The sequence below is a fragment of the Dermacentor andersoni genome, chromosome 7, assembly GCF_023375885.2.
Source record: "Dermacentor andersoni chromosome 7, qqDerAnde1_hic_scaffold, whole genome shotgun sequence".
Taxonomy (NCBI): domain Eukaryota; kingdom Metazoa; phylum Arthropoda; class Arachnida; order Ixodida; family Ixodidae; genus Dermacentor; species Dermacentor andersoni.
The window spans coordinates 93,786,409-93,920,012 of NC_092820.1; the positions used below are offsets into that span (position 1 = coordinate 93,786,409).

The following is a 133,604-nucleotide window of genomic DNA, read 5'->3' on the forward strand; positions in this document are numbered from 1 at the left end:
CCTGGTCCGGACTTTCGGGCCGGCCCGAGCCCATGCGCAGCTCTACTATGCAGTTGCCATGTGTGTGTAATTTGCGACTGGGTGTGCGCCACTGGGTAGTGACACCACTGGGTATGTGCCATCCTGATCATACAGCGCGTGTGATCTGCCTTATGTTGAAATGGTCGCGGGAGCATCTTGCCTCCGTGGAGTAAACGAACGGAGGGTAAGGCGCAGCTGCAAAGCAGTTTTCATGCCATCCTATAGCCACACTGTCCTCATGCCGACGTCGTCGCGTCGTTTCGTCACGCTGTCGCGATTCCGTTTTCAGACGTCAGGCCATCTTGGACATACTGCCGTCGTCGTCATGCCGCCATCTCCATCTTCGTAATTTTATCGTCACATTGTTGTTGTCGCGGCACAGCCGTTGTTGTGACCACGCTGTCATGTCGACGATAATTCGTGCCGCCGTTATCAAGCAGCGTTATCGACAGCGGAAATTATATGCTTCAGGAATATTGCTAGTCTTTCTAGTGGCTTTCCGTGGTCTGAAACATTGCTCAGTCTTGCACGGTTGGCGCCGTCAGCAGTGATAGACCGAGCTCAGAGATTGTGCAATCTACTGTTCCCTCGAGTATGTTATGTGCCACTGGGTCCTCATGTCGTCATGCCACTGGGCATGTTCCATCGTGGTCACGCTGATCGTCCTCACGGCATCTGACGCCATCAGCGTGTATAGTCGTCACCACCCAATTCTTGTCACACACTCGTCTTCACGCCGTCTTCATTATGCCATCGTCGTGGTGCGGTTATCGTCACGCCGCCTTCGTCATGCCATCGGCGTCAGACGCTCGCCATTCCATTGTCTTCATGCCATCGTCGTCACACTGCTTTCATTGTTCCATCGACGTCATTCCTTCGTAATTCTATCGTAATCATGCTGTCGTCATTCAATCGTGATTATGACGCCGTTGTCATCGTCATGCATTCAGTGTCATAGTGCCGTCGTGATGCCACCGTGGTCGTGCCATTGTCATTCGAATCATGTCATGCCGTCGTCCTCACATCATCATCGTCATGCAGTCGTCCTGCCGTCGTCGTCACACACTTGTCATCCCATTCGCCGCATGTGATCGTTGTCAGGTTGTCGTCGTCCTACTAGCTGTCTTCCTAATTTGAGAATCATCTTGCCATTCAGTCGTGATTATGACACCGTTGTTATGCCATCGTCGTAATGCATTCTTTGTCATGCCATCGTCATGGTCGTTCCATGCTCGTCATACCAGGTTGATCCGATTTTCGTCGTACGATCGTGGTCATCCGATTCTCCTCATGCCCTCGTCGTCGTGCTGTCGTAGTTATACCATCTTCCCCATTTCACAATTGTCATCCCATTGTCGTCCTGCCATGACGTTGTCATGGCGCGTTCCGCTGCGCCACTGTATGCTTAAAAGGCCGGTGAGTGCTCGAGCATCGTAGAGCAGCATAGTAGTTTAAGCGGGAAAGCTACAAAACATCCTTTACGCTGAAATGCCATGGTAGCAGCGAGAACTTCAGTCCCCATATATGATTCGGTCGAAGTCGGGAGCGAAGGCGCCTAACCCACATCACAGCTAATATTTAAGCATTCGCGTTATACACCCGTAACTGTACAGTGAGTTCTTTTTTATTTCAGCATAATATCTCGGTAGCCCACAAGACAAGGCCTATGGAAAACCGGTCAGCGGCGATACGATGTGTCACTTCACTGATCCAACGCTAATCGTATTAACGGCGGCAGTCTTCAATGGTTTCTGCAGCAATTTTAATGAGTCAGCATTCTTGGGGTACTTCACGTATTTCCCGAGGTCTATCTGCCGTTGAAGTATAGTTTGTATCTAACCATTTTGCCGCCTGTTCCAGGGTCACTGGGTGGTCCGTGGACAAATGGTTAGCGCATCGGGCTGGCTATGCTGAGGCAAGAGAGTTGGAGACGAACCATTGTACTAACTTGGGTTTCTGAGTATGTGGCAATGTGTACATACGTTCCGCTCTTCAACGAACCTCTTTCACGCCGACGTGGGCCACTGTAGATGCGGAACAAGGAAGCCACCGCTGTTCGAAGAATCTTTTTGACGCCAACTTGAATCGCTGGGCATGTGACACTCCGTCTGTGCTATTCTCCAATAAACCTCTGATATTCCTACGGAACAGTATTTGCAATGACGAAGAGGCGAGCAATGTGAAGACGACGACTAGAGGCTAGCGCTGGCTGTTGCCTCTTGGCCAAGTGCGGCGTATTTCCCTGTAAATTTGCTTGTATATAGCTAACATATCTGGTGGAGGTAGACGTTCCCTGTACCTCGTCACGGAGCTTCGCCGTGGACGGTACGTCGAGCCTTCCTTCATGGCTCCCGGCGACAACTAGACTCCGCCGGCTCCGACACCTGCTGCCACTTCAACGACCTACACCACTCTCCCCACTCCCCGTGATCCTTGCGTATTCTCGGGCACAGATGGGGAAGACGTCGAGGACTGGATCACCCTGTACGAACATGTCAGCCGCAATAACCGGTGGGACCCAACTATCATGCTCGCCAACGTAGTCTTTTACCTCGGTGCCACACCTCGAGTTTGGTTTAGGACGCACGAAGGTGAGCTCACCAATGGGGATTCGCTTAAACAAAAGCTCCGAGACTTGTTCGGCAACCCCTACGGTCACCAACTTGCCGCGCAGAAGGCGCTTTCCGGCCGTGTGCAGAGGTCAACAGAGCCCTATATCACGTACATTCAGGACGTCTTGGCACTGTGCCGCAAAGTTGACGCACACATGATTGAGTCAGGCAAGGTTTCCCACACCCTCAAAGGTATTGCCGATGACGCCTTCAACTTGCTCGTTTTCAACAACGTGGCGAGGGTGGATGCAGTTATGGAAGAGTGCCGCCGCCTGGAACTCGCTAAAAGCCGACGTATTGACCAGCACTTTGCCCGTCTGCCCAACACCCCAGCGACATCTTCCTGCGCCGACACTCCTCGTCCCAACAACACTCGCGATGTTACGAGGATCGTCCGGCTTGAGATCGAGGCTACCTGTTCGGCTGCCTTCGCCTCCAGCCCCACCAACGCACCTACAGTCACGGTTTCCCTGATCCAGGCAGTTGTCCACCAGGAGTCCGAAAACATGGGTCTTCACACCATCTGCTCGGCCTATGGCCCTGATACCCACCCGGTTTCTTTGATTCCGCCCCGTCCCGCATCTTCTTACCCACCACGTTTCCGCAACCTATCTGCATGGCGCACTGCTGACAAAGAGCCCATTTGTTTTCACTGCCGTCGAGTCGGGCACATTTCTCGGCACTGTGGCAGTCGCTGGAGTTCCCCGACCCGGTCTACTTATACTGCCTACTCTCGCCCCCCAGGTGGCCCTTCTCGTCCCATTGCCGCACGCTCCGATAATGCCACCACTGATTCTCTTGCGCCGAACCTCCCCTATTCTCGTTCGCCTTCGCCCTAACGACGGCAATCTCGCTCTCCCCAGCCCCGTCGCTCCTATTCGCCGACTCCGTTCGGACGCCGCTCCCAGCCGGAAAACTAGACGATGCAGCGCCTCGAGGTGACGCTGCATTGCTTTCTACGCCGCCAAATCCTCTACTGACGTTGCCCACTCATCTGAACCTTCTTGACGTCCAAGTCGACGGTGTTTCTGTGTCTGATGTTATCGATACTGGGGCGCATTTGTCGGTACTGAGCGCTGACCTTCGTAACCGGCTGAAGAAAATAATCACGCCCGCCACGGCGCCTGGTGTCCGTGTCGCCGATGGTGGAAGAGCCCCCGTAAGTGGTGTGTGTGCCGCCCGTGTCTCTCTCGCCGATCGCTCCACAATCGTGCTATTCACAGTCATCGCCCACTGTCCCCACGACGTCATCCTCGGCTTAGCTTCCTCTCCGCACATTCTGCTCTCATCGCTTGTTCCGCCAGTACTCTCCGCCTTGACCTGCCTGTTCTGGATGCCGCTGAACCCCACCCCAGTCGCCTTAGTTCCGTCGACTTCGTTCGCTTGCCACTTAGTGTCATCCCCACCCGGTCCCCGACGGTCACTACATCACGGCTCCTATGCAAAACGTCCTCTTTACACACGGGATCACAGTACCTCATGCGGTTTTATCTCTAAACGGCGAATTGCGTCTGCCTGCCAGTTGTCACTTTTGGCTTGACGACACAAGTACTGCCACGCGGGATGTCTCTGGCCTAGCTTTGCTCATTCGAGGGCAACTCAGCAGCATCTATTGCAGTAGACGACAATTCAGTCGATCCTCCTCTACCAGCGCAGTCGGCAACTTGTACCATCGCCGACTTACAGAAAATGATTGCGCCCGACATGCCGTCCGAGCACGCTCGTGAGCTCTACCGCGTTATGTTTTCCTACCACGATATTGTTTACTTCAACGATCGTCCTTTGGCCCAAACTGCAGCTGTTAAACATCGCATGAATAACGGCGATGCCCCTCCTATTCATCGCCGCCCGTATCAAGTGTCACCGGCTGAGCGTAAAGTTATTCACGCCGAAGTTCGCAAAATGCTTGCCAAGAACATTATTGAACCGTCATGCAGTCCATGGGCGTCACCTGTTGCACTGGTAAAAAAGGATGGCTCATGGCGCTTTTGCGTGGATTATCGGCACCTTAACAGGGTTACCAAAAATGACGTGTATCCCCTACCTCGGATTGATGACGCCCTTGAATGCCTCCGCGGTGCTCGCTATTTCTCCTCTATTGACGTTCGCTCCGGCTACTGGCAGATTGCCGTGGACGATGTCGACCGCGAGAAGACTGCTTTTGTAACACCCGACGGTCTTTATCAATTCAAAGTGATGCCATTCGGTCTATGTAACGCTCCTGCCACTTCACGGTTTCAAATGGTCCACGTGCCTGTGCTACTTGGACGACGTTATAGTATTCTCCCCAACGTTCGCTACCCACCTCTAGCGCCTCTCAGTAGTGATGGACGTTTTTCGTCGAGCCGGTCTGCAACTCAGGGCATCAAAGTGACAATTCGGTTGTCGCCAGATTACCGTCCTTGGACATCTCGTTGACGCGAGCGGAGTGCAACCGGACCAAGCAAGATTCATGCTGTTGCGCAGTTCGCTGTTCCGAAGTGTGTCAATGATGTGCGCAGCTTCATCGGCCTTTGTTCGTGCTTCCACCGTTTCGTGAAAAATTTCGCGGCCATAGCACGAGCACTAACCGAGCTTTCGAATAAAGACGCCCCTTTCCAGTGGGGCGACAACGAGGCCTCTGCATTCTCGCATCTAATCGACCTTCTCACAACGCCTTCCGTTCTGGCCCATTTCGATCCTTCTGCGCCTACCGAAGTCCGTACTGACGCCAGCGGTCACGGAATTGGCGCAGTACTGGCACAACGCCAGCGCGGGCTGTTACCTCTTGGCCAAGTGCGGCGTATTTCCTTGTAAATATACTTATATATAGCTTTTCGTCTGCATCTTCCTAACAATATAAACGCCTAAGAGATTCTCGAGGACTAATCTATCACTTTAGGCTCACTTAATACTTACCTTTAGTGTCCCTTTAAGGCCCGTTTATAGACCGACGTAATCGGCGCGCCGGCGAGCGTCGTTCGACGTCGGACTCACCGGAGCGCGTTGGTCGCGTCCGGTTACGTTGGCGTTGCCAGTGAGTCGAACCATCGGTCTAATTATAAACGCTGTTGTTCTCGCCAACGTGACGTAACGTGTGCGCAGGCTCACGGTACGGAAGCCCGTTGGCCGCGGTTCTCGAGACGACGTTCTGCTGACGTCAGCCAGCGGCCGGCCGCTCGCGTGTTGCGGCTCCTTGCTTCTCGCACCATTTCCTTTTATATGAAATGATTTAGCCATTGAATGACTTTTCAACATTCTAAACGGTATGCAGTGTAAGAACCCAAGAATATTGAACTACTCAAAATTATTAGTGATAACTAGCTACTCGGCGTTATTCGCAATATTTTTCATACTGGTTCATTGATGGCCACTTCAATGCTTTCCGGTGGAGACGAAGACGAATGACGACTATAGCTGTCAAAGTACAAATGTAATTTTCTCTGCCAATAACTCTTCACTTGATACTCTGAAAGTTTTGGGTTGTAATATACCAGACAACACCAAACTTGCAAAATCATGATCACTGTAGTGTAGTCACTCTCGGTATTTGTCATTGTTCACTTAACTCCTTGTTTATTGACACTTGCATGTTACCCAACGGCGACACGGAAAATAAAGGCAATCATAGTAAAAACTGATTTGTAGTCACTTGTGACGCAGGCTTCTCTGTTCCTAATTATCACAGATGAATCCCCCTTTAAATTACCTTTTATTTGGTATCCATAATGTTAAGATTTCTAAATAATCGAGAACGCTAAATTAATCGTTAGTGATCACCAATATTTCGACCATGTTTGTTACACATTCAGAAAAAAGGAGTTTAATGAAACTGATTCATAAAAATGACAATGAATAAATGAAGACTACCACTGTCATACTAAACAAAGTGATTCGTGATCACAAGTGACATACGCGTATACCAGCTCCTAGTCATAATATTTAAATTATCATTTTTGTGCTTTGATTTGACATCGAACACGCTATAGATGTTGCTGAAAAGTACAAGCATATAGAACGTAACGTAACGTAACGTATCATTAAGTGATAGCTAATGACTCGGTATCATCACTTTATAATGGCAACCAGAAATACTAATGTAATCAGTTTTCTATTCATTCTACTGACGAGGTGCTTGGATAAAGACTATTGTTGCCATATTAGACAAAAAATGTGATCACTTGTGACTCGGTTCTAGTTATTACAATTGAATTAGAGTTTATATGGCTTTGCATTTGATATCCAATAAGCTATACTGCATATAAAATGAGATCATCGAACTGGGTGTATCACTAGTGATCACTAATAACCGGGCGTGATCAGTCAGCAGCGTTAACCAAATAAATAGTCATTTAATTACTTTTGGATTGATATCAGAGACGACGTATATAGATAAATTCTACCAATGTCATACTAAACAAGGTGATTCGGCATCATCGTCAACGGCGGGCATTGTCTTTTTCGTTTGCGTCATTTAATAACAGGCCGTTGAGTAAAAACCCATTACTGGGCCATTGTTTGTACCAGTTAAGCGATCCATTAAGGCACTCTTAGGCAAATTCTTTGTTCTATGGCATAGGATGTTCCCTATGGCATAAGAAAGGACCTACGGACACGTTCGTGTCCACAGGGCCCGTTCACAGTTTTGAAGATTGCCGCATAGGGTTTGTGTTAGATTCTGCTACCTATCTAAATCCTCGCTCCTCATACCGGTCTTTTCTTCCTCTTCCCTTCTCCTCTCAGTACAGAGTACTAGTATCCGGTTAGAGGAAATTATCTCCGGCCAAGGAAGGCCCTCCTCAGCAGAATCGGACAGAATCGCAGAATTGCATAGGGACTCCAAAGGAGATACGTGCGGATCCATTGAAGCAAAGCTTCCTGTCAAAGAAAAAAAAAGAAGTGGTCATGGTTAGCTTACTGCAATTATGGACTTTGAATGTGCTTATACATATTATACATTACATTTTTATTCTAATTTACGACCTCTCGGCGCAATAACTAATGACTACATTTTACTTGGGTTGGTACGCCCATCCATAATTTTGGCCTGTAAATATTTCGCTTCACTGACTGCAAAAGAGCGCATGCTCTGTTTTGGCGCTTCATTATATTTATCGATAAGAGAGGGAAGCAGTGTATTTTGTTTAATGCGAGGTGTTTTGAAGGTTACCGTCCTATTGGGGATCTGGCTGAAAGTTTCTGGATTCCTTTTTAAACGTTACATTCACGAACATTTGGGACTGACTTTGTATATCTGGTGTCTCTAACATTACGCAAGAAATTAAAAACGCCGTGAACCAAGACACGGAAGCGTACTGTGATTTGTTTTCGAAGCCCCAGTGGGGTCCGGTGCTTTGAAAACATAGTTCAGTTCATTTCGTTTCACCTGTGAGCTGTGAGCTACCAAGAACACTGGAGAAATTTTTTTTTCAGCTTGGGAGAAAGGCATAAATGTGGAGCTTAATGCCCCAAAACTCGCTAATGGGTTCTGAGGGACAGTGGATAGATCCGGAATAATTTTTACCTACTGGGGTTCTTGCACTCGATTTCGACTCGCACCAAATGGCGTGGGTTAGAGTGTCTTAATTGCCTGAATCTTAATTAACTGTGCCTTAATTAATTTTGCCTTATTGAACACCAAAAGTCGTGGGTTCGACTCCCACCATGGATTGTGGGTGCGAGTGCTTTAATTAACACCAAACGTCGTAGGTTCGAGTACCACCAAAATGTCATAGTTTCGTAGTCTTTTGGGAGCATGGCGCAGTCACGCCAACGCCCGATTATCCGCCGCATGAGCCACGTAAAGATCTCGCATTAAAAAAATGCGGTACAACCCATCCTGCGATGACGGTCGATGGTAATGTGTAATTACTTTAGCGACAAAACGAATTCGGGACCAGTTATGAATGAGGCGCGTACTGCAGCGGGACTACTCTAGCGCGTTTCCCTTCGACAGTTGTAGTAGAAAGGCTGCCGCCGCGAAACTGGCGCCTGACCTCCGAAGTGCACAAAACAAAGTAACAAGCGTGCACACGTGCATACGCACCCCATGTAAAGTACATGAATCACCCTAAGAATGCTACTGCATTAAAATTAAGGGTGCAGTTCTTCATTTGCTGAAGCACCACAACATATCGCGTTTGGAACGTTTACACATAAACTTGGCCTGTGTGTCGCTGGCGGGGCTTGGGAGAACCAGCGTGCCAAATTATTTTGTTGTTGCGTGTTTGGTTTTTTCTCAACAGAGACGTTTGTCATTTGCGCGGCACCAAACCCTTAACACCTTTTCCCACCCCAAGTCTCTCCTGCCCATATTAATGCCACGCACGTTCTTCTGCCGAGATTCCACTCCGCAGCCGGAATCAAAGTGACACCGTCTCGAACAGCCTCCACTATTATCAACTACCTTCAGGGCTAGTTCACCGTGCGGCTAATTACGCGCTCCACGCAGAGACGCCAAGTACAGCTGCACGTAATCACGGTTTCACCGGTAGTGGGTTCACAATACACACCGCAAGGTGTTCGAACCCGCCACCTCCCATAATCGAAGGAAGAAGCGTTCATCGCATCTTGTCACGAAGCTGGTTATGACATCATAGTCTGTGGAGGTATATATGCTTGTCGGTGGCGTCATTGCGTTCGTGTTTCAATGCGATTATAATTTTATTGTGATTAGAATTTTTAGGTTACTTCAAGCACTTTCCACGTGCTGTCTGTATGTATGGCTGCATGGTTTCCTGTCTGTGTCTCTACCGTTTTCCCGCCAACTTGGATCACTGGGTAGTCTATGGTCTAGTGGTTCACATCATCCCGCTGCTGTGTGATAACAGGGAACCGCATTGGAAGGCGGTCGTCGTGCCAACTTAGACCACGGGAGTCTGACATTGCATATGTGCCGTGTTTCCGCCAACTTATGTTACTGAGCGTGTGCTACAACTTGCGTGCCGCCGTTTAATGAACCTCGTTCATACCAACTTGGATTATTGGGCACGTGAAACTAGGTACGTGCGACACTTCCATGACCCTCTTGGATTTCACTTTGGGTCGACGGGTATGTTCAACTGTGTGCGTACCGCGTTATTAATTTGGGCATTGAATCCTAGCGCACATTCTCCATTTGCAGAGCCTACGTTTATTTTATGTTTTATTCCCTTTGTTTTCAGCAGAAGCTTTTGTGCTCCCATATCACGTGAAAAAGTGGAGGACCTCAACGCACTTCGAATTCAGCGCTCGTGTTTTCTGCCCGGAATCCGCGCCGAGCCGTCGTCCATTTCCGCGATCTTAGAATCGGACAGCGAGAGTCTGTGAGTCTGGGTGCAGCTTCTTGTTTCAGCCGTTCGAACTCATTTAAGCTTTGAACAGCTGCATGTGCTTTGAGCCAAAATGCATTGTGCCAAACATGTGCACTGCATTTCCAGGGCGTAACTGAAATTATGGAGGCTTCTCAAAAGACTTAAGAAGAGAAATATCTTGCTCCAACGCTTCGTATTGTGAAAATTTAACTTCAGGTTTGTCCTCTGAAATTAAGAATCATGTGGACATTGACAAAACACGTTACGACTGCGCATCAGTACCTAGTTTCAATACAGCATCACCGAAGATGTTTGGAGAACTATTTCGCCTAAATCCTTGTACTAGGACCTTCGAAATCAAAGCGAAACAGTTACTTGATTTTGAATTATTATCCAATTCATTTAACGACCACTTCAATTCTATATTTACTGAAGATGATGGTGCGATCCCTTGTTTTTTTATGTCTGCTTGCTAGGTATGCCAGACCACATAATCTCAGAACAAGGTATTTGCGAGATGCTGTTAAAACTGAATGTAATGAAGCCACCGGGGCCAGACAACAGCCCAAATTCGTTTCTTCAAAAATATGCCCAGTGGGTGTCTAAGTACTTGCACGTTTTATTTAATAAATCATTACGCAACGGTTAACTTTCGAATGACTGTGTAACAGCCAGAACCAAACCGTTACATAAAAGTGGAAGGAGAAACAACATTAACGACTATCGCCAAATTTCATTAGCATCCACAACTTGCAAATTACTCGAACACATTATGTATAATGAAATGCTAAATTTAATTGATAACCATGATTGTTTAACTAAAGATCAACACGGTTTTAGAAAAGTATTCTCGACGTGTACATGATAGAAACAAAACTATTTTCAACATCAATTAACAATGCTACACAAATTTATGCTATGTGCATAGATTTTTCAAAAGCAGCTGACGAAGTTCCTCACAAAAAACTACTGTATAAATTACATAATGTTTTCAAAAATAATCAGCTATCTGAATGGACCACTGCATGCCTAACCCACAGCAAACAGTTTGTTTCCATTCGTAACAGCGTATCTGCATCAGTGACGATGGATTCTGTGGTACCCCACTGCTCGGTGATAGGGCCACTTTTGATCCTCCTGTGTATCAATAATGCTGTACGAGATACTGCAGTTCATATTAAACTTTTTGCCAACGATTGTGTTTCGTACTCCGAAGTTAATGCCAAATCGAATCAAGTATTGCTGAACAGTGGCCTTCAGAGTATTGCTTCTTGGTGTCGAGAATCGAAGATGGTGATAAAGGTTGAAAGAACGGTTTTCAGGAGAATAAAATATAAAAAAACACACTTTGATTACAGTCTTAATAACACTTTCCTCTCTGAAATTAGCAACTGTATATATTTAGGGCTTTGGATTTCTAACGATCTCAATTGGAATACTCATTAATTCCGTCACTGCAAACGCGAACCTACTCTTTTTCCTCAGGCGAGCACTTAAGCTTTCCTCCCGTTTTTTTCACCCCTTGGCTTGCAAATCCGTTGTGCTGCCCATGTTATATTACACTGCAATGATATGGGACTTTTTTACAAAAACTAACAACGCCAATGTAGAGCAGCTACAAAGAAGAGACGTGCGTTTTTTATAACATATTTACGAGAACTTCAGGTACTGAGCCTTTAAAGCGGGCTAATCTTTCTTTTCTGGCACAAAAAAAATTGTTGTTCGCGACTGAAATTCTTATATCTACTAATAAAGGGCCATTGCAAGACTGGCATGACGGAAATCGTATCCATCTCGTCCGAATTCGCCACTCGGCAAAGACAGAATTTCACTATACCTCCTTTTTCCTCACGTAGCAACTCGTTGAGGTATTCATTTTTCCCGCGTACAATAGCGGACTGGAAGCAGCTAAATATAACGTCTCTGCGCCAACATTACCTTCCTTCTTATCATTTTACAGTGATGTTAATTTGTTTGTATCATGTTTCCCAGTGACAGTGTGTTACTTCTTTGATGTAACGTTGTGAGTGCTCAACCTGTATGCTTCTTATTTATTCATATTGGCACAGGGCCCGTGTGACGGCAGAGGGGCTCGGCCTCTCTGTACCGACGTGGGAGCGGCTTGCATCAGTCTCAGACTGATCCCTCTGGACCTAAATAAAGTTTTCCTTACGATACCACACCTGTAGTAGATTGCACAGTGCAAAGGAAGACACAGGAAGGCCAAGAAGGAAGAAGTGCGCGTGCTACCCCCGCCCTCTCGATAACCTGGTCCCGTCGTCGTTGTTTTTCAGAAGCCAGCTATCCCCATTACACGTCGTCAGTCCTTTTTTGAGGCACGTGACAAACTGGTGGAGGTGCTGGGTATTTCTCATGCCGCAGGCCCCTCTTGGAAGCAGAACCACTAGCCCAGACCCAATAGAGAGAATAGAGTCGGAGCAGCCGCGGGATCAGGGTACTGCCTCCAGAAGACTACACAACGATTCCAACCACCTCAACTGGTCTGGATAGTGCGATGACGACCCGGTACACACTTCAGAACCCACTGGTTCCAATGTCGTTCTATGGTGACTTCTTTGGTGAAACCTTGTGTGTGCCCAACCTGTATGCTTTATATTTATTCACCTAACAGTTCATTAAGATGTGCACTTTCTGCACATACCATTGCATACATTAAGCTTCTATCATCCTGCTAAAATCACCGCATGGTGATTGCAGTGTTCATAAAATAAAAATAAAAAGCTATGAATGTCACTTTGTATGCTACTGCCAAAATAGGGGGCCGTTGCTCTGTCAAGCTGTTGAAAGACAGCTTTTACTTCGGTCCCCCAGCATCATCATGTATGACGTGATGGTCAAATAAACTTATATATTATTGTTATATTATGATATACCTGTCCAATCCCAAGCGTTCCCTGTCGTACCATTTGATAGGTCTATGGTCATTGGAATGCATAGCCTGTGGAAAACAAACATGTTGGATTGAAATACCGAGCTCATAATCATAATTTCTTCCGCAACTCATTCTATTGAAACGATTGTCCAAATCAAACATCTACACAAACAAATCGGATTTCGTCAAGATGGGTATTCTGTATTGGTAAGGTGCTTATCCTTAGCCCCATGTAAGGGCTGCTTGTGAAGATTTACCGCGACCTCAGCAGCGCATTTCACGAATGAAGCCGGGGCTTTGAGCAATTTTATAGATTGCCGTATAGTTGATGTAGATCAATTGCTCTGCAGCGATGCTGCACTGCATACAGAAAGCAGCTATCGAGACTGTGTTCATCCTAGTTCAGTCGTCGTATTTCGCAGTTACATCAGCCTACACCGATGGTCTGGTTTCGTTCCGAGTATTTTTACCAAGCAGAGCAAACTTGTGGCACATTGAAGATTCGTTGGAGTTCTAGACAAAAATACTTATTTCTTTATCCCGGACGTACTGATCTGTAGTTTCAATGGATATCTCTCCTCCTCATCTTCCTTTCCGCGTTATTGTCGCGTCACACGTTACGCGAAGCAGCACCGGAAACAACGTCACGAGTTTGAGCGCTAATAGCTTTCTCGTGAGTGCTTGGATTACAAGTGCAGCTCAGCCGACCGCGTACAGCATCAAAACAGGACAGGAAGCAGCGCACAGTTGTTCTGTTCCATTTGCTGGAGCATGATGCGTGAGCACACATAAGGTTCCCCAACTTTAATTACATAAAGAGCAGCTTTGGTTCTAAGAAAATTCGCACCAGAGTCACAGCTGAGTGGAGGCTGTTTGAAGTTATTTGATTCTCGCCTGTAGAGTAGGAATCATTTGCACTCTGTGGCAGGCTTTGAGCTTTTGTCCAACGCTTCCCCTCTGACGTGCCCTAGCGCTGAGTCCACACTGCCTGCTGAATCGCCTGTTCAACCACTTCGGAACGGTTCCTCCAATAAGCTCCGCGGTTTCGGTTCGGTTCCAAGACGGCAGAAAATAACGATTCGGTTAAGTTCCGGTCCAGTTTAAAAGTGACGGTTCAGCTCTGACATTTGTTTTAGTTCCGTTTCGGTTCGTCACCCTGGCTTCCCCGATCCACTGTGCTTAAAGCGGAGCCTGCAGGCTCGTCTTGGCTGGCCGTGAAAGAACTGCGCGTGCGCGTAGTGTGAGCGCCTACAGTTTATGCTTCAGGCATCGCCCTCTCGCACTTTTGTTGCGTGCGTTTTTTTTCTTTCCGCCTCTTCACGCCGCGTGCGTGCGCAAGGTCTGTGGAGTAATTCATTCCTTTTCTACTAGTACAGTCATGAAACCGTAATGTTTTCACTAGCAAATGCTCAAAAAGAACGGGCACTTCTTACAATGTAAATATCTTCTCCGTTCTGCTACCTTATATTCCTGTCGTCCCAAAGTTAAGGGTGACGGCGAGGTAGCAGAGCGGAGAAGAAGGGGGACCGGGAGACCGAAGGTTCCCAAAGTTAGGAGACGGTAACTGCTGGATGTATAAAGGAACGGGAAAAGGTAGACAAAATAACGCAAAAGGAGCGCTGAACAGCACAAGCAAGGCGTGTGGCTTCGGGTGCGCAATGACGCTTGGGTGCGCTATTACTACAGCTCCCCAATTCCAGAAATCGGCAGTGTTTATCTTTCAGTCTCTTAATTGTAGCATACTATATTTCACTGCCCGTACGGGTGTCTGCGTCATCTGGCGTTTGGTGTGTTGCGACACCATGTACTCGAGGACACGAATATTGGCCCCTCCCGCGTGTCTTGTTTCTTCTTTTCGCCTCAGTGCTCTCTTCAGTTGATAGTCGGCGACCGTGTTGTCCACTTCTCTTGTGTCCTGTCTGCACGCCTCACCTTCTTGCATAACAAGACAGTCTGTAATATATCCGGTTTTGTTGTCGCAATATGTCTGACAGAAGCGATCGGCTCTGGTTACAATGTAACTAAGATGGAAAGCGGCGACCTTCTTCTGGAAGTGCGTGACAAGCATCAATACACCAAACTGACAAAACTTGTTCTGTTTGGAGGCATTCCTGTCTCTGTAGGCCCCCACCGATCAATGAACACTGTGCGTGGTGTCATTTGTTATGATGACCTCCTAAAACTCAGTGAAAGCGAGTTGTTGTATGGATGGCAAGACCAAAACGTGGTAAAGGTGCAACGAATTAAGTTAAGGCGCGATGACAAGGACATTCTAACAAAGCATCTAATAATAACGTTTGGAACAAGTGAACTGCCTGATTCAATATATAGAGACCGGACATTGTAAACTTGGCGTAGGACCGTACATTCTCAATCCGTGCCGATGCTTCAAGCGTCAGCGTTTTGGGCATGGGTCTTAGAGCTGCCGAGGGTGCGCTACTTGCGCAAAATATGCATCTAAAGACCACACATTACGCAACTGTTCTTCCGAAACCCACTACGCTAACTGTGACGGATACCACACCGCCTATTCGCGATCGTGCCCGTGATGGAGAAAAAAAGAAATGATCGAACTGAAGGTCAAACTAAACATTTATTTCCCAGAAGCGCGCAAGCGTTTTTCTGTTCACAATCAATCGAATACGTCCCACAGTGATGCGACGCGCCGGGGGGCAGTGCCACATCCTCCGGCGGCCACCCGAGTCACACGGAGTCTGACGGCGGTTACGCCCTCAGCCCCCCTGGGAGGAGCAGCCACTGCTGTTTCACTCCCTACCACGAAGGGCCAGCAGACCTCCGGGCCTGTCGGTCCCAGGGCCACTGCTCGTGCAGACAGGTCCGAAAAACCCCGGAACATGCCCTCTGAGCAGGCGTCATCCAGCGCCTCTGAAGAGGCGATCGATGTAACAAACACTACTCCGGCGTCTCAGATGCCGAAGGAACGGCGTAGCTTCGTGGAACGCAATAAAAAAGAAAAAATTCCCGTATTATGGGGCCTGCAAAGGTCTCGTGAGCTAACCTAATTTATTTCTTTTGACACACACAACAAAACACTTCGAATATGGCCACACAGAAAATGCATCGGAATGTGAGAGGTCTAATACACAATCTTGATGACATTAAGGAACTCCTTCATGAGTTTAATCCAAGGGTGCTATGTGTGCAAGAGACACACCTCAATCCTTCACGCACTAACTTCCTCAGACAATATACCAATTACCGCAAAGATCGCAGTGACGCTCTCGCCTCGTCAGGCAGTGGTGATGTAATAGTTGATAAGGGTATCGCCTGCCAGCATTTACACCTGCAAACGCCCCTTGAGGCAGTGGCAGTCAGAGCCGTGCTGTTTAATAAGCTAGTCACAGTTAGCTCTCTGTACATCCGTCCCAGCAATCAACTTTCCAGAACAGAATTCAAGAGCTTTATCGCGGAACTCTCTGAACCTTACATTGCAGTAGGCGATTCAAATGCACACAACACGCTCTGGGGAGATTATCGTTTGGATACGAGAGAGCGCTTATTAAAAAAGTTGCTTTTATCCACAAATGCATGGTTACTAAATAATAAACAACCCAGGTTCTACACCACGACTCTCTCGTCGAGGTTGCATGAGGCTCTGCGGAGCTCCGCCCTCGACGACCAAGCCAGGGCGACCCAGCACGCCCGTGAGGCGGCGGCGAGGCAAGCCCTCGACGTCCCCTCATGGGAAGCTTAGGTCCGGCCCTCATAAAGTGCTGGTTGTACAATACAAGTTTATTTCCCCTCCTCCTCCTACAGCGTGGCAAACAAAATGTTCTCATTTATAGACTTAAGTATAACATCAAGTACAATCGTGCCTTACCGGGAGTGGAACGTGATCAAAAACCCATATAGGAGGGACCATTTCGCAATTGTCTTAAAATTAACAAAAGGCGATAAGCGTTCTCCACATCTGCCCCGTTGGAATGTCGACTGTGCTGACTAGAAACGATACAGAGAGCTGACACATTTGACCTGGTATGGCATCTGTACTGTATCAATCGATGATGCAGTGACATATTTGACGGCATTTATAACTGATGCGGCATGAATATGTATCCCTAAAACGAATGGATCGCCCTTTAAACAACGTATTTCTTGATGGAATGAGCAGTGCAAGGAAGCTCGCAAAAATCGAAACAAGGCTTGGAATCGCCTTCGCGACTGTCCAACTACCGAGAACCTGATCAGCTTGAAGAAAATACAGTCGAAGGTAGAAGAACGCGCCGCCGTGCCAAAAGGGAAAGCTGGCAAAAATACATCCGTAATATTAATTCATATACAGACGAAAGAAAAGCCTGGAACAGGGTAAATTAAAAAAATAAAAGGCTGAGAAACTCATCCTCTACCATAGGTAAATACACAAGGAGACACACTTATTGACCAAGCTGATTCTCTAGGGGTACATTGCGAAAAGGTTTCTAGTTCATCCCACTACTCAGATACATTTCTGAGATACCGGCAATGAGCGGAGCGACTTGCCTCTGGATCGGAAAGGAAATAGTAATCAACCTTACAACCGTTCATTTAGCATGGCGGAATTTCAGGCTGCACTAAATGGCTGTAACAAGTCCACTCCAAGAGGTGTATAAAATGATCAAACACCTACACCATGAAACCCACAAAACACTACTGTCACTTTTCAACTCTGCGTTCTCTGCCGGCTGCATTCCATCCGCCTGGAAGGAAGCAATAATCATTCCAATACTAAAAGACGGCAAGGACACAACTTCGTTTAACAGCTATAGGCCTATAGCCTTGACAAGTTGCCTATGTAAACTGTTTCAGAAAATGCTTAACCGGCGTCTCCTTCATTTTCTTGAAAGCAACAAACTATTAGATCCCCTACAGTGTGGTTTCAGGGAAGGTAGATCCAGAACTGATCACCTTGTCTGTATCGACACGAATATTCGCGATGCTTTTGTGCATGAGCAGTTCTTTTTGTGAGTATTTATTGACATCGAGAAGGCTTATGACACCGCGTTGCGTTTAGGAATTCTCCGTGACCTGGCTGAAATGGGAGTCCGAGGCAATTTGCTGAATGTCATCGAAAGTTATCTTTCTGACTGCACGTTCCGTGTCAGAGTTGGTAATGTGCTATCTCGTCAATTTACACCGGAAACGGGTGCGCCACAAGGTGGTGTGCTTAGCTGCCCTCTATTCGTTGTAAAAAGGAACTCGCTTTATACCATCATACCACGTACAATGTTTTATTCTTAATAAAGGGAAAATCAGACATCCACCCATTAGTAACAATTGCTACAAAGGAAACTCATACGGGTTCCTCGAAAGATAATTTTTCTATGTTGAAATCGGGAACATCAATTCAAATTTTTTTTTCAATTAACGGTCTTATAAATTGCACGCAATGTGGGAGTTTATGTTAATGGGAAACGTTTCAACGCAAAATGCATGTGTATGCATGCTCCATAAGTGTTTATTACGTAGATGCCGATCGAGTAATGTGGGACCTGCGTAATATATGGGAGAACGGCGAAGTTTATTGTGGACACAAGTTCATGTGACTACATTATAAGAAGTCATAAGTGCAGGTAGCGTTCTCCAAGCCAGAAGACGGAGTGCGAGATTTCTTGTTTATAGCTTCATTCAAAATAATAGATTATATAAATAAACGACAAAATCATACAAAGCACAACAACTTCATCGATTCGAATAAACCAATCGACATTGCCCGCAATTAGGGGCGCTTGAAAGTAAAGAAGAAAGCGTTGGGGAAGAAGTCTTCGTGGTTCGAGAAAGTGGCGAGCGACATGGGCTCTTTGCGCGTGCTATAACGACGTCACGTGCTCAGTCCCCGTCAGCGCTTGAGAAGTGTCGCTGGTCGTGTCGTTTGCGGCGACTTCATCGCTCTTGGCCAACCCGCTGTCGTTCGCGAACGTGAACGGAATCCTGCCGTGAAACCTACAAATCAGAGGTGAAAAAGACGAGCGAGTTCGTCGACAACCCATTAACAGACGGCTATAGACAAGCGCAAAACGGACAGACGGACGGACGGACGGACGGACAGACGGACGGACGAACGGACGGACGGACGGACGGACGGACGGACGGACGGACGGACGGACAGACAGACAGACAGACAGACAGACAGACAGACAGACAGACAGACAGACAGACAGACAGACAGACATCGAAACAAACGAACAGTGAAACAAACAAAAATTGAAACAATGTACCAGTTATTGCATGTATATGCATGCAAGTACCCGCCGTGGTTGCTTGGTGGCTATGGTGTTCGGCTGCTAAGCACGAGGTCGCGGGATTGAATCCCTGCCACGCCGGCCGCATTTCGATGGGGGCGAAAATACCCGTGCACTTAGATTTAGGTGCACGTTAAAGAACTCCAGGTGGTCCAAATTGCCGCAGTATCTCACCACAGCGTGCCTCATAATCAAATCGAATATTTTGGCACGTGAAAACCCCTCATTTTCTTATGTACAAAAAATTACACCAGGCTACACAAGTCTACGGATCAGTACGATCTCAAAAAACGTTCAATTCCCCAGCAGCCTGTAGCAGTAGCCAATAAAACCGTGCACAACATGTTAGTATATTCTAGTGGATGCCCGAAATGCAAATGCCAGACTGCGTTGTGAGGTTGCGGAGATATTCCGCTTTTTCTCACATTTCATGGCCCGTAAACGCAAGCAAGACAGATGACGATTATCATTGTGTGGCAAGATAGGACTCAAAGGGTGTAATTTTGCTTAAGAGTGTAGGTGGAACGTTGCTGGTGCGGCAGGCAGCGGCTGATGCCTGCTCACTCCTGATTCAGAAGGCGTTCTTTCGCGCCTACCCTATGGCGGCCTCTGGTGCGCTGTGCGCAGACTTCTCGCTGTAGAAGGTCTATGGTCACGAGTGTCACCGTGAACGCTGCTCAGATTCGGTTCGGTAGCACACTCATGAACAAAGCCGCCCATGGCGTTATATATGACCGTGAGTGAGTGAGTGAGTGAGTGAGTGAATAAAATTTTATTTGGTCCAGCAAAACGCGATAAAATGCGCACCCGGCTAATCCCACGAGGGGACTGACAGATCTAGTCTGCTGGCCCGATCGCGGGCGTGCTGGACGGCCAGGATTTGGTCCTCAAAGACAGGACTTCACTGGAGCGCGTCCCACTCTTCCTTGGTGAACTTCGGGCCCAGCGACCCGCACTCCCAGAGCATATGAGGCAAAGTAGCAACCTCACCACAGGCCACGCAAGAACAATTCGGAAAAAACTCGGGATACATGCTGTTAAGGGACGCCGGATTTGGGTAGGAATTCGTTTGCAGCAGTCCGAGTGTGACCGCCTGCGGCCTGCTAAGCTTGGAGTGAGGCGGCGGGAAAATCCTGCTCTCTAGGCAAAAGAATTTAGTAAGTTCATTGTGCGTTATAGGAGCGTATCTGTGTCTGGGGAGAGAGTCGCCCGATCCGAGGGCAGCGCGGTCGGTAAAGCCAAGCGCAGATTCGTGGCCAGACTCGTTGAGGTTCAGAGGAACCCCCTCAATCGCCCCGACGTGTGCAGGGAACCAAAGGATGGAGTGTATGGAGGTGTCGCCGTGTTTGGCGCCTTTCAGAATTTGAATTGCCTGCCGGGCTGCCCAACCTTTCTGGCATGCACTGACGGCCGCTTTCGAATCACTATACACCCTTCTTCTCCGACCATCTTGCATGACGAGTGCAATGGCCACTTTCTCGGCCACCTCAGGGTTCGTCGTACGGACGGAAGCCCTGTTGATGACTTTGCCCAGCGTGTCCACGACAGAAACGGAAAAAGCCTTGCCGTCTCGATATGCAGCTGCGTCCACGAAGCTTGCTTCGATCTTGTCCTTGTTTATTTGCTTCAGTATATTCAATGGTCTTGCCTTGTGGCGACCTGCCTTGTGAACGGGATGAACGTTGCGGGGCAATGGGGCGACCACGATCTTCTCCCCTATTTCTCTGGGGATTTGGGTGTTTTCAGCCAAGTTCTTGGTGGGTCGTGTCCGATCTCCTCGAGGATACGCCTGCCGGCCGGCGTGGTGGACAGCCGAGTTAGCTGGGCCCGTTCCTGAGCCTCGGCTATCTCCTCCATGGTGTTGTGTATGCCGAACCGAAGGAGGTCCTCGGTATGCGTATGGCCCTCGGTAGCCAGTTGTGCAGGCCACCGTGTATGTGAAGTGACACAGCACAAAGGCGTTGATGAGCCGAAGCAGATTGTCCTCCTTGAGGCCACGATGTCTGTTCTTGACCCTTCGGACGAGGCGAAAAGCATTGTCGGTTTTCGCAATTATCTTGCGTAACGCAGTGCCGTTGCCGCCACGTAATTCGATGAACATACCCAGGACTCTGATGATGTCGACCCTGGATATCGGGTCACTGCTCCTAGTGAACAGGTGAATGTCACTTTCCGAGACCGGTTTCCAGCCCTTAGGTCGGCGGCCTTTTTCTTTTCTATAAAGCAGAAGTTCAGATTTGGTAGGTGAGCATCTGATTCCGGTGGGTAGCAGGTATTGCTCCGCGACGTCCACCGCCTCTTGCATGGCGCTTTCCATTTGCCCTTCGCTACCGCCGGTGCACCAGATCGTGATGTCGTCGAAGTAGATGGTGTGTTTGATACCTTAAACTTGGGCCAGATTCCTCGAGAGGTCGAGCATCCAGATTTTGAAGAGAGCAGGCGAAATGACCGAGCCTTGCGGCGTGCCCCGTGGCCCCAGGAGCACCTCGTCAGAGACAAAGTCGCCGATCCGCAGCTTCGCTTTCCTCCCCGTCAGGAACGAACGGACGTAGTTATATAGTCTGGGGCCCAGCTCCATGTCTGCGACGGAGACCAGAATATATTCGTGGAGAACGTTGTCAAACGCTTTCTCGAGGTCGAGTCCGAGCAGGGCCCTGGGGTGCGATTTTGTAGAAATGACTTTTTTCATGCCAATGCCTTCTCGCGTGACGTCACCGATTTTGGAAATTGTGTGTACGTAGGCACGACGTTTTCTTGGATCGTCCAATCAGAAGCTCCCTTCATTGGCCGGATGTTTCTTTCGTATTCTCTTCTCTTTTTCCGGGACTGTATAGCAAATTTGTTTTGTAAAACGGCACTTAATAAAAGCGGACTTCCATGCTGCGTAAAGCAAATTCATTTTGTTACAGTACAACGCAAAAGCTGCCGCAGTCCAAAGAAATGCAAACGCAAGTGCTCTATTTTTGAAGTCGTAGCCACATAGTAGTCGGATGTGCATCCAATCCATGCCGTTGAGCGCAAGCAAAATGGCAGCCTTTGTTTACCTGTGAACAGCTGACAGCCCCTAGCGTGTCTGTCTGAACAGCTGACAGCCCCTTGCGTGCCCGTAATTGCGGCCCCGCCCCCGTCAGATACTGATTAAGGTGAGTAACTATTGCTCGTGTAGTGCTTGCATTGTCGTGTGGTTTTCGCTGCATGTCTGACGTGTGATAATTTCTTCTTTAGGAAGAGCCAAGAAGAATTATCCGTAGCCCCCGAGGTGAAACTTTGCAACATAGTGGATCGAGAACTGTCAAGGCATTTTCCATAGGGCACCGCCATGACATAACGATAGCTTCGTTAAAGTTATCGCTGCATCGGTAATACTTCCTGCACTGATACGCTCCGAGAAAGAAGCTGCTACAACATTAAATGTGAGTAGTGACTTCACCTTTTTTACATTAGTGGTATAAAAAGGCAGAAATAAGTCGTAGTGAGCACTTTATGCAGGCGCTTAGCTTAGACAGAATGTTTGCCTCTAAATTTCTTACTGTGCTGCGGGCCGGCTGAAATTCCCAAGTTGACAAAGAGAAAATGGCAGCAAAAGGGCCGCGGGTGTCCAAAGAGCAGGCGGCTATTCTCGTGCAGTTCATCGAGCAGCACCCATACCTGGCGAGAGCTTCTACAGAGTTCTCGCCACGTATGACTGCTGCTCGAAAAAACGAACTGTGGGAGGAGGTGGCGGCGGTGCTTAACGCACAGGGGCCAGCCGTAAAGGCCACCAGCCGTTGGCGGAACCATTGGGCCAAGATGGCCCATAAAGCGAAAAAGGAAGCGGCCAGGGCCGCGAGCGAGAAGAGGTGAGCTTCTAATGATGCTGACAGTAACGTAGTTTCACGTTGTCGTTGTTGCCGTGTTTGCAGGGCTACTGGAGGTGGCAAAGTGGGTGGCGTGGACGGCCGCGTCCTCGACGTCCTTATGAGGACAGGAGGGGTCCTTGTTTCCCCCCCCGAGTACTTCCCCGATAGCGAGGTGCGTACATTGGATTTAAAAAAGTGTTGTTTGTGTGGCCTGCTGTGACCTCACAAATTTTTAGCATTACATTGTAACACAATATTGCAAAATTTTTAAGCCCTTTTTTTTGTGCAAGTGACAATATAGGTTATGTACTCTGAGCAGCAACTTGTGTACATGATGCGCATTGCACACACTGCTCGCAATGTCTGAACACTACTCTGATTGCAGGACGAGGCAAGTTCAGAGGAAGCTGCAGGGCCCAGCGGTTCCCGCAGACATCTACCAGCGACAACTGCTTTCGTGGTGTCGGGCCCTGCAGCTGTTGCTGGGCCAAGTGGCCTTACGCGTAAGGCAGTGACCTAGCTTTTGTAGTAGCATTGTTGTTTGCAGTTGCTGTATGATCTTGCTATGAAGTAAAGTACGTCACTGTGCTGTTATTACCGTTGTGTCGAACATCCAGCTCTCATTCATGGAGGAGAAATGCAACACTACAAATGACATCATGTTGTAATAGAGATTCCTTGTGCTTCTTAAGGGTTACTGCTACCAGCAACTTTCTGTGGCATCTTTTGCTCTAACTACCTGTTTTGTGTATCATTTTTGTAGCTATGCAGCTATAATGACATTTCAAAGTGACTGGTTAGGACAATCAATCTGTGTAGGTCGGATAACAGTGAATGAGCAGTCTTTGCTTTTGCTTTGCATGAAGAGCCACCGGCTACGCCCCAGGTGCTGCGGCCTACCACCCAGGTGCCGCAGCCAACCCCGCAGGTGCCGCAGCCAACCCCGCAGGTGCCGCAGCCAACCCGGCAGGTGCCGCAGCCAACCCGGCAGGTGCCGCAGCCAACCCCGCAGCTGCCGCAGCCAACCCCGCAGGTGCCGCAACCAACCCCGCAGGTGCCACAGCCTACCCCCCAGGTGCCGCAGCCTACCCCTCGAGAGCCACGGGCACCCCGTAGGCAGCCCAGGCAGCAGGAACTTGATGGTGCTGTGATGACGGCTACTGCCGCATACGTTCGCCAGAGCCAGTTGGAGGAAGCGAGAGTTCAAGAGGACACTCGCTTCCGCCAACAACTGCTGGAGCAAAACCGGCAGGTATGTGCAAGGCCACAGATGTATATTTTTCTGCGTATGAAATTGATGAGCATATGACCTCTCTAAAAATTATATTAATCAGTGAACAAGCATAATGTATACATGTAGTCCTGTGGTGATATCTTGTACACATTCGCGTGATATAACATGTGTAAATATCTACGCAGTTATGTGGCAAAAAGAAAAAAGTGGCGTTGAATTCAAGGAAGCAGGTATAGCAATGTAACACATCTTAATGGAATGCGACGGCACAAGTTTGATGGGCCAGAAAGATATTTCCAGTGTTTGAATATACAATGACAAGACAATAGCCTGCAAATGGGGATGAATGCAACACACAAAGGCCCTGTTACTGAGCTGCTGTAATTAAACTAATTACACATCTTTGCTAACAGCACCACGAGGCCCACCTGCAGAGCCTGCGGCAGCACCACGAGGCCCACATGGAGAGCCTGCGGCACCTCGGGGAGGAGGTGGCGGCAATGCGGGAAGTGGAGTCTCAGCGCCTCGAAGTGCAGCGGCAACGCCTCGAAGTGGCGCGTCGGTCGCACGAGACCAACGAGCGCCTGCTTCAGCTGCTGCTGGCTGCACTGGGGCATGGTGGCAGCCAAGCCCCTCCCCCCTCTCAGGCTCCACATAATTAACGGATGCAAAGGTAGCATAGGCAAGGAATTTGCAACTTATCTTAAAATTTGCTGATGTATTAATGATATGAAGGGCAAATATTGCTAGTTTGCAAACAAATAATTGCTGAAGTCACCCTTTAATGCAACCATAAGTAGCATAGCCGTTGCAGCATGAATTTTTTCTTCAAGGTTTACTTCAGCCATAAGAGCGTGCACACCATCAGGCTCACCTGCAAAAGTGCCTGTAGGCCTGGTGTGTGCGGGCATTCCGACTGTGGCGCTGCAATTTTGAGGTGCCTAGTTATTGTCATGTCAATTTAAGCACGACGCCACACTGCAAGTGTTATACAATTTAATCCTTGTCATCGAATGGTGAAATTTTCAGGCCTTACTATAATGTCGAAAGCAACCTGTCAATATACACAGCAAAAAAGAAAAAAGTTATGAAAATTCCTTGCCTATGCTTCTTTTCATTTGTAATGTTTATTTTGTGTTTGTTGCATATGCATATTTGTTTGTGTCACTACGTACTGAGCTGGAATGTCTCTTTTCTTGCACATCTGTCTCATTATCAAACAATTTGTTGTCATTCAGTAATTTTTCAGGTTGTGATACATTGTATTTTAGCCCTTGTGGTGCAATTTGTGTGTAATATTTATGCAGTTTGTCTTGCTGAATATCATAATATGGTGCTATGGCTCTTTCAGTTTGAGCGCCACAACAGCATGTTCCTTTCACATGTAGTTATGTACCTATACATTTCGCTGTGATAAATATTCGGTTGGCATGTGATTTAAGCACCTGCTCATTTCTGTTTCTGGTGCAGTTTAAGCCAGTTGTTATTACTGTGTACTTGTGCAGTGTACAACAGTTTTCTTAAACGATGCATGCCGTTACCTGTGATATATTATGATGCAAGAACAATGTGATCCGATATTTATTCCAACGTGTCTGTGATATGTTGCATAATGTCTCTACTACTGAGTACTCATGATTCTCACACTTCTTCAATGTAGAGACTGTCGCATGTGATGTGTGCATAAACAAGTGTATGTTAAAGACTGAAATACAGAAAGGTGCAGTTTTCCTCTAGTGCTTTTATTTACCTAGTGCTAGCTTGCACTGTACAAATATTACTCTGCTCGTGCGTGCACACACTTCGCGGGAGCCACAGCGTTTGACATGTCGGATGACCAGTTCGACGGCATTTTCGTCACTCGAAAGGAACTTTGCCGTTGTTGCGAGACAAAATGGTGGAGGACCTAGAAGCTGCGCGTGCAACAGCACGTTCCATGGAGCGGAAGGTGTGACGTGCGCTGTACATCTTGGCTTCTGTGAGCTTCTCTGTGCTAGTAGAAAGTGAGGAGACAGGTGCTTATGTCCATCAATGCGTAAGGGGATACGAGTAAGAATCAGGCTACATGCATCTAGATGACGACAGCAGCAGCAAGCAAATTGTGGCAGACACTTATTTTTAGCTTGCTTTCAATCTCATATGTTACCTCTAACGATACTGTTTTACTTACTATAAGTGCAGGCTTTACATAACCCTTCACTACACAACTTTTATGTACCCACCGTGGTTGCTCAGTGGCTATGGTGTTAGGCTGCTGAGCACGAGGGATCGAATCCCGGCCACGGCGGCTGCATTGCGAAAACACCCGTGTACTTAGATTTAGGTGCACGTCAAAGAACCCCAGGTGGTCGAAATTTCCGGAGCCCTCCACTACGGCATGCCTCATAATCGGAAAGTGGTTTTGGCACGTAAAACCCCATAATTTAATTTTTTTAACAACTTTTACATTTCTCAACAAATCATGAATGCTTTGCATTACGCAGACATCAACTACAACTTAGCACGGGAAATGTATCTGCAATTTCACAGCATGAAATGCACAATGCAATTACTTAAAACTGTGTGCATGCACCTAACGATGCTGACGCTGCTGTTGACGTCGCAGCTGCCTCCGCACGCTCCTCAAATAACGCATGTGCTGCGCACGGGTTGTGCCAAACATGCCAATGACATTGTCGCGAACAGCCCGCCCTCTCAAGTAGTGCATTCTAGAGCCCGTGTTACGGGGCAGACTGTGTGGCGTGGGGTCGCCGTTATTGTCAAGCTCACTACTACTACTGCTGCTGCTGCTGTCGTCATCACTGTCATCGCCTGACTCGTCGCCTTCAGAAAGGCGAAGGTTGTGCAACACAGCACATGCCGCGACAATGTTGGCTGCACGTTCCGGCTCGTAGAGGAGGGTGCGATATCGCTGAAGACAGCGGAAACGGCTCTTTAAGAGCCCAATGCACCTCTCCACTACGGAACGCATGGCGGCATGTGCTGTGTTGTACTGCCCCTCGGCTGTGTGCACTGGAGGACGGCCAGGAACCGGGGTCAGGAGCCACGGCTCCAAGGGGTAGCCACTGTCACCTGCACAAAGATGGAAATAGTACATTGAGTACTCCGCTGACGAGAGGCAAGTTGTCAACTGAGGAAAGCTACAGCATCATTCAACAAAGGTAGACTTCAGGGTTGCAAGTCCCAAGTAAAAGCATGAGTTGAGCATGTCCATACCCGACACAAACTCTTAACCAATTTACAAGTGTACGCGGTGCCTGCCACAAACAAGAAATCAACACTTGTTGGTGCTATCAATGACAGTAGTAGCAGTAATGTGTGTTCATTTCTTCTGCTTCTGGCAGTCACTGGGTGCAGAAAGCACTAATACGTGTTGCTTTCGTCAGCTCTTCGCAGACACATAATGTGCTTGTAACTTAACACTTCGAACATTGCCAATGGTGGCAGTCAATGTCTTAATTTTCTTTTTTTACTCCGGAATTACTGATGTTCTTGTGGTTTGGTTAAAAGTTTGGGTTGGAGCGGACACGGCGTTCTGCGCTGCTGAAGCGTGACTGCGCCAAAAAAAGTGTTTCTTTTCTCACCGAGGAGGTATTCCCCGGCATTCACGATGCGCCCCGCTTGGAACCGCCGGCGCAACCATGTCGTCCGCCAGACAAAAGCGTCGTGGTCCGACCCCGGTCGCATAGGGTCCAAGGCCAAGATTTTCATGTCCGCGTCGCAGATCTGAGGTAAAACGTAAACCAGAGAAAGTGCCCGTTGGCAAGAGCAACGTAACTTTCAAAAAGGATCGCAGAAAACGTGAGTTTTACTTACGAACATGCAGTTGAGGGCGTAGTATCCCTTGCGGCACATGAACACAGCCTTGCGCTCACCCTTGGGTGCGATGATGGCTATGAGGCTGCCGTCTACGCATCCGATGACGCCGGGGATAACGCCGCGCCGAAGGAAACCCTCCTTCACGGCTGCCTTTTCCTCGGCTGTCTTTGGAAAATGGACCCACTTGTTGCGGGCCCCTGCGTTCACGACAGCCTCTGCCACACGTCGCACGCATTCGCTCACCGTCGATTGCGACACACGGATCGTCTCCTCGCTCCCAACGGACGCTTGGAAGCTCCCGGTAGCAAAGAAGCGCAGCGCACACAACACTTTCCGCTCCACCGACAGTCCCGTCGCTCGCTCAGCTTCTAGTTCCCCCGCCAGTTCCTCACACAACAACCGCACCGTTCCCTTCGAGAGGCGAAAACGCCGTCGAAAATGGTCATCCGGCATGTCAAACGCGTCGTCTGGCTCTCCCTGTTCACGTCGGCGACGGCGAAGAGCCACGGCCATAGCGATCAGAGGGGCGGCCATTTTTTTCATGCCTTCGGAAACGACCCTGCCTCTGGCCGTTCCAAAAATCCGTGCCTTTTGCTCCGCATAATGAGTGCCTCAACGTCACGATGACGATTACAGTTTTTGCGGGTTCCTGACGTCGCGTGATTGACAGACAAAATGGGCGCGGCCCGGTCATTTTCGACCAATGGCTGCTCAGTGATGGCGGCAAAAGGCATGGAAAAAGTAATAGAATTGCTACAAAATCGCACCCCTGGTGTCCCTGGTACCGCCGTCGATGATTTGATGTTTGATCATCTTCATGGCATCCTGCGACGAGAGACCGGCCTGGAAGCCAATCATGTTGTGAGTATATATGCTGTTCTCTTCGAGATATCTGTTTAGTCTGTTGAGGACGAAGTGCTCCGCCACTTTCCCGACGCAGGAGGTGAGAGAGATGAGTCGGAGGTTGTCCATGTTCGGAGCCTTGCCGGATTTGGGGATCAGGACGACGTTGGCGGTCTTCCACTGCTCTGGGACGCTGTCGGTTTTCCACGTCTCGTTGATCTTCTCGGTGAGGTGAGGATATGACCGTGATGTCAAAGCTTTTCACAACGATATCCGCAGAATTCAAGAACATGCACACAAGGTGAGACGCCCTCTTCAGTCACTGAACTCTTTATTTCAACATAATCTATTTTTTTTCAATTTCGGGCTGCATAGTTGGGGGTGCGGCCCTTACATGAGTGCGGCGATTATGTACCGTATGTGCCATTCTGTTAACAGCAACACGAAGAAGCGTCCAGTACATTTTTATTGTTAATTAGTCTGCTATGTTTATACGATCGTTCTGATATGCCTAAAATCTGCGTGTTAACTTTACATCTAGGTGTTGTTTCTATTTGCTTTCCCTTATTCTTTGCGTGAATACTGTAAACAAAAACCTCCCCGTCCTTTTTCTCTGTACCTTTTGTGCAGAAATTTCGCATCCTCAATGAAGGCCCGTTTTGGCAGCCTTAACCGGGAGAGTGTAAGAGTGGGCCTGAATATTAATATGCAAAAGAGAAAGATAATGATGAATAACCGGGCAAATAAACAACAGTTCAAGATCGCAAGTCAGCCTGTAGAGTCTGTGAAGGAGAACGTTTACCTAGGTCAACTAATCACAGGAAACCCTGACCATGAGAAGGAAATCCACAGACGAATAAAAATGGGTTGGATCGCATACGGCAGACACCGTGAGCTCCTGACTGGAAGCGTACCGTTATCATTGAAAAGGAAAATAAACGATCAGTGCATTTTACCGGTGTTGACATATGGGGCAGAGACTTGGAGACTGACAAAGAAGCTTGATAACAAGTTAAGGACCGCGCAAAGAGCGATGGAACGAAAAATGCTAGGCAGAACTTTAAGAGACAGAAAGAGAGCGGTTTGGATCAGAAAGCAAACGGGTATACACGATATTCTAATAGACATTAGGCGAGAAAAATGGCTCTGGGCAGGTCATGTAATGCGCAGATTAGATAACCGTTGAACCATTAGGGTGACAAAATAGGTAACAAGAGAAGGGAAGCACAGTAGAGGACGGCAGAAGACTAGGTGGTGCGACGAAATTAGGAAATTTGCTGGGGCTAGTTGGAATCGGTTGGCGCAGGACGGGGGTAATTGGAGATCGCAGGGAGAGGCCTTCGTCCTGCAGTGGACATAAATAGGCTGATGATGATGCTTATTTAATTCCTTTTTAATTATTATACTTACAGCAATACGAGGTTTTAGATAAAAATTCGAAAACAACGCTTTTAATCATTTACGGTTCGCGGTGTCTCTTGCGCACGTGGTCCCATTTATCACGTTTAAACGGAAGCACGCGCCCGCATGCACGCACGCGCGCTCGCACATGCACGCGCGCTCGCACACGCACACGCACACGCACACGCACGCACGCACGCACGCACGCACGCACGCACGCACACGCACACACACACACACACACACACACACACACACACACACACACACACACACACACACACACACACACACACAAACACACACACACACACACTGTTAGATACGGGACCTTTTCCTGAGCCTCCTTCGAGTTCACCAGGCCACATCGAATCGCGTCACACCTAATTAAGGAGCGCAGAAGCACATCTACCACGTTCCCGAGAAGCGGCACGTCCAAACAAGTTGGCGTCCCCCACCTCGTGCGCCACATGTGGAGCTATTGTCCCACTGCTTGACTCTTCCCGAAAGTGTAGCGGGAGCCTGGCACGGTTCCAGGTAACGTGGGTCCTGAACCAAGCTGCTTTGCAGCTCTGAAAGTTCGCTCGAAGACAACCCGTCTCCCCCCATCCGCCTATTGTGACGGCGCTTGCAAGCCGCGAGGCAACGACGGCCGTAATGCAGCGTGAAGCCCTGGCAGCAATCCCCCCCGTGCGCCTTTGTGACGGCAGTTTCAGACGAGGAAGGCAATACCGCAGACAAGTAATCCCTCAGGCAATTGGAGCCCAAGGAGCGACCCTCTGCGCCGGGTGTGACTTACATTCGCACGGGCGACTACTATTGACCGAAAATGATGCCACCTGAGCGGGCTCGCCGATTGGCCGAACGGGACGTGACTTCGAGACACCGAAGGGGTTAAAAGCCAGAGACCGGGAGCAGCAACGGAGCATTCCTTCATTCGCCTCTTTCGAGCTTCTTGCCACGGGCCGCAGCGTCCGAGTTGCTGCCGGCCCGTAATGACTTTATGACTGTCAATTTCTTTGTACTCTCAATGTAAATAATGCAAATAAACATCCAGTTTTCATCTCAAAGTCCTCCTCAACCTCGGCCAACTCCCGCAGACTACGGCAAGGTCCAAAATCTGGGGGACAGCAAGTGGGATTGTCCTCCAGATCCAACAACACACACACGCACGCTCGCACGCTCGCACGCACGCACGCACACACGCGCGCGCGCGCACACACACACCGTTGCTGTATACGCATTCTGTTCACCTTGTACAATTTTTTATGTTTGTCTATAATATGCCATGCATAATAAATTTGTGTGCAGTCGCGGTCTTGCACATGCGAGGACCCACCAGTTTTCGGTGGCCTCTGCGTCGTCAGCGTCGCGGGTCGTCCGCTCGAACAGCGTTCCAGAATTTTCGATGATGGCGGCTAAGCCGAGACCCGTGGCCGCGCACAGCAGCACGGCCATCATCAGGGACAGGATGAGGCGGATGCGGGCACCGGTGTTGTCTGCCGGCGGAGGCTGCATGCAGCAACAACATGATGGGCAAACGCGCTAAACGGGCGTCAGGCCACAGAAACCCGAAACTGAAACTATGGCGCCTAACGTCTCGCAACTGGGCACTGGGCTATGATGGACGCCCTTAGCGCAAGGTAGTGTGCTATAGGAGAGTGAATGAGACAATGAGATAAACGAGGAGCCCCTGATTCCCTGCGCTACCCCCTCGAAAACCAAAAAAAGAGAGACAGCCACCCGCATCGCGACCTTACGAGAGAAAAGGCCAGGTACTGGCGCCGCATAAAAACCAACACATATCCACACCTCCAAATGCTTAGTAAGATACACCCTGCACTCTATGGGGATATATGTCCTTGGTACGGGGAGCGGCCAACTCTTGCCCACGTAACGTGGACATGTAAACTACGGCCTCCGAATTCCGATTCGTCCCTTACGGTGCAAATGCCGAGTAACAGGCAGTGGGTGGTTTGGCTTGCGCTAGCGAAGATCTACAGAGCCAGAAAGCTCTTCTCGATCAAGCCCAGCGAACCACAGAGACCAGTGGATTCTTCGACTGAGGCACCCACCATCCGCCCGAAACCCATAACATGAATAAAGTTTATACACTACTAGACAAATACGCTAAATTAATTTGGACTTAAAATATCTCGCGTTAATACGTATGTGTATTGACATATGTACTTGTTTATCGTTTTCAGGTGACCGCTTTTCCCCGTCTAACAAGTGTTATCGCTCAGCGCGGGACGCGCCCGCGTGTATTGGAAGTTTCTGGAATGTTATCGATGGTTCTATCTGCTGTCTGTTGTCACCGAAGCTTGTGTAATCTGATTGCGTGTACAAGGCGAGTTGTGTAGAACTTTCTAGAAGGCGCGCGGGCACCATGGAGCGACCATTCTGGAGCCTCATGTATAAAAGCCGACGTGCTTGACCGGCAGAAAAGATTTTCGGCGATCGCAGATTGCCTTCGCCGTTATCGTTGTTCCATAGCCTTGTTTTTGAGGGCATAGGTTCGCCCAATAAAACGCTAGCTTCCTCAATCACAATATTGCTGCTTTCTTCACTGTCCCTGCTATACGTGACAATATTATTTAGGAAATGAAGGTCAAACTATTACTCTTTCAACTGCGCGCCGAAATTTTAGCGCCGGCACGTCAGTTTGTTATAACAACTTTTAAAGAGTCTCGTGGTAAAACTCTCTCTAGACGGCGCCTTCCAATTGCGACTGCATAATTACAACTTCCGATGGCTTCTGAGGCGAGGCATCTTTAGGTTAGAGACATATTTCGTCGAATGGCGACTGAAATCGCGAGAGGATTTGTTTATCTCCTTCAGGCACGATTTTGTCTGGAAGAAGTAATGTATGTCTGCGAGCTTTCTATAAAAGTAACTTAGCAATTTAGCATTATTTAATGTTCGCGTTTCGTGTAGCAGTAACTGATTCTTTCATTATGCTAAATCTGGAAAAGAGAAAAAGAAGAAATTGCAACTGACCGCGCTGCGACTCCCTATAGCATTATGCTGGCAACTGAACGGTGGTCAGTATAAAGGGAGGGCAGGATAGCAGAATAAAAATACAGAATGAGAATAGAAGAGAGGAAATATAATAGATAATTACGAGGCTATATACACTTATGCACAGTTCGTGACTAAGCAAATAGTTTCACCTTGGTTCGCGTCTCACGCGCATCGCAGTGTTGACAGCCCGGGTCCACACGCCTTCACGATATGCAGTTGGTATAGCGGTCGCGCGCCGAGACCGGCATGCTCTAGAACAGCTAAAGAAAGTCAATAAATTATGGCATTTTACGTGCAAAAAGAATTCTGAATACGATTATGACGCACGCCGTAGTGATTCATTTTGACCACCTGGGGATTTTGGACGTGCACCCAACGGACGGCGCACATACGCTTCTCTTTTGTATTTCGTTTCCATCGAAATGCGGCCGCCGCGGTCTCTAGGATCGTCACGGATCGTCTTATGAGCTGCTCACGGCGCGCGTGAAGCCTTCAGCGATCTGAAAGGTACACTAAAGCGAAACAATAAATCAGTTTTGACTAATGGAGCATTGTTTGAGAACCCTGCAGGCAGTCATTTAAAAAAATAGTTGGATTATTAGATGAGAAAATGAAGGTCCAAGTATCAGTATTCGAATTTCGCGCCGAAACCCCAGCGCCGGTACGTCAGCGTGACGTCAGGGATTCCAAAGTATGTTTTCGCATTTGGGCCACGTTCGCTGAATAAAGGTTCCCGAAAGTTGGCATATTTAATGTTTGGTTCCTTTCGAACACAATGTAGTCAATCTGTACCGCTACATATAATTAGTAGACCCTAGAAGATGCCATCAAAATTCATGACGTCACAGCCCCCAGGTGCGGGAACTCAAGCAGGCGTCGCCACACGTATTTCGTTCTTGCGCTTTTTCTGGCTTACCAAACCTCTTATCGTTGGAAGAGCGGTGTTTTTGGTGTTGTAACAAACGGTAATTTACTGATGCAGAAGAAATCATTTTTCACTTTAGTGTCCCTTTAAGTTATGAACTTGGCTAAAACACGCTGACGGGCTATAGTTGGTTTGGATTCATGATACAATGTGCAGCGCGACCGGACGAGGACAGAGATAGAAACACCGCTCTGTGCGTGTGCCGGTTTCTATCTCTGTGCGGCCGCGCTGCGCATTGCATCATGAGCTTAGGATAACGTGTTCCTGGGCTGGCTGATTGATACTTGATGAAGCCACTGCAGCGCAAGTAAAAACGAACATGAACAAGGAATACCAGACCGGACAGCACACGATTGCCTACGTTTCATCTTTTCTTCTAAGCGACTGCAACAAAAAATTGGAGGACGCTTAAGCTTCGCCTTCAAGAGTGGAACGCGATAGCGTTATTGCACCCCGTTCGCACCGCCCACTCAAAACGATCAACGCGAGCCAAGCGTCGTGATCGACACGGACAGCCAGGCCACGATGCGCCATGAAGGCGGACGCGTCACAGGGCTGAGGCCTCGATGTGATCGTCCTCTATCTCGCTTGGGAGCACCACGCAGACGCATGACTCCTCGCCAGCAGCACGGCAAACATCGCAAGGGTCGCTTTCCCACCAGACGCGCTACGGCGCAGCGATCACGTCAGAGGCGTCCCGCGTCGGACGCTGCACCTAGGAATCGCGCTGTGAGCGGAAAGAGGAGCCGCGTCGCCTAAGCACGAGGGTTCGAGTGACGCACACTGGAAGTTGGAAGGGGAGAGAGCGAGAAAACTTATTAAACGCAATGGTATTGGGGCATCCTCACACCGGCCCCTGCACGGCCGCAATGCGCTCAAACGAGACGGAGGGGAGAAGCGGGCGAGTGGCGCGCCACGTGTCGGGGCAGCGCCGTACATTGCGAGGACGGGGTCTTCTGTGTTTGCCGCGAGATGGCTTTGCGTGTGCGCAGAGCGCAGAAGAAATGTAGCGGAAACGTACTTCGCTGCTCGTGTAAGTGCGACTTCTGTAATTTGCATGGTCATAATTACCAATACACACCGCAGTATAACTTTCTACAGCACGTTTCTAAGGCAACACCGCATTCACTAGAGGCACTTTTGTCCCGCTTTGAACCATCGAACTTGTGGCTGAGTGGCAGCGTCTCCGTTTCACACTCCGGAGACCCTGGTCCGATTCCCACCCAGCCCATCTTGCAAGTTGTTTTTTATTTATGAATTGCCTTCCGGGATTTTTCACTCACGGCCAATGCCGCCGACGCCGACGACACCGGCTTTTCTGTGACTCGAGCTCCTTAACGCTCTCGCGTTAATAATTTGCAAGTCTAGCGACCTTAGCGTCTGCTCTTGTGTTCGTTTCAAATGCGTCAGCATTTCTATGCTTATCCAACGAGGAAACCGTCCGTCACGTGTAAGACGGAAATCTGCGTCGATCCCAGAGATGTATATAGTGCAATACTGGGCCGACCCGTGGCGAAGGTGAAGCAGGCTTCAAGCACTCAGCAAAGTGAGGCGAAAAGGGCATCTATTATTTGGAATCGGGCATACAATATAGATTGAGCCCGCAGCAGCGAGCGGGTTTACCTTCGTGCTGCCTGTCGCTCCCAAGCGAACGAAGCGGCGAGAACACAGCGCTCATGTCTCAGCAGACGCCGCTACGTGCTCTTTTCGCAGTTCGCTTTCGAGATATGGGCAGGCGCGTCTCGCTTGAACGCGAAAGTGCGAGAGCACAACGCACAAAGCTATGAGCAGTTGACACTATCAATCTGCATCGCAGATTGCGTTCAAGATATGGTCTGCGCGGCGCATAATACTTCGACGCGGATGGAGAAGGTGCTGGAGAGCGATCCCAGCTTATAGTGATCGAACGTCATCAGCGCACATGGCGCCGCCACCTGCAGTAGTTTGCTTGCCTCATCAATTCACCTAGCTTGCGTCGCCGTCAGCAGCAGTTCGTGTTGCTGCAGCACTGTCGTTTATACCGATCGTGTCAAGTTTCATAACCGTGATAATGATACCGGGCTGCGCCGAGATGAGCAAGAGGCGATATGCTTACGCATACTTTGACAACTCTCAGAGAAGTTTCTGCGTTATTTTATTTATTTAGGCGACAATTTCATCGTTCAGCGAGCATTTCAGTCCCGGCCTATGTAACCCTCGCTGCTCCTATATATGTGCTCACCTCCGGCAGCTCCTCGGTGCGCAGGATCTCCATGACGTAGTCTCCATAAGAATTCCGCACGTACTTGGGCAGATCGTACCTGCCCTTTCTCGGGTCCCTCTCCTTCACCGGGAAAGGGTACTCGCTCAGCGACATCTCTCCTGCGGCCACAAGATTAAACTTAGCATGGAGGAATGCCACGATATTTTCGATTTTTCATTTTTTTGCGGTAAATGAAGGTCCTATACATCCAATTAAACGCCAGAAATAAAAATACTGGAAACCCTCAAAGCGCCACGAATATTACAATTTAATAGCTTTCCAGGATCCAGTTTTCCCAGGCGGTGTACGCATCACGACGTGGAAGGTGGTCACGTAGGAAAAGTAAGTCGCGACGTTTTGGCACGATCGCTCCTGCTCGTGCAGTCTCCTGCTACGCCGTTACTCGTTGTGGAGCCCGATGCTCCGAAAAATACATACAAGCCGAAAACTAAAATACGCCGAATTTCCAGTAAGTAAAAATCGGAAACACTCAGCCCTAAGGATAGTACACACTTAATCCCCACTATCCCCTGACACTCGCGAATGTGACTTCTGTATCTGTTTGTATTTCCTGGCTACTGAACTCCTAGCTCTGTATGGCGAGCGTTGGCCATTTGGCAGGCGTGGTATGCATACTAAGAAATATTTCGCTTTTAAGGGTGTTTTCTCGTGTATGTGACTCACCCCCTTACAGCCATAAAAAGGGTGTTTAGGCGAACTAATGTACCCATTTGAACGGGTGATTTTTTGGAATCGCAACCTTTTCTCCAATGTGTGTGTTGCCGAAATGTACACTGTGTACGTTTTATTTGTGCAGCCGTATCTTTTGTCCTGTTACTGCCCTAGACTTTCGGACGTCCTCCGAAGTATTCTCGAAGTGTTTTGATACTGATAAAAAACGGAAGGTAAGAAAAAAAATCCAAGCAGCCTAAGTTCGAACTCCGGACCTACAGACTGTCAGTGAGAAGTGTAACCTAACGACCACTCATAGATGTAGTGCATGTTGCGCACAAAGCGCCCTTTTAGCACCCTGAAATTAACGAAACGATGCGCTGAGTCTGCGAGCACTCATTTTCGAAAATTGCAGGGAAAGTGAGAGCGCAAAAACGATGTTCCGACGTCCAATCCACCGTCGAGGCTGTTAATTTTCCCTAGCGTGTATACCGCTGTTATCATGAGAGTATGCCCCGACGTCACGCCTATTTACATATAGAGCGTGTTCCAGTTTTGGCCAGCATCGGAGACAGTCTACGTAGGCAGCTAAAGGCCGATCCACTCGATGGACCAAGTCTGCGGGCCGGTCGGTCACGTGATGCTACGTTACGGCCCACCCCGGTCCGGTCAGGCGCAGAGCACATCCACACGGCGGACCGCCAAAGCAGACGGAAGGGCAGACCTACCAGCTACCCTAACGCTTTTACGCATTATCATTGTAATCAGTCCGGCTCGAATCCCACGAAGCCGGGAACTTCGCAACGAAGGATACAAAATAAATATCCTCCTCGTCACTTCAAGAGGACATGGTGTTTAAGAAACATATCTGCTGCACGCACGCGTAGGCGGAACGGCAGACATGAAACGACTGGCTTTTGCTGACCCGAAAACTAGATTGGATTTGGCTGAAGACACTCTGTTGCCGGACAACATTCATTGGCTATGCCAATATCGCTGCGGTTTGCATGCGGTCCGCCGCCAAAACGGAAGCGGGAAAAGCCTCGGCGATATGTTGGACTGCGTGGGCTGCGGTCCTGCGCGGGCCAACGGCGGTCCACACGAACTGCTGACGTCCTATCACGTGATGGGCGGACCACGGTCCAAAAGAGCAATTTGATCCGTCGTGTGGATCGGCCTTAATGAGACAGCCGAGACAGCTTCGAGGCCACGTAATGGAATGCGTTTCGAGCCGCCTGGAAGACGTCTGGAAGACGCTTTCGCTACGTGACGCCACCTTGCGGCGACGAGGAAAAGCTGAGAAAAGCACACATTACTTCTTTGTTTATAAGTCTTTGCGCCTGCGAACCTATAAAAAGCACGGCATGACTTACATTATGGGCATAGGAAAGCGTGCCTACTTTTTCTTGTGCGCAGACGACTTTCCCGTCGAGTTTTCAAGCGTGCAGCTCAGTCGCCATCTTGTTTGGACAGGAAAGTAGCCTGCATAGTTTTTGACTTTGATGCTGTCTTCGCGAAGATGTCTACTTTGACGTATTCGTCTGAATTGGAACTATACTTAAGGTAGCCGCTGTCAACCTAGCCGTCTACTTTGCCGTATACGGCGAATATAGGAACACAGCCATAGACGTGCGCAGGGGCGCCAAACTTCCTTGCAACACGACGTGCGAAACGACGCGTGACGAGCTGCGGCAAGTTCTCGAAGCGTGGCAGTTTCCTGGATCTGACCTATCCCCATCCCCCCTCCCCAACTAAGACGGTCATAACATTCCTGCGAGAAAAGCCTCCAATCAGATTCTGTCAATAACATTAGTGCTAGTCCATTTTGGGCAAGCGATTAATGTGTACGCGCTTTTCTTGATTTCGCTATTTTTAGTTTATCTCTCATCATGGCATACGCCGTCGCTAGGCTCACCTATCCAGATACCAAGAAACTCTCTCTCTCTCTTTTAATGTAAAGCAAAAGCCGCCATTTTTTAAACCAGTGCTGAATGATGGAAGCACATCTTGGCAGAGAGCGCTACGCCTTGCTCGGCAAAAGGCAAAAGCAACCACTGAAGGCACTCATGGGATATGGAATTAATGACCACGCACTCGTCATGCGCCCCGTTCCCAGAAGCAGGCCGAGGTAGGGTAGGGAAGGGAGGGGCGAGGGGAGGGGAGTGCCGGCCCCACTTGTGTGTAGGACAAGTGGGACCGGCAGCCTTTTTTTATACAGTAAACGGTGATTTGGGAGTCAATCCTCGCCGAAATTACCATTTGCCTCGTATTTGCCTGGAGCCGCGCCGTGCCTTCTGCCGCCTTCGACCACTTCGACAGTGTCCTCGGGACACAATAATTTAAATAGGCGCAAATGCGTGCTTGATTGTTGTTGTCAACCAGGACGCATGGACGAAAAAAAAAGCAAATAAAGAGGAAAACAAGAACTAAAGAGGAAGGTTGTGGTAAGGTGAAGTTATCAGAAGAGATAGTCAAGAACAGCGAGTTTGCTACTCACAGCGGCTTCTTTCTTATCCTCTTCAGGTCTCGCATTCGCAACAACGATGATGGTGTTTTCCTTCAAGATGGCGCAAACGGGGATAGGCCAACAATCGGGTAGTATTAGGAGAGCAGAAAGAAAAATGAAAACACACGCACGCGCACAGAGAAACAATGATAGTGTATATAAAGGAACACGTAATACATTATTGTCGTATCTACAAAAGTAACATAATATGGAAACAAATAGTAATTACGGGAAAACAAAGGGTGGACTTGCATGAAGCTGACAACCTTACGCTGCAGTGGAAAGAGGGCATGTATACGTGATCTCTTACTGTCTTTTCTGTTTCTCCTGCAAAGTGGTGCACTATTTATGCTGCTTGAGTGAGTGAAATCTTTATTCGAAATGTCCGGCGATTTGGGCGGGGTGGGACCATAAGCACCCCAGCCTAGGCGACGGCCTCGAGTCCTTGGACTCGGGCGGCTTCCTCGGCGTGCCGGACGGCCCACAGTTGATCGGCGAGGTCGTGGCTGAGCAGGGCCGCCTCCCAAAGCGCTCCTCGGTTCGAGACTGCCATGTGCACCCCGTTCGTTGTGACCCCTGCTGCTCGCCGCCAGTGCATGCCCACAGCATCTGCTGCAGCATCGCTCTGTCTGATTACGCACGCTTTACACTCGTGGGATGAATAAATGTCGGGGTAGCAGAGGTGAAGGGTCGCCGGGTTCGAATACGTGTGTGTCTGCAATTGCCTTGCTTGTTTAGTTTGGCGTGCGGTAGTGGGTATTTGCATCTGTTCAATCTGTGGTGTTGCGTGATGTACTTGAAAGTGGTCATGCGATCCCCTCACGTCCTGTTATGTTAGGCTGTTCCTGCTGGAGCCATGAACCAATCAGACAATATGCCCACGTTCTGGCCCGTCATTCTGAGGTATGCAGAGCTTTCTTGCCTATTTCGCCAGTTTTCGTGGTCGGCGGTCAGCGGTGGGACTGGTTGCCGATACAAAGGTGTCGATGCAAAGAACGGTTGTTTCGCGCAACCCAGTGACCGGTTTGAGGGGCGGGTTCACCGCCGAACGCCAACTGTAAATTTTAATGCGAGGCGTTCTTCTTGTCCGAGTCAACCTAGTTTTTGTCGTGTATCTTGCATTTTTCCTGGACAGATCCCGAAGATAGTGTGGACTCAAAATTTGTGCTACTGGGGCCACTGGGTTAATGCCGCTGTGTATGCACCCAAATTTTCTTTTTTTTACACCGAAGTGTGTTATGCTGAGTCCCAGCGAAAATCTGTCCGGATTACGTACGTCATGCAATCATCATCATACAAATCTGCGAGATGGTGATACTTTGCCTACCTAATGATTAGGATAGTAGGCATAGAAAGCTTAGGAAGGTTTGAACTAATAAATTAATTATTATCTTCATCACTTATTTGATGATGTTAGCTTTGGGGTGTCTGTAAGTTTAGATGCTTCAGTGGAGGGGTCGGGCAGAACCACTCTCTTTTCCTCCCGCCAGCCATGAATGATCCAAATATTCGATGTGAACTGTCACGAAAAAAAAAAAAAAGAGTTTTTGTCGCACGAAAAAGATGCACTACACAAAGTCCGCCAGCATATACAGACCTAAATCGGTTGTTCAAAGGTAGAGCACCACACAACGTGGCAAATGTTCTATGGGAACGCTGTGTATAAGCCTTGGCACATTAAAGAATCCGCAGCACATAGCGCACATTTGAAGCCAGGAACACGTTACAGGCCGTTGCCCTTCCAGAAGAAGAAACGCGGTGTGGAGTAAATGAATCAGAAAAGCGTTAGAGTGCGGTTACACGTTCTCGCCAGTAATCGGTGCTCGGCTTGTATGCGTGTAAGAACGCAAAGGTACTTGAATGACACGTATGCGCATTCAATACTAGCATAATGCCTTCGTAAAACTCCGCAAACCAAACGAAGGACCTAAGGTTTTAGATCTATTTATGTGGGCTCACCAGAAGCGCTGCCAAATTGGTCAGTCTATGATAAGACTTCGTGGGTGCTAGGTCTGTCTCCACGGAAAAAGCCAACATAATCTGCGTAGCTAACACCTTTAGTTCGTTGCTGAAGATGTTAAAACCCAGAATGCCGCTACACTGAGGAATGGTAGTACACAATGCAGGTTCGTACTCAGGATATTTTTTCGAGGGGGGGGGGGCGAGAGGGGCCAACCCAAGGTAACATTTCAATGCAAATGAGGGGGGGGGGTACTTTTACTAATATAGATATGAATCACGCCCGCCACTTCCCATAAAGACGCGTAAACCCGAAAAGAAAGACATGAAATAAGGTAAATCTCAAGGTACGCCTGTGAGATACACCTCTCTTTTACTTGGCAAACAAAGAACCGCATCAAATGGACTCGCGCGCAAAAGAAGCGCAGGAAGAACACTGCCAAGAACAAGTAAACAAGCGAAAGTGTAAAATTAGGATTTCTATAGTAGCAGACAACTTAAAGAACAAACAGCAGTTCGCAACCAAGGCACACGGACCTCGTGGGGTTTGTGTTACTCCTCCAGCCAATCACAGAAGCAAACAAAATCGTCGTCTTGTGGCCTTTTCAAAATGGCGTCGTACTTGATACCTCCGGATCCTCTGCTGCTCTTGAAGAGTGTTTTCATCGACGGAAGCAATGAGGTGTGCAACAGATGTAAACAAAGTGTATGGACTCTTCGAACGTCTACCAGCAGTGGTTGCTTAGGGGCTATGGTATTGGGCTGCTAAGCACGAGGTAACAGGATCGAATCCCGGCCACGGCAGCCGCATTTTCGATGGGGGCGAAATGCGAAAACACCCGTGTACTTAGATTTAGACGCAGGTTAAATGACCAAAGTTGGTCCAAAATTCCGAGGTCCCCCACCACGGAGTGCCTCATAATCTGTTCGTGGTTTTGGCATGTAAAACTTCATAATAATTAATTAAATCTTCAAAAGTCTGCGGTACAGTTCATTTCACTGCTGAACCCGTTTTAGTCATCAATTTTACTGCCAACTCATGTGAAACTTGACAATAAATAGTTGCAGTGATGCAAGCATTTTATTTCAGTTGAATAGAGAATTAGGCTTCCGCCATTCCACTATAACAGGCGAGGGAAAACGTATAAAATTACGCGCAAAGAATTTTATTTTTGTGGTTACCACTTTTTGGGTAACGGGAAAAGTTAGAAGTATGAATTATTTGCAGCCTCGCGGAGGAACAGTGGCTGGCGGTTATGAGGGCGTGGGCGGGGCTTCACTGCAGACTTAAATTGTATCCGACTATAGTAGCGTTTTCTTAAGTAGCTTGGGAAGAATTATAGATATCTATATATTTGCGGAACAATCACAGTTCCTTTGGATCCCGCGTTTACTGCTCTATCAAGTGCGAAAACCGACTCGTAACTATTATTTGGGAAATTGCGTGAAAATGCGGGGCCGCCAGTACCGTATAGCCACGTAGAGCGCAGGACGCTGTGGTTCTAGACGTACTGCGCCCACCGCGGAAGGTTAGAAAAACACCCACAATAGTACAGCAGAGAAGTGGCTACGTCAGGCGGCTTGACTGATAAATATAGAAGCGTCATTCAAAGCACATAAAATCATTCTCCACTCGCGGTGGCCTTTTCTCTACTTCCTTTTTAAATAAAAAGATGTTGATCCATAAATATTTTCATAAACAATGGTTAAATTTGTAAAATTTCCTTTTGCTTCCTGTTTGGCTGTTGCCTTGGCTTAATTTCTCAGCTGCTTGCGACTATTGTTTCCAGTTGCCAATTTTGCACGAAAAGTGCTGTTCAGTTAGGGGAAAACCAGACGAGGTTACAGGTTACAGTCATATTGCTTATGAGTTTAAGGGTTATTGCAGGGTTTGATGATGAACGCTGTTTCGCATTTATTCTACACCTTACCTAACCCATATCGCGGGTATATAGTTCCGAGGATCTGCCAGCATCGCGGCGAGCCTTCACTCGAGGAAATAATGAAGCAAAAGGAAAAGTTCAACGCAGCTGGTGTTTTTTTCTCCTACCGCAACTCATTCCTCGAGCATACAGACCAGCTGACTACGATCGGAATCCTTTCCTGGTCCCTGAATCAGTCTAAACAAAGAAGGTTGAACTAACGAAGCAAGAGCGATGCGCGTGACCGTTGAATAGGTTGTGACAACTGAACGCATCTCCAGTCAATCGCGCCTGCACCGAATCGATGAGAAAGCATGTTCGCACTTCAGGACATGCTGATAACTACCGCCATCCAAAAGGAGTGAAAAAGGCCGCAAAATGTTTACCGCCGAATAGCTGTCAAGTCTCAACATTGATTTGACGGCGCTTTGGGAATTCGTGAGAGGAGTGGTGGCGTGGGCAAGGAGGGGGGGGGGTTCTTCCGGGCCTCCCCCTGGGTACGTGACTGACACAATGGCTCCAAAGAAAGTGCGAACAAAAGTGGTGGTACTGAACACCCTTATTCAGCTGCCATGACTGGCTAACCGCTCAACATTCAAGTTGTGTGCTGGATACAGTTGTATAGCGTCTGCGCTTTCCTTGTGCTCGGGCACGTCGATTCCCATTTGCGGATGATGATTATGACGCTGATGCTGCTGCCTTACTTAAAGGCACAAACCCACTGCGGGGGATAGGCCACAAACCGGGTGGTAATATGCTAAAACAACAACAAGAAGGAAAATAAAGGGATACTCGAAGATGAGAAAGGAACTGATAGTAAATGAAATAAAATAGCGTATAATGAGGTAGTCAGCCTTGCGGAGATAGGAATAATAATATGCACTTAATATTAAATATATCCAAGATAAAGGCTAAACGTAAGGAACGAATAGGTTCCCAGATGAGCGCTATCTAGGAGGCGTTTGCCAAGCGTTTCAACGCGGTCGTTTCCCCGCGAAGAGTTCACAACTCGAAGGACCGCTCAGCAGCGTTTGAGAGAGAGAGAGAGAGAGAGAGAGAGAGAGAGAGAGAGAGAGAGAGAGAGAGAGAGAACTTTAATGAGAACCAGCAGTTTAGTCGGCTGGGCCTAGGCCTCCCACGATGGGACGTCGAGGTCTTGCCTCTTCGCCGCTTCATACACCTGCTGGGTCGCCCAGAGTTGGTTGTCGAGATGGGAGCTGCGCAAGGCAGCGTTCAAGTGGACAATTAATGCTTTCGCGTTCACAACTAAGAGGTGCTGAGGTGTCCTCGGATTTTTCAAGAAGTTATGATCAACGCCATCACATAAGCATAAGCGCCGGCCCCGACGTTTTTTTTAGATTTGCGCGTGCTTCTCGTGAAGGACGACGACGAAGAAGAAGCGTTCTCCTCTGTCGGCCGTGACGATTCGTCGTTCTCGGAAGCCGTCGCAATGCGCCGTCGCTCATCCCAGTGGACCTTTGCCACCAGGGATGACGATGCGTCGGACTCGGGCGAGGAGTACGTCCCTTCGTCGCAGTCGTCGCGCCACCGACGCCGGCGATCGTCGCGGCGCAAGTCAACGTCTCCTTCGGCGTCGTCCGCCAGGTCGCGCCGCGGGAGCCGCAGGTCGTTGTCGCTAGTGTCGCGTCGCTCCAGCATGTCGTCTTCGATGACGTCGTCGACGTCGGTGGCCTCACGGTTTTCCCGTATGCCGCACGGTGCGGCCCCCGCTCCGGCCACCACTGACGAGGACCTCTCCTCCGAGATGGACAGCACCGATGAGGACGCCGAAACCAAGAGGTAGGCCGCATGCTTGGGCACCTGAACTGCGATTAAGCGATAGACAATGCATCGCTCAAGTATTGGTAGCATGTCAGTCAATAAAATGACATGAAATTGCACACGATTACCGTTAAGGTATGTAGCCAGAAACTCAGTAGCGTAATACTCAGAATTTTTCTATTGCTCTGTCAATATATCCATAGAAAACGAATGTTCACAGGAAGATGAAGAGTTGAAGTGGTCAACAGCAGGTGAACAACAAGCATCAACTTGGAGCCAACCTTTCGCCAAGAACTTGTCTTTGCCGACGAGCAAGTCTCCTTGTCGAAACATTGGCTTCATGGAGCCTGAAGCTTGCCATATTCGGCCACTCTTGATGGCCGGTAGAAGCGTCAAGAACATTAGAACTGCTATATATACCAGAAGGTATTTAAGCCCGAGTATATAAGTACGCTGGAGAACCACTCACCACCGTTTTGGAATATCTCTTCGACCTCGTCGCAACCTCAGGTGGGCCTCATGACAGTGACGGTCTAGGCTTATCTGGAAGATGGAGAGATCCGTTCATTTGTAATCAAGGACCTGCGGCACCACAAAACTCTATACGATAGAATCCGGAGTGACTTTCTAGCATTCGCTGACGGGGAGTCCATTGTTTCAGGTACGAATTCTGATGGAGACGAGACTGTCCTGTCAAGTGATGCAGAGCTGGTACAAGCTCTGTAGAACGCGAAAGATGACCGGTTGAAAATTTGTGCTAGCATCGATGCCCAGAGAAAGTGAAGTGCAGGTGGTCCCAGTTCAGAAAAACGAACACCAGCTGCCAAGGTCAGCTGCTGTTGTGTCTCCAGAGTAGGGAGTTCATGCCAGAGTTCTATACGATGTTTGTTATCTGGAGATTCGAGGAGTGCGTTACAAGTGCCCGCAGCGTGAAGACTACGATCTCTGTGGGCCATGCCGTGGTATGAAGATGCTCGAAGAACGTGACGTGTCTGAAGCTCTTCAACTCTAAAATTCGTCCACTGCGGTCCCTCCCTGCCAGGAGGCGCCTGTGGCGCAACTCCGGATACCACGGGAGAGCGCGAGGAGGAGGTGTCAGGGACTCCAAGGCCCAAGGTGCCGATCGCTCGGCACCTCACTACAAACCAGCACAGAAGCAGCACCAGGACGAGTACCAGTGCTGTTTACATGAACGTCTGTGTTATCCTTGTGAAGCCTGCAAAGAATGTTGAACATGCCTCATTCGTAGTCATTCATTCTCTTAACCATTTGCTCATTCCGCGGCAGGACCACTAAACTTAACGTTACCACGTCTAATAATGAACTATTTCATGGAGTAATTAAATGTGGTTGAATAGCGAATTGTGCTGGAGCCAAAGTTACTTCAATGGGTCTTGGATTCGTAAGAGCAGTAAGGTCCCAATGTCGAAACGATGGCTCTAGCGACATCGGTCGTTCGACCATGGTCAATAACTTCAAGCCTCCCATCTTACTGTGAACTTCTTTCTTGTTCGGATTATTATGCCATAGAGTAGACATTGTGACGTGTAGCCCCAAAAGCCTAGTATCTAAAATGAAGTTTATGCAGCTTTTACGATACTCGAATGGAAAACGTGTACGGGATCGGGATAAACTGCCCAATAATTTGAGAATCGGAGATGCATGACTGCATTTTTTTTATTGCTTTCGAAGCACTTGCAACATACATAACAAGCGCACCCGCGAGCCAATGCTATACCAATATAGCTTCTGGGCTTGAAAATCAGCAGCTGAATGAAGCCATTGAATAGCACGCTTCATAAGAGGTGTGCGTGCTTTAGAAGTACCATTCAGCCGGCATTATATGGGCCGGTGCTATGTCGCGGTTTATTTCGTACCAGCAGGACAGACACACATAGCTGCTGGCCAGAACTCGTATTTGCAGAAAATATATGCGTTCGCTGGCACTACTTTGTTGGTGAAAATTCCTATGCTACATGAAGCCGAGCATTGGACGACATACCGACCAACCAACCAAGCAGCCACGGCGAAAGTTTAGGAAAAGCGCTTTAAAATTTGCGCGGTCGTGCTGGTGGGCCTCCGAATGAACGCAACGCGTGGAGACAACGTAGACAACGTGATGCCAGTATATATCTAAAAACAGCGCGTTCGAGGTAGGGCTCCGTGTGTTGGTGCAATGTATGGCGTCAGGGGCTCAGTAAGGAGAGCGCATAGGTTGCAGTGCGGTGATGGGAAGAATGGCGTCGTTGAAGGCTCCTCCAGCTGAGGGCGCTACGACAAAGTGGGCAGCCACGGCGGCGCGTAAACTGAACTGATGCCGAATCTGTGTCTAGTATTGATGTTGAAATGCGGGCAGGGTTTGCTTCGCTATTCGCAATAACTGTTTACGGGCGTGATATCAACTTTTGACGCGGCATTTGACGTGTGCTTCCTACAAACTTGCGTACGTCCGTAGGGGTTTTCTTGGGATTCCGGTTTATTTATTTCTAGTCGTAAATGAAAAGCCACGGAGCATATAAGGGCATATGTGGCATCGTTGCGGACATTGCTTGCTACAAAAATTGCCAGAGAGAATTTTGGCGTTGGTGTTGTACGGGAGCTGCGACTATAGCAGTGAAACCGGCAAGATAAGGGTGGTTAGCGCATGGATTGGCCTAAACTTAGTCCTGGCTTCAAATGGTTTTGTGACCTTGCACACTGATCATTTTAAACAAAACATTGCGCTATGAATGCAACAATTTGCCAGGACTATGCATGTGTGCAGAGAATACGTGCCTTGCACTGTTCGGAAAGCAACGAGTCATTGGCAATTTAGAAAGATACAACGCAATAAAGAATATCTGAAGAACGTTTGAAGCCTCAAGCACGAAGATTGGAGGAATCCATGTACTAGCTATCATTCCCATGGTATCTGAACAATCGCAGCGCCAGAGTTACCTCTTGTAATTTTTGAAGGAAACTCTATGCAAGGCCGCTCTATGAAAACACACTCGAGTGTTTTCCGTTTTCAGTGGCAGGGGTTGTTGGAAACACTCCCGCAATTTCCTTAGCCTTTTCTACCTTGATGTACAGTACGCCTAATTGCATTATTTACCATATCTGGTAATTTGCTGAAAGAAAACTATTCCCGAAATAAAATGGACTTGTATCAATTGATATAGTTTGTTTTCTAGAACACCGACAAATGTGGGATCGTTGCACGTTTTTACGCATCTCACAAATAGCAAATTGTGGGCGCATATTTTGATGACTCTTTGCCGTGCGCTTTCCTTGCGCTGAGTCCGTCTCGGAGGCTTGTCAAACGTGACCAGCGAAATGCTGTCGAAGCTGAGGGAGCAAATGGCGTGCGACGTTTTCACCCCATTAACGCAGTTGTTTTCGCAAAAGTAAGCAAGCTGCGCGAGAAACCGAAGATAGTGCCGAGTTGGAGGAATACATGTGCCATGATATTGTGTGCACGAGTACAATACCGATAAAGCCTTATTTTACTTGAAATTCGATAGACACATGCAATCAGGTCATCCTAAGGAATTGTTTGTGAGGCGTTTTGAGGAGGAAAGTTTGCACGCACGGAGAACATACCGAGCAAAGCATGTTTGGTATGTGGTAGATTTGTTGAGAACTCGGGCGGAACGATGTAGCTTCTGTGGCGCCCCTGTAGGCACTTGAAATTGCGACCGAGATCTTGTGAAAGGGAGAAACAAAGTACCTAGGAAAGCATGATTCTCTTCCGGCAACTATTCGTTATGCCATTGATCCTTTTCGCGGAGCAGTTGCCGCACGTCGCCTCAGTGACAGCACACGAATACGAAACCATTACCGTTTCCACCTTGCCTCTGTGCAATCAGCTGTCGGAAATGCAACTGAGTTTTCGCTAACGCACTGTGTTCCAGTAATGCCGGATTGAATCATGTGGAGTGAAGACGTGTTCAGTGGTTGGCTGCAAATATAGTGACTGGAATATTAAAGAATGGAATGAATCTGTGTAGCCAAGTTCGCGGACCGTTGCTGCGACTGTACGTACGTGTTACCGGCAGTTCGTGATGTACGACTTTCCTTGAGGAAACAGTAATTTGCTCATCTGCCAGCGTTGTATCGCTAACCTTCCAAGAAAGTTCATCAGCGCCGGAACGTCGTCAAAAGTGAATACCGCTCTTTAAACAATGACAAAGGGAGCATCGCCGCTTCCTGTACGTTTCGCGCACAGTGTCTATACAGATCTACCCCAACTGACAAGGAATCTTACGCTCACTCTATCGCCAACGTGTCAATGAGTGATTGGGCGCACACTTGAATATATGCGCACCATATACGCTCAATAAATGACGGACTACAACCATAGCGCATGGTTTACTGACGGTCCACAAGAGTAAGCGAGTAACTTAGCGATACACCTTTTCTACGAGTTATTACAATGTACAAAACGACTACATTTGAAGCCTTGCGCGCTGCAAGGACAAATCTATCGGAACTGAGCACACCCACGAGCGATGAGGCAGAAATAATCAGATAGTGACTGCACCAAAGAATTTTGCTGAGGCAGAAATGTGACAAGCCGCTGCTTCAAAATATTTGCCAAATAAAGAACGAAGAGCAAAACACACTAATCCTGATTCAATTCATAAGCTTGGAATACATAATTCATAAGCTTGGAATACATAAACTTGGAATACATATTTACCCTCGCTTTTAAAACATGATCATATACGCTGCTCGCGCCGTTTGGACACAGCTTAATCAGCTTTCAAAGCGCCTTTCCATGTTCTCTGAAGCAGTGGACAAAGCTTCGTGTCGTCTACCCAGTCACCGTCTACGATGTCTCCCGAAACAGAGGTTTGCTAAACCGAACCGGCATCATACACATCCATCGTAAACGCATAGGCAAGGGAGGCAGTTTAGCCCAGCAATGGACGCGTCACTACCTTATCAAACATGGCAGCTCCCAAGGGATCACCGCAATATACGGTCAACATGTGCTAGGATTTTCTCTTTCCGACTGTACAACGACGACCACATTTTCGCAAGGGAAAATCAGCTACCAGAAAAAAAGTATGCCAATAAAACTTAGCGTGATAACCCAATGAAGAAGACGCTGTAGTGCTTGTTTCTTGCGTTTCATATATATGTATCATATGCATGTTGCAGCGATTCCGGCCTAATGTTGATGCACTGTGATCAGAAATGCCACTTATATTACGAAAAAAAAAGAAAGCTCAAAGTTTGACGTAGTTACTCCTTCGCGATTAGAGAAAAAAGGAGGGGCTCACGCTGTTTCTGAGGCTCACGCCTTGTCGACTAGCTGGATAACGGCATGTTGTTGTGTTCAGCTCTGGTGTTGACGGAGGCTCGTTCCCCTCCAGGCTCCGCGAGCCGTCGTTCAACATGGCCCCCGAGATGAGCGGCTGCCTGCTGCAGTTCGCGGTGGACGTGAGCCGCAAGCTGCGCGAGGGCGGCGACACGCGCAACCTGCTCGTGTCGCCCCTGCTGCTGGCCGGCATGCTGGTCATGCTGCTGCACGGCTGCGCGTCGCGCACCAGCGCCTCGGCGGCCGCCCTGGGCCGCGCGCTGCACGTGCACTGGGCGCCGTTCCGCATGGCGCGCTCGTACGACCGCGTGGCGGGAGCCACCATGGCGCCCTTCCGGCGGCCCAAGCTGCGCGTGCGCCACTTCACCTACACGTGCTTCATGGCGCTCTTCCACGACGACAGCGTGCCGCTCGCCCGCTCCTACTACCAGATGCAGGTACCGCGCCATAGACGTCCGCACGCAAAGTTTCATCATAGACGGCAGCGCTCGTTTCTCCCCTGGCGGGACGATTTCACTTCCCACGGTATAGGCAGCGTGCATCCGCCAGGAGCCTCGACCGTCGCTTCGCGATCGGTGCCGCTCGTGGCGACCTCGCCGTCCGCGTCGGGAACGCTCCGCGCCGCGGACACGCTTGGTCGCGTAGCGATCCAATGTGACGGCGACCGCGATCAGTGATTCGCTGTCCATAACGACCGGCTTTTTTTTTTTGACTGAGTACGTCACTGAGTTTTTTTTTATTTTCCGAGGTAGAAATATAGTTAAAGGCGAACACTTTACTCAAGCGGGCCATGTCCTTGACGTGAAAGCGGTGGCTTCGACGGCTGGCGTCGAGGTACAGATTAGTGCGCTAATTAGCGGCAGTATCATAAGGACATCCGTGCAACCCTCCTGGGTGCAATTTCCTCCCTTTCAAATGACCGTGTTATATTCCCCTTCTGCATTATAAATTGGAAGCTGTATCAAGCGACGGATGCATGCCGACGGAGCTGCTTGCGGACTTCTTGCAGACTTCTGCAAAAATATATTGGTTGTAAGCAGGATGGAACTCTTATTTGAATTTCACGTTGCACACAAAGGGCTTCCTGCATATTTCTGCCTACTTTGCGAGCAGGCACTTTTTCCAGTTTCTTATGAGCAAACGAACAAAACTATGTAAGATGTCGTAAGAATCAATCCACATTCAAACAATGCCTATATAGTATTACTTAACTAGCTATGCCGCTTTCATTAAAAAGTACCGACAACTTTAAACGTTGTAGAAATTGGCAGTTTCCTCTCACGACTAGATGTTCACTCAAAAATATGACAGTAACAAAATGAAATAACCGGACATATTTTTGCCCGCGAATCAGTTGGGACCTAACTTTAAGGCGCTTTATCACCCAATGCCCCATTCGAAAGCCATAGAACTTTGTCCCCGCCTCGTTGCCGTAGGAACTGTTGCTTCTTACAATACCGCAGCTGTGACTTCGATTCTTCGGACTCACGCCGACACACAGGTAACTTCTTTAAAAGCGCTGCTCACGCGCGCTGCACGCACTAGCGAGCTAGCACTGTCGACGCTGTCAGAGCGGAAGCTTTACCAACGTGGGAGCACTCGCCGCCGCTTGAGGCGTTCGCGCCGACGCGGAGTTCGACGTGCAGGATGCCTGTAAGTTCCACCGTTTTGAAGGCATGCACTTGAACCAGCCGGTAGAGCTGCTGACTCCTCGCTTGAGCTGCTTGTTGGCAGCGGCTCTATGCAGATGGCGTAGCAGATGTTGGGCAGATGTTCCTTCGTGTGCGCCACATATCAAGATTTAGCCTGCTACAACTAGTCGAACAGCAACCCCCGCCAAAATCTAGTAATAGTGCCCCGCTTCCTTAGTGTCGTTTTGTAGGACGGCGCATCGGTGGGTGGCATGCCGTCGTCACTGCACTGTACAAAGCAAGTGCAAATCGAGCGGTAGCTTGGCGCCCGGACAGCTATACAGACTGTAGCCACGAGGTTCCAGTTTGTCATCGTGTTCCGCCGACTCGAACTACGCGACGCGACCGCTACAACTCTCTATCCTTCCTTTCTGCAGAGATGAAGGGAAGAATATAATTTGTCTGCAAATACACTGGGATTAGACAGGGGAAAAATACGAAGACACCTAAGCATATCTTACGAGTTGAGAATGTGAAAACATTAATGTCCGATCGGATGTCACTCAGCTGTCCTTCTAGTTTTGCGCTGCGAGTAATGTACCACAGTGGTGCGTGCTGCCTGAACCAGCAAGCAGCAGCACCCTGCGGTGCTGGCTCGGACACCGCGCGCCAGCTTCCGAGAGCGACGGTGACGTGGCGTCGCGGCGATGTCCTCTCCCCTCACGCAACAACTGGCACGCTATCGCTCAGCGGGTGTGCCCTTTCTCCCGCTCGGCTCCGTCGAGGCGTGATCGTGATGTGGCGTCGCGGCCAATGGAACTTTAGATGCCATTTCGCTGCTACAGACTACAAAACGCCGGCTTTCTCACTCAACGGGCCATTTGATGCTTTCGGATCAAAATGGCATGCGGGCAGTTTATCTAGTAGTGTTCGCGACGGGCACCATGAAGACACCTGAGGCTATGAAACGTCGAGTGCACTCCTCTAGGAACGGCGTATAGGAGGCGATGGGCACTAGGTATATATGAAGACTGTGCGAAAGCTCAGTCCAAGACTACAAGGTGCGGGCTAGATTCAGGACGAAGAAACCCGCGTAACTGATCGAAACTGCGTTGGGAGCCTTTCCGTTTTGTCAAGGGCGCCGACACGCGAGAGATACGCTGTTTTCTTGACCCTTGTGCGCATGGGTGAGTTGCGAGATAAATATATGGGGACTGCGCTTAGGTAAAACGAAGCGGGACACGCTTTGCTCCCTTTGTCCCACGCTAGTCCAGCTGCATAGCATGACTGCGGATAAATACTCCAGAATAAGCTCTCTCTACGTTTGCATTTTATGGCGTAGCAGTCACAGTACTTCGATCGTGATTGGGATATCTGTAGTTTGAACTGCATGTTCAGCGAAATGTTTTCCCTTTTCTTTCGGGTATATTATTACGTTGTTTGTGTCTTCGACGTCTCCGGTAGTTGCTTACATACGCTTCGTTACCAGGCTTAACACAGAGGGTTCCTGCGAAGGGGAGCGAAGTGCGAGGGTGCACGGGTGCTTAGGTATACAGGTATACAGATGCCACTTTAGCGGCCGCTGATCAGTAAACAATGACACGTTGTTACTGCGAATTTGTTGCATGCTTCGCCATTACGGACTCTATCGGCCGTTGTCATCGCGTTTGTGCGGAAGTTAAGCGCTCGAGTTTTCGCGTAGTGCTCATTGCAATCGGCTAGCGACGGACGGAGCAAGACGTATATGGCTTGGTAGCACCGAGGTGCAGCCGAAGCATTTTTCTCTCGCAACTTCTATATAGTACATACGCACAAGCGTCGGGCCTAGGCGGCGCGGCTTTCACGTGTCGACACCCTTGACATAATGGAAACCCGCGTGCGTTGACCCTGTTGAACAGGATTGGACGATCATGAGCACCTTTTTCACACTATATATACGTATGAAGATCGAAATCGTATAGTTGGCCTCACAAAGCTGAAACGTATTATTCCGTGCTTCTCCATTCGTATTTGTGAGAAAAAAGAAATAAACGAGAAGCCGAACCGCTGGCGTGTTGACACCGCTTCTCCTGCAGGAGCGCCTGTCGTATCTGCTGGTGAGGCGCAACTTCGCGCAGGACGCCGAGCAGTGCCGCCTGTCGATGGACGCCCTGGCGCGCGCCCTCTCCTCGTTCGCCTTCAAGCCGGGCCACATCTTCCCGCCGGGCTCGGTGGACGAGCGCAGCCTGGTCGTGCTGTTATCGTGCATCCGCCTGGAAGGAGCGTGGCGGCACTCCTTCCAGCCGGTCAGCGGGGAATTCCACGAGACGCCCGAGGCCGCCGTCACTGTGGCCATGATGCGACAGACAGGCTCCTTCCGCATGTTCCGGTGCTCGGAGCTGGAGGTCCGTGCCTTCTTTACACATACGTTATGGACGGAACACACTACGAGGAGGAAAAGAGTGCCGATGGCTCAGCGGTTGGGGCAGGGATTGTCGGGCTTCGCGGTAGAGCGTGTTCATTCAGCGCGGGTTCAAACAGATAGAACGTAAGCCATCAGCGGGTGCACGAAGTCGATGAATGGATTCGGTTGTAGGATGAGTAGGTGGCGCGGAAAATGGAATCGCCAGCACTCCTTCGGTCCGTAACTCCTTCAGGCACTCTACATATGCACGATTCCGCGCGCGTCGACAGCAAGAGCACTTGACACTCTTCTGAATGGAACTTTTGCAAAGTTTTTTGAGCGAAATAAGTTGGAAATAAAAAAGACGAGCAAGTCTCTGCTCCCGCAGCCGGCATGCCATTTTGTGGCAGGTTGATTTCTTTAATAGTTTATCGCAACCTTTTACATACGGCCTATATTTAATGTGCCTGAATGGGTTCTATCGAAGTATGCTGGACATAAAATACTTCGTTTTCTCAAATCTTACGTTCGTGTAGAGAGTGCACACATGAAGTGCACACTTGTAAACGGGACAAAATCTGCTGAATCATTAAAATTAGCTGCTGTTCGCGTTGAATCAGTCTCGAAATACAAGAAACGTTGCGAAAATAAATTCTCAATAGACAAAAATTATTGGCGCCTGTAGGAAACAAAAGAATTCGAGGCGACGTGTTGTTTAGGCGCATAAAGGGAATCGAATGGCACGATAATTAAATATAATTAACTATTAAAGTGTACTGAAGGCACTGGGCAGTGGGCATGGTGCTGGTGTGCTTGTGCAAAAGAAGAAGACGACGAGAAGTGCTTGCTTCCCTGTTACGATATAGCGCCGACCTGTTTTAAGCCTAGCGCTACAACCTATAACTAGTGACCCTTTTGCTAGGTGAACACCTCCGTTGCATTTGGTGGAGCTGCTGGGTTTCTCTTCTACATCCTGGAACTCCGCAGCCGAACGCTACCACCAGCTGTTCCAATGGATGAACCAGGACCGTCCCAGGCTGCTGCTCCCGTGCCCCCCACCATCGTCTGTTCTGGCGTGATCCGCCAGCGCGATCCGGCTATATTTAGCGGCACAGACGACCACGACGTGGAAGACTGGATCGCCGAATATGACCGTGTAAGCGCCTATAATAAGTGGGACGACCGCGCCAAGCTCACAAATGTCATCTTTTACTTTACTGACGTGGCAAACCTATGGTTCCGCAATCATGAAGCCGATTTTACCACCTGGTCGGCTTTCACGGCGACTTTGGCAGAGGTCTTCGGCCGTCCCGCCGTTCGCCGGCTTCGCGCTGAGCAACGCTTGCGTGGTCGAGCTCAACGCCAGGACGAGACCTTCACCAGTTATATTGAAGACGTCCTCTCGCTATGCAAGCGCGTGAACTCATCTATGGACGAAGCTGACAAGATCAAGCACGTCATGAAAGGCATCGATGACCATGCCTTCCAGATGCTCGTCGCGAAGAGTCCGCGGACGATTGCCGAAGTCATACAGCTATGTCAGCAGTACGACGAGCTGCGCAAGCAGCGTGCATCAACACGCGCTGCTCAGCAGGACACCACGGATCTATCTCCGTTGGATTTCGGCCGCGACGCTGCCGACATCTCTGCTTTAATGCCGGAGATACAGCAGTTTATCCGTCAGGAAGTTGCCCGCCAACTCTCTCTGGCGAACAGCACACCCGAGCCGTCGACAACCTTGGCTCCTTCGCTTCGCCACGTCATTCAGACCCAAGTTGCCGCGGCGCTGCCATCTGCCCCTCCTCCGCAGCCTGCAGCTGGGCCGCTAACGTACGCTGACGTTGTCGCCCGGCCTTACGCTCCTCCGGCTGCTGATGCCTACCGTGCCACTGGCACCTTCCATGTGCCGCCGCCACCTTCACGCCCGATGGTCGTCCCTTACTCGGCCGCTGGAGCCCCTGTCGTCAACCCGTGGCGTACATCTGACAACCGGCCAATATGCTATTTCTGCCATCTTCCGGGCCACGTAGCACGATTCTGCCGCCGTCGCAGCCCCCGTTTACCTGACAGTGGGGGCGCCTCAAGCTACAGGCCTGCTCGACTTCCGCGTCAGGACCCATCTAGCCTTCCTCCGGACTCATCTTACAGTCGCCTCCCTTTCGATGCCCGTCGGTCACCTTCCCCACGTCGCCGATCCATTTCCCCGATGGTTCGCCGACCCAGCCCAGCCCGAGAGGAAAACTAACAGTCGCAGTTCCAGAGGCAAGAACTGCGTTTACGTCGAACATTTCAAGGCCTCATTCTAGCCCGGCGAACGAAATTGAACTCTCCGTAGATGGCGTCACCGTACACGCACTTATCGACACCGGAGCCGCCGTTTCTATTATTAGTGAGAAGCTTTGTCGCAATTTGAACAAAGTGACCATTCCCCTTACCTCTCTTTCTCTGCGTACGGCAACCTCGCATCGCATTCAGCCTTCAGCGTCGTGCACAGCCCGGGTTGTCATTCAGAACGTTATGTATGTTATAGAATTTGTCGTCTTATCTTGTTCGTCACACGACGTTATTCTTGGATGGAATTTCCTATCTGTCAACCAAGCACTTATCGACTGCGCTCGTGCCGAACTTACATTATCAGTGCCGTGCTTCGACCCTGACGACCATTCTTCTCCTAAAGTTGTTGCCGCCTCTGACATCGATATCGCACCTTTCTCCGCCGCTCTGGTTCCTGTGTCATGTACCTCTGCTGCAAACTCATCTGTTCTGTTTACACCGTCGGCCACTTGTGCGCGCCGCCGGAACTTTCTGCTTCCGTTTGCTGTCGTCACTTTTTGCGACGGTTCTGCTGCCCTTTACGTGTGCAATCCGTCCGCCTGCCCATCATCCCTACTCCGCGGCGAGTGCCTGGGTACCGCTGAAGCTTTCGATAGCGTTCTCCCGGCCACCACGTTTGGTGATACGGCATCACTTCCGATTTGTTCCGTCACTCCTCCCGCCGCGACTGATGCCCCTGTAGACGTCTTCGCTCGTGCCGTGGACGCAGAACTCACACCTGCGCAGCACAGAGAAATTATCAAGCTCCTCCAACGCTTTCGTTCCTCATTTGACATTGACCAACCATCCTTGGGCCGAGCGTCCGCAGTCGTTCACCGTATCGACACCGGTCCACAAACACCATTGCGCCAGCGTCCGTATCGTGTGTCGGCTGCTGAACGCCGTATCATCGACCAGCACGTTGACGACATGCTGGAGCGTGGCATCATCCAGCCCTCTAACAGTCCCTGGGCATCTCCGGTTGTCCTCGTTAAAAAAAAAGATGGCTCCATTCGGTTCTGCGTCGACTATCGCCGCCTTAACCGAATAACGCGCAAGGATGTCTATCCTCTGCCGCGCATCGATGATGCCTTGGACTGTCTGCAGGGAGCGGAATTCTTTTCCTCGCTGGATTTACGCTCCGGCTACTGGCAAGTGCCAATGGCAGAGGCCGATCGTCAAAAGACAGCCTTCGTAACGCCTGATGGGCTATATGAATTTACTGTCATGCCATTCGGCCTCTGCAACGCGCCTGCCACTTTCGAGCGAATGATGGACGCCATTCTTCGAGGGCTGAAGTGGAAAACGTGCCTCTGCTATTTGGATGACATTGTGGTTTTTTCCACCGACTTTGCGTCGCACCTCAACCGCCTCGAGCAAGTACTTGCGTGCCTCACCACTGCAGGACTGCAACTAAATTTGAAGAAATGCCACTTCGGTGCTCGTACGCTTACTATTCTCGGCCATGTAGTGTCAAAAGACGGTATCCTTCCGGACCCCACCAAACTTAGCGCCGTATCCGCGTTCCCTAAACCAACCACCATGAAAGAGCTTCGCAGCTTCATCGGCCTGTGCTCATATTTCCGACGCTTCATCCGTAACTTTGCCTCTATCATTGCCCCCTTGACGCAGCTTCTCACCGGCAGTTCTGACCTATCAGCCTGGTCCTCGGCGTGCGACGACGCATTCCAAGAACTGCGACGCGTTCTCACCTCGCCTCCAGTGCTGCGACACTTCGATCCCTCTGCTCCAACTGAGATCCATACGGACGCTAGTGGTGTCGGGCTCGGCGCTGTTCTTGCACAACGCAAGGATGGCTTCGAAGAGTACGTCGTCGCGTATGCCAGCCGCACCCTTACCAAAGCCGAGGCGAACTACTCGGTTACTGAGAAGGAATGTCTGGCAATCATTTGGGCTATCGGCAAATTCCGTCCTTATGTGTACGGGCGTCCATTTGACATCGTGACCGACCATCATGCCCTATGCTGGTTATCTTCACTAAAAGATCCAACTGGTCGGCTTGCCCGTTGGGCATTGCGCCTACAAGAGTACGACATCCGCGTTGTTTATCGCTCAGGCCGAAAGCATTCAGACGCAGACGCTCTATCCCGGTCACCCCTGCCCTCTGGTGCTGTCCACTCGTCTATTTCTACCTGCGGTGCCTTCGCCCTCAACATTTCCGACATGCCGTCAGAGCAGCGCAAAGACCCATGGATCTCTTCGCTTATTGACTTCCTGTCCAGTCAGTCGCCAGCACCGACCTCTCGGACGCTTCGTCGCCAAGCCACGCACTTCATCATTCGAGATAACCTGCTGTACCGCCGCAACTACAATTCCAGCGGCCGTAAGTGGTTGCTTGTTATACCCCGACACCTACGCTCCGACATCTGCGCCACGTTCCACGACGACCCACAATGCGGCCACGCTGGTGTATTAAAGACATACTCTCGCCTCCAGCTTCGGTACTACTGGCGCGGTATGTACCGTTTCGTTCACCAGTATGTCCGGTCATGCCACCTATGCCAACGACGCAAGACGCCACCTCAACATGCCACTGGCCCCTTACAACCTTTACCATGCCCCGCGCGCGCGTTCGACCGCGTCGGCATTGACTTATACGGTCCGCTTCCCAACACTCCAAGCGGCAACCGCTGGGTTATTGTTGCTATCGACCACCTCACGCGGTACGCTGAAACTTCAGCCCTAGCATCTGCCACAGCAAAAGACGTCGCCAGTTTTATCCTGCAAAACCTGATTTTACGCCATGGAGCACCTCGCGAATTACTGAGCGACCGCGGTTGCGTTTTCCTCTCAGACGTCATTGCAGCATTGCTCAAGGAGTGTCGCATCATTCACCGCACTACCACGGCATATCATCCTCAAACTAATGGGATGACAGAACGTTTCAACCGCACCCTTGGTGACATGATGGCCATGTATGCTTCATCTGACCACTCGAATTGGGACCGCATTCTACCTTTCGTCACCTACGCTTACAATACCGCCGCGCAAAGCACCACTGGGTTCTCCCCTTTCTTTCTCCTTTACGGACACGAACCTTCATGCACTATGGACACGATTCTACCTTATCGGCCAGATGCCTCGGAGTGGACGACTGTTTCTAGAGCGGCTGCTTACGCCGAAGAATGTCGCCAGCTCGCTCGTTCGTTCACATCCCAGGACCAGTGGCGCCAAAAGCTTCGCCACGATTCATCCACTACGGCTACGTGCTTTGCGCCTGGCTCGCTGGTCTGGTTGTGGGTGCCCTCTACTCCTCCAGGCCTTTCCTCCAAGCTGCTCTCCAAGTACCACGGTCCTTATCGGGTACTGAAACAAACATCCGCGGTCAACTACCTCATCGAGCCAATTGAAACGCCTTCCGACCAGCGTCGTCGGGGCCAGGAAATTGTCCACATCTCCCGGCTCAAACAGTGCCATGACCCCCCTGTGTTCCCCTGTCCTTAGGTCGCCAGGATGGCTACTCTTTCGGTGGGGAGTGATTGTACTGAAGGCACTGGGCAGTGGGCATGGTGCTGGTGTGCTTGTGCAAAAGAAGAAGACGACGAGAAGTGCTTGCTTCCCTGTTACGATATAGCGCCGACCTGTTTTAAGCCTAGCGCTACAACCTACAACTAGTGACCCTTTTGCTAGGTGAACACCTCCGTTGCAAAAGTAACTATTATTGATTAACTAATATTTATTAAAGATAATTTATTAAGATAATTAACCGTAGAAGGGACGACCGTGCCAACAGCTGTTCAAGTCTTCGCTTTTAATGCGAAATCGTTAAGGGCCCTGTGTCGCAGAAAATTTGGCGTCGTCGGCGTCCGTCGCCGGCGTCGCCGTGAGTGAAAATTTCCTTTTATATTTAGGTATATGTATATGCCATGCTTTGCTATATGACATGCGGTATATTCGGGTTATATTGCCACACCATTCTGTCACTAAAGCTGCTCATACCTTGTCTTACATTCTCGATAAATTTAGTCATCGGAATTTTGAGACTGACAGCCCACAAACGTCATGAAACAAAACGCCCACAGCGCATGCTTCTTATGTTAAGCCTTCCCAGAATTAAATATTAAAAGTGCGAAACAACAGAGACCAGAAAATGATTTAGCCTTTCGGTACGGCTGTGCGCTACCTCCGGGATCGGCCCACGCAAGAAGCCGCGTTTCTGCCAGAAAGCTCGCTTTCGTGCATAGCGTTCGCCGCCAGCGTTTGCCGGTGAAAATTACGTTTACATACGCTGCTGTTGGCGGGAAGCGTGAGAAGCAGTCGGTGATATTTGAACGCTATCGCGTTCCACTCTTAAAAGCGAAGCTTAAGCGTCCTCCAATTTTTGTCTCCGAAAGCTTGGCAAATTGACGTGCATAATAAATCAAGATTGTAAGTGGGTGATAAAAAATTGCACTTCACTAAAAGAGGGAAACATGGTTGGCGCTCGAAACAAGGAACTTGTTGACGGAGAGTAAGCACTTAAATGGTTGTACGCTAATTGGAATCTAGCCACGAATAGGTTGCGCTAATTGGAATCTAGCCACGAATTGTTCGCGCGCCGGATGGAATCTGCCATTTTTGACATTTCGAAGAGTTTCGCATATGGACCGTTTATTTAGAGGTCGGAAATCGATGTTTCGAGCTACTGATGAGTTTTGCCTGAAACCATTATAAATCGGTGTAACTTCTAGGTTCAAATATCGTGGCCCAATATTGCGAATGTATGTTTCGTTCGAATCAACAAAGAAATCTTTGTTTTAATATGCCACTCCTATATCACCGCATAAAATTTTTGCGAACACCAGTGATGAAGGCCCGATACCAAAAAAAAAGAAGAAAGAAAACACGCACACAATGACGATAAAGCTGAGCAGTGTTTGCACGAAGGACAGACAAGAAATTGCGGCCATAAATAGTCTCAATTTCTTACAGGAATATTGTCTGGAAATACAACGCCACGATAAAAATTTAACTTAGATGCTAACGCACATCTACCAAGTATGTCTGGATATACCGATACGGTATACGCATTAATGCGTCTTCGATACCTCGCGACTTTGCCTGCAATGCCTGTCGAAATGTTTAGTGCCACATTTTCTTCTTTTGATTTATTCAAGGCGAAATCAATGGAAAATTTCCTTGGGAGACACGGATAAAGTATGAGGAAATGCCTTATTTGGTCGTTGCACCGTGGCTGCAAAGCGGCTACAGGGTACAGTGCAGTAGCTAAAAGAAAATAAAGCAGATGATGACAAGCAAATAATCGATACACATGTTAAAATAAATCAAAACAGAAAGGCGGGGTCATCACATATGCGTACATTACGCATTAAGTAACAGAACTGGTTGGAGACGCTTTGCTGGACTTTGAACAATTTTGAAGGGTACGTTTCCATTCTTCCGAATGCAAGAGAACCACGACACAGTTGGTATATTCGCGTGTCTATGGTGGCCGGCCAGACGGCCTTCACCGAATTGCCTGGTCGGTTCCTGTATGGTACTGGAAAGTTCGCATCGCCAGCCAGCCCTGTGTGAATAGATAGATAGATAGACAGATAGATAGATAGATAGATAGATAGTAGACAGATAGATAGATAGATAGATAGATAGATAGATAGATAGTAGATAGATAGATAGATAGATAGATAGATAGATAGATAGATAGTAGATAGATAGATAGATAGATAGATAGATAGATAGATAGATAGATAGATAGATAGATAGATAGTAGATAGATAGATAGATAGATAGATAGATAGATAGATAGATAGATAGATAGATAGATAGATAGATAGATAGTACTTTTATTCATATCAATCAGCAGTACAGTTCCGGCAAGAGGTTCGGCCCTTAGAATGCTCATTCGAAAACCATGATTAACACTTGCTGTGAACAAGACAAGTCCTTTTGTCGGAATAATGGCTTCAGCATAGGCGCTGACGACGGGGCGAAGGGGAGGTCTCCGGGCCCAAGCCCCCTCCGAAGATTCCCAGGGGGGGGGGGGGAGGCAGAGTGCCCCCATCCCGGCGATGTTCTGTTGGCCGCATCATTTAAGGTTTCTTTTGAGTTTGCTCTACCTCTTCACCTAAACTTTTTTGTGACTAAAAGCTTACTGCATCATTGTTGGCGCGCACGGGCACAGTTCTTAATTTATGATTTCACTTTACTTCCGCAAATCCTGAAAAATAGGAGGACGAGCGCACCAGCGGCGCCTGCCTCATCCGTATTTGTTCCCTTTAAGCACTTAGAAAACATGTCCAGTGTTAACACGATGCACAGACACAATATATTTAAACGTATAGACAAGTCAAATTTTATTATATTTTGAAAGAGAAGGGGATTGCCAAGTTACAATTATTTCTAAATAGTACGGATAGCCCATGCCTAGAGAATGAATTTGTTTGCTGTATGTTCACCTCGCTTCAAATTGCATTGCGTGTTATTTTGACAGTAAAAAAAAAAAAAAAAAAAAAAAAACCGGCAGACTTCAGTGACCCCATCGGCAGAGTCTTTTCTCAACAGCGTGTGAAATGCTCCTGAATGATGTGCGTCACAGTATTGCTTCTCTTTCCAGTAGGCAATGCTAATGACTCATGACAAAAAAAGTTCGTAAGATAATTTACAACATTTATTAGGGATGGAAACATCGCCACTTGCATGCAGATGTCATAAGTATACATAATTGACTTAGTAACCTAAATGACACGAAGCCTGATTCACTCGAAATTAGAATTAATAGCAGTCATACGCATCAGCGCTTCTACCCGGAATCACAGTAAAAATAAAAAAAAAAGCTGCGGCAAAGAAGTATTAGTGATAGCGAAGTATAAGACAATTCTTCTAAGCGAACAATTCTTCGAGGCCCCAGGAAGTCTGTTCAAGTGCAACTGTTATCAAAGATAATATATACACTGTGTCCCAACTATCGTGTATCACGATTTAAGTATAGGTAAATGACACGTGCCTGGATAGAACTAAGGCAACGTCGTTTGCCGTCATTTGGAGATAGCAGATTATTTCTCCGCATTACGCCTAGTTACATGATTAGACATAATTAATCAGCTTCTCAAGTGTTATAATTATACCTAAAGTGTCACCGAGAAAATTGTAGAGCAACATGACAAACTCCCGATACAGCTTTCTCATGCTCAATTGTGGTGCACAAGGGTGTTTTCCGAGCGTGAAAGAAGCCCGCGAATATACGAAAAAATTGCCGCGCGACTGGCCGTTCGAGGCACTTTGCTGTGGGAATTCGCCGTGTGTAACAAGTCGGGTCACAAGTGTAATGATGTTGACGACAAGTCCCCCGCAGCATCGTGATTATTTACAGTGGGGGAGGGGAGGAAGACCCTGCACAGGCCTAAGACACACCCCTCCTCCTGGCGGCGCAGGTGACGGTGCTGGAGCTCCCGTACGAGAACCGCGACGTGTCGCTGGTGGTGTTGCTGCCGCGCCGCCTCGACGGGCTCGCGGCGCTCGAGAAGCGGCTGACTGCCGCTCGGCTGCTTCACTGCGTGGCACGGCTCGAGGAGCGGCACAACGTGACGGTGTACATGCCCAGGCTCAAGCTGCGGAGCGTCACCGACCTGGGGCCCGTGCTGAAGGATATGGGCCTCGGCGTGCTCTTCACGGACGAGGCCAACCTTAGGTATGCCTTCTGGCCCCCGCACGTGTGCAGGGAATGTTCGAGCATTGGCTGTTCCTGGTTCCAGGTGACTGCGAGCATAAGTTTGCTATATGCATAAGCTGCACTGGTCTGTGTCTCCTTTTCTTGTTGTTGTCGTTTAGTGGGCGCAAAATTTTACACAATGAAATCAAACCAACTTACTATTGCTTCTTGCTGCTGGGAAGTTCTCTAAGGCGGAGGATGTATGTATAGTCTTACCTTTCGTTGACGGCTTGTTGGTTTGTGGCTAAGCGCAGTAGACTCGCATATCTCGCACATATCAACCTCCCGCTTTTAGATGTCCTGTGCAAGTCGTTTCAGCAACCGCCTGGTAGACCCTTGCTGTGCGCGCAAAATGCCGCTAACCCAACGTGGTTGCTCAGTGGCTATGGTGTTAGGCTGCTGAGCACGAGGTCGCGGGATCGAATCTCGACCACGGCGGCCGCATTTCGATGGGGGCGAAATGCGAAAACACCCGTGTACTTAGATTTAGGTGCACGTTAAAGAACCCCAGGTGGTCGAAATTTCCGGAGTCCTCCCCTACGGCGTGCGTCATAATCAGAAAGTGGTTTTGGCGCGTAAAACCCCATAATTTCATTTAATTTTTTTTAAATGCCGCTAATCGTTTGCTGGACTAAGTTATGTATCTGGTATCGCAATCGGTTCAACAACCCATCTCTCCCGATCAATCAATGGGACCAGAGGTGGTCGAACGTCCTTACTTATGGTTCCACTCCCTCACTATCAAGTCACTTAACATTAAGCAAAGCAATGCAATCCCAAAACAATGTAACCAGCGCTGCGTAATCGTGACCACTAAACAGGGGTGCTATGCAGGATGCGCCGAGTTTCTCGTTCACCCGAGTTTTACCCGAGTTTGCTCGACGGCAGTCAGTGAACGGAGATAGCGCGGAACGCGCGGAAGGTGCAGGCAAAAAAATATGTAGACAAAAAGCCGCGTATGACAACATGAACGCACCCTGCGCGTGCCGCGCAGGGTGCTGCTTCTACGTTTCAAGCGCAGAAGGCTGCACAACGAAACGCGCCAGCGCCGCGTATTGTTATCAACGGATTATCGCAACTTAGCGATACCGTGACTACCCCGCTGTCTGTCTGCACACTTGCCGTGAGCCGCTTGCCACGCCTTTCCCGGGCGCGTCAAGGGCGTGCCTCATCTTTCGGGCACTGTCTTTCTATCCGCCATCGAATGCGAACAGGGTACATGCGGGGCATTCTTGCACCTACACTGTCACTCAAACGAATACGTTAAAATACAACAAATAAAATAACGAACAGTTTTATTTCTTTAGGTATCTGTTTTTCGTTTTCAACGCTAGAAATTTGTGATGACAAACGGATATCGAGCAAATTATTAAATTTTGCACTTCTTGCCGCGAGTGGCGACAGGGAGGCGAAAGCTTAGAAGCGGTACATTGAAGCGTGTCGCACGCACGAGGGCGTTCATACGGTGATAAGTCGCCTAGGGGCGCTGCAGTGCTATTCTCAATAAAGTCGGTCATGATCCATGGAGGGTCATGGCCACTCTTTCTTTATTAGGGGAATAGAAACGCAGCGCCGCGGTACGGCTGTTCATCGCAGGCGCTTCACTAGGCACTAGGCAATTAAGGCCCCCGCTTTACCAACTAAAAACGACACAACAGCTGTCGCTGGAAAATGGCGGTATGTTATTTTAGAGTGCGTAGTGACGCAGTTCAGTGAAAATTTACCAGTTTGTCTTTGTGCGCGAAGCCTCTGCGATACATTGCGAAAAGTGCGTGCTTCCCCAGCGACACAATTCATCGCTTGTCATCGCTTGCCCAGTGAAGGCGCCTCTGAGCGCATGTACGCAGTATATGAGTGTGTTGTGCAGTCGAAGGTGCTTGCGGATTACCTCTGCTGGAGCCAGCAGCGATCGCAGATGGATATCGTAACGACGCCGCAGCACTCGCATTTCGGCAGGTGAGGGCTCTTGTGTGCAGTTATGAAATCAGATTTCGAACGGAGAGAGGTGTTGGAACTGTTGAGTGCGCTGTGCTTGTGATGAAGAAATGCCATTGCACTGGGTCTAGAAGAGCGAGCGATTCTCGGACGCTGATCGTGTTTACGACGCTGTGGCTCCGTTTCATCACCGATGACAGAGCAGCCATCTCAAACGACTGCTGCAATACGCACTCCTCAGCATCGTCGTCCCCCTCGACCCATCGACGTCTTGCAAGCAGCTACACTGACGTGCCGATAATTATTTACTGTGCGCTACGCGCCACAATGCAGGCAATGAAACCGTGTTGTGCGGCCATCTCAGCCCGAGAAGATGTATGCATAAGCCAGCGACAGTCAACGCTTTGTTTTTGATAGTGGTGCTCAGTACATCACCGATGAGAGTGCGTTGTGCGTGTTTTATGTCGGCGGTCAAGATTGTTGATGCCTCTCAGCTCGACACCGCGTCGCTGTTGCCGGAAGATAAGTTGGGCGTGGCCCAACTGTAGTGGGTGCGCGCGCAATAGTTACATGCCTCGCGCGGGGCGTGACCTCTGGTTTTGATTGACAGGCGAACTCGTGCTAAACTCGTACATCGCGAAACCCCCTCCGAGTTCAACTCGGGAACATGGCGGCGGCAGCAGCAGCCTGTTTCATTGCATCCAGCGGCAGCAAGCGTTAGTATGACCGTCCGGACCCGTTCACCTGCATGACCGACGGGGAGTTTCAGCGTCATTTTCGCCTGTCGAAGACATCAGTGTGACGAGCTAGGTGAAGACTCTCGTCTGCGGAGACAGCGTGGCGGGCTTCATTCGCTCACCGTCGTAGAGCAAGTCATCTGTGCCCTCCGTTTCTACGGGACTGGGAGTTTTCAGGGAAGCGTCGGCGCCGAGCGTTACATTGGATGCCATCAAACTACTGTTAGCAACTGTTAGCAACTGTGTCAGAGATGTGTCTGACGCGCTTATCGATGCGGCAGTGCGTAAGCGGTGGCTAGCTTTCCAGAATACTGCGGCGGAGCGGGCATATATAAAAGAATGCTTCCTACTTCGTGGGAACATTACGAACGTAGTCGGGTGTGTCGACGGAGCGTACGTAGGAATTAAGGCGCCTTCAATGTCAGCGTTACTGTGATTAACATACTTTTTCGCTGGTTGATCACTTTTTGCCGATTGTTCTACTTGTCTGTCAGGGTGCCTTCCAAATGGCTCACTTTCTTGGGAAAGAGGTTAATTAAGTATAAATAGATAAATGGATATCACAAATTGTGTGAAGTAACCTATGAATCCTAATCTCAGAAAGAACTTGGGGTTCTTCATTGGTGAAGTTACTAAGTATGCACAATGCTGAATTTTGGTCATGCGTAATCTATCGGCCGCACTATGAAACAGCGAGGCATTGCACAATTTGTTGCAGCGCGAGATGTGGATGTTGCACCAAGCCGGTTGTGCCTATGCATTTGTGGCGAAATGAAAATGCATTGAGAATCTTAGTGTGTTGGCTTGCATGAAGAAAATACTTCAGATTGTTTGCTCTGTTCACTGTCGATGCATGCATGCTCTCCTCGTTCAGTGCATCTTCTTTTTTTTTGGGGGGCAGCGTTATTCTGGATGGATCAATTGAATATTTTCGTCTCATAATGGGGCTCTAATTCTTAAGCAGTAGAACAATGCACATCCGATACTCTGCAGAACTCTCTGTACGTGAAGATGTCATGAACCACCAAGGCAAAATTACATATCGGGAGAAATGTGGTGCAGATGCCAATGAAAAGTGGGTCTTTAACCCACCATGATAAAAATAAAAATTGCAGAGCAAATAGACCATTTGTACAGCTTTAGAGCAATGATTACACAAAACGTGATATGCCCAAACGAGTAAACCCTTGTCGCAATTGCCAAAGTAGGCTGAGCGACATGCAGCATATATTGGCATTGAACATGTCTCGTAACCGTTATTTTTATTGTAAGCCCTCGCTGTCACACCTTTCCCTCCAGCACTCCCTTTACTGAAACGTGGCACTGTCTTTCCATTGGTGTCATGATGATAATGGTAACGGCAGCAGCAAGGCTGGTTAATGCTTGCCTTTTTGATTCCTGTGAGTTTAGTGGTAAAGAATATGGCACGTGCATACATACAGCTGTGCTGCAAAATTTAACATTTGTGATTTTTTGGAGAGCTAATTTGTGTTGGGAAATTTCAAAGATGTGCACCATTGTGGCCTAATAACTAGAGCATTGGTGAGGTTGAAGACGGTGTATTGGGTATAGAAGCTTTAAGTTTAATTGCACAACAATTCGACGGGACACAAAGAGAAATACACACAGCAGAATGCTTTGCTGTGTGTGTTACACTTCTTTGTGTGCCGTGGAATTGTTGTGCGATCCAACTTCAAATAGAGCATTGGGCCTCTTTGGTGCAGGACCGAGGAAGTGTGAGCTATTCGACAGCATGCCAGTGCCTTGCCACACAATTATGGAAGTCGGAAGGTTTGCAAACAAAGCTTTGCTTTCAAATCCACCTGCTCATGTAATACAAGCGCTGATTGAAAGAACCATCACACAAAAATAATGGTGAAATCAATGGCCTGTGAAAAGTAATTTGTATGTAGACACTGTTGACATGATAGGTGCCATACCGGCCTCAAAATTGTACTGCACAGAGCAGTTTGTTTCCTATGTGAAGCACAACCTCCCATTACATGCTGTGCAAATAACCAAGCTCAGTTTGTTTTGACGTGCTATACAACATTCAGTGTAATCTGTTTTTGATTCTAAAGAAGTGACAAACACCACCTCTTTTTCAAGGACGTCATGGGAATATTTGGCGAGACCTTTTTCAGCCCCTCATAATGGAAGTGTGGCCAGCCAGCTTTGCTTGGATGCCTTTATAGATTTCTGCTCCTGATCATTGTGTGCTATCAAGTTGCAGAAGTCTATGCAACTGGTGCAAGGCATTACGTGTTTCTATAGTCAGATACAACTTTAGGAGGCTGCGGAATCTGCACTTCAAGGCAGGTGAACACAAGCCTGCACCAATGGGACGCACTCTAGACTGACATCGTGCCGCCGGACAGACTAATACTTGCTCGTTGGAGAGGGACTATTTCTTTAGACGTGTAGGCAATCGGCTGCTGCGCTTTTGTCATCTGGGTGGGGCCTCTCCTGTCTTCTGAAGTTTTATCCGACTGTAAAGGATGCTGCTTTTCATACAACACAAAAGGACAAAGTGTACAATTATTTGGCATATGAAATGGATACATCAGAAGTGTGCTATGCAAGGGCTTAAGATGTGTGAAATATGGTACATGCAATTATAAGACAATGTTAAAGAATATGTGGTATCGAACATGCATGTAATGGCACATTTGAATCGGGGAGTGTTGCAGTCATATGCACAGTCTATAGGTGATAGCATTATTAAGCTCCTGCTGTTTCCTGTCTTCATTGTGAATTACACACACCATTCATCTTGTGGCTAATCAACACGCACTGTATTCTTGCACATAGAAAGAACAAACAGCATGATGACGTGTATGCTGCATAGGTGTATTTTTTATTTACATGGTCCAAGAGTGGCACAGGTTTTCTTACGTTTTTGCCTATTTTGAAGGGACACCAAGTGCATGTTACAAGTCTCCTAATATGCACAGCACAATGTTTACTGCAATAATTTTATTCATGTTCTTGAATAATAAACAAAATATTAAACTGAAAGCTCCTTTATCAGGTGCCTTCTGTGGGCTCGACAGGAGAGCAGTGAGGGCACCAATACTACTGTTGCAGAGCAGCCCTCTGGACCTCTGCCACACTCTCAAGAGCACGTGCCTGGCGCTCGCCTACTGCCACGAGGCGGTTGAGTGCCTCCAGCAGCAGAATGTTTTGCTGCAAAAAGTGTATCGGAATGAATCAGCCGCATACAAACCATTATTTACAAAGAAAAATGCTCGTTGCACTATTAGTACTAAGTGCCCTTAACTGTGGAAGCCTCTAGTGTAGTATGCATAATAAAACAATGCGTTGGTACAACGTCGCTTTATTTTTCATAACTGGGGTTTTCTTTTTCAGAGCCAATTGTCATGTTGATTAGTGTGCCAGCAGCTGAGGTGGCCCTGCACCTTCACGAGTCTCTACTGTCAGCACCACAAACCTATTTTTGTTCGCTGGAAAACAAATGCCTCACCCTACAATCCCGTCTTATACGAGCTGATTGCATCCTATGCCTACAAACATCATATTTTTGTCCCAATACGCAATTTTCTACCATCCTCGGCTGTAGTTCTCTCTCCTTGATATCCATTCTGTCATGCTTATGTAATCACCTGATATGAATTGGCAACAAGTGATCGAATACGTGCATGGCCTGCCTGCCGATTCCTTTTTTTCTTAATCTCAGCTAGCATATCAGTTGCCACGGTTTTCTACGCCACTGTCTTCCTGCCTTAACGCTATCTCCAACAATTTTTGTTACTTCGCTTTCTGCACAGTCCTTGACATCTCAAGTTTCTTTGTTAACCTCCAGGTTTATGTCCCATATCGCATAACAGGTGGAATGCAATGATTCTAGACTTTTTTCAAGGATATCGGTAACGTGGCGATCACGATTCGGCAATGCCTTCCATGTGCTGTTCAACCCATGAAATTTTTGTCTAAGTTTCCTGCTTTATATCAGTACTTGCTATTGATATTTCACTTGGATAATGATACTCTTCCATAAATTTTGCTGGCTTAATGTGACTCATGAATTTCTGTTATCTCACCAAGTTAGTGAAGGTTACCTTCATCTTTTCCATATTTTCGCGGGCCCACTTGCATGTAAAAGCACGAACACTCATTGGTTCTCACTCCCTTCTTTAAACTGCTGGACATTCAGTTCTTTACTACGAAAGTGACTTAATCCGTGCACTCTTAGTATGCTAAATATGAAACAGTAGAAATATACTTATCTGCAGTTTGTCGATGTCTCCTTCACTGTGTTCGTAGCGAGATCCATCGTCGGTACCACCTCCTTTTCGCATCGCAGCTATATAGGATGTCTGCCTTTTGCCCACACTATGTAATGTTCGTGACGCTCGCAGTCACGCAGAGTGGAGGAACTCGGCGCACTCGCAGAAGCAGCACCGGACAAGTTGTTTCTTCAGCACTTCGCCGTGAACAGTAGGTGCGCGTTGCGATCTGTAAAATCGCCGAAGCTATTGGCAGTCTTACCGGGTGCACGGGAAGATTGCCCACGGAGGAACAGAACTATCCAAGAAATAGTGGCCATCGTCGAGCCTGATCACTACGTCGCGCACTGCAAGCTCGTTGTACGGGTTTGTTTACACTGGGCCTCTCTGATGCTTAGCCGCCATGCTTGCCCAGTGAATGGATGTGATGACGCCACTACAGCGTTCCCTCGTGGTGTAATGCGAAGCGTACTAAATTACAAATTAGTCTAAGACGCATTCAGTGCACATCTCGTAAGTTTCAAAATGCTTCTAAAGCACGTTAATGTAACTAATAATATTGTACTAAATGCATTTGTTTTACAACTTGCTTCTGCATGTAATGCACTCGGTGGAACGACAAACAAGTGAAAGAAGGCACGACCATGCACCGACGGTATGATCACGTGAGCCCCAGTTTGTCGACCGCCCAGAAGGCAACGCCCAAGGAATGATAGCCAGCCAGAGTGAATCTAGATAAACCAATGAAACTGGAGGCTTGTCGAAAGACAAACTGTGTCTCGGTACCATTCGTGCTTTCATCTTGGGGTGTCGCCAGAGCTCGTGAAGATCCCGAGTTTCGCCAAACTCGGCGCATCCTGCATAGCACCCCAGGTCGCTCTTTCCTCGCCCTGACTTTGAGAAAGAAAAAGAATGCCGTGCTTTCCTCGCACCTCGTCACAGCGAGCAGTACACGTGCACGGTATTGTGTTTAATTTCTGCGCCTAGTTGGTTCTTATGTTGCGGGAAAACAATCTTTAAGTATACCTTGCGCATTTATTTCATTATCAATTCATTACGAAGTTTAAGGGAAAGTTCTGCCGATACACCCACTGAGTGCGCAAAAATGGGCAAGAAGAAAACTGCCTGGTTTTTCAGGTACCCAACTGTGCGGAAGCCGATCTCCTCACTTGGCTTGTACTTGTCTAGATGTGCTGTAGGCTGTGCCACAGATACGTGCGGAAGAGTTAATGGACCTGTTCTGTGGCCCCTGTTTAAAAGTCCAGTTTTTTCTTAATCAAGCATAAAGCTACCAAGAAGAACTAAATTAGCAAAAATAAAAAAAAGCTGCCACAAAAAGTTTGGTTGTGCTTCAGCGCAAAATTAATCCGAGTAACCTGGCCACACGGTTTGGTTGAAGGTAGAACCTCAGCAATTCTCCCAGAAAGCTGCTTTTATGTCAACAAGCAACTCGTGTAGTTCACAACGATCGACGGGGCGTTTGGAACTGTACGGTTTTTTTTCTATAAAACGGTGGAATTAAGGAGTGCAGAAAAGTTTATAGGATGAAATTACGTTTGTAGGTTCTTGCGCCTCAACAAAACACCTTCAATCAACGGCAACGTTAGGTTCGGTTGAGTGTATGTTTACTGATCATGTGATTTGTGCCGTTCTTTCGAAGCGTATGGTCTTCAAGGCTAGGCGCAGAAACTAAAACACTGGTGCTATACATCTTCGGAGACTGGCTGAGCACCTTCTGCACGCCCAAATTTCTAGTTGCATGGCTTTAGAGCAAGACAATCCAGTTTCATTCCTTCCGGCCTTTGAGCACTTAATTTCGTCACATGGCGTACAATGAAGATATCTTTCCGCGCGCACAAGCCGGGAGATTACACAGGTTAATGTAGTAGTGTAATAACATTCTGAGCACTTACCAAGCACATATTTCATTGAAAGCCGTTCAGCACACAACATAAACTAGTGTCCGTATACGTAAACGCGAACTAGTACTCGAACTTAGAGCCACAGGCTTAACGTGAACAATCATGGTATAAAGAAACTCTGTGATGCGGTTAATAAAGAGGATCTTTCGTTTTCGGGATTTCTGTTGTTTGAAATTTAGGATGGAGGTTTGGGAGGGAGGAGCTAAAAATTGGGTGTCACGTTTAAAGATGAAAACTGGAGATAATTGGGATTTTTCTTGTGTCGGATTCCCCATAGTCCGGTATATTTGTAGTAACTTCGCCAAATGATTAACAAAAGCAGTGATCTTCTTTTGGACACAAGTTTCATTTACAGAGGCAAAATCACCTACAGAAGATTTTAATGACAAAGAGAGCTGCTCGCAAGTTATGTGACGAACTTATGTGTACAAATTCTCGTTGGCAGGCATCATTTACAATTTTTCAAAAATTACATATACAAAGAACAGCTAATAGAATCGATGTTGCTGATCCCATGTTTACTTTCTCGGCTCTTTTCTTTTCAACAAAAGAAAAAGATATATAGGGTAGGCTGTATCAGAGACGCATCCGCAGTGGGGCACGTGAAACGTGTTGTGCGTCCTGCAGGCGGTGTTTGGGCACGAGGGTGCACAAATGACGTAATCAAATGCAGAAGTTATATTTTCGGTAGTTGAGCGTAGTACAATAGGAGTGCGCAAGCGCACCATCAGGTTTCTTTTTTTCGTAGTTCGCGGATTTTCTTTGGCATGCGGAAGAAAGGACTACGTGAGACATATGACGTGAAAAACATTTTATTAGGCGATTTCTGAACGTGCTCTACAACTTTGTGTATCTCACCTGCGCTCATAAGTCATCAATTAAAAGTTGCCTAATTAAGTGTAATTAACCTCCAGGCTTAAAATGCCGCCTGACACGGGCAAAAATGCCGAGAGGCAGTGGGGCTATAGTAATCCAATTAGGAAGAACCACTAAGCTTCCATAAAGGACACTCTCTCACCAAAACAGGAATTGGCCTCCCTGGTGCAGTATTCGACCACTCGTTCAATCAACGAAAGGCCCTGAGTCCCCAGCAGCTGCGGAGCACCTTACCAAGGCGGCGGTCAGACCTGTAACGCAGCAGAGGGTGCTGAATCGGTAGGCGCAGGGCAGGGGTAATTGGATATCGCAGGGTGTTAAGAACGACCAGCTGCAGTGCAAGTTTGCCAGCCAGTTACGCCCGCGGTGGTAACCTCATCTTGGAACGCCGCCGCCAACCTCTAGCCTCGTCGCCGTTGCGAGTGAAGGAGTTCGACGAAGCAGGCTTTGTGCTGAAACCGCCACCCAGGACGGAGCAGATTTCTACGAAGCCCCTCTGACGTCGGCTCCGGACCTTTACACCTGTGTGTGTGTGCAACACGAGTATGTGAGCCCGCCTCCTCCAAAAGGGTGGGTCATCTATGGTGACGTCGAACGGCGACGTCGAACGATGACTGGACGAATGTTTCCGTGCACTTGGAATCAAGGGGGGACCAAGTGCTTATAAGCAGTGATTGCCGGCTGCTAGGGCGTGCTCGTCGTAGTGAGCTGAGTGCTCGTTGTCGTGCTCGTCAATGTACTCGTGAGTTGTGTGCTCGTTGTCATGCTCGAGATGTACTAGTGAGCTGAGTGCTCGTTGTCGTGTTAGAGATGTACTAGTGAGCTGTGTGCTCGTAAGCTGTTTGCTGTATGCGTCGTCTCGCGTGCTCCATTTGGGAGTCACGCTAGACTGTCGATGTATGTCTTGTTCAAAATGTTAATATGTAAATAAATCCTGTTCACCGAGTTCCTCTCTACGACCTTCAACTCCTTCAAAGGGTGGCAGCGGCGAGATTGTCCGACGATTCCTACATCTGGTTGACAGCGGTGGGTTCGTCCGACAACTTCCTGCAGTGGACATAGGCTGATGATGATGACGACGCTAAAATAATTAGCTCTGGCGAAAATTAAAAAAAAATAGGTTGAGTTACACTATAGTTCGGCTCGATTCGCGTCCGAAGAGGCATTCATTTTCGAGATCGTGGCTCAAGTTACGTGGGACAACCTGTACAAACGCATGTCCTTTGTGGCGCAGGTACCTGAGCAAAGCAGAGGGCGCGCACCTGTCAGGCGCGCGTCACGTGGCCGTCCTGCACGCCAACCGGAAGGGGGCCACGGGTTCAGACAGCCCCTCCTCCTCCTCTCCCTCTACTGGCCACGGCGTGGTCTCTCCTCCGTCGATGGGCGCCAGTCCGCCCACCAGCCCGCCGAGCGGGGCCCTGTCTCTCGCACCAGCAGCGGACTCGTCCAGCGGCTTCAGCAGCGGCTCCGCATTCGACGAGCAGCGCACCCTGGCGCAGTTCGTGGTCGACCGGCCCTTCATGCTGCTCATGCTCAAGCGCCGGCCCGACGTCGTGCTGCTACTCGGCTCCGTCAAGAAGCTAGTCTGAGTTTCATGCGGGCGTGTCACGGCCGGCGATGCGGTTGCAGTAGCGTTTGCAGCAGCTGTTTTCAGCCCGCACTCGTTAATTGCGAAAAAATACAGTATCCTAGCGTGCGAAGCGCTTCTCGTGCTGTCGTCTTTGTGCGCACTTGTGACCTCTGTTGGAACGTCTGCCAACGGTCCACTATATATTTCCTCCCGCTTTAACAAGGTGGGAAACCTATGTGGCGATAACAAGACGGCCTCATCTGCGGTTGTACTTGCGTGTCCATGCGCTTTTCTGTGAAAGTGTATGGTGCAGTCAATTTGTTTGTTTGGTTACCCTTGTTTATGTACTATCCCATTGTGGCAGTAGCTGTAGACCACGGCGTCACAGACCACAGCCACCGAGGCGCGATAACGCGCGGGTAACGGCGCGCATAGTGCTGCAGGCCATGTATAGATCGAAACGATAAACACGGAAAGTCTTTATAATGCGAAAACGAATATGTTTGTAATGCAAAACTTGCGTAAAAGCCACACAATACATTTTGGATGTTTAACGTAACAAGACGTGGATAAGCTGCGTCACGCTCAAGATATACCGAATCGGAGCGTGCCTTGCTGTCAATGTGTTGTGCATGTATGCCGAAATGTCTTGAGTTCGGGATTTGTGGCTAAGACAACAGGGGAAAGAAAAGCAAAAAATGTCAACTGGCAGCACAGTGCTATGGACGTGCACAGATAAGGATGAGAGATGCAATCGGTGTGCATTGTCTAAAGCGGCCCAAAACTGCCAAATCAGGATTAGTGGTGAAGGGAACCGCTGACGTCATATATAGCGGCACGTACATTGGCGGCTGGTATCCAGGAAGAAAACTTTTTTCCCTCAATAAACACCAAACATCATCGTCTTACTCGTGACGTCACTGCGCATCTGTATGAAGCGGTGTTTGCACAACGCCGCCTGGACTCACGGTTGCGAGCGTCTCTGTCACCAATGAATGAAGGAATGAACTTTATTCCCCTTTTAAGAGAGGGGAGGGGCCGGGGGGGGGAGGAGAGAGGGAGGTCTAAGTACTCCAGTCCCAGCAGGTGTCCGTCACCGCATTATGTGGCTAGAAGTCCGTCTACCAGTCGTGGTGGGCCTCCGCTAACCTCCTCAGCCCACGCCAGGACTCTGTTCTGTAGGGTGGGATCGGAGCTGCGCAGGGCAGTCTCCCACAGCTCCTCGCTACTAATTAATGGTTTGAGCGTGCGGGGGGGGGGGTTGATGGGGCATTGCCACATGATATGGGAGACATCTTCTATCGGGACAGGGCAAAAGCGACACTTGGATGTCGGGTATGTGGCGGGAAAGAACAAGTGCAAAGTGCGGGGGCTAAAAAAAGTGCGAGTTTGTAGTTGTCGCCACAGTATTTACCTCTGGCGCGTTCTAGGCACAGAGAGAGGTGGATACATTAGGCGTTGCTTTCTGTAACGTGTGCAAATTTCATGGAATGCGACGAGTGTGTCTTTATTAGTGTGCTCTCGGGAGTCATTGGGTTTTACAATTAGGCCCATATTTGCGGCCACTTGGTCCGTGAATCCTCGAGCAGCGGCATGAGCCATTTCGTTGCCGTGGAGTCCTTGATGTGCTGGGGTCCATACGAGAGCGATGTCGTTCTCTGGTGGGTGAGCGACAAGTAGAGAGTGCGCGAGGTTGTTAATGTAGCCGTTACTGAAGTTCCGGATAGCAGTCTTAGAGTCACTAATGATGACGTCGCTATCGGGTAGCCCCGATGCGAGTGCAATGGCGGCCTCTTCGTCGGCCATAGCACTGTGTAGGCTGCAGCGTCCACATAGTAGACTCCTTCAGCCTGTCCATAGCTGCGTTGTAGCGCCTTGGGTCGAAGTTTTCGGCGTCTGGCGTGAAACTTGAGGTGCACATGTGTTTCTGGGTAGAGGCTGGATATGGTATTGGCCGTGTATGTTCGGAGGAAGTTGATGCCGCTTGCTCTCGTTGAATGGTGGAGCATGATGAAGTCTCAGGATCCCACGCCCAGCTTCAGTGGTGATGAGTCTGTGGTATTGCCATGATAGATGTGCTTCGGGTAATTCTTGAAGGGTATTTAGTGTGGCCGTGGCCGTCACCCTTTGTGTCGATGCACTAATTGGAACACCAAGAGCGACTTTGTGTATCTTGCGGATCAAGCAATTCACAGTATCCTCTTCCTGCCTAGAGATTGAGAGATACGGTAGTGCGAATGTGATTTTGCTTAAGAGAAAAGCTTCATTAGCTGAATTAGCTCCTTCTCTCGAAGCCCTCTGTGTTTGTTGGAGACCCTCCCTACCAGGCGGAGCGTATTATCTACCGTTGTTTGTAGTGCTTGCAAGGTATGCTGATTTGCTCGATTGCGTTGGAGGTGTAATCCTAGGGGGATTGGCGTACAGGGTGCCCTTCAATCGTGAGTTGGGTATTCGGGGGTGAAGTCCTGAAGTGGCTCGTGGGGTGCAGAAGGAGAACTGTGATTTGGTGGGGGAGCACTTGAGATTCAACTCGTGACCTACTTGTTCGATCTGATAAATTGCTGCTTGGAGGGTGTCTTAGATCTGGTCATCCACAGCGTAATATCGTCCGCGTACAGTGTGAATCGCAGGTCAGGAATCTTCTTGAGAGTGAAAGCTAAAGGTCGCATAACCAAATTGAAGAGGAAGGGGGAAAGTACTGCCCCTTGGGGCGTGCCAGTGCTTCCTAGAGTTATTTGGCCAGATTTGTTCGCTGCCTAATTGTAGTGTCGCAGTGCGCTTCGTGAGGAAGCTGCATATATAGCAGTAGATTCGCTCCCCGCCGTTTATACTGCTAAGATCGCGTAGTATGGCCAAGTGGGACACGTTGTTGAAGGCGCACGTGAGGTCGAGACCGAGCAACGCTTTTGTCTAATGTGCGTCGCTCGGTTCGATAACGTCTTATTTGAGCCTTAGCATGACTTACAAGAAAGAGATTTGCGAAAGCCAGTCATTTCCGAAGGGAACAAGTGATTATGTTCGATGTATTTGGAGAGGCGTAGGTGGATTACGTGACCCAAGATCGTCCCTATGCATGAAGTGAGAGGAATTGGACGGAAGTTATCAATGTGAATTGGCTTATTCGGCTTTGGAATGAAGATCACTTTGGCTGCTTTTCATTGTTGGGGTATCTCCCCCTCTTCGAGACAGTGGTTGTAATGCTCGGTGAGTTTGCCTATGGATTGCTCATCGAAGTTGCGAAGCGTTTTATTGGTCACAGAGTCTGTCACCAAAGTCCACCGCACGTCTCTTGTCGCGCTCTTTCGCCCTGCCAGCTCACTACAGCATCGCTAAGACCGACTGCGATTGTGCAATATATATGTAGTTCCCATGTGTATGTTATGTGCAGCTGGGTGTGTGCCACTGGGATGGCATGCCGTCATGCCATGGGTATGTGCTATCCTGATCATACAGTGCGTGTGATCTGCATTTTTTTAAGTAAATGGTCGAGGAAGCATCTGGCCTCCGTGGAGTAAACGAACGGAGAGGAAGGCGCAGCTAGGACGTAGTTTTCAGGCCATCGTAGTCACGCTGTCCTCATGCCCGCGTCGTTGCGTCGGTTCGTCACGCTTTCGCGATTCATCGCTGTCACATCGTCGTCGTCGCGGCACAGCCGTTGTTGTGATCACGCTGCCATACCGACGATTATTCGTGCCGCCATTATCAAGCAGCGTTGTTGACGGCGAAGTTACATACCTCTGAAATATATTGCTAGTCTTTCTAGTTGCTTTCCGTGACCTGAAACATTGCTCAGTTTTTCGCAGTTGGCGCCGTCAGCAGTGATAGGCCGACCTCGGAGATTGTGCAGTCTACTGTTCCCACGAGTATATTATGTGGCAATGGGTTCTCATGTCTTGATGCCACTGGGTATGTGCCATCATGGTCACGCTGATCGTGGTCATGGCATCTGAGGCCATCATTGTATGTAGTCGTCACCGCCCGATTCTCGTCACACAGTCGTCTTCACGCCGTTTTCCTCATGCCATCGGCGTCAGACACTCGTCATTCCATTGTCTTCATGCCATCGACGTCACACCGCCTTCATTGTTCCGTCGACATCATTCCTTCGTAAATCTATCGTAATCATGCTGTCGTCATTCAATCGTGATTGTGACGCCGTTGTCATCGTCATGCATTCAGTGTCATATCGCCGTCGTGGTTGTTCCATTGTCATTCCAATCATGTCATACCGTCATCGTCACGTCATCATCGTCATAAGGTCGCTGTCACATAGCCTTCGTCATGCAGTCGTCCTGCCATCGTCGTCACACACTTGTCATCCCATTCGTATATCTATGTATTAACGTTTGTATCTAACCATTTCGCCGCCTACCCGGGTCACTGGGGAGTTCGTGGACCAATGGTTAGCGCATCGGGCTGGCTATGCTGAGGTCACAGGGTTAGAGACGAGCCATCGTACCAACTTGGGTTATCGAGTATGTGGCAATGTGTACATACGCGCCGCTCTTGAACGAACCTCTTTCACGCCGACGTGGGTCACTGTCGATGCGGAACTGGGTAGGCACCGCTGTTCGAACAGACTCTTTGAGGCCAACTTGAATCACTGGGTGTGTGGCACTCGGTCTGTTGTATTCTGCAATGAACCTCTTTGATATCAACTTGGATCACTGGGAAGGGCCGCTCTTCTGTGAAGGTCTTTGACGCCAACTTGGGTAACTAGGTATGTGTCACTGGGTATAAGCCACTCTACAACGACGAAAAATATCCCTTAAGTTTCCCCGATGCTGATGCGGCATCGAACCCACGCCTAAGGGTTACACAAGTACAGCAACCCGACGCATTAGGAGGCTGCGCCACAAATGCACTGCAGGTATGGGCCGCTTTTCAATTAACCTCTAGCCAACTTGGGTAATTGAGCATGTACCACTGGGCCCGACAGCCCCGGACTGCTTTGGTCTGCTGTCCCGCATTCGATTTCCTCGGACAGCTTTGGAAGGCCCGCCCACCAGTCCGAGAGCTGCCAGATTCGCGTTCGTTCTTCACAGACCGGAAGTCTCGCACTGTCCGCTGACTCTCGGAGCTCGCACAAGCGCAAGCAACTAGCAGGTGACGGCTGTCTTAAAAAGATGAGCGCGGCATTTGACGCCATGTTCTGAAAGATGCCGTGAGCTTCTGCGTACTTGGCGCGTTCCAGATGGCAAATACAAGGCACTAAGCTATCGCTTCTGTTACAACGGTGTTTTGGGTGCTATCATGCGAGTTTTTCACGAGCGGTGTAATTGCTGCAACTTTAGTCTTCGCGTCTTTTAAGACAGAATCACAGCGATCAGGCGCACATGCGTGGTTTTATTGATGTGCTTCCCGATATCTGTCACGCTCATTGCTGTATGCCTAGTAAACAGGTGGGTTTCGCTTTTCAGGCGAGTGAAACTGGTGTGCGAGGGAGCATATCATATTGCATGTCGCTATTTCACGCCGATTTTCCCTTCTGCTACCTATTTCGAATGTTTGCTTTTTTACATGCAGACTTACTAGACAGGGCACACTCGCTCTGTCCTAGGCACGCGTCGGGATTTTAATCAGCAGACGGCCTCACGCGCTTTGAGAATATAGGCGGCTGCTTTCTCTATGAACAGCAACACCGCATGACCGCGATTTTGCTCATGTCCTTGGGTGAATTCCGCTTAAATTTCGCTGTCAATGAGCTAGCTTAAATACAGCAGCTAAGGGGCACGAAGAGGGAGAGCATGACGTAAATTGCGCTTTGCAAACACGTTCTATGATCTCAGGCTTGTACACTATACTCGGGCTGCGATTCCACTATGCCAGCTTTATGATGGTGTCAGTGACGTCGCCTCCGAGACTGCACCACTTCGGAGGCCAGGCTAATGAATTCGCTGTGTAGGGGGCTATCTACGCAGCTAAGCAGACGAGGGCAGCCAGGAGAGTGACTTCCGGTCCCTGTGCATTCGAAAGAAACCCCGGGCAGTCTCCGACAGCAGGATCACATGACTGTGACGCGCTCTTCCATCAGGGCTAGTCAGACCGGAAGCCGCAGACGGTTTGCGGACAGTCTGGGAGTGCATATTCGAAGAGACCTCCTCAGTGCGTGGCCAGTGACGGAACACTGCTCATCGTTCGCACGCACCGGCGCGCCAAGCTTCTCGTCTCGGAGGCCACGCGTGGACTTCTCGGCAGTGCTACCAGATGGCGCAGCATGTCGAGAAAGAAGCGTGAGAGCGGAGCCCGGTTGCCGCATGATGCGTTTGTCAGCGTTCGCGCCAGAGTGTACTAGACAATGGTAGAGTTGGCCGAACGGCGCTCTCCCGATCAGGCGCCGCGTGTGAAAGAATTGTGTTAGAGCGCTGCGAGCGAACTGGACCGGGGCGGAGACGCACTTCGCGGCATATTCAATTGGATTGGATTGGATTGGAGAAACTTTATTTATGCCTGCAGTTGGGTGCTCGCGCGCCCCGACGAGGGCCTACGTCATCTTTGAAGTTGCCGTTCGTAATTTCGCTGCGTACGCTCTGATAATAGTTCTTTATTTCAACTGGAAAAATATATTGACACCTTTTTCTTACATATACATATTTTAAGCATGGGTTATACAACATGTCTTCAATACTGTTGTCATTGTCAGATGCGTCGTCTGCTAGCGATCACGCGTTCTTTGCGCGGACTCTGGAGGACGCCCGGTTTTTCTCACAGAAAGTCGGTGCAGTAATATTTTTATGGACTTACTTGCTTTGGTACGCCAACGACTCTTATGAGCCGGTTTTAGCCAGGTGAACTGCTATTTTTAACATTGTTCTCTAAAAGTACCGCGTAATTTTTGCCACCGATGCTGCCTTTCTGCAACATGAAGCTACGTAATAAAATGTTATTGATACCGTGTCATCTTTAGCGTGCTTCTTGTTGGTGGAATATTGATCAGGGACAATGATATAAGAAAACAGTTTTCTAGTGAAATAAACCAGGTTTATTAACTGCGTGGCGCAAAGAGATGCAGATGACCAGTGCACTTCTAAGTAGATCTAAGGCTACATAGACATATATATCTTTGACATATATGTAAGAGAAATATTATCAAATAGTCTAAATGCACTGACTGAAAAAGTGAAAACTTCCGACCGAAATAAGCGTGTTCATTTTAAAAGCTGCAGCAGCCCCAAGGGAACCAATCGACTTTCCGAGAAAAGGAATCAAGGCAATCATTGGACGTTAATACGAACGTCAATGTTGGGGAAAAGATATTGCGTATGCACTCATACTGAATCGGGGAGACGGGGAAATCTATACCAATGTAATCTCCGTGGCTTGTCTGGCGATGTCCTTCAACGTGCCAGCAGACGAAATGAAGTAGGAACATTCTTATCTGATGGTATTTGCTATTCAGATCGCATTCGACTTCAGAATTCACTATTAAAAATTGTTGAGAAGGCGTTTTTGTTTTATTGTAGTGCGTAACAGCACTTCTGAAGTCTCTAGGTGAGGGACCACCTAGAGACTCCTATACCGAAACGATTGTGTTGCTGGAGAGTCCTGGTTGTTGGTCAGAGGCGCACCAGTTCCTTGGAGAATTAACGCACGGATGCTAATCGGTTCTGCTAAGCAAGTTCCTAGCTGTCATCCAATATATACGCCCCGTTTTGGGGCAGCCTGTAAATCTGCTAACTTGATTCAGGCAAAGAAAACATTTTTGAGGAAGCAGGCCGTCGCCTGGCGACAACTCCAGACAAACGCGTTCCCTTATCCATTCCGTCTCAAACGTATCTTCCCAGATAAGCATCAGGACGACACGTGCAAATTGTGCCAGGAAGGACCAGCAACACTCAAAAACATGCTGTGGGAGTGCAATGTAGTTATAGGAGGGATGGCAGTTACTCCGGAGACCCTGTCGTCGAGGTGGGCCGCCGCTGTGCGCAGCTCAGACCTCGGAATCCAGATGTGGGCAGTCCAGCAAGCCCGTGAGGCGGCGTTGAGGCAGGGCTTCGACGTTCCTCCGTGGGAGACCTGAGCCCGGGTCGCGTTAAACCTTGCCGGACGTACAAGAAAGTTGTATCCATCCATTGAGTCTCACCATGTGTGCAACCCATTAAAACTCGGTGCCCAATGTGGTACAACACTTATCATTCAACGAATGCAGCGGATCTACAAATATCTCTACGTCTATGAGAGGCGTGCCGTTGCCTTAATTGCTTCATGATTTTCCTTATGACAGTGCACCGGATAACTGAAAGCAGCCGTTTATAACGCAGCATCTGCATAGTTAATCGGACGTACAGTTGGGAACGGCATTACATTTAGGTAAGAAATATAAAATAAGCGTAGCACGTTTTTCTCAGAAATCAGACTCGAGAATAATTTATTTCATTTACACCCCTACAAAAAACAGGTGGACGCAGCTACCTTCTTCTCTTTTTTTAAAATAATCATCTAAGCAAGAAGCTTAGATATGTTTTTCCGTCTGCGTTTCGCGAGACCTACTGATGGAAAAGCTATATGCGCAAAAATACACACGATAAATACTTGCCGCTTGAAGAACAAGTAAAACATTTGTTCTCCAAAGGGAACCGCACTATAACATAGTAGAATGGAAGCCGCCACTGCGACCGCAATGCACGCGCGGTCGCCGAGCGTCATTAACAATACACAAAATTTAATAAAGAAGAGAAATAAATGCATCTATTTCTTAGGGCATAAATACAAGTCATATGCAATTATCAGCACCGTTCCAGCGGTCCGAACGCACATATCAGCGCGCGAAGTTGTATGAATGACCTTTCCGTGAAGTATCGCCAGCAGTTTCCAACGCCGCGACCTTGATGCGGCACAAGGCACACCGATCGCGGCGCCGCCAGAGTATTTTTCGTCGATCACGCGCCTCGCTGCATTGTGCCACCCCAGGCGCTCGGCTCGTTCCACCATATTCTAATACACTCTATAATTCGCGCGCAGCGGCGCGCCATGCATTTCAGAGGTCACGCGCAGGCTTCCCGGTAGCGGCATTAGACGGTGCCGAGGGTTCCAAGGGAAGCACAAAAGAGGAATCCCGCTGCATTGCCATCGACAGTCGTCGTGAGATGGGTTCATCATCAATTTTCTTTTCCTGGCCAATTATTTAAAATGTGAGGAGGTGTAATTTAATCTGTAAAGTGCAAGGAGAAAGAAAGGCCGATGGTGGATGCCATTCTCACCGCGGACGGGGTACGTGCCACGTGGTGCACGCGACAACGACGGAAACGACAACAACGACGACGACGAAGACAACAACAACAACAACAACAACAACAACAACAACAACAACAACAACAACGACAACAACAACAACACCTTCCTGTGCGTGCTTTCAAAAGGGCGCCGAACGGCCTGCCTCTTCTGCTGCTTCGCTAGGCCTACGCTGCGGCAACCCTCTGTCGTTCTGGTGCGCCCTGGTCCGGGCCTCATCCGGATTCGCTGACAAGTAGCCAGCGGTTACCTTTCTTTTGTTCAAAAAATAATTGTCTCTGTGTTATCCCTTTGATTGAAATTGAGCGGGTTGGATCAGAGACCGAAAGGCTGTAGTCGATACTCTAATTGCCATTAAAAGAAAAGAAAATGGCGCTGGGCAGGTCATGTGATGCGCAGGTTAGGTACCCGTTGGATCATTAATGTTACAGAATGGGTACCAAGAGAAGGGAAGCGCAGTAGAGGACGGCAGAAGAGTAGGTGGCGCGATGAAATGAGGAAATTCGCAGGTGCTAGTTGGAAACGGCGCCTGCCGGACATAAAATAGGCTGCCGCTACTGCTGATGGTTATTGATATGGTGATGTCTGTTTTATCCGCGGGCCAGAGGGCTACCCTCTGGTCTGGTTCCATTCCCCCGCGGGATCTACCAGTGGAACTGTTCCTTCGCAGTAGGACCAGTAGTGTTCCTGTGGCTTTGGTAGCGACGAATGGAGGAGTTATTCGTATGAAGAACCCCAAGACCATTCAATCAGAGCTTCGCGCAATCTCGTCGCTCTTCACCAGCACATAACCGAGGTCCAACAATTTGGACAGGGGGACGGGGCATCCTCTGTTGTTCCCCAGACCAGGCCTGTGTAGAGGATCTGCTGAAATGCACTAACTTTGCCACGCAACTGGTAAGTTTCTTCATCCCTCCTCACCGACCTTGCTGCAAAGGCCTAGTCCGCGGTGTGGACATGCGCTTAAGTCCACCAGGAATCCTGGAGATATTTTCTGCAGAGGTCTACTTTCCGTGTACGGCTGTAGCAGGCTTGTAAACAACAAGAGGGTCCCCACAGAAGCAATCATAGAAACATTTGCAGGGATGGTTCGCCCCTCAGAGATAAAGGAAGGGCCATTAATCTACTGAGTAAAACCCTTAGCTACAAGCGACCACTACAATGCCCCAAGTGATGGTGGTACGGACACAGCGCTCATGGCTGTCGATCAAGTGCTCGGTTTCGTTTATGCGAGGAAGTCCATATTGCCAACGATTGCACGTCTCAAATGCAAATCATGCGGCCGGCTAGTGTAATTACCCTGCAAGATCGAAAGATATCCAGGTAATTGAAATAATTGAGAGGAGGCGGTGCTCTCGTCGAGAAGCTCTTGCGGAAGTTCAGAGCAGGATCCAGGGTTGCGCTGGTGTAACAGCCCGACAGACACTTGGCGTGAACTCGTCAATTTCCCAGACAATTGCAACAGTGACAGAAAAGGCGATGGAAAAAGCATTAGAATATATTTCACTAAAATTATCTGACTGTTTGACTACGGTAATATCTACGCAATTGTCTGGTATGTCTCAGACAATAAAAGACAGCGCGCGAAATTCAGCCGCCTTGTTTACAAAGTCACCTGAGTGTCAGATCTTCCCTCTAACAGTGAAGGTTTCGCAAGACCTTCGACTTCAAATCAGGTTGATGATGAATATGATTATGATTCAGGCTCTCTAGGCAATCGAGATGTGGATATGGAAACTCGAGTTCTTAAACGCACAAAATCACCTAACAAACTGCCTAATTCTCCTAACTCTAAAACAAAAAAGCGTCCGAAAGAATAACTTGCGAGGACTGAATTTCTGAAAGACAGTATTCTGGACCAAGCAGTTCCGGCTGTTTGTCTACCGCCAACATAGGGTGCCTAAGAATACTACAGTGGAACTGCCGCCGAATACTTTCTGCTGCTACATATTTATTATATTTAATTTCCCAACAATCTCCAGACGTTATACTATTACGAGAAACTCATTTTCCCGCTGACCAAGACTTTCATTTAAACGACAACAGGTGTTTTCGATTGAATATACCTTCTCGAGGTGGTGGATTAGTTGTTTTGATTTCGTCCAAATTCAGTCATAAAGCAAAAATTTATCATATTATATCATCCGAACGTGAAATAACTATACCGGTTTGTGTCCCGCTGTCTATAATTAACTCCTACTTTCCAGCTGGGGTGCAAGATGTACGCTCACTTGATGTCGCAGTGGCCTATTGCAAAAAGAACATGTTTGCGGCAGGCTTCAACTCACATCATGTGTCATGGGGATTCTGCACTGACGCATCTGGAAAACGTTTATGGGATTGGACTAAGGCTACCGATTTCACATGTTTAAATGCTAAAGTTGGCACTTTCGTGCGTTCGCCGTCGCGATGTGTGTTAGACTTGACATTTGCTACCTCAGGCGTTTCCATCTCTTCTTGGGCTGTGGTCGATGCCGCCACTAGTAGCGACCACTGCCCGATTGTCATTGGTATTGACAGCTTCCTTATTTCTTTAAATACACATACGCTGACTTTTGTAGACTACTCAAAATTTAAAAATAATTTACAGTCAACTTTGCCTTCTACCAGGAATGAAAGAGATCTTAAAGCGATGAACCTTTGTGCAATATTGAAAAGTATCATTATAAAATCTCAGTTTCTAGTCGCATCAACAAAAGGGAGTACTAATTGTCGATGGTGGAACACTGATAGCGCACGAGATTATTGGGCCCGAAAAGCTGCATAGAAGAAACTTATTTTCAATCAGTGCCCAACTAATTGGAGTAAATAAAAGTATGCTGCTGCTATGTTTAAAAAAGCAATTTTATTACCGAAGGATAGCTATGATGAAAAACGGTTTGATATTTTATAGAAAAGTGGTAATAAAAAGCACCGTTTAGATTCCTCCACTGTCGCAAGTATGTTTCAGTGCCCGTAAATACTAGCTCTGTTGTTCTGTCACCAAAATAATTGTCAGAATCATGAGATAAATTGCTGAAGGTTTAGAACAGCGCTTTACAACTCAACTGCAGGCAAATTTCGCAGGGGCTGTGGCACGGGATGATTTCTTAGCGGTAACAATGGAACAGCTTCAGCGCGTTGTTCAACTGCTCCCTGGCCCAGCCCCGGTTCCATATGGCATTGCACCAGTCACGTTGAAAATATTGTTTGACCTCGCCCCAGAAGACCTCTATAATGTAGTTAATTACTCCCTCAAGAACGCATGGATACCTCCCGACTGGAAACTCGTAAAAATAATCCCCCTGCTTAAATATCAAGCAGCGGGAATGAATATATATAATGTAAGGCCAATCGCACTAACTTCGAATAATAGAGAGGGTACTGCACATCTGTATCATGAAATTTTTAAATGCTGACACATTATTAAGCCCATGTAAGATTGGGTTTAGACCTGGATGCTCGATATGGTGCGTACATGCCGATTTAGAGGGATGCATTAAGCTTGCTCGACACAGCCGGCAGTATGCATCTTTAGTGACGCCTGATTTAGGTTAAGCATACGACAACGTACAGCATGTCATACCCTTTAACGCTTTAATTACATGACTTTACCTTGATATATTACAAATTCGATGTGTCAATGTTAAAAGGATAGGAAATTTTATTTGTCCCAACGTGGCTTGTTCAAACAAAGATATAATCAATCAAGAGGAGTTCCCCAGGGATCTGTCCTTTCTTCTATTTCGGTTAACACTCAATTACAGTGCTCGATACCGTACAAATATATGTCTATGCAAACGACATAGTATTCTTTGCGTCTGCAAGTGATATTGGCTCGTTACAAAGAACACTGCAGTCAAACTTAGGAACGCTTGAAGATTGGTTTGCAGATATTCGATTGTCGCTTAGTGTCAACAAAAGTTCCTTGATTGTGTTTCCATTGAATGTCTCGGTTATTATCTCTCTCCAATACCGTTAGGAAATAATTCCCCAAGTTGACTTTATCGAATATCTAGGTGTAATAAAGTTGACTTTATCGAATATCTAGGTGTAATACACGACCCAAAGCTGAACTGGCGAAATCACAATGATCACGTTAAATATAGGGCAGCACAGGCTATAAAGCTATCTCGATGGATAATGTCATAGAGCGTAGATTAAATTAGAACAAAAGAAAGCTCAAATTACTACTGAAGAAGCAACGCTTAAAATTTAAGGAAGAAAAGCTAGAACTCATCGACTAATTGAAATGGGTGGCTTAGTAGTTAAAGCTAAACTTGATGATTTACCCACGAGCAGTTTACTAAGTGCTTTGGGTTCTCTGAAAAAAGAATTAATACAACATCCTAATGTCCAAGATCAGTGGACTAAAATCGCTAAAAGTATTTTTAACAATCTCAGGAATTCTTTGTTTCGAATGTAACCTTGTTTTATATGTTGTTGGCATGATAAGCAGACTTGGCTGGCATCGCGCTGGGCTACGCAGGCATAATCTAACAGTGATTTATCGTCTGTACGCTCGACCGATACTGGAACTTGGGTGTGTGCTATTGTCTGGTGGGCCAGCACATAAAATTAATCCTCTGATTCTTCTAGAGCGGGAGGCTCTCCGGAATTGTCTTGGTCTACCAAAATTTGTAGCTAACAATGTTTCATATCGCGAAGCGCGACTGGCAACTCTTCCCTGCCGATTCCGCATTTTAACAGTAAATACGTAACTAAACATTTATGAATATTGTTCGAAACGATCGCAATATGTATTAATAAGTGAAATGAGAGCATTTTTATATTGGTATTGGTTCCGCGTACATAGACTTCAGGTTTTGTTTGTACAAGCTGAGCTAGATCCACCAAACGTTTACACACGCGAGATCATTTGTCCTGAGAAGCCATTGCGTAATATAAAAATAAATTTGATGTGATATATTTCCATCAGATGCCAAGCTACTGCCCACTAAATATTTAAATGACATGCTACAGGATCATTTAACGCAACTGGCAATATGCCATGTTATCACGGTTGTTGCGTCAATGAGTGAGGCGAAAGCGGGTGTGGGTATTTTGTCCGATTCCATATCCTGGTCGTGTGTATTACGCCTTCCGCATTTCAGGCCCGTATTTCTCGCCGAAGTATCAGCCATTATCTTAGCTCTTCAAAAGCTTCCTTCAAATTATTCAAAAGCGGTCATAGTGACTGATTCTCTGTCAGTATGCACATCACTCACTTCATCTTCAGACTCTAGTGTAGCTAATATATACATTTAAATGAGTACTCTCCCCCCCCCCCCCCCCCCCCGCCAAACTTAAGCCTAATGCTGTTGGTATGGGTTCCAAGCCATCGTGGTATATTCCTTAATGAAATGGCATACACACTTGCGCGGATGTCTCTTGCTGGACCAGCTACGTTTCTTATGGTAACTTCGGCTTATGTCACTTCGGGTAGGTCAGAAAATTTTCTCTTTTCCAAGATTCTTCAAAACTGAAAATCCAAGTCAGAATTTAATTGCTTGTCCTTCTCATGGGACAATAAACAGTGTCCCACACGTAAATTAGAAATCTCCTTATCAAAATTACGATGGCCCTTAGCACCAATAAATTTTTACCTATACAGGTCTGATCTGGCACCATCCCCTCTGTGTCTTACCTGCCAGGAACCCGAAAACATTGTTCACTTTCTAATAGCATGCCGTCGATTTAGAAGTCAGAGGAAGGAATGAGAATTTCAATCCGAAAATTGGGTATTTCTTTAACTAGTCTAAACCTCCTCTCCTTCGGGGCTTCTTCATTGGGATTTGGCCACAGGAACATTTGCGTGGCCATTTGTGGATATCTCTGCGACACAGTAAGGCTACCATGGTAATTCTCGAAATCAATGATTGGATATATAATTAAATCTCTGATATGTGTTCGAAATTATTCAAATACCTCCCAAAAAGAAACACAAGATTTGATGTTTATATAAAATTACAAACATGTTTATTTCTTCATCTTGCACGTAAACCTATTTCTTAATTAACATGAATGTTATACTTCACCTTGATGTACATTACCGTTTAGGTTTTTCTCTCTCCCCTACCCTTTAACCTTTAACCGCCGGCTTCTTGGTCAATCCGACGTAGAGGGTAAGCGCCACAAGTGAAGAGCAAGCAAGCAGGCAAACACCGCGGACTCACTTGGTGCGCATGAATGTCGTGCGTTGTTCACTTACTAGTTCATTCTTCCTTGATTTGTCAGAGATGCACCACTGTTATGACTTTGTACATCCATTTTTAAAGAGAAGTACTTGTAGCGGTAGGTATTATGCGTGATTATTTTGGGCAAATTGACTTCAATGCTATGTGGCATACTTGAAGCAAGAAGAAGGAGAAGAAGAAGAAGAAGAAGAAGAAGAAGAAGAAGTAGAAGAAGAGCTGTCACCGCCTACGAGTGATTTCTACCTATTACAAGGATATACATCTGCTGCCTGCAAGCAAACACCGTTAGCATCCTCATTTTCCAGCTTTTCCCGCACTCTTTTCGCTGCCTCGTAGCCAACCCCACTGGCCATGGCCTCAGTTGTGGCACAAGACGAGCTTGAAGACGAGGAAGTTCCAGCAGCACACCCTGCAGCAGCCGGCGACGTCTTTTCCGAGGTTCGGAACAAGCTGAACGCAACCGCGGAGGAACGCAGACGAATGGACATGATTCGTGCGCAAGAGCGCAAGATGGGGATGATTCTGGGAGCGATCGTGCTGGTTACCTTGTCCACAATCCTAGGCATCACCTGGATGGCACTCTTCTATGGCCCCGCGCCGGACATCGCATTCACTCCGGCTACTCGCCGCTTCATCCCTACGGAAAACCCCACCCACTTCTCCGACAACGACACCAGCGTGACCATGGTGTTTCTGAACGAACGCTACCAGGATCAGTGGGATAGACTGGTGATAGACGAAGATGGCGATTTAAACGTTGCCAAGACTTTCTGCGGGACTGCGGACTGTCAGAGTATGGTTCGCTTCCTGGAAGACAAGCTGGATGCAAGTTACGACCCGTGCAGTAGCCTGTATGACCACGTTTGTTCTCGTTGGCAGCAGGAGTATAAAAAACAAGTAAGTGATGACGGCAGAGCCTTTGTAGATGACGTCATCGTTGGCGTACACCAGGACAGATTGGCCATTCTACTTTCGGAAAAATCTGGCACGTTTGTAGAACTGCGTAGCCTTTTTGCTGACTGCGCCCGTGAAGGCTTGGCTACCGAACAAGATGTGACGCAGATCCTGGATACAATCGAGGCGATTGGCAACAGCTCTACAGATGAAGATATTGCAAAAGGAATTGCCAGAATGGCATCTTTGGGTGTCTCTCCGTTCTTTAATGTCGCCGTCAACGTCACAAACCACACTGCATATGTCAAGCTCCTAACAACGTCACCAAACGGCGAAAGCTCGAACTCCGATGTCCCAAATACTGAAGCAGCAGCACAAGGCGTGTCAACTTCTGCTTCAGGGCACAAGACAAACTCATTGCTTCTGAGCGCTTTCAGGCGCCAGCTATGCTCCGAGATTAAGGAGATGACCCGCAACGTCGAGCATTGCGTACTCGCGCTTTCTCCGAACGTCACTCTCCCTTGGAACCGCCATTGGTTCGAGATGACCGGTGTACAGGGCTTGCGCGAAAGCGCCATTTCACTGCTTCAGCCCCTCTTGTCGGACGCGAAGGGAGTGGCTAAAAATGAAAAAGCCCAGTCGCTTTCACCCGTTCAAATAGGCAAGGAGCGGCTACGGGCATGTTTGCGGTTGATGGACGGCTACGACAGCGCTTCGCTGACCTCCGTAGCCGCAAATACCGTTCCTCCGGTATTCAATGTAGAAGCGAAAGAAACTTTGCGCGTTCTAAAGGCATCGCTGGACGAAGCATTTTCTGGATCGTCTTCGATTTCATTCCAGCTGGGTCCACCGCCACCAGCCTACGACAATGAGACACTGATATCCGACTACAAGAGCCACATTTATGGCAATATTTCAACCACAGGCGACTCCAAGTTACAGACGCTCCTCCGTGCCGCCACCTGGAGTCAGTGGGTGAATCATGGTTCCAGAGCACCTGCAGCACTGTCGACGGCTTCGAGCTTTGTGGACAGCTCTTCGACACTGTATGTCCCTCTACCAGTGTTTAACGCAACGGCGTATCGTGACTCATGGCTGGGGAACATAAACCTGGCCAGGGTAGGGCCTCGAGTGTTGAAGACTCTCTTTCGACACAAGCTCGCCGCAGAGTTGAAGGACTCCAGGTTGTCGCACTGCATCTCAAGGCATCAGATACGTAGGCGCTTCATGGCCGAGAAAAGTCACGACTTGGACGTCGAAGAAGTGGCCTCTTTCTACACTTCCTTGCGGGCGTACCGGGGGCAGGTGGGTGACGCAGTGACACTTCCTGGCTCCGACCTGAACAGCGACTCGCTGTTTCTGCTCTTCTACGCTTTCAACAACTGCGAGGCCGCTCCAACTGACGGAGAGCCGAGCTTGAACAAGACGCTCGGCAACCGTTGCAGGCGGCGTGTTGACTCTGTTGCTGCAGTGTTCGCCAGCGCCCTGTTAGAACGTTGTCAGGGACGGCTGGAGCATGCCAGCTGTGACGTTGAAACAGAACCGTGGAAATTTTTCGCTGCTAGAAGCCAGACTGACGGGCAGCAGTAACGGCAATAAATGAAACATCGCTGATTTATTTTATTCGGTGTTCTCCCTCGTTAAATAAAATTCAGAGCCTTTCCATTATGTGGAGATGGAAGACCAACGAAGCTATATTGCTCAATAGCTATATTAAGTTCTATTTGGTGGTTTGCTATATTGCTTGAATAAAGGCACACACACAACTTCGTTGTTTGTTTCGTCTTTTATAGATTTTTTTCCTTTTCCTTTTCTTTTTCTTATTGTTTGCTTTTCATTACTTTATAAATTTACGCTGACGTTTCGACGCGCATCGTCGTAGACTAGCGTTTGCGCAACAGCGTTCATCGCTTCGGCGCATTGTTTTTGTCTTGTCTTGTCTTGTGTCCCAGACAGTGGCGCGTACCCACTATGGTGGATTGGCCAAGAAGCAGGCGGTTTTCCGTAAGGTTAGAAGTATAGAGAAACTAGATTTGAATAGTGGAGCGTGGGACGATAGAACTGTAATTTAGACTTGCAATGAAAATATTGTTAAGAATTTTGATAAAGTAATTTAACGTAAAGAAACGAAATAATAGAAACTATGGACAATTGTACAAATTTCAGCAATGAACTCTTTTTGTCTCTCTAATAAAATTGTAAACTGCAAGAAAAGCATCCCTGTGGCTGGATCCCAGTGAAGTTGCCCCAAAAGAAAGAGTGCTTGTCGAGGTTAGCGATAGGCCAAGTTTGGTAAATGAGCATTCTAATATTTTTTTTTTGTCTTAGAAAGCGGCGGCATGAGAGAAAATAATGTTCGATAGTTTCAGGTGCACTGCAAAAAGAACGTAGAGGGGACATAGCGAGACCAGACCTGTTTAAGTAAACATTTAGAGGAGGTATACGACATCTCAATTTTGTAAAAGATACTTCCAATTGCCTTGAAGGACACCAATTATTATTCTATGGGAAGCCAAGATGGTGGAATTCAGAACACGGTGTTAGCATGGACATTGCAGAATTTTGAGATATAGCGAAATTTCTGTACCTAGCCGCGGTGACATAAGCTGATGTCGGAAAAACAGATATGATAGGGCCATTCAGGGATGCTCGTGCGAGTGAATCAGCCATTTCATTCAAGTGCAACCCATGATGTCGCGGTACCCAAAGCAAACATACTTTTCGTAAGTACGGAGGCACCATCGAACGAAACGTTCTTTGAATTGCTGAATTTAAAGATGCAGTTAGTGCTGTGCATACAGATAGCGAGTCGGTCACGATAACAGCTAATGGGTCTTTTTGAGGGAGTTTTCGTAATGCTAATATAATCACTAATAATTCTGCCTGAAATATAGGTGTGAAGTCGGGAAGGCGAAGGGAGTAGGACCATTGAAGAGATTCAGAGAAGATCCCCACTCCTGCTTTCTCATTGCAAACAGAAGCGTCAGTAGCTATTACGTTGTCAGTGGTTAGCTGGTGTAGATGGCCGTGTAAGACATTAATTAAATCCCGCCTTGGTAATAGTTTAGCATGATTAGGAAATATGTCCTCGAGCTCAATTTTGAGGTCTGTAAAGGCATCATTTGAATGGTAAACTTGGCGTATGGATACATCCAATTTTTGTAACTGTGCTTGTACGAATACTATCTGAGGACTGTGGAATCTCGACCACGATACTTGGAAAAACTCAGCAGGTTTGGTTACAAAAGCATATTGCGTATGTCTTTTTAAATATTCATAAATTTTTAAATATGTCTGAACCGTAAGTATGCGGAATCTGCAATCTAGGGTGGGTATATGAGCTTCCTGATATAAAACAGCATTGGCAACAAATCTAGGTAGCCCAAGGCATCACCGTAGAGCTTCTCTTTCTAAAAGTACGAGAGGTTTTATTTTGTAGGCGGGGCCACCGGAAAATATCACGCAGCCGAATTCTAATATGGGCCGAACATACATTTTATAGATCATCAGTAAGGTATACCTAAGTAGTCCAGAGCGACGGTGGCTGAGCCGGCGGAGCTTAGCTACGGCTCGTTCTGCCTTTGCTCTAATGTGTTCAATGTGACTGCGCCAGGTGAGTTTGCCATCGTAAATGACACCAAGGTACTTGACTTCCTCAACTTGAGGAATGATTTCCTGTCGGTATTGTAAAGATATATGCGCCTGTGCAGTGATGGGAATACTAATACCGCACTTTTGCTAATATTTAACGACATGCATAACCCCTCTAGCCATGTCTCCAGCATTCCTAAGTAATTCTGCAACGACTGATGTAGTGAATGTATATTATTTGCGGACGTAAAAAAATGCGATATCGTCCGCGTAAACATAAACATGTACTTCCGGACACAAAGGAATTGTGCTTAGCAAAATGTTAAATAATATAGGGGAAAGAACGGAACCCTGTGGTACTCCTCTTGTCTGCTTGCGTTTGGACGTCGAAATACCATGTTGGTAACAATAAAACTTATAAATTCATAGATCCAAGCGGTTATATATTTTGGGAAATTCGTAGACTGAAGTTTATCGAATAGAATATAATGCTCTACAGAGTCGTATGCTTTTGATACATCTAGCGTCACCAAAGCTGCGTACTCTCGTTTGCGGCGAGCAAGTTTAACGCGGCTCTCTAAGTCTACATGGGCGCAACATACGGAGTGGCCGGGACGAAATCCAATCTGGCAAGGACTGAGAAGGGTGTCATCCTGCATAAAATTTGTTATGCGGCCGTGAACAACTCTTTCTATTTTTTTGACGACATTGGAAGTAAGAGAAATTGGTCTTATGTTGTCTAAGTCAAGTCCAGCTGTCAACAGCATAACTTCGCTCTTTGTTTCGTCTTTCTTGCTTTGTATTTTGTATTTTCGTTTTCATTTTTATTTTTTTTCTAATTATTTTATTTTTTTTCTTTATACATGCGCACCGACATTTCGACACGTGGGTTCCCCGTGTGACAGGGGTAGTTCAGGGGCGCGTTACAGGTCCCCGAGTCCACAGAGGTACGTGCCATTGAGCTTCGACCCTTTCTGCAATATCCCCAGGATCGGCCCACATGATGATTTGTTTTTTGTCAACACCTCGGCCACTTTTTTTTTTCAGATCCTAGCCACAGAGAGCTTCGCTGTAAAAAAAAAGACAGAAAGAAATACAGCGCGTTGTTACGACATATGCAAGATGAACATACGCGAAGCCGCTCAATTCTAGAACGATTTTTATGCAGACATTTGCCGAGGGCGTTATCTAATAAAAATTAATCGCTGTGAACGCTTATTTTTTACGTAAGAAAGCGTTGTCTATCGACTACGCATGCGCGAAGTTCCACCGGAATTTTGGATTCACGTCGATGCTGCTATCCACCCCAAACTTAGCTTTCGTCAGCAAACAAGGCAATGCTCGAAAGCGCATTCTGCTAGAAGGCAAGGAGGCAAAGAGGTATATCTCTACAGAACCACCAAACACGCGCTGCTTTCTTTCCAGTATACTTCGCTGCAGGCCCGCGTGAAACAACACAGGTGTGCTGCTTAGGATCCTGCCATGACACGCTGGTAGTTCTAGGCTGAAAGTCAATTGATCTTGATCAGTTTGTTGATTTGGAGTCCCGACTGGATCACCCTACCGGTGACATGCACTGCGTCTCCCCGTTTTCGTAGCAGGCTGTATTCACCGTATCTCTGCACAGGCTTCACATTTCTGTTTGTCCTCGTTGGATGCCACGAAAAACCATTGCTGGCGGCTTTTCTCGCTTGGACCTCTCAGGGCATCTCATTTTGGCTTTCGCTTGTTTCATCAGTTAACATTTCGTTGGCTGGCTCGGCCGGATCTCTCTGGCTCATGTCAGCCTTATCCAAATTGGCGTGACATGCCGAGATGACGCCTTGTGAATGTTGTGAAGCAAGAGAGCCAAACGGCACCAAGTGGCCACGACTGCGCTTGAGGACTTGAGAGGACGTTTCTAGCACGTAGGAGCGTGGTCGTCTGGCTTCGATGAAAACCTTTCCTCTGAGAAGTATTTGTCTCACCAAAGTAGCTAACTGAAGCGAATGAAATCTCCGTGGGTGCGGTAATCAACTGACGCATATTGATACGACGACGATACCAGCAATTATTACCAGCAAGAACAATTTTCATAAAAAAGCGATACCTTATACTGTTCGGTGTTTTCTGACGTAGTTCTCGTCCGTTGTGGTCGCATCGATTGGTCACCCACTCGCACCTAGTAAATACTGATCTTGAAAATTGTTAACAGATGTTCACGGAACTGTAAATTCTATGTTCTCCACAGTCCACTGCACAGGCCTGTGTCGGTGTGTTTAACTTAAATAGCAAGATTTCATGTTCCAAAATTATTCGCAAGAATCATTTCGCTGCCGCGCAGAACCGTAACAAAAGGGCGAACGTACAGACGGTCGGATAGACAGTATAAGAGAGAGAGAGAGATAGCAAAGAGGGGAACGGCAGCGAGGTCAACCAGACGATCGTCCGGTTTGCTACCCTACACTGCGGTTGAGGGAAAGGGGGAATTGAAAGAAGAAAGGAGGAAGGAAGTAATGACTGTGTGCAGTGAAGCACCGTGACACCAAAGTAGAGTTCCAAAGGTGGTGATCTGCGTTGATCACATCTGGGACGACCAAAGGGCCAGTGGTCGTTGCTCGAATAGAAGGCTGTGGGCGATATGGGGCTTACTCGAGAGTTGCAAGCAGTAGATTAAGAGCATCCAGTACTTGCACTGCACTTCGCGCTGACGGAGTATGCAACTTACTGAAAAGTACATGAAGGGTATATATATATCAGGGACCGAAGCATTACAACTACTTGCTGGTCTTCTTCGAACAATTTATCGGGTGTCGGCGCTGTGGGCTCTGCCGCAGTGCGCTGTATTCTTTGATGTGATTGGACAGTACACGCTTGGCAGAGGTCAGTAGAGGTCAGTGTCATATATTTAAAAAAATTGGGCACATTTATCGTGGAGCGCCGATGTTCTCGTGCTTTTGAAACCCACCATAAGGCCGGTTGCTCAAGCGTGTGGAGAGAGTACAGTGACCTTGAGAGCTGAAAAAGGAAAGGCAGGGAATTTAAGAAATGACGGGCCTATAGCTGGCATCGATCATTCGTTCGTTGCATGTTTGAGGGCACTGATGTCTCAGCGTGTGAGTGCGTATTCACGTGATATTTTCTTAAATCACGCGCTCTCTCTACAGCCCCGAAAAATTCCAAACTTAGCAGCTGTGATCTCGGAAAAAAAAGTTATTTGGACATTTTTCAATAGGCCCCACCACTTCTACATTAAAAATATTGCGTTTAACCTAATACTACAAAAGCTGCCCAATTTATTATTGCTAATTATCTAAGCCCAGAGTAAATTACACTCTGAGTTGCTCAAGAGGACAGTGAACAATACCAAGCTGGTTCCATTCTCGGTAACTCACACGTGGCTATCCTCTCTCCTTTATAGACTGGCATAGAGTGTGACGCGCTCCTATAGTACGAATAGGATGACGGCTTTTCTTGCAGCGGCCTCCCGCCAGTGGAGTATATCGAGGAATCTTTTTCAAGGGGAGGTCGGGGGGGGGGGGGGGGGGGTTAGGAATGGTATTTGCACCTGACCCGGGTGAAGGGGCGGCAGGCAGGCGGTTGTCCTCGGACGTCCATTTATGCAAGGTATCCTGGGACACATAGTGTAACACCCACACACACACACACACACACACACACACACACACACACACGCACACACACACACACACACACACACACACACACACAGACACACACACACACACATATATATATATATATATATATATATATACTGCCTGATGGTAGGTTTCGTCATCATGCCATGAACGTGGCGGCCGTGGATCGCCGTCCTGTGGTCGACATCGTGTCGTAGCTTTGCGTTTGTCGTCACAGTTATGGGACAGCGGCCAGGCGACGGCGGACTTCTGTTCGCCTTCGCTCGTTGGCCCAAGAGATAAGGAGCCATGGCGAATCGATGAGCAGCACAGTCGCAGCCGAAGCGTCCGACCAAGGCCCCGCAATATCCATAGAGCAGAAATGTAAGGCGAATCGGCCTTTAAGGACAAGGTGAGCTATTTTCGCGCAATCCCCAAAAGAGGTACAGAATGCTTCGCATAGCATCGAGTTTTCACGGTACGTTGAATCTTCATTCTAAATGTGCGTGGAGGGGGGATTAAACTTTTATTGTAATTAAATTAAATTATGGGGTTTTACGTGCCAAAACCACGTTCTTCTTATGAGGCACGCCGTAGTGGTGGACTCCGGAAATTTCGACCACCTGGGGTTCTTTAACGTGCACCTAAATCTAAGTACACGGGTGTTTACGCATTTCGCACCCATCGAAATGCGGTTGCCGTGGCCGGGATTCGATCCCGCGACCTCGTGCTCAGCAGCCCAACACCATAGCCACTGAGCAACCACGGCGGGTAACTTTTATTGTAGAAACTAAGCCTGCCATGAGGCGACGTCGAGGGCTTGCCTCGTCGCTGCCTCACGGGCGTGCTGGGTCGCCCAGGTTTGGTCGTCGGGGGCGGATCTCCGCAGATCCTCATGCAACCTCGACGGGTCGTGGCGTTAAGGTGTGTACTGTGATGGGCACTCCCGCAGCATATGCGGAAGCGTAGCTGGGTGAATGCCACAGCATCGGCAGGTGGGAGTAGTGTGAACGTCTGGGAATATAAGGTGGAGGCGGGCGGGTGAAGGGTGCGTGTTTGTAGGAGATGCAGGGTGGTAGCCTGCGCCCGGCTGAACTTTGGGTGAGGTGGAGGGAAGTTTCGGCAACTGAGGTAAAAGGCCTTAACGACATCGCTATCAGGGGTGAGATCGTCTCTGATGCCCAACTCGTCTCCAGTGACTGCGGCGCGGTTGACTAGGCCTCACGCAGTGGAGTGGGTAACCTCGTTGAGATTGGGGAGGTGTGAGTGGACAGGGCCCGCATGGGCCGGGATCCATGTGAGGGAGATCATGTTGTCCTTAGAGTGTGGTGCCTGGCAGTGGATGCGAAGAGCTTGGGCAGAAATACGGTCTTTGCTGAAGTTACTGACGGCTGAGCGAGAGTCACACACGATGGTGTGACAGGTGGGATCTAGAGTGGCCAGGGCGATGGCCACTTCTTCAGCCGTCTCGGCAGGGGAGGTAGTGACGCTGGAGGCGTGGTGTAGGACTTCGTTGCGTGTAGCGACAGCCACAAATCGTGTGCCATGGGAATATTGGGCTGCATCAACAAAGTTGACGCCAGGTACGTGACCAAGGGCTTTTATGATAGCTCTGGTCCGAGCTTGGCGCTTCAGGGTGCATGCTTCTAGGGACGGGGTCTGTGTAGATCCAACTACGGATGTCAGTCGGGATCGATTGTTTGGGGCCCTGTTGCTGATGGTAAGCTAAGCCAAGCGTGGATAGTATAAAGCGTCCCGTTTCAGTAAGGGTGAGCCGTTCAAGCTGAGAGCGTTGTTGGGCTTCAATAAATTCGGCAAGGGTGTCGTGAACTCCCAGTTGGTTGAAGAGTTCAGTGCTGGTGTAATGCGGGAGGCCAAGTGCTTGCTTGTAGACCGCTCGTATAAGGATGTCGAGCTTGTTTTGCTCAGCCCGGTACCAGTTGAGGTACGCAGCAACGTAGGTAATGTGAGATATGACAAAGGACTGCATGAGGCGGAGAAGGCTTTCTTCTTTGAGTCCCCCTCGTCGGTTAGATATACGTTTAAGAAGTCGTAGGGTGTTTTGAGATTGGGCACAGATCTTGTTGAGAGCCAAGGCGTTGGAGCTGTTGGTAGAGATGGTGAGACCGAGAACCCGGATACTAGGGACGTGTGGGATAGGACTGCCATCTTGAAGACGTAGGGTGATGGCGTCACAGGGTCGGTGATCAGATTGGTGTTTGGGAGGGCGACCCCACTAAATGGGCTTGTAGAGAAGAAGCTCCGATTTAGCCAGCGAACAGCGCAGTCCGGTTCCTTGGGGATAGGCTTCAACCGTGTCAATCGCCGTTTGGAGGGCTGACTCCACTTGACCATCAATGCCTCGGTACGCCCAGATGGTGATGTCGTCGGCATAGATGGTATGGTTGATATTGTCGACTCGTTGTAGTTGCTGGGCAAGACCAATCATGATTAAGTTAAAGAGCGTGGGAGAGATAACTGAACCTTGCGGGGTGCCTTTGCTGCCAAGGCGAAGCTGGTCTGATCGTAAATACCCGGCCGAGAGGTTGGCCGTGCGATTGCAGAGAAAGACAGGAATGTAATTGTAGGCTCGCTCTCCCAGGTGGAGGTGGGAGACCTGGTCAAGGATAGCTGCATGGGAAATGTTTTGAAAGGCTTGAGTGAGCTCGAGTCCGAGGATGGCATTCATGTTACGGGAACGGTCGTTTAGCACTTGATGTTTGAGCGGCAACATAGCGTCTTGAGTGCGTGGGATAACTTTTTTTTCCATGCAAAGGAAATGCTACCGCTTGGATCGAACGCGTATATTCTTTTTAGTTTTTATTCCTAATACCTGCCCTTACGACTAAATGATCACTTCCCGGATGTTTCCACATGTGAAAACGTTTCATTATGCAAATTATTAATAAAGCGTCTTCTATTCGAGTAGTCGACAAGAGCTGTTTTGTTTTAATTAGGGGGTAATTGAAGTACTGCATTCCCGGCGCCATATGTTTGCTTCCAGAATCTCTCCTAAGAGCGCACGGTTATAAGTGACCTCGGACGGATGTGGCTCGAAGAAAGAAGCAATTGTACATACGAGTAGCAAGTATCAGTAAGGCTTTCAAATAAGCTAAGGAGCCTGAAAAGGTGAACAACGTAAATGCACCGTTGTGACACAACAGGACACGCCTGGCTATCGCAGTAAAGAAAACATAAATTTAGAAAACATTGCTTTTTCCGCGAAGTTAATTACTATAAGCCCAAAGTAAAACAATAAATGATATGCTTCAAAGCGGTGATGACAACACAACAGAAAGAAGACAAACAAACCGTTGAGCATGATTGAACACATGATTAAACAATCAATCAGTCAATCAACCAACCAACAAATTAATCAGGCAGCATCTATGCCTTGTCTGCTAACAGATTTGACAAACACAGGACCCCAGAACTCAGCTCTAAGATGTCTCATGGGCTGGCATGTTAACAGGGAGAAAAGGTGAACGTAACGAACAACAGCTAAGAAATGAGAAGTAGTCGTTATTATCGATTTATAATTTGCAGTTTGGAAGACGGATAGTCTCATCAGACGACAAAACCAAATTGTACAAATGAAATTCAATCAAACATTCAGGGAAAATAAACGGTGCAGACTCAAGATGGCACCAAAGTGTTAAAAAAAGAAGCTCCTTCATGTTCATCCGGTGCCTTCCGTACCACAGTCAATACTCACAGCGTGAGAAAAGGACAGGGACAAAATTGAAAGGAAATAAAGGAAACTGCTAAGGTAAACAAACGGGGACTAGAGTTCAAGTGTCACAGAATGGGGGAGGGGGGAGGGCACACAGATAACAATAAAACAAGAACATCGGACAATGGAAAGTTCGCAGCACTATAGCGAAGTTATAGCGCAAGCTTGCGTAGTCGCTAGTTGGCACACGAGATATATAGTAAGCCGAGGCGAATCGATTAACAGCACAGTCGCACAGCTGAGGTGTCCGACAGCGCCTGCGCAGATGTCCGCACAGAACAGCTTCACGCGCGCTACGTAGAACGCGCGTCGGGTCGGCTTCCCGAGGAGCTGAACACGGGGCAGGTCTCGTTGGCCAGCATGGGACTGTCCGGCGGGCACTGAAACGCCTTGCGGAAGTCGGCGCTCCATCGAAGCGGGGCGTTGCAAGGGATGTGCCCCGTGCCTCGCTTGCAGAATATGTAGCAGCCGGACACGAAGAACAGCTGCAGCGGCGACATGTGCGCCAGGTCCGGAAGCGATGCTTCTTCGCCCTCGCCTGCGGAGCAAGCAGTGCGTTGGGTTGCGTATACATATATTCATTTACCGGCTCTAGCAAAAGTGCATTGCAGATCTATGCTGGGCACCTCTGTGCTCGAATGGTTAGACTGCAGAAAGGTCCAAGGTATGGTAGATATAAAGGGTACGACGTTTTACTCTTGGAAAACAACAACAACAAAAAGAACGCTCGCAAAACTTTATACCGAAACTAAGCAAAAAAGAAAAAGAAAGCAAGTCAGTGGTGATTGGCGGTAAATGCGAGAAAAATGCGTTCGCAGTACGTCGCACCGTTTTGACGTCCCGGATCCACGACTTAAACCGCGTTTACCACTCGACCCACGTCTTCGTTCGAGGAGCGCCGCAATATACGCTATACCCATCTCGTGCACTTTACACACAAACTTTTTTCCACTTTGACAGGGCTAACATTAAAGCATAAAAAAAAAACACCGCCGATATCGCTCGCCCGAAGTTATGCATTGACCTGGCGCGTTGCGCTGCCCCTCGGCATGACCTTCAAGATTCATAGAGTTTCCTACAATTACTAGTAGAGGGAACACTGGAGCTGCAATCGTTGAGCCACCATGGGGGTGATTAGTACACGGATTTGTCTAATCTTCATACTTCTGGATTAAGACGTTTTTGTGGCTTCGTACATCACCCTTTATCTTTCTTCATTGGCTAAAATTTGAAAGGAATCTAACCTTATCTTTCTGTAGAAGCTAATAAGACACTAAAATTCAGCATAACCTCTGCTATTTGCACTGGCTACACTCCGTGGAGTAATGGTTCTAAAATGGTGATTCTGTTTAGTTTTAGCAATCTTTGTTTCATTATTTATTGCGCAATGCTTTCTTAAAATTTAAATGTATCCCGTTCCAATGTCACAAAGCCGCTTAAAGGCAGAAGGTCGAAGTTTAGGCAAATCCATGTACTGTACCCCTCATTACCACGCTGGCTGCACCGTCCCGCTTGCAGCTCCAATTCCATAGTTCTGGCGCCACAGTTCCCTCTAGTAATTGTGTGAAACTATTCGCGGTGCGCTGAAAAATCTCGCAGGCGACGCGCTGAGCCTTACGCCATAGCCGCTAACCGTCCGGCGTACGGTTCCTCTGCCGAGGCGCTCTTTAGAGGCTGCTATTAGGCAAGTTTGACGATGACCAGCTCCTCGGCTTTGCCAAGATTGCTTCAGTATAGCGTAACCATGTGTCCCAGATAACGCACGCCTCAAATTTTGCAAGCACGAGGCATATCCACGCGCTGTCACATATCGCTCTAGCACGATCATAAGTCGCTGTTCGCGGGAATGTGACTTACAGTGACAAATTAAAGCATACCGTCACGTCCGCAGTTCCACGTATTGATCATCGCTGCGTCGCAGTAGTAGTTTGTCACCTTTGTGAGTTTGCGAATCTGACTAGCCCGCCGGCTTTTCGACGGCTGGGTGATGTCGTCGCGCAGCATTTCGTCGTCTTGTTCACTTATAGCTTCACGTTCTCGCGTCGAAACTCGGTAAGGGCTTTGGTGGAGTGGTCGAGAACCCTCTTCGGTGGTTATGCGATGCTTTGCGACTGGTGTTTGTCGAATCCTCGATGACGTCGAAAAGCAGTCTTTGTATCGTCGGAGCAGACTTCTGAGCTGTTGCTGCTTACTCATGGGGAGACTTGGGTTTATGTCGAAGTCTGGTTCGGGAGCTATGGTCGTAGGAGTAAATGCGGCAGAATCCGAGAGGACAAACGCATTGCTGCTTTCCAGAATTTCCTCGATGTACGCGATCGTCGTGCCCTTGGTGATGTGCTTGAACTCCTGGCTGAAGTTTGTCAGCAACACTTTTGTTTTTCTCCGTGCCGTCGAGCGATCCCTCTTGCGACGCAGATTTCACGGTCGAGCAGCAAATGTTGGTCACCCTCAATGGCGCCTTCTATGTCAATCGGTGTTTTGTTGCCGACGGAAATGACAATGCTGAAACGAGGAGGGATGCTGACTTGACTTTCTAGCACGCTCAATGCATGGCGACTACGAGAGCCCTCCGGTGGTATCGCTCGATCTTCCGACAGCGTTATCGACTTCGACTACAGGTCGATTATTGCGCCGTGTTGGTTCAGGAAGTACATGCCGAGAATGACGTCTCGTGAACACTTCTTGAGGATAACGAAGGTGTCAGGGTAAGTCCGGTCATGAACGGTAATTCTTGCCGTGCGGATTCCAGTCGACGTGATGAGGTGTCCTCCAGCGGTCCCAATTGACGGGCCTTCCCATGCAGTCCTAACTTTCTTCAACTGGGCGGCGATGGGTATACTCATGACTGAGTAATCGTATCCTGTGTCTACTAAGGCGGTGACTGCGTGGCCGTCGATAAGCAGGTCAAGGTCGGTGGTTCTTTGTCTTGCGTTGCAGCTAGGTCTTGGCGTCGGATCACGTCTGCGTCGCGCTGACCTGTGGCTGCTACATGGCGTCGTCAGGTTGTCTTTCGTTGGCGTATTCTTTGCTTCCAGACTTCCTCGGGACGGCGGCGTGTCGTTGTTATGTCGTCGAGATAGTTTTTTCGGTGTCCTCGTCGGCGGCGGAGGATCTTCGTCAGTTTGACGAACAGCAACCGCACCTCCATCGGTTGCTGCTTTTAGTTTTCCGGATCTGGGCTCGCTGACCGGCCCCGGGCTGAGCCAATGTATGGTCGGCACTGCGGCGACAGGTAGCGGCCTGGTGAAGGCGAACTGAGAGCTCCACTGAGTAGTGGCGAGGTAGTCAGCGATATCGCGAGGGCGTTCATATTGCTGCGGGGGCGGACTGTTGACGGCGAACCCTCGTAGTCCCATTTCGTGGTATGGGCATCGGCGGCAAACATGTCCGGCTTCCCTGCAGCGATAGCAGAGTGGGCAGTGGTCGGGGGCTCGCCAAATGTCTGTCTTCCTCGCGTAGCTGCGCTGGGCGACGTGTGGGCGTGCTGGCGGCGGCGGCGGTGGACAACGGAATTGCGGCGTTAGAGGGCCCTGGCTCGGCCGCTGAGGGGGACTTTGACGGCGTGCGACGGCGGCGTAGGTCATCGCTTCCGGCTAGGGTTGCGGTAATTGTGGTTGCACCTCAGGAACTCCAAGCGATCGCTGAGCCTCTTCTTTCACGATGTCAGCGATCGATGCCATTTGAGGCTGCGTCGGAGAGCAAGACCTCGCGCAGGTCTTCGCGCACAATGGCCCTAATGGTCTCTTGAAGGTCGTTGGAACCCAGCCCTTGGATGGCGCACTGCTGCGTGAGCACTTCTCGCGAATACTGCCGAGTGGCCATTTCCAGAGTTTTCTGGATTGTCGATGTCTCTGTACAAAACTGAGCGACGGTTTTGGGCGCGTTGCGAATCAGTCCGACGAAGACTTCTTGCTTGACGCCCGCATAAGGAGGCGGCCTTTTTTCTTCTCCAACATTTCCGGGTCGGCGTGCCGGAAAGACGGGCCATCTCCTCCGTGAAGATCGCTATGGTCTCATTGGGAAGCTGTACTCGGGTAGTAGCGCTTGGGCGCGCTCTTTACGCACGACGCTTGCGAATGTTTGCAGGAAGCCGCTTCGAAACAGGTCCCACGTCGTTAGGGCGGTTTCTGGATTCTCAAACCACGTCCTGGCGGCGTCTTCGAATGCGAACTAGACATGTCGCAGCTTGTCGTCGCTGTTCCAGCTGTTAAACGTAGTGACTCTCTCATGCGCCTCCAGCCAGCTTTCCGGGTCCTCGAATGTGGAACCGCAGAACGTTGGTGGCTCCCTAGGCTGCTGCAGAACGATTGGGGACACTGCGGCTGCCATTGGAGCTATCTTGGCCACGATCTTCTTGGTCGTCTCTGGTTGAAGTCTGTGTTCCTGGGGCAGCTGCTGTAGCCGGCGGCTTGCTCGATGTTCCGGGACGACGTTGGTGTTTTCTTTGCGGTTCGGGCTTGGATCATGGCTTGTCGGGTGCGTCCGGTACATGAACGTAAAGCACCTCCACCAGATGTCACGTGGTTGTGACGGTGAAGAAGGCAGCAAAACTTATTAACGAAACTAGCGTTTTATTGGGCGAACCTGTGCCCACAAAAGCAGGCTACATTGAAAGAACGGGGACAACGGCGAACATAGTCGGCGATCGTCAAAATCTGATGAGCGGGACAAGCGCGTCGGCTTTTATACATCAGTCGTCGAATGGTCCAGAGTAATCGCTGGGACCCGCGTGTCTTCCACAATGTTCTACGCTATTCGCGTCGCGCAAACATGCAATCAGATTACACAAGTTTATGGGACAGACAGCGGATGGAACCATCGACAACGTTCCAGGAAATTCCTATACATGCAGGCGCGTCCTGTGCTGTGCGATAACATTTGTTAGGTGGTGAAACGTGGTGACCCGATAAAGATAAACATATATATATATATATATATATATATATATATATATATATATATATATATACATTCCTTTATTTGTCGCATACTTGGCTATTACGAATACTGCTTCGCCTTTCCGGCGAAACTGCAGTCTCTCTCTTTCTCTCTCTTACTCTCGTTTTTTTTTTCTGTGAGTCCGAGTATAAGTGCTGCTGCCCATGACTGCTGTTGATTCTGATTTCTAGTTAATCCGGCTGGGCCTCATTTCGGCTCCTGAGTGAATTATAGCGCTCCCCAACTATCATGCACTAAGACTTTAAAAGGAGTATTTGCGTTACTCTAAGAAAACCTAGGGCCTATTGTTTCCAGTACAGTGGAGTAGCCGCCACTAATTATTTCGTTACTAAAATTTAATTCGGTAATTGAATTGAATTATCTAACTGGAGAGGTGCTGTCCTAATTTTCAAAGTGTCAATGAGGCATTTGTAGGCACCCGAAATTACATCTGAAGGCGGTGTTTTGAGCCATCCACTAATTGCATACTAATTTTTTCCGACTGGTAAAGAAACCTCATGAAATATGAAAAATATCACGTGGCTCATCCGGTATTATAAAGCAGCGCCCTCAAATAAGCTGATTTAAAGCAACTGCATTGCCCGTCGCGAATCCGAAGAGACAGCGCATCACCTTGAATATGGTAGGGAAGAAACATTAACAGCAGTAACTAGTAAAGGCAAGGCGCAGAAGACCAGGACTCAGGAAGAAGAACACAAATTAGTTCAAGCATGAACCAACTAGCCCAAGCAAGAGTTTTACTTGAGCAATTAACAGCAGGTTTGGTGTTTCGCAGCTATTCCTTCCTCTTATTTCTATGGCAAACCTATTATCCGTCTCTCAAGGCCGACTAAGCACATTGATAACAAAAGCCTCTTGATAATGTGGCCGAAGCGCCGCTCTGACCAAGCACGAAACGCGAGATGCAATGGAATAAGCATGAAACGTTTCGAAATCCCGGCTCCGCTAGCACCCCATCGACAGTTTGCGCGCAGCTATATTTCGCGCCAGAAACTTGCTTCGGACCAAAGACAAATTCATGAAATTGCATACATTCTGCCAAAACAGGCTTGTGGGAAAAAATAAAACGATACAAACAGACCGAAAAGTGACCCATGTGTAGTGAAAAGGCAAGATCGATTCGTTCAAGAAAGAAAATATACCACTTCTAAATGAGCCGAATTGGCAATCGGGATGCCAGCACACACAAAAAAAGAAAAGATAAAGAAACATAAGATTTCAGTGTGCCCTTATTATCTATGAACTAAAAAGTCCCGTTGAACACCGGCTGCTGCCTTGAGGACGTGTTCGAATAGGCCTCCTTCCGCAGCTACGCAGTACTGAGTCCGCTTTATCACATCTTCAGTGGCTTTCTTGATGACCGACGCTCAAATTCTACGGCGGACATCCGTTATCCTCGCCTTGAACTAATATGACGTCCGTCTCGATCATCTAAGCACGATTTTTCACATAATCCCAAAGAAAGAAATGGAGTGGAGAGAGGTCAGGTGACCTAGCGAACCAATTTACAGGCCCGTGCCTTCCAATCTATCGCGCATGAAAAGTCGCATTCAACTAGTTTCCTATTAGGCTGCTGCTGTGCGCTGGTGCTCTATCTTAGCTTATACCACAGAAGTGGAAGACGTGACAGCGGGTCTTCGCTGAGAAGCTCATCCACCACTCCTTCAGGTAGCGCTCTCCGCAGTCAGTGTGTGATCTAAGATGGGACCGAATATCGCACCGGCGTATATTCCGAACCACACATTGAGCGACCACTGGTACTGGTACCGATTGTGCTTTACCCAGTGTGGGTTGGAGTCTCTCCAACGGTGTGCATTATGCAAATTGACCTAGGCGTTTCTGGGAAAATTGGCTTCATCTGTGCACATGATAATGCCGAAAAAGTCTGCAGACGCACCGGCTTATGTGAGACCCAATTCAAGAAACCTAGACGATTCTGCAGGTCCCTATCTTCCAAGCGTTGGTGCTGGTTAAGGTGGTAGAAGTGAAAAGCCGTCGTTTAGCATCCTCCAAACTGATGACTTGGAAATCGGTACCTGTGGGGCGAGGTCCGGCAGGCTAGCATGAGGGTTTGAGGCCATAAATGCTAGAACATCCGTGCGTAGGCTAGGACTCAAAGATGGAGTCCACCATCGCTGTTTCTTGGAGCTGGCGGTTTGTCTGAGGTTTTCGTAATCTCTGATGATAGTCGATGCGTTTGGTCTACCGCCGCACTTCCATGACTGATATGTATATTTGAGGCATTCCTCAAGTTGCCATTTGCAGCTCCCAAGGCAAGGATCAAGCCTACGTTCGGCTCATTAGAAAAAGGCATGGTGACTAGGAGGAAACAAAACGCAGCTTTAAACCTTTGCACTGACATTGTCAATTCGCTTTTGTGGTGATAGGCCTTGTGGCAGACAAAAAAAAAAAAGAAAAACAGCCGTCTACTTAATCTACGCTAAGACAACAGCAATCACAACTTGTTTCCAACTAACGCCAAACGCGACGTGTTATTTCGGCCTGTCCAAGGCAGATAATTAACTAAGTTGATCACGATGTTTTTCTTTATTTCCTTTATTTTGTTCTGGATAACTCGGAGGGAGCCTGTTCGAGGGCGATGCTTTATGATGCGGGTGGGAGCGCAGTCACGTGGTATTTCTCGTTTTTCGTGGGGTTTATTTATCAGTCGGAAAAAATTAGTGCGCAATTAGTACGTCGCTGAAGATGCTGCAGTTAGGTGTACCTTGGCTGTGCTTAGAAATACCTCCTTGACACTTTGATAATTAGGATAGTACGTCTCGAGTTAGGTAATTAATTACAATTACTTCATTAAATCTCAGTAATGACAATATTACTGGCAGCTACTCCACTGTATTGGAAACAATATGCGCTAGGTTTTCTTCAAGTAACGCATTGCTTTTCTGTTTAAATCTTTGTGCAGTATAGTTTATTAAGACACCCTCTATATAGTTATGACCTTTGCATGCAAGTGACGATGTTTCCATCCCTAACAAATGTAGTAAATTATTAGAAATGTTTTTTTTTCATGAGTCGTTAGCATTGTTTACTGAGAGAAGCAATACTGACACAGACGACATTCATGTGCATTTCACACGTCATTTATAAGACTCTGCCGAGGAGGTAACAAAGCCTATTCATTTTTTTCGTGGTCAAAAAAGAACGCAAAGCAATTCGAAGCGTGGTGAACATATAGCAACATATTCATTCTCTAGGCGTAGGCTACCCATACCTTCGTATATAATTTTTAGTATGCTACCTCCATCTCTTTCAAAAATATAATAAACTTTGTCTTGTGTGTAGATCTAAATATATTGTCTATGTGCATGGTGTTTAGAGTGGAAATTTAAAACAATGTTGAAGAGAAAAAATACGGATGCGGCAGCCGCCGCTAGTGCTTCTAACACCCGTGTCCTCCTATTGTCAGAATTTGCAGAAATAAAGCGAAAGTATGAATTAAATGCCGTGCACGTCCGCGTTAACAATGATGCAGTTAGCCATTAGCCGCAGTAAAATTTGAAGTGAAAAGGTCGAGGAAATTCAAAAGAAATCTCGAATGATGTCGGTGACAAAGCTCTGGTAATGGCACTTTAGGTGTGTGTGTGTGTTTTTGTGTGTGCAGGGGAGGGGGAGAGGGCTTCAGCATCGCCCAGGGGGGGGGGGAGCTCTGCCCCTCCCCCCGGAAAAGAGTCCAGAGGGGGCTCGGGCCCCGGAGCCTCCCCCGTAGTCGGCGCCTATGATGTCGATCTGTCCGTTGATAATGCGCAGTTCTGCCGCCGAAAGTCCATATGGTAATTAGCGTATAGGCGCGGGAGAATTTGCGTCTATGTGGTGCGTGACCATCGTCGTGCGACTCAAAGACTGCTGGGCGCAATAGAAAGAGCTGGAGCTCTAAAGAAGCTCCAGAACTTCACTGCGGTGGGTTGGTAACGTCGGAAACAGTCTGGAGCTGCATAATTATGAAAGGATGAGGTCATGACATTCAGTTAGGGCAGGAATTGTCATCAGAAAAATCCAGGGAGCGTAGAAAGTCAATTATTTGGACATGACCCGAACATTCTCCATTAATTAGAGGGGACGTGTGCGCGTTGGAAACAAACCGCGTTGCGGAGCCAGATTTAACGGCGAGTACGGCGAATGATAGTCGCCTGGCGTGGTGGCGGGAAAGCACGACGGCACAAACAGGACAGAACCGTCCTGTTTGTCCAGCGCCACAAGCGTCCATGTTTTTGGAGTTACATGAGTGGCCGCAGTAACAAATTTGTGTACGTTGGGAAGTGAGTTCACTGAAAGAGATCCACACAGCGGTGTAAGCACCACTTCCCAACGAGCAGTCTACGATGGCACAATGACGCCAGAGGAAGTTCAACCTGAAGATAATGTCGTGGAAGCATGAGGGTAACACTAAACACTCGATCACTAAAGTACATCTTGGATGACAAGACGCGCCCTGCACATAGCTGAAGGCGAAATGTACTGCCAGCTGGCAGTGCCGCATGCTAGTCCTGAAAATGGCAAAGTAACTTTTTTTTATCTGGTAACATACCTTTTTTACAGATTACAGAAATGGCGGCCCCTGCGTCAACAAGTGCTAGCGGTGATTCCTCCAACATTGACGTCGACAACATTGTGTGGGCCAAAAATATGGAGGCATCGGACAGTTCGACTCGTCTGCAGTTCTTGCCTTCGTAACTGCAGCAATCAGCTTCCATTTTCTCTGGGAAGCCTGTGACGCATGAGTGGCAGCGAGCGCCGTCGCGGAGACGGCGAACTACGGTTGGTGATGGATGAGAAAGTATTACAGCTGGATGCCGTGTGGGAACACAAGCAGGCCCATCTTGTCACAGGTAGACGGAGGGCATGAACAACAGTGGCGGGTAATATGTGCAGAGATGCCACAAGCGAAGCAGATCGACCTTTGGTCAGGCGACCAGCAGCCATTTTGGCGGCGGTGAAAGGGACCATGTTCATGGCCGACAGGAAAGAATGGATTGCCAATGCAGGTTGAGCACAGGGAAATGACTGTGGCGCCGGCCAACCCATGACCGTAGCGTAAGAAAGCGGCGCAGTGATGGCAGGTTGTTGGGAATAGGTGGCAAGACCTCGGCAAATTGAGTCCGTATGACCTGCTGAAGCTCCGGAGCCAAAGGCTGGACAGACAGCCCAGTACTTGAGAGGTACAGTAAAGAATGCTGGCAGACGACGTCCCTCTGCACTCCTGTTATTGCTGGATAAGAATATAATGCGCCTTTGTTCGTGCGGCATCATGAGCACTGCGCAAGAACTTAGCAATTTTGTTATACAGCCATATTAAATAATACCTCACTCAACAAAGGACGCAGAATAACTTACAACATGGCGCGCCTCAGTGGAGGCGGAAATCTTGGAAGCGAAAACTGCAGAAAATATAATGGTGTGACCTTGGCGAAGAAAACAAGGTGAATAGCCGTGATGGCACTTTCCGCGAAGCGTCATAGGAATTTTGGTGCAACTTGACAACTCCTCCTCTCTATCTGTCCTTTCTTAATATAGCCGAACTCACCTCTGCGCTTTGCACCAACCAAGGTCGTGTTAGACACCGCCACTTGCGCTCTTAACAACCACTAGCTGTCACTGGCCTCGTAATCAAGGACAACGGTGCAGGAAATGACACGGAACTTCCGGCGAACAATTCTCGATGCCCGTGCGATTGTTGGAAAGTGAGCAAAAGGTAAGGGAAAGGTGGCGCACACCAAGCGTTGGCTCTATAGCGCTACTTCGCAAAAGCCACTGTAGCGCATACGTGAAGCACTTCAGATTTTAGATAAAGTACCTCAATGCGCTCGCTCGGAGAGCGAGCGCATGCAGGCACTTTCTTGCTCATGCCTTAGCTTTAGATATAGTAGCTGTAGCTGTAACCACCCTGGACGACGGCACCGCTACCTAGAGTTCTTAGGAAAGCCAATGGGAGCACGTACCCTGGCTCCACCTGGCCTTCTGGTAGAGGATCGCGGACGCCTCGATGGCGCTGGCTGAATTTATGGAAGCGAGTGACACATTGGCAGCTGAGCGCCGGCAGCAGCTCTCGTGCCTCTTCGTAAACTCCGACTTGTGGGATCTGTGCTGCCAGGCGGTGACACGCGCGAACGCAGTGACGAACGAGCCGTACCTGCACAGTAACCGCGGGGATGTAGGTCAAGACACATCATCATTGCCCCCTCCAGGGGCGGCGCCAGGAGGAGGCACCCGGGGGGGGGGGGGGTGGCCGCCCCCCAAAAGTTTCCTCTTGCCCCCCTCCCCCCCCCCCCCTGGCCACCCTCCCCAAGAGCGCCGAAAAACTGATCCAAGGTAGGCGGTATGAAATAAAATGTCAATTGTTATGTCTTACAAATTGGAGGCAGATGTAAGAGAGCAGCGCCGCTTATTAAGGACGGCCTTGCTTAAGCATAACAATTTGTTAGAGAAAATTTCTGATCAGAAGCAATTTCCCTCGCGCTTGTCAGAATAGGCGCTTGAAATACAGCGCGAACTGCCGCAATGAGATAAAAATGGTTCCAACAGTTCTAAATAGATTTAAAAGCGGGCTACATTTCTTCGTTGTTTGGTCTGCTAGCGTGAACCGGCAAGTTCGCGTCTCGGATGTAGTAGCTTACGCCACAAAATTGCAAGCGGGGTCAAACGAGTTGAGAGGTCATGACCCTTCTAAGCCGCAGCTTTTCTCACAGAAAACCGTCGGCACAAGGCTGCCTACTCTCAAGAAGACCCGGTAAGCCGCCAACCCTTGCAGGACGCCACCACTTAGTCAGCCATCCGCTCCGCCAGTCGTTAATGACGCGCGCGCCGAATGCCGACGCACTTGGCCGAGTTGCGGCTCGAAGCGGCGTTTGGGTCAGGAATCCACCAAGCCCATCGACGAGTACATCCGGTAGTAGGAATGAAGGAAAAAATTATGCAGAGCCCACGCACTGTGGGAATTGATGCACGCGAATCTTTCAGTGCTGTTTGCTTTGATTGACGATAATTAGCGGTGATGTTGACGGAGAATGTTGCGTTGATTCAACGGTCAGTCCAACGCGAGAGCGCTGAGTTGACGTTAAACGTTACCTTGCGTGCACCCCTTCTGTTTGTCTGTGTAGTACAGAGAACATACAGAGGGAGAGATGTTTGAGTTGAGGCATTGTTGTGCGCCTAATTTTATAACGTCTGACAGGGTTGGCTGTTGTCACAGCCTCACATGGCACATTGCATCGTGGCAGAAGTATTAAACTATCATGGAATTACGCGTTTTTTTTTTTTATTCCGGCCCCGTCGAAATGCGGCTGCTGCGGTCGGGATCAAGTCCGCGACCTCTAAATGTGACATTGCCGGAAAGCTACCGCGGCGGGCACTGAATTGTTGATTAGACGTGCCGACGCTTGTGCGGCGTCGCCTAGACCTGCCGTGTGCTTTAATTAATGCGGTTCTTCCTCTGCACGCCCTGCGTAAGGTGTACGCTTCACATATTTGCATGGTGTTTAGTATAGTAATAGTAATAGTGTAATGGTAATATATATAGTAATATATAGTAATAGTAATAGCATTTCGTTGCCTTCCCGTGCCATCATTGAGATGTAAGAGGAGCTTCAGCAGTGAGCGACGACAGCGACGCAGCTACGATCGCCCCTGGGCGCACTATTCGCATTGCGGCACCGCCGTTCCGCTCATGCACGGACCCCTTCTAGCCTTGTTGTTCACTGCAGCAGTGGCACCAACCGCTTCAGCCAGTTCGTTTGCTCGTTCGCAAGCAGTGTTCGTGTCGCGGTAGGAAACGCCAGCCCATCTCGCCACCGGAAGAGGCTCCAACGTGTGGTCGACGCCACAGGACCTTTGGGTTGTTTTAGGATGTCGCAGAAAAGGTCCACTGCCGACTTTTGTTCGAACGCAAGCAAGCGGGGCAACCAACAATGCGTCCACACCTAGCTTTCCGCTTAAACCAAGGGAGATACGGAGACGCTTCATGAACAACATAATCCTCAGCGCTCCTTTTTGATTGCGCTTGAAGAGACTGATCAGCATCACTTCTGACGGCGCTTGTCCGTACTCGTCGGTGCAAATGGACAGTGAGTGCGACGAGCTTTCCGCATCGTGTGCAGCAAGGGATGAACCTTATTCCGCGACCGAATTCACCACCTAGGATGTGGATGTCGACCATGCAGGCCAGTTGGACATTTCGGAATTTAATACAGAGTGAACCACACAGCCAATACTGAACCCATTTCCATCTAAGAAGTACGGCAAAATGAGCAGAAGCTTCCATCCGGACTGGTACCGCCTATTTCCTTGGTTGGAGTACAGCGCGCAGGCTGACGCAGCTTTCTGTTACCCTTGCAGAATAGTCAAGGGTAAAACGGACGTTGACCAAAAGCATTAAAAGAAAAGAAACCAAGACGTTTCGGCTCCCATACGGCGGCCTTGTTCACAATCTTGCAGAGTGTTTCCTACTGGGGCTAATGAGAAATCTGCATTTGTCAATGGTGGATAGATTAACTTAAAAAAAGAAAGAGATGCTGGTTTCAGATAGCACAAAAACTCACTCGCGCATAAGTCTTTCCAGACATCGTGGGTTTCCTACACGCAGATGAAGCCGGGAGGACAGGGCAAGTTAGTTGCAGCACATCTCATTGACGCGTAATTCAGGGAGGTGGAGGCAAATCGCCTCTATATAGCAATAGTCGCAGATGTTTTGCCATTCGTTGCCATTCAAGGAATCGCTCAGAGGGGCCACGATGAAAGTGCCACAAGTGAAAACAAGGAAAAGCTTCGTTGAGCTCTAGAACTTGTTCGGCAAATAGGAGGATATTGTCAGAAAGAAATTGAATGGCGGAGCAGCAAACGCGAAGTACGTTCATCGTTCGGTACAAGACCAGATCCTCGAAATTCTCAGCCACATCACATTAACAAGTATTAACATTAACATTAACAAGGAAGACATGAAAAGCTTCAAGTACTTTGCACTTATTGTCGATGAAACCAAGGACCTAAGCAAGACGGAACAATTATCAGTTGTAGTAAGGTACTACGCAAGTGGGGCTGTCTTTGTGCGGTTTCTCGGATGCCGCAACGCTAAACATTTGGATGCGAGGTCGCTCCTGGGCTACGTAAGGGAAACGTTGAATTGCTGTGACATTGCTCAAACGTGATGTTGCGAGTGTCATGAGCGAGTGTCACGAGGGGCATCCAGGCGTTGTTCAGGCAGGAATTGCCGCAGGCATTGTGCGTCTACTGCATGAACCATCGCCTCAGTCTAGTCATCGTGAAGGTCTGCAAGGTGATAAAACCGGTGACGAATTTTTTCTCTCTTTTAGAATGGTGCTATGTGTTTCTGAGTGGATCTACAATTCACTCTCTGTACGTAGGTGTGCAGAAAAGGTTGTCTTTTCCAGTGATATAGCTACAGTGTCTCAGCGATACAGGATGGGCCTGCGAGATAGCGGCTTGCACAGCGGCAATGAAAAGCTTTCCTGCTATCCTTGTATGTCTTGCCGAAGTCATCGCTACAAACAGCAGGTGGGCAACGGAAGCTAGGGGTCTGCTTCAGCAAATGCACTTCTCATTTCTCTTCCATTTAAGCATATCTAGCAAGGTACTCAGCCGCCTTAAGGTTCTTAAGCCTTAAGCTAAGGTTCTTAAGCCTTAAGCTAGGGGACTGCAATATTAGTCAGGCATGCCTCATGGCATGCACAGTCACTGACGAGTTCTCCGAAATGAGAAATTCACAGAACGCATTTAACACTGTCTGGGCGCAAACCTGCAGTGTTTATGAGTAGAACGGGGTGCCCGAAAGAGAAAAGCAGAGAATGGAGTGCCTTCCCTGCATTTAGAACAGTATACGTAGAGCGTCCCGTTGAAGAAAAGTCTGTGCATTCAAGGGGAACATTCAGAGTCAAAGTTTTTCAATCCGTTTTGGACCAACTGATTGCGGAGCTGACTAGACGGTTCACGGAGAATAATGATGTACTCTGCGGAGTCAAGCGCCCTCCACCCACGGAGTGAGAATTTTATGGACATCTCCTTACTCAAGCCTTTCGCCGAGCACTATGCACGCGACATCGAAACCGCTGAAGTTGAGTGCAAGCTGGTAACGGAACTTCTTAAGCGCATCGAAGCCGAAAGGAAGTGCAAGATAGAGACACCGCTGCAAATGGTGACTGCTGTCTTGGGCCTTCCACGAACTGCACAAGATAGGTGTTATCGCCGTGTCAATACCAGCATCGTCATCATCTTACGAGCGCACGTTTTCGTGCCTTCGAAGATTGAAGACTTATCTTCGCAGCAAGATGACGAATAACCGTCTGAGCAAGCCAGCTGTGCTTTGTTAGGAACGGCCTGCAGAGGTGCCGACATGCAACGTTTTCTCAGCCAGCTGCAGCTGCGAGCGTGGCGAGCTTCCCCGAAGAGACCATGGAAGCCTTCAAGACCCGCTGCGGTGACTCGTTTCGTGGGGACCTCAAGGTGCCGTGTCAACACCCCCTCGGCGTCGCTATGACTAAACGCGATCGGCGGACCAACTATTGTTTAGTGAACTCGCCACCGCCGACCTGGTCTGCCGTGAGCGGGGGCGTTCCCGAGGGAAGATATTTGGAGGCACCTTCCCCCGCGCCTTTCATGACGTAAGCCCCGAGTTCTGCGAAGCCCGTCTCACCTCGGTGGGGGCAGTGAAACCCGTGCGTACGTGTGTGTGTGAGCCCTCCTCCTCCCAAAAGGCGGCTCAACTACTCTGACATTGGACGCTACGGATTGGCGGTGAACTGCCGTTTTCCCTCACCTAGGGATCTAGGGAGGACGGAGTGTTTATAAGCAGCTGTTTGTCGGCTGCTAGAGTGTGCTCTGTGTTCGTGCTCGGCAAGCAGCGTGTTTGGAGCTTCGCGCTCGCATGCTGTATGCGTCGTCTTGCGTGCTCCACTTGAGAGTCACGCTAGACTGTCGAATGTATCCCTTGTTCTAATGTAAATATCTGTAAATAAATCATGCACGCCTAGTTCCTCCTAAGTTCCTCCTTACGACCTCCAACCCTTACAGCTTGCGGTCGAGGTCTCTCTTGTCAATAAATCTTCAGCGTGCCGACATGTTTGATGCTGCGCACAGTGCTCGACGTATGTATCTGCAATAGTATACCGGTACAATGATAGCCCATCGTATCTCTGCGGCGCTATTGCGGGGAAATTGTGCGGCACGGGCGTAGGACGGATACCTATACCGGTATCTGAATACCCGCTCGACCATCGAATAAATACCGGCTGCGTTTTGTCTTGTACTTTCACAGCGCAGGCATTGGCATCTGTGGTTGTGATGAAACCTTCCTCTGATTCTTTCATCGCTTTGAAAGAGACTCCATGCAGGGTGCTGTCCGAGGTAACATTGGTGGCCTAGCTTGTGTAGTGAACATTGCGCAGTCTGAGAGCTGTTATTTGCGCTGGTGAAACCTGTTGTACTGTATGACCAAATGTGACACTGACTGAAATACCTATTGCGTACTCTGTTTTTGCAGTTCTCTCCTATCTTCTATTTGTTATTCTTTTGCCCTATACGTTCTTGTTATTCTTTTTCCCATTCCCAGCTTTAGAATCACCAGTCGGCGACACAAGAGTGTATTAATTTTTTTTTGTAATCTATGGCGTCATTACCAAAGTTGGAGTTGATATGCACTTTGCTTAGAGGTGTTAGTTCTCTCCCATTGTGAAATATACTCTTTTCAAGCTATATAGCAATCCAGTTAACTGATGTTATTTTTATGCTGTTGGGTACCTGTTTTCTCCCTTATTTATTACTGTTTCTTTATCTATGTGCTTTACCATGTGTTATACAAATTTTCATTTTCTTAGAAGAAGCACTGCTGTGTATATATGCTAAATCTTAAGTTATATCTAGCTGCGATGCTAGAATAGCTTATTCACACTGACGTGTTTAGAAGGCCTTCAGCCCAGTTAATATAGTCAAAACACAACTCGTAAGTTGTCCGCCTCCCTGCCCCCTTAAAGAACTCACTTGTTGTGGGTGCTCCCCCCTGCCCCTCTAGTCGAAAAATCCTGGCGCCGCCCCTGGCCCAGTCACTGCGCAATGCACGAAATCCTACATGTAAGTGCTGCGGCGCCACCTCATCTGACGAATTTTTCCTTCTTGTGGATCCCATGCACAGCCACCGCTTCTTCGTCTCCGCATGCAACTCAATGAGCAGCTATCACCCTATAAATGTGACCCATAAGGTGACACCAACTACTGGAAAATTGACGCCTTCTAAGCAACTCCCCACTGTACCCTAGTTTTGGTGCTACAGGCATGACAATGCATGTCAAGTAAATGTATTATGCGAAATTCCTAAAGCAGACTGATCAAGGAGTTCAGCGGAACTTGCTTAATCAACCCGCCGTAATAAAGATGCTCCTACTCTGAGAATTCATTCGTTCTATCAGTGCTTCCACATCCCGGGTTGCCGATTACCTCGCCCTCGCCTTAGCAACTGCCAGCCTCTTGGACATCTCCGGTGATCATTAAAAAGGAACTACTTGTGAGCTCTTTTGGGGGTAAAACGATGGCCCAGAAAACGTGGTATAAGGCTCGGGTCGATTATGACCAGGGCGTTTTTAATTTTGTTTTCACCACAGAAGCTGGTTTTGTAGATGTCTCCCGCAGGCTTGCGTTACACAGATGCAACAAAAGGTACGTCATCGCTCGACATGGCGCCAGCTGGCCTGTCTAGGCCTGCCCGCCAGAGGCCGGACGGGTGGCCTTTTCTAAACCGTGTGCCTTCTTCACAGGCAGTGAATGTTGCAGGCTTCCACTACGCCTTATTTCACCTCCTCGTCAGCAAAGTTCGGGTGCTAAGTCGGCGGCCTTCTTGCTATTGCTTCTCGAGGGATGAAGACCTAGCCTATATGGTAAGTCAGAGGCAACTCACGATGTCATTCCAACAGTGGGGCTTGAGCCACCTTTGGTAAAACGTGGTGATGTTTCCAACAAACTTCACATCATAATATTCACAATGGTAGAGAGCTTCTCTTAGTACACTTCACATCATGAGGCACAATTTAGTAAAGGCACAAATGGAGCATTAATAAGAAATAAATAGTGTCTGTATAATCGAGGACCCTTCGGAGCGTGCACGTATAGTCATGCGGAATCATTAGAATGAATTTTACGAATGTATTATTGTGGGCGTTATCTCTTTCTGTGCCGTCACAATAAACTCGCAATGACGAGAAAAGAAGAGTTTCTCTAGTTAGAGTGGTCACGTGTGATAACGTCACTATTATATCAGACAACGTTGCTACGGAGCGTGTTCAAATATAGTCCTTTTTTTACTTCACTCGTGTGTGTCTGCTGCTGACACCTGCTGCTGTCTGCTGAATACGTGCTGTGTGTAATAGTGTATCAGACTGCGCTATCAGATGAAGCTTTGTTTCAAGTCGATATATGGCGCTTGGTACTTTAAATATAAGCTATTTCCCATAGTTTTTGCCAGCTTTAGAAGGATTCCAACTTCCCTCGTCACGCCTGCGTTAAGTGCCATCATATTTAATGAATAGTGCTATTATACATTAGTAATTGTAAACGAATCCTTACATAGGAGATTATGACATAGGTCCTGATGGCAACATACGTGAACGATGTGTTGTCTGGCAAATTAGCCTCCGAATTTCTACTGCGTCATTTTTTTTTTGCGGTAACTGTGAAAGACAGTGGGAGATCCTCCCTAATCTGCTTTGCCTAGAAAAACGTTTTCATCGGGAACGGGACACTGCATCCATTCCGAATGCGCTGCCACATATACTATGATATCTATGCATTTAATCTCAATACTTTTGTCCGTAGAGAAGTGATGAGTGGTTATTACAAGACGTGATAATATTCTCAGCCTCTCAACACCACTCCGATATTGCCGTAATTAATACATGCAAGAAATATTCTCACGGTGTTCAACGAGGTACTCCTTTTTCCGACTCGTGTCTAAGCACACAAAAACTTTATGGAGACGATTATGCCATCGTCAAAACGAACGGGAGCATCCGATGCCGACGTTTACAGGCTAGGCCCTGGCGTGACGTCACACTAGGCCCTAGTTTCAGATGAGTGATTCCTCTGCAACTCCTCGATGGTGGCATGTCGCTCGGACGCAATAGGTTTCAGAACATCCCTGTACAGCTTTCTTTGTAGGAGAACTGAAATTGTAGACGACTGGTTGCCGGGCTCCCCCGAAAATTCAAACGAGGAACACGGAGAGGGAAAGCTGCGATAGAGCGTTCAACGTGCAGGCGAATAGCTGTGCCTTACATTCGAAAGATATACCTCTCTCTCGAGAACCGCGGGCAAAAAAGTTGTGCCGCTAGCTCTCCCCACCCGCGCGAAATTACGAAAATTTTGCCCGCGCGTCTTCACGAACCGCAAGCACAGACACCAAAATAACCATGACAGTGCCCTTGCAAGATGTTTAACGGAGGTCATGTCTTCAGTGGCATTCTCATACGAAAACGATTACATCGTCCAGACCACCGTGGTCCAGACTGAGCATTGTACGCTGGAAAATTAAACAAATGGAAGACACATCAGCGCATCTCTCTGCGCTTGTTTTTTTGGTGGGGGTCCGAACAACCATTTGTTGATACGCGGATTATCAGCGGAAGCTTCAAAAAAACGGTACGTCTGGCCTTACAAGCCTTTTTTCCCATTCGGGTAAATAAGAGCCTGTGCGTCAGCAAACCTTCATTTTCTTGTTTGCCTGCCGAGGTTATTACCTGCTTAGAATCCCGATTTTGAACAGTGTGCTATAAAATATGACTTCGAAGTAAATAGTTTCGATGCTATATCACGCGTGCGCGGCGACGGTGTATAAATGTGGCTAGCAATGCGGCAAAGAAATCTCGTTAGTGCGCGTTTGCGTGAAAGTGGTGGGGGGGGGGGGGGGGGGTGTAGTTCGGTGTTTTTTCGTGCGTGTGTGTGGGCCCCATCGTAAAACGTGCATTGACCTATACATGGTCGGCGTACATTCCCTGAAACACAGTGCTGGCAACAAACCTCAAGTAGGCAGGCACGTCGTGGCGGTAGTAAGGAAACTCGATGGCCCATGGCAACATGGACGCCTCGCCTCCGGTCCGGAACGGGTAGGGAATGTTTTCGGCGAGTTCGTATCCCAGCAGCCACTCCATGTCCTCGCCCGCCTTGGTGTACGCAACGGTCATGGTGCGGTAGTTGGCCACGATGTCGAAATGGATGTCCCCCACGTCGTCTAGGATCTGCATGCGTCCAGTACGCAGAGTTCACGGTGGCCTTCAGAAATTTGCCCGTCGTTGACTGTTCGATCTCGTAACTTACGGGGAGCTTTACAGAAACGGGTAACTCAAAGGTAGCGCGGTCGTTACGGGCCGGGCGTACAAAATAACGCAAAAATTAAGAATATAAAAGCGGCAGAACCCATTTTACGATGAATGTCGACGGTAATGCGTTAGCATTAAGGAAAGTTGTGTGATTACTCTTACAAATTTAGCATCGCGTCCAGCACTAAAATCACAACTTGATCTACCCAGCCTGGCTCATCGCCGCACAAATTCGGGACTAAATCTTTATCACACGTTATTTCACTGCTTGCCGCCTAAAAATGAACTCATCGTTCCCGTCCATCGCATGTCACGCAACACCCATCCAAAAGCCTTCGTCCCCTCCACGTGCCCACACTTCAACATTTCAGCAATTTATTTTTATTCGTACTGTACGCGATCGGAATCGCCTTCCCGGCCGTATCGTTACGATCACCGAGCCTGCAGAATTTAAGTCTTCCGTCGAAGAAATCGCACACATTCACGTTAGCCCATAGGAATATAGAGTATACTGTTACGCATGGTTATTACTTTATTTATCACGCCTTGTGCTTACTGATTTGTATTCTTTTGACCTGTAACAGCAATTTTTACTGTAATTATGTTAAATCACTTGTACCCACCCTTGATCTAATGCCCCTTATGGGACCATTGAGGTATAATAAATAAATAAATAAATAAATAAATAAATAAATAAATAAATAAATAAATAAATACAGCGACATAACGCATTGCCACCGTCGAAGCGAGTTATGTGTGAGGTGTGTACGGCAGCGGGGCTCCTCTTTCGCGCTTCTCTATAAACACTTGGTGCCATCTAGCGCCGCGGTCGCGAAGCTTGCTTGTAGCCTCCGAAATGCATGGCACGCGGGTGCTGGCCAACGCTGAAATAGACGTCATGAGGAAAGCGGGCTCTACCCTCACGCTTCTTTCTGGACACGCTGCGCCATCTAGTGACACTGCCGAGAATTCAGCGCGTGGCCTCCAAGACGAGCAGCGTGGTGCGCCGGTGCCCGCGAGTTCCAATCAGTCAGGCGAAGTGAACGGACGTGTCGTCGGCGCGCTCCGCAACCACCCAGACGATGCGACCTTCACCGACCGCCCTTGCCCGGGCCGCTATCGTCGGGAGTCATATGGGACGCGGCCTTCTCGCGGTTTCCCACCGACCGCCTTTTCGAATCGGACTCTGCCTACGCGGGAGCTGCGTTCCGCGCAACGCCTGCTGTCGACGCCGCCCGATTTCGCCGCCTACGTCGATACAGCTAACACGCCGACATGGAATATCAAGTCGCAGACACCTCCATCAGCTCTGCCGAGCTTGAAGCTGACTCACGCTGGGCCCGTGCCGTGAAAGCACACCGTGCAGCCGCGGCCCACCAGCCCATCGTCTCGCCACCACCTGCCTCGCCACCATCCAAAACTCCCTGCACTACCATTCTCCGTCGTCACGCACCTCAGCAAGGTCGTCTTCAGACCGGGAGGAGGGCTTGTCGTCCGCACAACCACTAACGGAGCCGTGCTCCAAATCCTCTGCACTCATGCCACCATCGACTATGCCACCGCACGGACCGCCGACCGTGTACGGATAAATCTGTATAACTCCCTTACTGTCAGCACCCCATCTGAGCCGCGCGCTCGCCTCTACCTCCGGGTCTCGTAACTACGCCTGGGTGCCATCTCTTACCGCCTGCGTGCCTACATGGCCGCACCCGACAACGCCCTCCGCGGCATCATACACAACGCATTGATCTCCCAAACGCAGGACGAGATCGTCCAAGACCTTCAATAAATGAACGTGAACACCCCCTACGCCAAATCCATCCTCATCACCTTTGTCGGCGCTTCTACCCTCCCCTCCACCATCGTGTTCAACTGCGGGGTCTACCGCTGCCACCCATTCCGCCAGAGAGCCGAGGCCTGCACGAACTGCTGGGCTCCTGGCCACCGAGTGGATGTCTGCACCAAGCCCAAGTCCGCCCTCTGTCACCGCTGCGGCTAGGCCCACAAGCCAGTCGAGCCCCCGACCTGCGTCCCCTGCTGCATCCTGTGCAAGGGAGCCCACGTCACGGGCTCGCGCCCGTGCAAGCTCCGATTCGACCGGAACGGCCCGTCATCACCCCCGGCCACTTCCAAGCACCAGCCACCCCCACCAGTGCCACCCACCGTGCCCATCCTCAAGACTTCCCGGCCTTCCCGCCCCCGCCACCACTCTGCCTCCCGTGGTGCCCAGTCTGCCAGCCGCCACCGCTCCGTCTCCTTCCCGCCTCTGCCTAGGTCCGAGGCGTCCGTCACCCCCGCCACCACCACCACATAACCGGTAGGCTGGAAACCGCAGCCTCACACGTCGGACCCCCAAACCGCGGCGCTCGAGGCCACTATCGCTGCTCTGCAGCTCCAAATTCAGGAGCTGTCGCGCCAGCTGCAGGCCGTGCTAGTGCGTCTGTCCTCCCCCGCTGCTCCTCCTACTTCCCCAGCTCCCGCACCTCCACAGCCACCGGCGCTAGCTGTGGAGGTGAATACGGTGAATACGGCATCCTCGGCTGCATCATCGCGCACCTCCTCTCCCAACCGCAGCACCCCGCTGAAACGCTGATCACCTTCCTCCGACCTCGTCGCGCCCGAGCGTGACGTGATTCGCCCTAGCTTGGTCGTACCACGGCAAGTGTCCCATACGTGTAGCTCGGTCGTCTCAGATTTTCTTAGAGAGAACCACGCCGGATTACAACCTCGCTCACAACCGTTTCCCGGTAAATTATCGCTGAAAAATAATTTGCTTGTCACGTGACGTGCTACGAACGTTTGCTCAATGACGCGAGACCTGGCTCTGCGAGAAAATAATGGAAAAGTTCTTGTAGCGTGTAAAAAGGGAGCACTTCCCCTGCTGAAATACGAAATTTTGGTATGAATAAGTACTGGGGTTTATTGGCAACTTCGGTCGAATAAAGTGCTATAGCCTCGAATTTTGTCAAAAATATGATACATTTAGCATTTCTACTGGCGAAACGATTACTGCTTTGTTCATTGTAATTAGTTTACTTGACTGTCATAAAGTAGCGCTTTACCGGAAAGAAATTCTTGCGCCAATACATTACAAGGACTTTCTAAAAAGAAACCATGATAAATATTACAAGGTGGCAGTTTCGGTACCCCTATAGCGTCGATTTTCGCAAGGAGGTGGTCCATGTAACAATATGACCGAAAGCGCATTATATAGGGTGGTTTGTTGACATTCTATTTCCGTAATTATATTATTTTTGATTTTTCTTAAAAGCGTGATATAACATTTTCAACTTAGTCCCTGCACCATGCTCGACATAGTTCCGTATTTCACCACACAGCGCAATGACTGTGCTGTTTCAGCATGTCAGCATCTGAAACGTGAGGCAGTAACAGGAGCGTTCTGAACGACTGACGGCTCAACTGAGCAGATCAGTCCAAAAAGCCGCATTAAATAATATATTGGCCTTGCCAGAATTGTCGCCGTCCATACTTCCGCCTCAACTGTGGTCGCGGCGCACGCGAGCTCTCCTTTTCGATCCTCCGACGTGTTATCAGGCATGCGATGCAGCTGGCGAAGCAAGCGGAGGCGAGCGCAACAACGAGGAACGCGGTGTGACGTCATACCAAACGGCGGCGGGTGAAAGGCGTGGCGCTGAGCAGCGGCGGAACACCTGTGACTCGGTGCTACTAGTGGCGCATGCGCAGTAGTGACTAAGGAACGAGAGAGAGAGAGAGAAATATCCGTGGAGGGAGGCGCGCGCTGTGACGTTATGTGCCTCCTCGGAGCACCGCCATGGCGAAATCGCAAGTTCGCGGCCAATAAAGCTTTCGCATTAAAAGGACGCTGAAGCTTCGCCTTTAAGAGTGGAACGCGATAGCATTCAAAGATCCCTCACAGCTTCTCACGCTTCCTGGCAACTGCAGCTTATGTAACCACAATGTTTACCGGTAAACGCTGGCGGCGAATGCTCTGCATGAGGCAGGCTTTCTGGTAGAAACGCGGCCTCTAGCGTGAGCCGATCCCCGAAGCAATGCACAGCGGCGCCAAAATGTAGCATAATTTTCAGGTGTCTGTTATTGTGTTGTACTTATAATAATTCAGTCAAAGAAGATTTAACATAAAAGGCATGAGCTGTCGGTGTTTTGTTTCATGACATTAGTTTTGGACTGTCATTCTCAAAATTGCGAGGAATAACTTTGTCAGAAATGTAAAACAAGGTGTGACCAACTTTAGTGATAGAATGGTGCGGCAAAATAACCCACATACACCGCATGCGATACACCAAGGCGTGGCATATACATATACTTAAATATATACGGTAATATTCGCTCACGAAGATGCCGACGCCGGATTTTCTGCGACCCGGGGTCCTTAACGATGTCGCGTTAAAATCAAAACGAAGTAACAATGTAAATAGAACGTCAACAAAGAGGCCTATAGAATGCATTATCTGTCATATTTCTACATGGACCACCTCGCTGGAAAAATCAGGCACTGCCATAATTTGCCACGAACCTAACGTTGGTTAATATCTGGAATACCATGGATGTTACGGCTTGTTTTATTCTGTGCATCAGCACGCCGACAGTACAGCATGATCCTGTGAAAGGAAGGATCAAACGGGCGTCAGCAGACTGTTGGAGGCAGGCTGTCCTCTTAGCGTCATGGTTACTTGCCCGACGAAAACACCCTGCGCGGCGAACTTCTCCATCTTACCTCTCTGACGCGGTGGGACTGCGACCGCCTCAGGTACTTGAGCGTGTCGGTGAGCGAGGCCCAGTCGTACGTGGAGTCAGTCAGGGTGGCGAAGTAGGTTCGCCGCACGGCCTTCGCCATGGACTCCACTTCCTCGCGCACGGCTGGGGTGTAGTGATCCCGCACGTACAAGGAGAAGGACGCGACGCCGAAGAACCGAACCGCGTTACTGAAGCAGAATCGCTGCAACATCAATCAATCAATCAATCAATCAATCAATCAATCAATCAATCAATCAATCAATCAATCAATCAATCAATCAATCAATCAATCAATCAATCAATCAATCAATCAATAAATCAATCAATCAATCAATCAATCAATCAATCGACAAATCAATATGTCAATCAATCAATCGGCAAATCAATATGTCAATCAATCAATATGTCGATCAATCAATATTTCAATGAAACTACTGTTTATTATAGTGACCAGGAACACCTAAGACACCTTCTACTGTTGCCCTTACCGAGTAATACACACGATGTACGGTAGACAGATATGGTAGACAAAGCAAGGAGGTGGGCTAGATTACAACATGATCATTTACACCTGTACAGAACGCTAGGAATGAGGTATGAAATATGTGAATACAGGAAGAATATTTATCGCATGCTTTTTGTAGTCTAGCCATAGGACTGTGACTACTGCAACAAGGCCCGGCAGAAAACGCGCGCCGCTGCCTGGAAGGTTTTTTTGTTTCGGTACGCAAAATTGTACAGGATTATAAGAAGCTTTGGGCAACGTATAGTGGTACGAACAACCTTATATAGGAGCAAAGGTCCATTTATCACGTCTTGATTTTAGAGGTGCGAGCTGAGGTACATTTTAAAGGGTTGGACTGTGGTCACTGGAAAGGCAAAAGCTTTGTTTGAAAAGAGATATAAATTTATACCGGATGCATCCAATGAGGGCAGCATTAGATTTGCACGTTCCGCCCCAAACTAGAGAGGCACACAGTAGAACGCGCTTTCAGAAAGAAAGGAAGCAGGGGAATGGACGTCTTGGGATATACGACAAACGACAATTATTATCACGGAAAACGCTATAGCTTCAGCACATATGCAGGGTGTTTCTTTAGATGCACCAAATTTTTCAAAATTTTTCAAAATACGTAGCTAATAACATACTATTTTCACTACAGTAACCTTAGTGAAATATTGTTTAGTGTGGCATTTTTTTTAAAGTACATAAATGAAAGAAAGTGCAATAAAACGCAATGCGTCTAAATAATATGCACTGTGTGATTAATTTCTTCTGAGGTTTAATAACGGTTGGCTACCGTGTCCGGTGCTGCGCAATAAAAAGAATTCACCAACGATTACGACAGTCCCTAATGCAAAATTTCAGCGCAGCTGTATACATGTTTTCATTTCGCGATGTATTGGATAGCACGGACAATCTGTCTCGTGCGGCACATTGCAAACGCGGTGAAGTGTGACGCGACTGCCTCGCTAATCGGGGGATCGCGAGAGCCGGCGCGCGGGTGACGCGTGGGTTCGATTCACATCAGCCGCCACCGCAGACAGACCGCCCCTCATGCAGCGCTTTGTCTCCATACCACGGTGTAAGAGTAGTGCTCCATACTGAAGACGCGTGCTACTCTGGCGCCATCTCGTAGTAATTGTCGCCGCAAAGGCCGTCTTGCGCGGCACTACGCTTTTCTTCTCACGCTTTCGCCACACCCTCCCCCTCCGCTTTACTCCTGAGGCTCTCTTCGCTATCGCCGTCTTTCAGCTCGCGCTGCGCTCCGATTTCGCTATCATCCGTTCGCTCGGTTACGAGGGAGAACGCCGACACTTGCCGCAGGAAGGAGGGGCCTAAGTAAAAGCTGCATGCGCTCTAATAACATGGCAGACCAATTATTGCACGCCTCTCAGAAGCAACTGAATGTCTTTCTCAATCGAAACATCATCGTAGGCTAAAAATAACAAATTTTATTTTTTTTATTTTTTATTGTTTTGGGGACGAGGGTGTATAAAATGGGAAAATAGCATGTTTATACATTACTTTTTGATATTATGCACATGATCTGCCACCGTACGTTTGAATAAGTGCTTCGAAAGTACCAGTCGGCAAAGGGCAACAAAAGAAGCCTATTGAAACCCTCCGTTTCTGAAATTTGTAGTGTCTGAGGCTCTGTGATTTTATTAATTCCGAGAAAGACAGACTTGACATGTTGAAACCAGTTACAATACAACATGGCCCTTACGCAATGAAACCATTTCTTAAGTTTCGCCAACCGCTCGATGGGAAGGCATCCCGCTGTAGTGTTCATGCTTCAATATAACCTAGAAAAATCAATGAGTGTTGTATGGGCAACATTAGACAGAAAGAAGAATCAGGAGGGGACAAGCTACGAATTTGATAAATTTTAGCTGTTCTAAATGCTTTTGTGAGCGCTAAAGTTGTTTCACTGATTTTCGCCGATTTTCCTAGACCTCGCCTTTTTGTGTTTCTCTCACACATCAACAAGCATAGCCATATTTTATTAAAGATTTTTCAATTATACTTTACGCACACCTATTTCCTACATAGCTGGCTGCGCAATGAGCCACTAAACATAACATCGTACGATAGCTTTTGATATGATATGGCATGGTCGTTCCACGCGGGTACTGAACGTGAGCGCAATCGCTGATGTCGATATCTTGTGCACTATAGGTTACTTCAAGGTAAAACTAAAACTGTTGCGGCAGGCACACATCCCTTAATTAAACGTGTTACTTATATCTAAAAAAAAAAAAGGCATACAGATCACTGAACTATTGTTTCAAGCTTAGATTACAGGAGGCCGTTTTAGGCTGCATTTGGACAGTTCATGACAATATGGTCAAGCAACAGTGGCGCCACAGCCGTGAAACGAGCGTCGGCGCGCGTCTGATCTTGGGCCCGAGCAAAGCGCTGGATTGGAACCCGGCGTATTGAGCACGGTACGGCCGATGGCTCGACGCGTTCGCTTGTCGGCGCTTGCCGGCCCGTGCTGACGCGTGCCAGTGGCTGGGCCTTTAGAAGATCCGCCTGCCTTTCCGGCATGCTTTGCACGACTTCGATGAACAGTGCTACAGGAGGTCCATTAGGGATTTGCAATATGCGTTCGCGCTGCAGTCACTAAATGTTTTTTTGAAGCTTACCGCTTCCTTGAAAGTTATCTAAAATAATTCGGACCTTAGTATGCTTCATACCATCGGTTGGCCTTAGATTTCTCTCAAAAAAGACACTGTGTAAAGTCGATTCCGCTGTTGTCAAAGGAAAGCATCCCCTTTTTGTTTTGTGTTTCACGCACTTCAGATGAAAATCGCAGTTGGCCTCGAAGTAAATCTTCGCCCTCGATTGCACCTGGTCTTGCGTTACATCAACCCTGCCCCCCCCCCCCCCCCCCCCCCCCACGCCGTCTCCACGGCCCATAGCTACTCTTGACATTACGATCTCGCAATGTTGTCGAATTGGTATCTTGTCAGCTCCGACTGGTTCCCAGGACGGCTCTAAACACCGAGCTGGCGGAATTCGAAAACGTCCGAAATAGAACTCCAGTGTAGGCTTTCGGGCCATGACAACGGCCTCGGGCACTCCATCACCGCGCCACTGCATCCACTGACCCTGTGCTTTTGCACTGCGTCCATCGACGAAGCGTAGATGTCGTGGTACGCAGTGGCCAGCTCGTGACTGGTGATGGGCGCCGCATAGTGCACCACATGCCAACCCATGACGAGTTCGAAGTCGCGTGGCGACTCGACGATGCCCACGAGCACCTTCTTTACCAGCGGCCAATAGTTGGTGCTGAAGCTCAGGTTGGCCAGCTGCAGTGTTTGCCATGGAAGCTTGGCGAGAGCCTCCTTTAGTGCCCCCATGGCCTTCAAGATTGAACGCTCGGTGGTATTGCTGAACAGTACCTGCGAAACACGCGCGAAGCATTGGGGGCGAGCTTCACCACTGGAAAAGCTGGCGCCACCGTCGGCGGGACGTGGCAAGAGGGATCACGTGGACACAGCGGACGCGTCGGCTGCTCCGGAAGCGCCAAAGCGAGCTGAAAACGAAAGCTTAAAGTCCCAGCTCCGCTGCCATTCTGATTAAGTGGTGAGGCTTTACGGCCTTGGGCGTCTGCTTGACAACATTTGAAAGTACTATAATAGGTAGTGGCTGCCTTTGGAAGCGTGCAGCATGGTAGGCTACTGCTCGGGGCCGCAGTGCGGGACGTACACAACGGAGCCCGGTGTGAGCCTTATTCGCACGTAGTAGCCGCAGGACAAGGAGCTGCGTGAAGCTTGGCTCGCGAAACTTAGAACCGGCAGACAGCCATCGGCTATAACTCGGTTATGCAGCAAGCACAGACGCGAGGAGCATTTCTGCTACGGTACCGGGGCGGCGCGATGTTGGGTGACTAGCAGAAAACGCGCACTGAGACGCTCTCCCGCACCCGCTGCACGGCTAATGTCATGACCGTTTGGTCTATGAACTTGTTGATGCTAGATACTGGCAAGTTCACTGGAACGGAAAGGGAGCGCTAAGACGCACATTAAATAAAGGCAAGGAATATGGTCACGTTTGTGTCATCAATTAATGCACTGGATTACGAAAAAGAAACAGAGGGAAATCGCACGCTGAGAAGGCCGATAAACATAGAGTGCGACGCAACTTGAGAAATCATATTGAAATGTCCAAGAATTTAGAAGGCAAAAAAGATTGAATCGTCGCGACGGCACATCACAGTCGCCGTAGCTCGGCGTCGAAGTCTCTATAACGAAATTTTTGAACAGCTCTGATAACGTCCACGGCAACAATGGTTGCTTGTGTACTGTCAAATTCTCATTTATTGATGCCTAAAGCTCACGGCATGGTGCGAAAACGCGCTCACAGCGAAAGCAAAACATTGTGCGCAGACATGCATGCAATACGCGCAGTCGGTCGCTGTGAGCCCATGCGATCGCTGCATTGAGGCTTCATTCTGTTATGCTCCATATGGTTATACAGACAACCCACTATGAGAACATACTTCACATAGTTTACTCTCAGCGTTTGCCTACCTTTCACGCAAAAAGCCGGTTCGGGATACTCCATCGCGGCGATCGCGCGCAGTGGCGTTCACTGTACACATTCGGTAAAGAGATAGCGTCTAGCTGTAAACAATTCTGCGCTTTCAGTTTGCCCAATATTATTATATCGACAGTCAAAAACTTCCATCGTTTTGAGAGTACTTACAAAAATGTCCAGGAGGACTGCCGCGTGCTGTTTTTATTGAGCGCCGTAAGCGGAACCTATGAGGAGCGCGCCGCGTGATCCCTCATATAACGCAAGAGAGGCACTTCCGACAGATGGCGACTACGTAAGTTCTCGCCCCCGATATTTGATCCAGTGGCAAGGTACATGACGCACGGTTACGAAAGTTCAACAGAGGCCTGCCTGTCCTTCGAATGGCGGCTGGTGATGGTGATGACGCTGAGTGAATCGCCCTTCGAAAGGCAGGTCAGCATATTTTTTTTTACTTCATATGCAACTTTAGTGTGATTATATGAGTTACAATTATTA

The 133,604-nt window shown here is 48.5% G+C and overlaps 5 protein-coding genes across 5 annotated transcripts; 3 read left to right on the top strand and 2 right to left on the bottom strand.

Moving 5' to 3' along the window:
• Positions 1 to 22,464: 22,464 nt before the first annotated feature.
• LOC129385701 (uncharacterized) lies at positions 22,465 to 25,840 on the top strand. The gene is made up of 5 exons (XM_055072673.2): positions 22,465 to 22,875; positions 22,939 to 23,047; positions 23,261 to 23,378; positions 23,742 to 24,127; positions 24,523 to 25,840. The coding sequence occupies exons 1-5, from the start codon at positions 22,610 to 22,612 to the stop codon at positions 24,769 to 24,771; spliced, it is 1,128 nt and encodes a 375-aa protein (XP_054928648.2). The 5' UTR covers positions 22,465 to 22,609; the 3' UTR covers positions 24,772 to 25,840.
• LOC129385700 (putative nuclease HARBI1) lies at positions 25,831 to 28,696 on the bottom strand. The gene is made up of 3 exons (XM_055072672.2): positions 27,926 to 28,696; positions 27,694 to 27,835; positions 25,831 to 27,181 (listed from the first exon to the last, which is right to left on the bottom strand). Exons 1-3 carry the CDS (start codon positions 28,469 to 28,471, stop codon positions 26,682 to 26,684), a joined length of 1,188 nt encoding a protein of 395 aa, XP_054928647.2. The 5' UTR covers positions 28,472 to 28,696; the 3' UTR covers positions 25,831 to 26,681.
• A 15,804-nt stretch (positions 28,697 to 44,500) lies between these two features.
• On the top strand, positions 44,501 to 51,638 carry LOC129385449 (uncharacterized). The gene is made up of 2 exons (XM_055072083.2): positions 44,501 to 45,222; positions 50,565 to 51,638. Exons 1-2 carry the CDS (start codon positions 44,873 to 44,875, stop codon positions 51,184 to 51,186), a joined length of 972 nt encoding a protein of 323 aa, XP_054928058.1. The 5' UTR covers positions 44,501 to 44,872; the 3' UTR covers positions 51,187 to 51,638.
• A 2,482-nt stretch (positions 51,639 to 54,120) lies between these two features.
• On the top strand, positions 54,121 to 76,041 carry LOC129385698 (ipis-1-like). Its single transcript, XM_055072671.2, has 3 exons — positions 54,121 to 54,524; positions 64,228 to 64,484; positions 75,457 to 76,041. Exons 1-3 carry the CDS (start codon positions 54,282 to 54,284, stop codon positions 75,809 to 75,811), a joined length of 855 nt encoding a protein of 284 aa, XP_054928646.1. The 5' UTR covers positions 54,121 to 54,281; the 3' UTR covers positions 75,812 to 76,041.
• Positions 76,042 to 102,552: 26,511 nt separating this feature from the next.
• Positions 102,553 to 132,029, bottom strand: LOC126534773 (uncharacterized). The gene is made up of 5 exons (XM_050182014.2): positions 131,678 to 132,029; positions 128,040 to 128,261; positions 123,024 to 123,241; positions 113,954 to 114,144; positions 102,553 to 103,575 (listed from the first exon to the last, which is right to left on the bottom strand). The coding sequence occupies exons 1-5, from the start codon at positions 131,927 to 131,929 to the stop codon at positions 103,331 to 103,333; spliced, it is 1,128 nt and encodes a 375-aa protein (XP_050037971.2). The 5' UTR covers positions 131,930 to 132,029; the 3' UTR covers positions 102,553 to 103,330.
• Between the last annotated feature and the right edge of the window lie 1,575 nt (positions 132,030 to 133,604).

Coding starts and splice junctions, on each gene's coding strand:
- LOC126534773 (XM_050182014.2), bottom strand. CDS start 131,929: ATGGGGGCACTAAAGGAGGCTCTCGCCAAGCTTCCATGGCAAACACTG. Junction 128,262..131,677: donor ACGCAGTGCAAAAGCACAGG/GTCAGTGGATGC, acceptor TTGATGTTGCAG/CGATTCTGCTTCAGTAACGC. Junction 123,242..128,039: donor AGTCCCACCGCGTCAGAGAG/GTAAGATGGAGA, acceptor GGACGCATGCAG/ATCCTAGACGACGTGGGGGA.
- LOC129385700 (XM_055072672.2), bottom strand. CDS start 28,471: ATGAAAAAAATGGCCGCCCCTCTGATCGCTATGGCCGTGGCTCTTCGC. Junction 27,836..27,925: donor ACGCCCTCAACTGCATGTTC/GTAAGTAAAACT, acceptor GTTTTACCTCAG/ATCTGCGACGCGGACATGAA. Junction 27,182..27,693: donor TGCCGGGGAATACCTCCTCG/GTGAGAAAAGAA, acceptor ATCTTTGTGCAG/GTGACAGTGGCTACCCCTTG.
- LOC129385449 (XM_055072083.2), top strand. CDS start 44,873: ATGCGCCGTCGCTCATCCCAGTGGACCTTTGCCACCAGGGATGACGAT. Junction 45,223..50,564: donor GAGGACGCCGAAACCAAGAG/GTAGGCCGCATG, acceptor GTTCCCCTCCAG/GCTCCGCGAGCCGTCGTTCA.
- LOC129385698 (XM_055072671.2), top strand. CDS start 54,282: ATGGACGCCCTGGCGCGCGCCCTCTCCTCGTTCGCCTTCAAGCCGGGC. Junction 54,525..64,227: donor TCCGGTGCTCGGAGCTGGAG/GTCCGTGCCTTC, acceptor CTGGCGGCGCAG/GTGACGGTGCTGGAGCTCCC. Junction 64,485..75,456: donor ACGGACGAGGCCAACCTTAG/GTATGCCTTCTG, acceptor TTTGTGGCGCAG/GTACCTGAGCAAAGCAGAGG.
- LOC129385701 (XM_055072673.2), top strand. CDS start 22,610: ATGGCAGCAAAAGGGCCGCGGGTGTCCAAAGAGCAGGCGGCTATTCTC. Junction 23,048..23,260: donor AGTACTTCCCCGATAGCGAG/GTGCGTACATTG, acceptor CTCTGATTGCAG/GACGAGGCAAGTTCAGAGGA. Junction 23,379..23,741: donor TGGGCCAAGTGGCCTTACGC/GTAAGGCAGTGA, acceptor CTTTGCATGAAG/AGCCACCGGCTACGCCCCAG.